The 130,928-nt window shown below is 38.1% G+C and overlaps 5 protein-coding genes and 1 long non-coding RNA gene across 7 annotated transcripts; 1 reads left to right on the forward strand and 5 right to left on the reverse strand.

Moving 5' to 3' along the window:
• Nucleotides 1–1,496: 1,496 nt before the first annotated feature.
• On the reverse strand, nucleotides 1,497–5,753 carry LOC129414930 (uncharacterized). Its single transcript, XR_012369621.1, has 3 exons — nucleotides 4,182–5,753; nucleotides 2,048–2,076; nucleotides 1,497–1,835 (listed from the first exon to the last, which is right to left on the reverse strand). It is a non-coding gene; the product is annotated as an uncharacterized lncRNA (long non-coding RNA).
• Nucleotides 5,754–7,649: 1,896 nt separating this feature from the next.
• On the reverse strand, nucleotides 7,650–22,384 carry elmod3 (ELMO/CED-12 domain containing 3). The gene is made up of 13 exons (XM_073867615.1): nucleotides 21,179–22,384; nucleotides 18,682–19,164; nucleotides 18,534–18,605; nucleotides 18,372–18,452; nucleotides 18,210–18,279; nucleotides 18,061–18,123; nucleotides 17,605–17,693; nucleotides 17,392–17,515; nucleotides 16,144–16,266; nucleotides 15,147–15,277; nucleotides 14,975–15,051; nucleotides 14,016–14,143; nucleotides 7,650–13,642 (listed from the first exon to the last, which is right to left on the reverse strand). The coding sequence occupies exons 2-13, from the start codon at nucleotides 18,715–18,717 to the stop codon at nucleotides 13,398–13,400; spliced, it is 1,239 nt and encodes a 412-aa protein (XP_073723716.1). The 5' UTR covers nucleotides 18,718–19,164; nucleotides 21,179–22,384; the 3' UTR covers nucleotides 7,650–13,397.
• A 1,624-nt stretch (nucleotides 22,385–24,008) lies between these two features.
• Nucleotides 24,009–27,865, reverse strand: star (steroidogenic acute regulatory protein). Its single transcript, XM_055169002.2, has 7 exons — nucleotides 27,710–27,865; nucleotides 27,291–27,398; nucleotides 27,036–27,163; nucleotides 26,653–26,811; nucleotides 26,354–26,538; nucleotides 24,812–24,905; nucleotides 24,009–24,712 (listed from the first exon to the last, which is right to left on the reverse strand). The coding sequence occupies exons 1-7, from the start codon at nucleotides 27,771–27,773 to the stop codon at nucleotides 24,599–24,601; spliced, it is 852 nt and encodes a 283-aa protein (XP_055024977.1). The 5' UTR covers nucleotides 27,774–27,865; the 3' UTR covers nucleotides 24,009–24,598.
• A 6,381-nt stretch (nucleotides 27,866–34,246) lies between these two features.
• On the reverse strand, nucleotides 34,247–94,803 carry grk5l (G protein-coupled receptor kinase 5 like). Of its 2 annotated transcripts, none has more exons than XM_055168999.2 (16): nucleotides 94,069–94,803; nucleotides 60,418–60,513; nucleotides 58,190–58,302; nucleotides 52,262–52,339; nucleotides 52,061–52,158; nucleotides 50,723–50,815; nucleotides 50,047–50,110; nucleotides 48,051–48,191; nucleotides 44,831–45,021; nucleotides 44,702–44,739; nucleotides 44,529–44,618; nucleotides 43,851–44,059; nucleotides 39,941–40,078; nucleotides 39,287–39,424; nucleotides 37,394–37,525; nucleotides 34,247–35,303 (listed from the first exon to the last, which is right to left on the reverse strand). In XM_055168999.2, exons 1-16 carry the CDS (start codon nucleotides 94,118–94,120, stop codon nucleotides 35,220–35,222), a joined length of 1,755 nt encoding a protein of 584 aa, XP_055024974.1. In that variant the 5' UTR covers nucleotides 94,121–94,803; the 3' UTR covers nucleotides 34,247–35,219. The 2 variants fall into 2 exon arrangements, with proteins under 2 accessions (XP_055024974.1, XP_073723717.1); XM_073867616.1 differs by having other exon boundaries at nucleotides 37,329–37,525; nucleotides 94,069–94,802.
• A 1,343-nt stretch (nucleotides 94,804–96,146) lies between these two features.
• lsm1 (LSM1, U6 small nuclear RNA associated) lies at nucleotides 96,147–104,416 on the reverse strand. Its single transcript, XM_055169001.2, has 4 exons — nucleotides 104,217–104,416; nucleotides 103,801–103,869; nucleotides 97,092–97,207; nucleotides 96,147–96,748 (listed from the first exon to the last, which is right to left on the reverse strand). The coding sequence occupies exons 1-4, from the start codon at nucleotides 104,260–104,262 to the stop codon at nucleotides 96,578–96,580; spliced, it is 402 nt and encodes a 133-aa protein (XP_055024976.1). The 5' UTR covers nucleotides 104,263–104,416; the 3' UTR covers nucleotides 96,147–96,577.
• Nucleotides 104,417–104,609: 193 nt separating this feature from the next.
• bag4 (BCL2 associated athanogene 4) lies at nucleotides 104,610–125,249 on the forward strand. The gene is made up of 5 exons (XM_055169000.2): nucleotides 104,610–104,937; nucleotides 117,316–117,435; nucleotides 117,527–117,712; nucleotides 117,974–118,231; nucleotides 122,717–125,249. The coding sequence occupies exons 1-5, from the start codon at nucleotides 104,800–104,802 to the stop codon at nucleotides 123,200–123,202; spliced, it is 1,188 nt and encodes a 395-aa protein (XP_055024975.2). The 5' UTR covers nucleotides 104,610–104,799; the 3' UTR covers nucleotides 123,203–125,249.
• The last annotated feature ends 5,679 nt before the right edge of the window (nucleotides 125,250–130,928 follow it).

Consider the following 130,928-nt stretch of genomic DNA (forward strand, 5'->3'; position numbering starts at 1 on the left):
CGTCGGCGCCGTGTCTGTGCTGTTGCTCGCAGCAGAAGTTGAACATTTCTCAACTTTTCAAGCAGCAACGCGTGCATCAGCCAATCAGATCGCCTTATGCAAATACAGTAACCTAGGCAGAGCCAGCCAATTACGTTTATGGAAAACCGGAGCATGTGCTGCGGCCACTGTGATTGGCTGTTGGCCACGCTTCAGACAAGCCTTCCATCAAGCAATAACGCTTTTGCCCCGTGTGAATGTATCATTAGCCGTTTCTCAATACCAAGTACGCCAAACTCGGACTTGTGTCCTTCGTAGTTCGAACTTGCAAGTACAGACTCGGAAGAACGAACTCATGACGCGAAATGCATTCTGGGAAACTTCGCTGTCATAAGTCCACACAAGTCTCCTCTGATGCATCCTCGATAAAATGGGCGGATCAAGAACACATCCGGGGATTTTATGTGAACTTGGGCTTGATGCAAACTTTGATTTGGAACAGTACCTGGTCCGCGACTGAGGACGTTTCACAAGTCCACAAGAACACAAGTACAGACAAGAACGCATATTGAGAAACGGCCATCATGTCCCGCTGGCAAGCGTAGTGGGCGGGAACAGCAAGCGACGCATACTATGTCCGAATTCATAGTATTCCAAAAACAGTAGGCGAAAAGTCTGGGTACTGACTTACTACTTCCGCATAGATTTTGAAATTTGCATACGACGGACACTTCACTATCCCATGATGCCCTGGGAGAGGAGTTATCCAATGAAGAAGAAGAGGTGACGTCATATTAGTACATTGGTACATTTGAATCGGCACTGTAACAAAGAACCTTCTATCTATTACTAGACTTCTATCTTGTTCGAAAATTCCTTCCACCTTTCCAAATGGAGTTACTGTTGGTTTCCAATGTCACAGACTAATGTAATTTCCCTATGGTGGCAAGGAAGTCTGAGTAATATGGAAAAGACACAACATATCAAAAAAACTTTTTAACCTTGCTTTAAACTCCTACCATATGCTAAGGGTTAGGTTCATAATGAGAGTTTAGATTATTAGCCTTATTAATATTACAGACCTGTTCGTTTGTACTTATGTAAACACATCTCCCGTTGAATAGTGTTGAATAAATAACATAAAGCTCTGACTGACCACAATACGACCTGCAGTGAACCATGTTTGGAGACCCTATTGGGATTTGGGAGGTATGGGGAAGAAGTGAGAGACGGAGAACAACTTGTGGAGAGGATAATGCAAAGAGGTTGAAACTGTTAAAAGAGTACAGACAGCAGGAAAAGACTGACTAAAGCGGAGAGAGAGGGGGAGGGAAAGAAGCAGAACTACAGTCGAGAGAGGAGATTGAGATACAGAGTACGAAACACAGACAGGGAGAAGAGGGAGGGCATGTTAGCCAGAAGGCTCACAAGATTCAGATGGGGAGCAGGTTGAAATGCTGAGGAGTTTTCAGTGAGTTTAAACATTATATAAATTCAAACAGCTCACATTTCTACCCACCCACGAAGATATTCTGGAATCCTTCCCTCAATACTAATGCTTATCTTAGGCAAAGCAGATAACACAAAACTATAAAACTCTAGTAAAGGCAACATTTCTATGATCTTAATCATGAAAAAAATCAGCTTTCTCTGACTCATGTTTCTGCTGAAACACAACAAAGAGGGTAGCGTAACCCCAGAGTCAGTTTTAAAGGAGAGAGTCTGCTCCAGCTTACATTACCTTCCTTCCGTCTCTCTATTTGAAGCAATGCTGAAGGAAGAGAAGAAGTGATGGGGGCACACAAATGGTTCAAAAGATGTAGCCAAGCCATCATTAAGGAGTGACTTTAGTCATTCTTAAACAGAGAAAAAAAAACAGAAAAGCTTAGACATTGTGTGTCTGATTACATACAGATGGACTTTTGTAAGACAAATATCTCTTTCTTTCACTCTCACTTTCTTGTAACTTGATGTGGAAATGCATTGGAAAAGTAATTGAACACACAACACAAAATGAAAGCTTTATTTAAAGAGATCATTCATCCAAAAATGAAAAAAATTCACTCACCTTTTGCTCACGTTCATTTCACTTCAAAGCTGTAAAAGTGGATGCAATGTAAAAAATTGTGTCTTCAACAAATCATATGTTTTTATTTCATGTTTATAATTTATATCAAATTAAGATAAGCAATTTAAACTTGTAATGTATTTTTATATCCTAAAGACGTATTTTAGGTTAGCTTTTTCTTGATGGTTTAACCACAATGTACTTTACTTTTTTTACTTGTATATCAGCATTGACAAAATTCCACAATACAATGAAAGTCAATGGTGACTTCTTGGGTGAACTATCTAACTATAAGTTATATTCCATTCTGCCACTATAATTTATAGACACTCACCACTAGTCAAAGTTTCAAATAAAAAAATTAATAAAGTAAAAATGGAAAAAGTTGTAAAAAACAACAAAAAACACAATAAATGTACCACATACAGTAAGTGGTGAATATGGCCCTGATATCCACTATATTTAAAGTTGCAAAGAAATTGAATATTTAAAACACTGTGTGCACAAAATTTTTATGATCTAAATAAATAATAGATAGTTGAAACTTAAAGGATTAGTCCATTTTATTAAAAATAATCCAGATAATTTACTCACCACCATGTCATCCAAAATGTTGATGGCTTTCTTTGTTCAGTCGAGAAGAAATTATGTTTTTTTGAGGAAAACATTCCAGGATTTTTCTCATTTTAATGGACTTTAATGGACCCCAACACATAACAGTTTTAATGCAGTTTAAAATTTGCAGTTTCAACAGAGTTTCAAAAGACTCTAAACGATCCCAAACGAGGCATAAGGGTCTTATCTAGCAAAACGATTGTCATTTTTGACAAGAAAAATAGAAAATATGCACTTTTAAATTACAACTTCTCGTCTATATCCGGTCCTGTGATGTGCCAGCGCGACCTCACGCAATACGTCATGACGTCAAGAGGTCACAGATGACGTATGCGAAACTACGCTGCAGTGTTTACAAGTGTGGAGAAAAAGGACCGTTTCGACGTTGTTGTATGTGGAATGATACTAATTAATGTCTTTGTGTCAGTTTATTGTTAAAAATGGTCCGCAAATGTGCGCTTCATATATTAAACACGTGACCTTTCACAGGACCGGAGATAGACGAGAAGATGTCGTTTAAAAGTGCATATTTTTATTGTCAAAAATGACAATTCTTTAGCTGGATAAGACTCTTATGCCTCATTTGGGATCGTTTAGAGTCCTTTGAAACTGCAATTTTTAACTGCATTAAAACTGTTAAGTGTTGGGGTAAAATTAAAGTCCATTAAAATGAGAAAAATCCTGGAATGTTTTCCTCAAAAAAAACTTAATTTCTTCTTGATTGAACTAAGAAAGACATCAACATTTTGAATGACATGGTGGTGAGTAAATTATCCGGATTTGGTTTTAAGAAAATAAACTAATCCTTTAACAGAGCATTTGCTTTGAATGAGAATAGTCTCATTGACATGTAAATGACTTGAAATCATTTACATTGGAAATGTTTATGCCATAATCAGCTTTTGTTTCAATTGAGTGTTAGTTATGGTTAGCTTACTAATGTGTGCTGTTGCTGTAGTATAATAACTTTATATTTCTACATTTAAGTAGAACTAACATGATTAGATAATAGTAGCATTGCTGGATTTACAGTAACTCATTTTTACTGAGATCAACTCAATTTAATTGTTCTAATGTAACTAAAAACTATTAAGTTCAACTAAGTTCATTTATCTAAATTTAGATAATTTAATTGCATGCAACCACGAACCCTAAAAAATTTGAGCTAATTCAATGAATATTTTTTTTCTTTTTGATATGGATTTGTTAAAGTCGCCATCTCTCCAAAGGCTCCTCCACAAATTAGGAACAGAAATGAGTCTCTTTCCATTGCTTCATTTCAATCAAGTAAAGACTCCCAAAATAAACGTCTGAGTTTTTTTAGTGAGACTTAATACTAGCTCCTTGTAATTTTCCTCTCACTTGGCTGTTAAAATGGTGTATTACGCTTTTAAAACTGTAGTAACTGCTGTAAACATTTTATTACAGAGCAGCAAAAGCTTTCTCTCCAAGTTGTTAAATGGTGAAGTCCTCAACAATGCAACACTAAAAAACAACTAAAACTATATTGTCCTCTTACTTTGTGTAGGTGTAACCCCTTGAAGCTAAAGGGAAGTCTTGTGCATCACATGTCTTTTATCATCTGGTACAGGCATTTCCAGCAGAGAGGAGCTCTTCAGTCCAGCCAGCTATAGACATCAGCCTGTTTTGGAACTTAAAAGAAAACTGAAAGCCAATTGTTTTCCATTTTGATCTTCAGTTGTAAAAAATAAAGCCTTTTAATGCTAACTTGCAGCGAATTACTATGTTAACTATATGTAAGATCTTTAGCAGAAGCGAATACCGGAGAACGTATTCTGAAAATTTGGTTAAACAGTTTCATGGTGACTGGTAAAAACTGACCAATAGCTAATGTGGCAAGTTAATTTGTGACCCTGGACCATTAAAACAGTCACATGGATAAATAGACAGAGATTTTTATATCATAATGGATATGAATAAATAAGCTTGTTTCGTTTGTTAGGATAAGACAATACTTGGAAAGATATAACTATTTGAAAATCTGGAATTTGTCTTAATCGAAATATTAAGACAATTATTGTCTAAATGAAGTCATGGCAACACATATTACTAATGATAAATAAATGTTTATATATATTATGGTACACTGTACTTGCTGTAGCTACTGGCATGAGCCGCAGAGCAATCAGAGCAGAGCTCAGAATTATTTTTCATGACCCTTACAAATATGGCAAAAATAGACCATTTCATTCAAAGGTCAAATCCTAGGGTCGTAAATGAAGTTTCTGGATAATTTTTGCACTTAATAAAGTTACATACCTTCTATGTAAACAACAAAGAACAATTTAACATATTATTTCAATGCATTCTTTGGCACCTTTAATAAGGATACAACGTGTTTCCAGTGCTGTAAAGGCCAAATGTCTTCATTTTGTTTTGTTGAATCTGTTTTTGCTATTTGTGCTGTGATCTTTCTCCATGCATCTTTGGCTCTTCGCAAAGTGGGCCAAATCGTTCGTCATCCCTGATTCAATCATTCCTGGAAGAGTCACCAATCCTTAAACGGAGTCCCGAGACAAGTCTTGATCTGTAAGTCTGACTCAATGGCAAGGGGACAGCATCAGAACCGTTGCCTGTGTATGTGCGTGTGTGTGAGGCTGCCAAAGCAGCAGGTTTGTATTTGATGTTCTGATGTGTCAGCCAGGGCAGTGAAGGCCAAACAGCTCAGGGGTCCTCAGAGAAGCTGCATAGCCGTCTATTATATGCAGAGGGGAAAAAGACTTCAAGGAGGCTAGAACAAGAAGATGCCAAAAAACTTCCTAATGACTTTCTGGATTACAATACAGAAGAGAACTTCGTGATTACTTAACATACAATATGAATTGCAAAGTATTTAAGGTCACGTTTTCAGAATCTAATTTTTTAAACTTTAGTTAGTGTGTAATGTTGCTGTTAGGGCATAAATAATACCTGCAAAATGATTAAGCCAAAATTCACTGCCAGGCGATATATTTTCTTTAACGGAGGTCTTCTTTCAAAGCCTACAGCGAACGGCCGGTTTGGACTACAGCCCTCTACTTCCTGATTGAATGATGTCAATAAAACAGTTTTTGACTAAACTCCGCCCACAGGAATATGTCAGTCGCCAGCTAAGCTCAAACAGCTCTGCTAAGTTAAGTTGCTGTCGAATCACAACACACTAAACTACACAATCAGAACTCGTTACGTATTTCTGAAGGAGGTACTTTATAGAACAAGGAAGACATCAGCCTGTTTTTAGGACAGTGAAAGCAGTGGTATACAGATAAGTAAATTGTGTGAAAAATAATGCGTTTTTTACACGTAAAACGTGAACAGCTTTAAAAACACAGGAAGAACAGGACCTTAAAAAGAAATAAGGTTCAAAATAAAATGTGTAGTTCATTCCTTATACACAGGACCATTTGGAAACATAAAAGACGAAAAATAGTCAATTTTTTACGAGTATGCGAGCGTCCGTAATCTAAAGAGTGCATCCATACTGGATGCACACCGCCGGATTTTTGAACATTTACGTCCTTTGTATGCGTAGGTGCATGCATCTACAGGAGAATGTAGTATGTTGCCTATTTTGTCACTTGTTGAACATCAAATAAACTTTACTTTGCATTGCTGTGCGTTCGACTATAAAAATACACGTAAATAAAACTGACTATATATACTGTATATATTCGTAAAATGTACCTGGAGAAGTAAAACTTAAACATGGCAAAATGTGTAAAGCAGTAGTAACTTAAATTACTACGGTTATTGGCAGGTTAAAAAAAATATTTTTGGCTTATATAGCCTACATAACACTGCAAGATATGACGAGGATAGGATTTTTTTTCAAAATTCAAACTCCGTGGAAATCTACGGAAGCCGAGTACTGAAGTCGAGAGAGGACATGCACTATTATTATTTTTGCTTGCTTGTTTTCTCGTGATCACGACTTAATTTCTCGTTATCTCGAGATAACAAAAGTTGTTTTCTTGTGATCTCGACATAACAAAAGTTGTATTCTTGAGATGTAATTAAAGCTATGTGTACTCGATAGAACGTGTTGTTTTGTTTGTAAACAGCAAAAGCATATTTTGTTAAATTAGCATGGATGAACAAATGAGATTTTACTTGGATCAGAGATTTGCTCAATTTTACAGTGGTGAATTTAGGGACCGTCTTTAAGTTACTTAATAATACACACGTTTCTACTTTAACAGCATTTAAATGGAATGACTTAAAGTCAACAAACAGTCACAAAACCAACGTGTTTATGTGGTTGTCAGCTATAATGCGCACTTTTTAGATTTTTGATATTTATTTAAATAAACTGTTAAATACTATTGAAGATAGAAACGTGTACAGTATTACTTTAGAAATGGTCCCTAAATTCACGAACACAAACCGTCCAACTTTATTTATTTATTAAGTCTATCGGCTACACATTAGCTACACGTGTGGTACTGTAACGGCGAAGACCCAAACTAATATGCATTAGCACTCCACTTCAAAATACACTAAATATTATGGACAGGAAACTACATTATGACATTTGGATTATCATGTCAGGACGAGATAACAACTTTTGTTATATCGAGATCATGAGAAATTAAGTCATGATCACGAGAAAACAAGCAAACAAAAATAATAATAGTGCATGTCCTCTCTTGGCTTCTGTAGAAATCTGCTAAATGTTTTGTCTGTATGGGCCTGTAAACATGTTCCTATAGCAGAAAGCTGACATTAACAGATGCATTTATGACATTATGTTTATAATACTGTATGTTCATAACTCCTGTGGACATTTGAAGATGGCCAGTGCACTAAAACCAAGAGAAATTTATTCATTAACATATTAGAAAACAGCACTGAAACACATTTGAACCTAAAGTGTAAGCAGGCTGCCCCCTACTGGTAAATAAACATTATTACAATGCAGAAATAATCCAACCTGTTCACATGACCAGAGAGACATTTTCTGTTTGGTTCCAAGGATTACAATGTTACATTTTTTAATTGTTTTAGTTGCATTTATTTATTTCTCTTCATACGATACATCACCGTACCACCGCATATATTCTCAAATATATTTTCATTATAAAATAAGGACTCTACAATCAAGGATCAGGTATAATAAAATGCTCTGAGGAATTATAACAGACAATATCGACAAACCTTTCAAATGAAGTGCAGGACATTTTGGACTTTGGACATTTTGGACTCACAGGGAGCTGAGAATCAAAACGTAGATTTGGGTTTCCTCGGTCAAGGAAACAGACATCTGTTGGACAAGATAAATGAATTACTGTGGAATGCATGTGGTACTGAAACACATGGGTGGACAGGGTAAATCAAAGGAGACTTTAAAGTCTTTAAGATCCCTTATAATAAGATCTCAATCTCCAAACAAGCTCAAGTCAAACCCCAGTCATAAATGTTCCTTTTGGTCCGGACAAATATTGTGCCATAGTAAAGTGAATCGTTTTCGACAAACTGTGACACACTGCAAAAAAACCATTCACAAAAGCACAGCAAATACCAAAGGCCACGAAATCGCCCGATTTGTTTTTCGGCGTCGAACCAATGAGATTGTTCAAAACGTTCTCGAGTTGCGTTTCAGCGCGTAAGACTATAGTTTTCACAAACATGGGCTATAGAAATATATACTGTAGAAGTCAATATTTCGCAGTGCTGCATTAGTGTACATACATATACATACAGTACATTCCCAAGCTAGGTAGATTACTGCAAGAGACACCAAACCATTTTGTGCTACGACATGGGATCATGGCTGTCCTCAATAAAACATCTGCCCAGAAGAGACTTGTCTGAAGCCTGAGGTATGCATAATATGCTCAGGTAACAATCATCCTTTTACAATTATATATTTCCTTTTATATATTTATATATATACACACACACACATTAATAGTCATTTCACATACACGCCACCCTCTCTTGTGGAAAAAACCAAACTGAGCGCTCACATGTACAGTCTCATATCACAGTCTGGGTTGTGAATGATTGTTAGACATTTAGGTTTGATTGTTCAGAGTATATACTTTGAGCTAGTAAGCTAAACAGCAACACACAACGTCGGCGAGCTGCAATAGCTAGTAAGTGCACAACTGCTCAAAATATGCAAAAAAGGGAGCGTCCTGAATACGATGGGCAGTACTCTCATTTGACAACATTTGTCATGTTGTGTCTCCTCTCAACACATTGGCACTCAAATCTCTTGTGCAACCTAAACATTCACTTCACAAGTGTTTCTTAGTGTTAACTTTGCTTCAGCTTTCAGCAGGATAGTGTGCAAATGAACCGATGAGACACATTAATGCTTGCCGTGGATCTGACAGCCCTAACTACACTAAAATCATAAGTTTGCTCGAGTTCAACCTGCTTACCTAAACTGAGTCGAGTAGAACTAGTTAATAACCTGGGAAAAGATGATTTGCCTTTATATATAAACATCCTTTATCATCATGCTCTTATTCAAGTTTATAAAATACTACTCTGCTTTATATAAAAAAATTCAACTGGCTAAACTGACAGGACTTCTAATATACATCCACTGAGTATTTATAGTCATGTGTTGTTGTTTCGAAAAGAAAACGACAAAAGAAAAGAATAAATCGTACAGAACGCACAGTACTCATACCGCACAATAACACTTTGGACTTGGTAACTTAGACAAACATATGCAACCATACCGAGTTAGATCAACAAGCTTTTTTAACGAGGAATTTAAAAACGATTCCTGGATGCTACATCTCTAGCGCTACCTGACATGCTAACAAGACGAGAGTGCAGAAAAGGGTTGCAGGGGGGGGGACTTTTCCAATCAAGTTTTCTCCAAAATGTACAGTACGTTACTGATTGATGCAACCCTCAGGCCTGGACTTGGACTAGGGAACAAGACGCGAAAGACAAAAATACATCAAATTCTTAACTAGTTCTGTGTTAACATGATACGACTTTGTCTTTTTTGTGTCTCACGCTGTATCTGTTGACTGCTATACACAGATATGCAACTCTGATTGACAAACCAATACAGATAATTTACAGTTGAAACTTTCCGATTTCTGAATGACGCTTTTTCTCAAGCCCTAAACACTTTCAATGCTAAATTATCACAGAGGCCCTGCTTACACCTGGTATTAGGATGCGTTTTGGTCGGTTGGATCACAAGTGGACGAGAGAGACACATGCCCGTTCATAGTCACACCTGGGCTGTGTCCGAAATATCCCTCTCTATTATCTAGATTAGTCCACTAATATAGTTCACTCGAATAAGTGAATGAATTTGGACACTTGAGCTCGCTGGATCTTCCGCTGAGACGCAAGAAGTAATTCGGCACGAGCATCAGTGAACGAGTAGCGGCTAGCTGTGAGTGTACATCAGTTGTGCACTTATTATTGCAGTGCATTGTGGGATTGAATGAGTGCACTCAATAATGTGTAGTGCACTATTTAAGGGTATAAGGAGCTATTTTGGACACAGCCATGGTGTTTTAATTCATCTCTTTTATCAACTTTTGAACGCTTCTGTCCTGATTACTTTGAGGGGATGGTCTATGGGCGAGTCGTTATTTTTCGGTCTATAAGCCGCATTTTTTTCATAACTTGGCTGGTGCTGCGTCTGTCAGGTGCGCCTTGTAAGTCAGTGTAATTCAATGGATTCAGTGATGTGGAACTTCACGCTAGTTGGCTTGTTTGGTTAATTTAGACTATTCAACCTTCCAGGTAAGTTCTGTATGCTATGGTTTATTGTTTAAATAACTGATAATATTACTTTAACATAGAGACATCTATTCAGCCTGCTGTTCTGTCTGGTATTGTTTAGTTGAATAACTTTCCTTTCCACATTAAATGTCTGTTCTTCGGCTTGGATTTTGTGAAATAATTTTCTAAATAAACGCGGCGTATAGTCCACTGTGACTTATATATGTTATTTCGTCTTAAAGGAGCTCTAAAAGAATCTGTGTGACGTCACTTTTTGTTGATGTTTGAACTGTTTTCAAACAAATGGAGCGTAGCTAACTCCTCCCCCTCCCTTTCCCTTCCGTGCTTTCATGAAGGCGCCCAACCCCCACTCCAAATCCTTCTCATCGTTTATTGGCTGGAACACTTTGTTATCGTTTCTGGTGGTAGGTTTGGCCACTTTGTGTTTATTGCAGTTTGTGGAGCCTGGGCTGTCTACAGAGATCGCGTTTTTTACAATTTGATCAGCGGACAGGCAGCAAGCACGTAGTGAGGAGATGTTTGCTGTATGTAACAAAAAATGTTTTATGGTCTAAAACGTGTGAATTCGCTTAGAGCACCTTTAATGACGCATTTTTGAATGATGCTGCTTATACTCCGGTGCGGCTTATAGTCCGAAAAGTACGGTAAACACAAGCGGGAGAAATTAGAGGTATAGGAGTCCGCTGCTTGTGTTGTTAGTAAACATGCTGCGCAACATTTAGTACGTGTATATGTAAGGGCTTTCTCAGATATTTCAGAGCAACGGACAAAATAAGCTTACGAAACTTTTAGATGCTCGCAAAAGATAGAGATAAGTCGCTTTCATTTTAGCAATGATAGCCTAATAACCGCGCCAAATACTGTGGGTTCGCACTAGAAGTCAGGGCCGATGTAAAAACATTGTGTTTGGTACATTACACATTAAGTCCAATTTATAGTCGTGCGTAAGGTCTACGCCGTAGCTACAATGTAGATTATTCGTAGCCTCTGCGTAGTCTGACGTGCACCTCACCAAATTTTTTATATTGGTCCACTAGAACCCCTTCCATCAGGTAAAAAAACTGCATCTCAGATATTCCCATTTGTGACGGTCAGAACAAAGATGGGCCAAGTTGAGGAGTGATTTAGCTGAAACTGCAACAAAAGTCGCTGTTTATATACTTCCATTACTGCTGGTCATCTCAAAACATACACAACAAGCTGCTGTTTCTTCTTCGCTTGAGGGTTAAACTTGCCAAGCTTCTTCTTCATCGACGGTCGCACTGCTACTGTGGTTACATGCGGGGATACTGCCTACCAGCGGTCTGCATGTGTGTTTGCACGTCGATGCGAATGACGACGCAGAAGTATATATGAAAACCGACACGTATTCTACGTCGTAGGATATACGCACAACTATAATGAGTCCTTTAGATTAACAAGCGGTGTTTTGTAGCTATTTAATCACATTCGACCACATCTGCATCTACACCACAAAAGCAATTCGGTTTACCGAATTCGGTTACCTCGAATGTGGTCGAAAGTTGACGAGCTCAAAACGGTTTAGACACTATTTAAACCTGTATTTAGCGTCATCCACTTGTGATCTGATCGACCAAAATGCATCTTAATACAAGATGTAAACTAGGCCAGAGATGATCTCATTACTATTGAAATACAGCTTAAGTATTCTGTACTGTATGTCGTAACAAGCAACCAATATCGTTTTCATGATTATTTCCTGTATTTTCGTACAATTCTTCAAGCATCTTACGCTCATCTACATCACATCCACACAGTAATAGTCACATCATGACTGCTTAAAATTTAAATGTAACTACTATCAATATCAAGGAAACATGTAGGCTTTTGCTTCATGCAGACAAGCATTACAAGACTTCCAAATGTCACATTTTCACTGTGATTGCTGCCCTAAGTTTAACGTTTAATTATATAAAATGATCTGTTATGAAAACACTAATAGTGATCGGTCTACGGTAGACTTGTAGCTGAACTGCTAAATGTTTCTGTAAACATCTGATCATTTTCACCTACGGGTCACTTTCCCATCATAATGATCCCCTGACCTGACAATTTTAGAGTTTTTGCCAACAGAAATAGAGCTTCTATAAATCTTACTGTGACATCTTTCTTAAGGGACAAGAGAAAAAAGCTATTTCCATCCAATGTTTTGATCATTTCTTTCCAGATTGTAAGGATACAGAGCCAGTATCAACAAAACCTCTGCCAACTTTCTAAAGATCGACTTGGTCACAGTGAACACGTTCAACTATCTGGATATACATAAGGCTGTAGACTGGACTTGTCTCAATCGAATCAAACAAATGCCTGCACAGTCACCCCATCGCAAACACAAAGTCATTTTCACTCGGTACCACAGTCATGTGTAAGGTGCTGGTTCACTGGTCTCTTCTGAAACTGTACATCAAGTCTTCTACTTCCTGATTGGTTTAAGACAGCCCGCTGCCACTGACGTGCTAAATCTAGCACTAGACGATCAGTTTAAGCCCTAATATTTGGCAACTAAATCTATTGGTCTTTTAAAGTGTTATAGAGCAAATAGGTATTCAAAAATAATAAACAGCAGAATTTGACGATTTTCAGCTACCACATAGTCTCAAGTGTGCATACTTCACCCAAAAGCGAAATCTTGTTATCATCCTTGTGTTTTGTTTCAAACCCATTAGATTTGCTTTCTTCTGTACAGTAGAAAACGAGCAAGCTGCGATTTTACATTCAATAAAATGTGATGGGGTCCATAGACAGCCATGGCCACAATATCCTTCATTATATGGCAAAAAAGCAGCTTGAACATTATGCTAGAAGAAAGCAAATCTTCCTGGTTTGCAACAAGGGTGAGTTAACTACAACTAAATTTTTATTTTTGGGTGAATTTTGGGTCTTTTTAGCCCTAAAGGACAAAATAAATGAAGAAACAAAGAGATGAAGCATGAATGAATCAAATGCCCATTCAAACACATTTCTGTAATTGTCATCGCTCTCATCTCTTTCAGATGAGTCTGGCCTCTCCCTCCATCTCAGGTGGCAGCTCACACACTCCAGTAAAGTTCAGTTCCTTGCCTTCCTTCCCTCCCTGACTCCCCGCTTGAGACCCACTGTCACCAGGTGAAGGGTTGCTATGCGACATTGTGTCAGGTGATGCTCGGTGTCCCATCCCAGCACGTCTCTCCTTCAGGTAGCCCTCGAGACGTTTGAGAATCTGTTTAGGGTTCTTCTTAGCGAAGAGCTCCACTTCTGCACATCCCAAAACAGAGACAGGATCAATGTGTTAGTATGCCAACATGGCATATTGTTTAAAAGGGACTCATCATATTCCTTTCTTTTGGCGTTTGTGTAACGATTATGTCTGCCTGTTTACTGGCCAATCCACTAAGACCATTAATAAAAAGAAAAATACGTTGCAAATGGAAGTGATAGAAATAGAAATAATTACAGATTAATATTAATATCAGTTCAGTATTCGAGAATATGGCTGGCCTGATGAACAAAAAGATCTACTATGCAGTAATACAGACGCTAGTTATGCTGACCAAATGATCCTACATCGAAGTGCATGCTGAAGGTCACTGAATGACAAAGAATGAGTAAGATTGTATTATTATGTCACCTTTAAGTACATGGCCGGAGTCAGAGATGGTTTTCTGCTGGCTCTTCCACAGCTGGTAAAGGTGCAGGAACGTCGCAACATAAAAATCATTCAGCACCGCCACGACCTGTTGCCTTCGATTACATTCCCTATGTGACATCACAAAGCAACCAAGCTTTAACTTACTATGTAAACAACCGATGAAAGTAATGAAAGTAAGCTACAGCACGTGTCTCAAACTGAGGTCAACACTTCACACAAAAAAGCCAAATAATTTCAAAAACTTTTCATTGAAGGTGCCAAAGAATGCATTGAAATAATGTTAAATTGTTCTCTGATACCTACATAGAAGGTATGTGGCTTTATTAAGTGAAAAAATGATCTAGAGATGTTTTTACATGTCCATTTACAACCCTAGGATTTGTCTATTATTACCTTATTTGAAAGGGTCATAAATAATAATGTTGAGCTCTGCCCTGATTGGCTGTTTTACAGAGTGGTTCAGTTTAGTAGCTCTGTGTTAATGGACGTTTCTGAGTGGTAAGTTTGTGTTTTTTTCAGTATGGACCTGCAATACGTAACTGTAACGTCAATAGTAGAACTTCAGCCTAAACGTTAGCATTAGCATTAACTAGCATATAGCTCTAACTTTACAGTAACACATTTTTTTTTAGCATTGTAACAACATTGTACTTAATTTAATTTGTAATTTAATTTTGGGCGCGTACATCTCGACTTTAATGTCACAGTTGGTGTTATGTTGAGATTGGCCGGTTTTCCAATGGTCTTTTGCATGCATGAGGTTTAACTAAGAAGGAGGAAACAATAGTGTTTAAGGCTCACGGTATGTCATTACCTTGTACAGAACTATTATAATACTATGCCTAGAAAAATACAGTTTACATTCTATGGCACCTTTAACATTAACATTGTGCAAAGTAGTATCTGCTGTATACATGAAAAGATATATGTTGACTTACTTAGACAGCACCTCTTCCCTGAGAGCATGCAGGGCAATTCTGGTCATGTTGATTGACATCACACTGAACGGAAAATTCTGTTAAACAAGAAAATTAGTATTTTTAATGACAGTGAAACATTTCAGGTTATTAAGGCATGGTATGAGTGTGTCAGGCATACAGCAAATATTACCTGGACCGGATGCTGAGAGAGTTTGTAGATGTCTCTAGCAAGTGGTAGTATCTCTGGGTCCATGACGAAGTAGAGAGTGTGCATGAGTCCCAGAAAACCCGTTCCTCTTAGATCTGTGCCCGGGTCTGATCCTGCATGTATAACACACGCACATACAGATAAAATGAAGAGCTGACAGAGCTATACTTAACTAAAGTGACATCACTTATCGAGCCAGTGCTGTACTGTTACTATGTCTTGATCATATACATGTTTTTACGCATCACAAAAAATTTTCATAATGTAACATAATGTAAGTTATGTATTAAACACTGTTATTATGAAATCTGCTATTCTACAGTAGTCACTAACGTAAATGTATGTAGTTCAATAACATAGATGAGGTGCTTTTTACAATTCCAACACTTATTTGTGAACATTTTGGATGCATCAGTCAAGACAACCTGAAAATGATCAACAAATGGCATCATGAGCCAGTGTGTTCCACACCAAAAAATTACAAATCCAGCTATTGTTGCAAGTTAAAGCAACACTAAAGAGTTTTTTTACCTTAAAATAACGTTTCCAAAAAAGTTTCAGTCGTTCATCCACTCGAAACAGGATGAACGGCCCTTTCACATTCGCTTTGCAGCCCTCTATCGGCCAAAACCGCACTAAAGAAGTTTCCAACCGTCGGGTCGCGGTCCTGTAGTTCGAGTGAAAACTACAAAAACTTGCTTTACGGCAGAACTACAGTCCAATCAGAGCCAGCTATGCTGCAGTATTTATGACAGTGGTAATGGACAATTACGCTTCTAACCTGTAGGGGGAGCAAAGAGCAAAAACTCTTTAGTGTTGCTTTAAAATCCTAATTAAGCCATGTTATGTCATGTAGAAAATGTAATGCATTTAGTATTTGACACTTCATGTGGCATCATGACGAATGTCAAACACACACACGCACGCACGCACGCACAAGCGCACATACGCACACACACACACACACACACACACACACCTTGAAAGCCCACATTCTCCCAGTGCGGTCCGTATCGAGGGCAGTCTGCTCGGGTGCAGGTCAGTTTCCTGTAGATGGTCTGAAGTACACGCATGTGCACTGACTGTCCATTATCCAGAGAACCTGCCGAATCACAAAAACAAAGAAATCACACATTTGAACTGTGACTCATTCAGCTGTCTAAACAATTGAACTGGCCAAATGGCAGTATTGTAATAACAACTAATTATACTACCACCAGATTTGTCACCTTATTTTGTGCAAATGAAGAGTTTGGTTCCAAAACGCGATAAATGCCATTTAAAAAGAGTTACTGCCAAAATCAGTATTATATCAGCTCAGTATTTAAAAGAAAATTCTTAATTTTACGCAAAATACAATATCCGCCATGTTATTGTGTCATCTTTTCTCCCCTTTTTCCCCGCAATAAACGACACTCCTTTTTTGCAGAATGCAATAAATCCTCTCAACAAATCACAGCGCACCATTACACGCATTGTAAACAAACAATGGCGGCACATCACGGAATCCTAGTTTTCCTCATCTTGTACTGTGATCAACAAACAAACAAAAACAAATTAATCCTTTGATGGCATTGATAAACCTGTGGTGGTTTTCTGTGGCAGGGAAGAAACGTAAGCCATCAACATCTACGCAAGAGGCACTCGGGAGACGGAAAATGCTGGTTGCTTGTTCCCCGACAGCATCAAGCTTCTCTTGTGCTAACACATTGACCTCAGGGTATCTTATTAAACTTTCCATTATTTTACGCGAAGCCAACGAAAATCGAGAAGGACCAAAACACTTTTTACAGCTGATCGCTGTGAAAAATGTTAAGCGACGACGTCCCAATTATAACCGACAGTGTTGTTAATATGACAAAGTAAGTGTTTTGGTTAATGCCATTAATGTTTATTTTTTTAATCAATGAATACCACTAGTCAACTAAATGAATATAGCATGGCAAAGATGAATGCACATTTATATATTGATTCAATAGATTTATAGCATTTTGAAAAAAAAGGTTAAAAAAAATTCGTTTTTATAATAAATCTTTGAAAATCAAATTATGGATTTGAATTTTTTATGTTTTTATAACCTAAAGATGCCATGTGAAAGTTTGAAACAGAAAATAGTTGTTTTCATCTTGTCACTTTCTTGGTATAGAAAACACGTTTTTACCCAAATTAGTCAAAACGGATTTATTGCGTTTTGGAGCCAAACTCTTCAAATAATCATTGTACTCACACTGTGCGATAGCAAACACTAAGTCTCTTTCCTCTACTAGGTCTTTGTGTAGCCGAGGAGGACCAAACAGAAAGTGGGTGATGGCAGCCAATCCAGTTCTGCGAATGGTGGGCTGAATGTTTTTCTGATAGAGAAGAGAAAGACAAAATATTACAGTGTCGCACACACTCAGTCAATGATGGCATTATGTGAATTCATCTCAAACAAACTCACAAGCAGGTCTCCAAGATCAGTGGTTTGAAAATGCTGCAGAGCCTCATTGAATGAGATCAGTAGAGAGGGAGTGAGATCCTCAGCGAGAACTACAAAAAAATGTATTTACTGACGTCATACATCATAAATTCATTCTCAAAAACCTCAGTGTAAAATAAACAAAGTAGTCGATTCTCCATGATGCCACTACTTGGAGTTTTCAACTATTTATTTGCACACGAGTCTATATATAGTTGTTATGAAGCAAAATCATTCCCATTTGTTGTCTGATCATCAGACGCTAATACTCCAGACTGTTTCTGACAGCGATCAGGTTTCGTAATGTATTTATTTTAGCCGGAGAGGTGATGCCATCTCTCCAGGGTAGGGGTGTATGCTTAGTCACGGTGACGTAATGTGCTTTGTATCCAGGCTGACGGGATGTTGTTTCCATGGTGACAAGGTAATTGGTCTCACCTGGTTGGATGCTCTCCAGGGCATCCCACTCCTCCTGTGCTCGCTCCACCTCCGAGCTCACCTCTAGACACACAAAAATCACACTATAAAGTTTGCTGTTAAACTACAGAGATGCGTCTGAGGAGGAGTGTGTGTGTGTAAGTCTTTACCTTCGGTTTTGGTGTGATTGCCACCTGCTGCCAGAGCCTGTAGGAGCCCATTCTGTTTGAGCGCTGAGATCTACACAACCAGAGGATCGCACAGTTAACTTTTCTGTTCACGCTACTGACTGCACTTAATGTATATCAAACCTGGAACACTGAATTTCTCACCGGGACAGTTTTAAGAAACGGACTGCCGTTTATATTGCCATTCTCTTTGATGCCATTACCTGGAGTCAATCCATTGAGAACCTGTTGAAAACACAAAAATCAATCATGATGCATGTAAAAGTAACCTGGTTTCATCTAACATGCTGTAAAGCGAGTTCTCACAGTTGTGCATTTGGAGTTTCCATTGGTCAGATCCCCGGTCTGTTTACAATCTTGCGGAAAACCATTCAAGCCCTATAATGGGAGAATAAAAAAGTGATTATAATACAGGTCTGTCTGTTTGTCCTATAGGTACAGACATCATATTTACCTCTGTATGTACTGCGACTGCAACAATCTCTTCCATGACATGAGTCCACTGTCTCACTGCCACTTTACTGTCCACCCATCCTGTGGACTAGGCCAATGGTTAACACCAATTGGGCACACATGGTTCTTGACCTTTTTCCCAATGACCTTTGACCCAATGACTGTTTTCAACGCTTGCTCTATGTTCTACAGGTGCCTATTAAGATTGATAGGGCAGCCACGCTTTCAGTGGCTGGGCACTGTTTAACTGTGCTACTCCTTGAAAATCAGAGAGCGTTTGGAAGGAACTGAAATGGGCCGTGGAACAAAAGCATAATTATACTATTGTAGTGGGACGGTTCTGTCCAGATGTGATTCTTGACAGCCTTTGGTGGATGTTTTTAAGTCAAACGAGTGCAACTGTACCAAGCCTGGATAGCTGGCTGTATCACGCCACCGGGTGGGTGGTAGGCTTGGTTTGGTAGTGCCAGGTTCACCTGTGAGACTAAAGAACAGAGAGATGAATTTTCAAGGTGAATCCTTAAAAGTGTGGAAACCAGAGATTGAGTACAACAAGAAGTGAGGATGAATTTAAAGTAATATTTTATCTAAATATAAAAATTCTCTAATAGTTTACACACCTGCTCTCCATCGCAGGTGTATATGAATTCCTTTCTTCAGATAAACAGAAATAGTTTTATATTAACTCTTTCCCTGCCATTGACAACGCAATTTAGAGAAAACGCTTCCCTGCCAATGATGAGTTTTTACAGCAATCCGTATTTTCACTATTATCCACCAAGTGGCGCTCTAACCCAACTTATAAAATCTGGAAGTATTCCCCAAAGTCTGTGTATGGCTCTGTCCCAAATGGCACACTCCGGACTTAGAGTCCACAGTTTGATGACATCATGTAGTGCAGACCTTAGGGACCCTTTACGCGAGTCCACAAGGGTGCACTGGAGTCGTATTTTGGGACAGACTCGAGCGTCACGCCAGAAATAGGAAGAGAAGTTGCCCATCAGTGTGAACTACTCCCATCTGTTGTCTGGTTGCTCTTTCGCAAGGACATCTGGGTTGGTAAAGTGCACGAAGCCTGCTGCAGTCCGCCTCAAGGGTGCAAAGGGGGCGCTGATCAGCACACTTTGGAGCGTAAAAATGAGAGATGGGACACCCTACGGACTCATAAACTAAGCGAGCATGCACAATTTAAGGCCACGAGACCGAAAGTCCACATGAAGTGCCATTTGGGACAGGGCCTTTGTTTTGAGGACCGCTCTGAATCGGATCTCTATCAAAAGTCCTTCACAAAAATGGAATTAATGGAATCAAATGGAATCAAATTTTTGTATTTTTGAAAAAAACCTACCCATATTTGAGAGATGATAAAAAGAGAACAAATGAAGGTAGGATAAAATGTATTTTTTTTAAAGCAAATAGTCTGTTAATTTATTTGATATATTGTATGTTTATATATTTAAAGAATAACATTTTCTGGAAGGCATTAAACTTTTGTGAAAATCATAAAAAATGCTGGCGCTGACTGGCAACCTTTTTTAAAACACTGGCGGGGAAAGAGTTAAACTGCTGTCATGCTATCTTTTATATGCGGGTCAACATGGGGAAGCTCCAGGGGTCTCATTTATAAAATGCTGCGTAGAAAAGTCCTGAATTTGATCTTACGATCATTTCTTAAAAGTGTGCACGTGTATTTCATAAAACGGATGTACACATAGACCTCAATTTCAGACGTGAGATCTATAAATCGCAAATGAGCTTGAAATTGTGCACAGCTGAACAGATTTTTTAATTTAAATGATGCCTAATTAATGTCATTGACATATTTAAGAGCACCTGCCAATGTTTAAATCCTTTTCGAGCAGCATGAATGACTTATATTTCCCAAAAACTGCAGCAATCGGACAAGCAAAAGTGCGTATGTCTGCTCAGTATGTCTGCTCAGACCCTGACATGGCGCTAAGCTCTTTTCTTGTTTTTATAAATATGGGCTTTGCTGCGGATTTTTGTGTATGCACACCTCACGATTCAATTTGTGCACATACTTTATAAATGAGGCCCTAGAAAACAGAGCTAAATTCAAATATGGCATCACATTATAGAACCAGTGGAATTTTATGTTATCAATGTGCCGATATACAGGAGTGCTCGGATCTGTTTGTTTTATAGTTAAACAATGTACTGGTCACTAAATAAGCTTGAAATATAAATTGTTTGTCACAAACATATTATTTTACATTACAATACATATATTAACCTATTGGAGTCTTCTGGATTACTTTAATGAAGGATGTGCATTTCGGAGCTTCGTCATGTTGAGCCCCATGTAAAACAACATGATGTCATCTTAATATAAAATGATTTGTTTGCATGATTCAACTGAAGAAAGAAAGTCATACACATCTGGGATGGCACGAGGGTGAGTAAATTATAAGATTTTTTATATTTGGGAAAACGAGTTTGAAGACTTAAAAAGGGCTAACAGAGTTCTCTTCACAAACCTTCCTGTGGCCTCTGTTGACAGGTACAGCAATACCCGAATGAGTCGATGATACACTCTATAAGTAATAATATGCTATTAGAATAAGACACAAATTTTGATTAATATCTAAAAATGTTTGAGGAATGCTCAAAGAAAGATCTGCACAAATATGAATGCATGCATCTCCATTTTCTCCATAATGATTTAAACAAAGACTATAGAGCAATGCAAAAAGAAGCTGCATCCGAAAGAGGTGACGTCATCTCATCAGGACCGCATCTCTCTCTTTTACTGAAATAGATGGAGGCCAATAACACGAACAACAATTACCTCGTTTCAAATGCTCACATTCATTTAGCATTTACTGCTTTTTATTACATTACTACACAGCGCAAAAAAATCAATTTATTTCATTGACAAACGGAGAAAAGATGAGAGGTGACGTCATACCTATCATGACTCCCAAAACCGAACTAACTAAACGTTATAATAAAACCGGAAAACATGAAAACCGACAAAACCAACTGCATTGATCGACAACTTAAGATATATCATAAATAAGCAGCATTAGATGTCATGCATCAGCTTCAAGTGTTGCGTCCCATGTAACGTTATGTGCATCCAGTGAACTGTCAAACATCAAAAGACCTTTACACAGTATTTACATTAACAAATACATGAAGACAATACAATAATAAGATTAGTTTCACATGTACTTCAGCAATCATGCACATTTGTACATATATCTACTAAATAGTTAAAGAATATATTTTATTAGAGAGAACTTACTCACATAATAACAGTTATATCCGCCACAAATAACGGTGCATTTCTGCCGTCTTCCCGATCTATAAATCCTCTTTCCAATTAAACGCGAAACTTGTACGTTTACCTCAGCATTCAAAACCTGCAGTTACTAAAGTTATTTTTTTTATATTATATAGACATTTCGCATTAACTGCCACGTTCAGTCAGTGACTGAAGCCGCTCTCTCACACTCTCTCTCGCGACCAGCTCGAGCTCAACTGCCTCAATCTTTCTCTACTCTTCTAGCTTAGCTAACTTGACCATAGTCTTTATCACGAAGATATATGCCAAAATGAGCAAATAATATAGCAATGACTTCCATGTCTGCATATGACACGTTTATGTTGTTGCTAGAATGTCAAGAATTAAATGTTAGTTGTAATTTTTTACCTCAGTTTCTCTCCCTCCAATCTCGGTTTCCCTTCCCCCTTTCCACAGTTGCTGAAACGCGCGGTGCATTATGGGAATTGTGGTTTTATTACTGTAACTAGACTTCCGGTACTGAGACCACTGGAGTCAGGTTTGTATTTGGGTAGTTGTCATTAAAATTCAGCCATTGAAAATTTCTGCCTGACATGCTATGCTTTATATTGAGTCTTTTATAAAAAAACAATAAAAATCATTTGCATTTTCTATGATATTACATTAATATAGATTATATATAATATATTTGTACATATTTTTAATGAATTACAAAAAAATAAAAAGATTATAAAATTACATATATCCAGATCCCCTACATGTCTGTATAGAAAAGCCATTAATTATTGATGAAATATATATAAATAAAGTTAATGTAAGTGTTACTTGTTATTTTACAACCATGCAACCAATAATAATTTTTCAGGAAAATGTGCTTTGAAGTACTAAGCATGACAAAATATTTGCCAGGGGGTTTCAAACTGGGGTCCAGAGCCCCCAAAAGGTACAGGGTCCCCAGAAAGTTTCATAAATTGTAAGGCTCCTCAACATTATTACTGTATTGATTCAAGTGTTTATTGCTCTTTTTTTGCTACATAATACATTTGTTTAAATTTGTTTTCTTATTTTCTGCATTGTTTTGCTTTTATTATTGCAGCACCCTTTATCTCACTCACTGGGGTTTATCTAACACTGTTCAAATGTTTATCTGTAAGACTATTTAGATGAATATACACTGTAAATTGTTGGTTCAATAAGTGCTTGTGCCTTAATTCAACTTAAAAATATTAGTTGACAACATTTTCACACACATTGTTTGAGTTAACTTATATTTTTAAGTTGAATTAACTCAAAATTTGAAGGCAGCACGTTAAGTTGATCCAAGGGGGTCCCTGAGAAAATTTTCATGATATTTGGAGGTCTTTGGCATCATAAAGTTAGTGTATTACAGCATGCTTTTTCCTGTTATTCCTTTAAAGGTTTATAAATTCCCGAGAACTACAGTATTTGCATCTTTTCATGATATTATATTATCTGCATTGACACATGTAAAGGGATGTCTTATATTAATTAACTTCAATCTCATTCTAACATTGCCATTTTATTGTGTGCCATTTAAAAAAAAAAAGTAATCTGATTTGGAAAGAAGAGACATTTAAAAAACTTTAAAATTTGCTTTTAAAGTTGTTGAATATAATCAGAAATGGCACAGTGAGTCAAAAAAAAAATATAAAAGACAACAGATAGGGAGGATGGCTTGGCTTTGGTTATGACCCGCATACCTCATTTCCTGCAATGTTGGCTCTAACAGGCCTGCAAGAAGACGAGAAGTTCTTAAAACACATGCGAATGGTCAAACACCTTCTTGCTTTGGCAAACTCTGGATAATCCACTCCAGAAGATGAGAACGTTTTATGGACTTCAATTTTCTACGTCAAAGCAGTTCACTTCTGAGATACTAATCGGCATAAAATGTTGTTTATGTAAGTGGCCGAGTGCCCTGCCAAAGTATGTTGATACAACTATTTCCTGTATTTCCTCATTCAATCTGAAAGTAATAGTTTGTGTTCCTTCTCTGGAGCACATGTGTGTTGTAGAAAAACATGGAAAAGAATAAAAAATACTTTAATAGTTTTAATGAATATTTATTTAGCAGACATCCTGTTACAGGGTGATGCGATAATATTAACTTAAAATAAATACTTCTCTTTTGAATTTTTTACAAATAATAATAAAAATAGGAACTATAAGCCCTATTGTGGAGGAAATTATTACAGGGAATTTGCAGAAGTATGAAAGAGTAAGAGGAAGTATGAGCCGCAATATTGAGCTGACAGTGGAACTAGTTGACTAATTCAAGTTTAAAATCATTGCCAGCATACCAAAACTCCATTGCGATGACCTAATAACCCCTACGCCAAGCATTTTTGATTTATCACAATTATGTGCATACAAATGTCCAATGACAACAGAACAATACAGTCATTTCTTATTCTCAACGCAATGGATCAAACAAACAGCAGCATATTTAGTGGACCACTAAACTTCCATGTTTTAGGAAAACGGTACATCAAAAAATTATGAACCTGTAAAGTTTCATGCAGAGATTAAAAGTGTACACTGTGCAAAGAATAGCGGTGATTGTTTGGGAGATGATGTTGAGAGCTTGTATGTTATGGCGTCAGTGTTTTATGGGGTCTCAGCTTGGATGTTAGCAAGCAATGACTGCTTCTCCACCGGATGTCATTCTGTGTCTGAGATGGTTTGCAAAATCCACCTGGGTCTGCGAGAGTACCCGGTTGATGACGGTCTTTGGGATCCAACCCTGAGGATGACAGAGCAGAGATTGGATACTAGAAATGACCTTGAACATACTGGGAAATGTACTTTTGTATCATTGACTATGTGAGTTCTTTTCCCTTACCTTCAGATCTAAACTGAGCAACCAAGTAAACTTTGTCTTATTGGGATCATCTGCACTCGGTCGCATCACGATACAGGTGGGTCCATTCTCAGCCCTATAAGGAATAGAGAGGAAAAATGTTATTAATGTAGTGTTCCTGTAGCTCAATGCATTAGCAGCAAACCAAGCTGTGGGTTCGATCCCATTAACAGACAATGCAAATGTAAATATAATTTTTATATTATTTATGGAAAGATTCATTACAAAGTTATGTCAAGTTGTGTTTTGATGATCATGCAATCTAACTAACCATCCAACTAAACATAGGCTGCGTCAGAAACCGCGTACTTCCATACTATATAAGCAGTAGGCGAGAATGTCCGAATTCATAGCATTCAAAAAACAGTAAACGAAAAGTACCCGGATGACCTTCTACTTCTGACAAGATCCTGAAGTGTTCATTCGATGGACACTGCTATCCCGTGATTCCCCAGAAGAGGAGTTATCTACCGAAGAGGCAGCGTTGCTTTGTTAAAAAGTGCCCAGAAGCAGTAACGCGGATTTATTCAAATGTAGGGCTGGGCAAAAAAAAAATAATTTTCGATTAAACTTTTTTTTTAAGGTAATCGATTCAAAATCGATTATCAAAGAGCAGAATCGATTTTATTTTCATTTTTATTTGCGCAAACATTAACCGTAAGATTAACGTTAATCAAATCACTAGTCTTCTTCACTACTTTTTTCCTTGCGCGATGTTACCAAGGAACGAGATGCGAGCCAGTCATTCATTCATTCAGTGCTTAAAATTGCAGTTTCAGATGCTTCATCGACGTTGATGCCACCTTCACATAAAAAGTCAGATGTATGGAAGCATTTTAGATTTCGCAAGCAAGACGACGACGACGACGACGACAGTGTTTTGGCTTTTAATTTCTTTTTATTAATAACCCACTTGTAAACTGCTGTTCACTGTTCTTTTTTATTAGTATAGTATTTGTATTAAATCTATATTCATTGAGTTGAATCGAGAGTCAAGTATAAAAACCGCCCCCCCCCCCCCAAAAAAAACCCGGAATCGAAAATTGAATCAAGAATCGAAATCGAATCGATTTGATAGCTTGTAAATCGAAATTGAAGCGATCTGGAACATCTGAATCGATACCCAGCCCTATTCAAATGCAAATACAGCATTTAAATTGCGCTTATTTAACGTCATTCCAGTTAACGACTAACTTGTTTAAATGATGACGCATGTCACGTGATGTACCATCATGGCAGATGTAGTACATCCGAATTTATTTATACTATACTCTTAAATCAAACGGTGCTAAATAGCACTAAAAGTGGTTCGCTGGCTCGTAATCATAAGGGAACCATTTTAAGTGCCATATAGCACCTATGTAGCACTTGCTATTTAGCACTCATTTTTAGTGTATCCATATTCATACTATATGGTACCTACTGTTTTAACAACGGTTGATGAGTAGGTACTTCATCTCATTGAGTACCTACTGTCACAGAGTATGTGATTTCGGACGCAGCCGTAGTGTTAGTTTTACCCACCTTACAAATCCTCTCTGTTCAGGCATTCCCGGGTGCTGAGTGGACATCCCGGCCAGGAAGCACGTGGATCCCCTTCGTTTTGCACAACGGACACTAACAAAGTCTCTAGGGCCCACCACATTCCCAGGTGTCTCGGCTGAAACCTCATGTGTGATCATAGTCTCAGGACCGATTTTCTGAAGGATCTAAAAGAGCAAATAATCAAAACTTTATTGAATCTCAATGAAACAGCTGCTGTATGATGTGTTAAATATGGCTGTACAGTGACTGCTTAGATGTTCAGGATGATGCCTACCCACCTTGACTTTTTTGACATTGGGGTTCCACTCCCCCATTTGTTCCATGTTATCCACCAGCTCTTCATAAAGATCATCGGTTTGCTGTTCTAGTACCACCTCTAGTTTGAAAACCTTCCCTATGTCTGGCAATACTTTACTCATCACCTTATCTCCATTGGCCTGTAAGAAAAAAAACATTTGGTAAATATTTTGCATACACATTAAGTCACACATGTGTAGAAACAATCAAACGTTAATATTCATCTTATAAATTTCTTGCAAACAGAGCAGTTTTGTCTATAATGTCCCAATACAATGGAGGGCATATTGAGTTTAAGTCCTTATTTAAGTATATAATCAGGTAAGAAAAGACAATAACTTTGCACTTTATTGTTAATACGTACAGTCTCGATCTCGGTTTGCCAGCCATCCTGGTCACTGAGGATGCTGATAGACTTCTGCAGAGCTTCTTGTCCCTGCTGCACATAGCACTGCTCAGCCTCATTGTACGTCTCCTCTTCAATTCGACTGCCTGTGCGATGAAACACATCGAAATTAACAACAAACACAAACTAGATAAAGTCTCTTTATTGTTTAGATATAGCAAGCAATCAAATTCCTTGGAACTGGTCAATAAAGTAGTGTAAAAGTTCACTTACTTAGCAGAGAGCTCCTTCTTCGGACATGCCTAATCCAGGCACTGGGCCCCGGGCCAGAAAGCTTATTCAGCTCATGATGGATTGCAATCATTGCATTCTTTCTCAGACCTGCGTGTGATAAAAGGAATATAAATCTGTGTAAATAGTGTCATATTAGTCAAGCTACTTCCATTCATTTAATATGTGACCTTGTATGTGAAATCTAGAATAAAAGCCTCAATATAATTTAATTCTAATATAAATCTAAGCCCCCCTCCGACCCTAGCACCAACACCCCTGGTCAGTATTAAAGATATCAAAGTAATATTTTCACAGATCGTTCTTAATCTCATGTACAATGATTTTTATGCAGTAAACCACTAAAATTACTTCAGCAAAGTTGGTTACATATAAAAAAAAATCCTGAGCAAGCTCCTTACCTGTCATGTTTCTCATGTGCCTGTAAGAAATGCCAGCACACAGTTTGAACGTCGCAGGCAACATTATGAAATTCCTCTTAACGAATGTAGGACTACGAGTGAAATAAGGGCACAGTGAAGTAAATCTGGTATCTGAGGAGCGGCTGGCTTTTTCTGCCCCTTTATAGTCCCAGTCGAACAAGGCCACGGGCTCGTCACCTCGCAGATAAAGCCGCACCATCACTCAACGCACGGTGGCGACCCTGTGTGTCAAGGATGTGCCTCGGACACGACGGCCTATCTGTTATTACTGTAAACACGTTGTTACAGATAACGGCCAGTGCATGAAGACTACCCACACAAGAACATTGGATGTCTCACCGCAGCTGTTTCCATTCACAACATTCTGTAAAGTACAAGCACACTTATCTTTAGAGGAATTTTAGGATATAACAGACCGGAAACACTCAACGTCTCTCTGGTATAGATCAATAGGGCAAGTTCACACTGTGACAAAATAAAAAATAGGTACTTTGTGACATGCCAAATGAATGATTTTATAAATTGATATCTGCTCTGTGTGCACAACACAGCAGCCAAATATTACATTGTGCCAATTTGTATAGCTCACAACAATGCTTTTATTGACTGAGAAAAGTCTAGGGTGGAAACTATATAACCAGGCCAGTGGATCTTACAAAGCTGTGAAAAACACACCCAATACTGTATCAAACCAGTACTTCATCAATGACAACACACTGCATCAGTCTCTATTAGAGGCCTTGGTTTTAGCGCCAATGGAAACTTGCTGGTCATATGAAAATATTAGTTTAATGACTCGTGTTTCAGTCTGACGTAAAGTTCAAGAACATTTCAGAAATATCATGAAGGAGAAAGCGGCTTTCTGAGTGAAATTACCTTAACCCGCAACCTTGTGTCCCTCAGAATAATTTATATTTTAGGCCTTAACCTTTATCAGATCACATCCACTGAAGTGGCTCCAAATATAAAGCAGGAACAGGTGTCAAACCCAAACCCCCTCAAACTATTCAGTTTTAGCTTTACTGTCAGAAAAAAATAGTCAATTGTCATATTGGTACCAAAGAGCACATATTGGTACCACAGAGGTACATATTGGTACCAAAAGGGCACATATTAGTAGCTTAAAAGTGCATATTGATTCTAAAGAGCGTATATTAGTACCTTAGAGTGGGCTTTTTGTACAAAACAGTGCATATTAGTAGCTCAAGAGCACATATTGGTACATACTCCCTTTCAAAAATTCACCATGGTTTTACTACAGTTAAAACCAAAAGACCATGGTTACTACACTTTTAACACAATAAAACCATGGCTAACCTCAGAGGTACATACTGGTACCAAGGAGACCGTATTAGTAACTCAGGAGGTACCTATTGATAACTAAGAGCACATATTAGTACCTCAAAGGTAAATATTGGTACCAATCTAACAAAAGGGTGCATATTAGTACCTCAGAGGTACATATTGGCACCAAAGAAGTGCATATTAGTACTTCAAAGGTAAATATTGGTACCAAAAAGCACATATTAGTACCTTAGAGGTACCTATTGGTACCAAAGAGCGCATATTAGTCCCTCGGAGGTAAATATAGTATTGGTACCAAAAAGTGCATATTGCTAGCTAAAAGGTACATATTGGTACTAAAATGTGCATATTAGTACCTCAGAGGTACATATTGGTACCAAAAAGTGCATATTAGTAGCTCAAAAGTGCATATTGGTACTTCAAATGTAAATATTGATACCAAAGAGCGCATATTATTACCTCAGAGGTACCAAAGGTCCCATATTGGCACTTCAAAAGGTAAATATTGGTTCCAAAGAGTGCATATTAGAACCTCAAAGGTACCTATTGGTACCAAAGGTCGCATATTGGTACTTCAAAAGTAAATATTGGTACCAAGGAGTGCATATTAGAACCTCAGAGGTACCTATTGGTACCAAATGTGGCATATTGGTACTTCAAAAGTAAATATTGGTACCAAAGAGTGCATATTAGTACCTCAGAGGTACCTATTGGTACCAAAGGTCGCATATTGGTACTTCGAGGTACCTATTGGTACCAAAGGTCGCATATTGGTACTTCAAAAGTAAATATTGGTACCAAAGAGTGCATATTAGTACCTCAGAGGTACCTATTGGTACCAAAGGTCGCATATTGGTACTTCGAGGTACCTATTGGTACCAAAGGTCGCATATTGGTACTTCAAAAGTAAACATTGGTACCAAAGAGTGCATATTAGTACCTCAGAGGTACCAATTGGTACCAAAGGTCCCATATTGGTACTTCAAAAGGTAAATATTGGTACCAAAGAGTGCATATTAGTACCTCAGAGGTACCTATTGTTACCAAAGGTCGCATATTGGTACTTCGAGGTACCTATTGGTACCAAAGGTCGCATATTGGTACTTCAAAAGTAAATATTGGTACCAAAGAGTGCATATTAGTACCTCTGAGGTACACATTGGTACCAAAGGTCGCATATTGGTACTTCCAGGTACTTATTGATACAAAAGGTCGCATATTGGTACTTCAAAAGTAAATATTGGTACCAAAGAGTGCATATTAGAAGCTCCAAAGAGTGCATATTGGTACTTCAAAGGTAAATATTTGTACCAAAGAGTGCATATTAGTACCTCAGAGGTACCAATTGGTACCAAAGATCCCATATTGGTACTTCAAAAGGTAAATATTGGTACCAAAGAGTGCATATTAGAAGCTTAAAAGTGCATATTGGTACTTCAAAGGAAAATATTTGTACCAAAGAGTGCATATTAGTACCTCAGAGGTACCTATTGGTACCAAAGGTCGCATATTGGTACTTCGAGTTAACTATTGGTACCAAAGGTTGCATATTGGTACTTCAAAGGTAAATATTGGTACCAAAGAGTGCATATTAGTACCTCAGAGGTACCTATTGGTACCAAAGGTTGCATATTGGTACTTCGAGGTACCTATTGATACCAAAGGTCGCATATTGGTACTTCAAAGGTAAATATTGGTACCAAAGAGTGCATATTAGTACCTCAGAGGTACCTTTTGGTACCAAAGATCGCATATTGGTACTTCAAAGGTTAATATTAGAACCAAAGAGTGCATATTAGAAGCTCAAAAGTGCATATTGGTACCTCAAAGGTAAATATTGATACCAAATGTACACATATCTGTACCTAAATGGTACATATTTGGGTACGGCCCCAGTGACAGCTAAGGACCATTTTGACCACATCTGACAGTGTTTCTGTGTGATAACCTTTCATGATGATGAACACTGTGCCCTGTAAACATGCTATAAGTAGTCCACATTTAATTAAAATACAATCACATTTTGAAAGAACTACACAGTTATGTTTAGGCCAGCACAGGTTTTATTCAGGACTTTGTCAGGTTTGGCTTCACATGCAGTCAGCGTAGTACAACATCTCTCTTGAAAATGTGTGTGAGCGTGTACGTGTGTGTTTGTGCATGTTCACATCGTGTAAATGACCGGAGTGACACAAAGTGCAAACTGTATCATGGGCACCAACCTGGACTAGACTACTAAAAAGGAGGCACTTCATTGGGTTATTTCAGAATGTAGTTAAAAAAGTGAATCCAACAGGAGTGACGGCCTCAGTTAAAAAACAAAAACGACCTCCCTTTGGGCACAAATGTCGGTTTTTACTTTCCAAAAAATACCAGTCGACTTCCCTTTCAATTTGGTCATTGTTTTAAAGGCAAGTTCCCTTTTATGCAGCAATTACATTTCTATCACCACAAGGTACATTAATCCGTCACATTGTTGTATGGAGAACATACAGGAAGTACAAAAGCAATGCATTGACTGTCAGTCTAAGAAAAGGTTCACCATTTTTTCTAAACTTCACAGCTGTTGCGTGTTAAACATTTCCAGGCGGTGCACAAAAAGGGCCATTGGAGATATGGGTTTGAGGTTTTAAAGTGGAAGAGACCCTTTATCCCAGCCATAAACCCAACTTAATGCACATATAACTGCCTTTAAATCATACAAATACTGCTAGTTTACTGCAATACAAATCCCACAAAACCATTAAAGACAGCATGCAGCATAGGAGCACACTGATAAATCTAAAAAAAATGGCGAACCTTTTCTTTCACATTACATCTTGGAGCAGCCAATGTGTCACATACCATCAGTGTACATCATACCCATCTTTATAATATAGACATTAACTCAACTTTTAATGCACCATATATAAATAATATGCACAGTTTTACCTTTGCAAAATGGGAGGGGGTATATCATCCTCAATCGCCAAAGTTAATCTTTTCTGATCCATCCAGATTCATGACAATCGGCAAAAGCGACGAATATTCCTATATATAAGTACTTCCAAACAGAAATGTAAATATTGGCCACACTTTTTTAAAAACGGGTAAAGATTAACATGAATCAGCTGAAACTGACCACCATTCACATACAATATAACCCACACGTGGGATATAAAGTCACCACAGCTAACAAACGGTAGGCAATCCTATACACAAATACCGTCCCATAGTTTTCAACCTTCGCAGTGCAGCTGTTCACAAGGACATCCCGACAGACTCACTGGTCCCAATAAATGACTATTAGATTTTCCAGGCAATGTGCAGTGCAATATATGTAACATGTTGTAATGCGGTTATCACATACATTTCAAATGAGAACTTGCACTGTGTAAAACACTGGCGTCTTGTTGATATGCTTTCTCGATTTAAAACTTTCAGAGGATAAATAAATGGCATAACTGCACATTTGGTAAACATGTAAGCGTGACGGTTGGAAATTACATGGCACCATGTGTACTTGTCAAAGAAAGTTATCCGTCTTTGTTAACTTTGAAAAAATGAAGAAACTGGAATGGTATTGTAAAAGAAGGAGGTTATGAAATACGGAACACGGCTTATTAGGTTGAGATGTTAAGATTACGATGGGCATCTTTCATTTCTCAGGTTTTTCTAAAAGGTTACTCATAAAATACTTATCCAAATTCAAATACAAAATGTGTATATTCTCTATGCACAGGGATGTAAATGTAGTTTTAGGGCTTTGTGATCTAAAATTGTGACTGAGTTAAAGTTGTGGAAGAATCCCGGCGAATGAAAATTCATGCGCCTCTGGTTTATTGCGTGTGTGCGTATAGGCCAAAGTGAAGTTGTACCGGATTCAGTCCAGCAAGGGCTGAAGTCTGGTGATTCCTGATAATAAAAGTAAGACTAACGCAGCAAATCTGGAAGAAAAAGTGAACATTGTAGACTGTGGGGGTTTAAATGAGCATCAGACCATTCCTAAATTCTCTGATCACCCATGAACTGACTGTGTTTAAGGGATAGTTTAACCCAAAATGAAAATTCTGACATCATTTACTCACCATCAAACTTTTATACATTTTGTGTTCTGTTAAAAACAAAGAAAGGTATTTGTAATCAAGCAGGAAGCAGACTTCCGTAATATATTTTCCTATTATGGAAGTCAATGGTGCTCGAAAACTGTTTGCTTACAAACATTTGGTTTTAAAACATCTTCCTTTGTGTTCAACAGAATAAACTCATCAAGGTCATCAGGGTGAGCAAATGATGACAACATTTTCATTTTTGGGAGAACTATCCCTTTAAATACTTTTCTTAGTCTGCCCCCCTTAAATCTTTTAATAAGAAGACTTTGGACACCGTCAGGTCAAAGCAGATATTTAAAGGATTAGTCAATTTTCTTTAAAAATCCAGATAATTTACTCACCACCATGTCATCCAAAATGCCGATGTCCCTCCCCGTTCAGTCGAGAAGAAACTATGTTTCCTGAGGAAAACATTCCAGGACTTTTCCCATTCCAATGGACCCCAACACTCAACAGCTTCAATGCAGTTCAAAATTGCAGCTTCAAAGGACTCCAAACGATATCAAATGAGGCATAAGGGTCCTATCTAGCAAAAGGACCGTCATCTTGACAAGAAAAATAAAAAATATGCACTTCTAAACCACAACCTCTCGTCCTCCTCCGGACATGCGAAGCGCCAGCGCGACCCCACGCAATACGTCAGCACGTCAAGAGGTCACGGATGACGTATGCGAAACTACGCCCCAGTGTTTACAAGTGTGAGAAAGAGGACCGTTCAGATGTTGTTGTATATGGAATGATACTAATTCATGTGTCAGTTTATTGTTTAAAATAGTCCGGAAATGTGCGTTATATATATGTAACACATGACCTTTTGACGTCACTATGCAATTACGTGAGCTCGCACTGGCGTGTCACATGACCGGAAGAAGACGAGAAGTTGTGGTTTAAAAAGTGCATATTTTGATTACCAAAAATGACAATCGTTTCGCTAGATAAGACCCCCATGCCTCGACTGGGATCGCTTGGAGCACTTTGAAACTGCAATCTTAAACCGCATCAAAATCGCCACGTGTTGGGGTCCATTAAAATGAGAAAAATCCTGGAATGTTTTCCTAAAAAAACACAATTTCCCCTCGACTGAACAAAGAAAGACATCAACATCCTGGATGACGTGGTGAGTAAATTATCTGGTTTTTTTTTTTTTAAGAAAATTGACTAATCCTTTAAGTAAGGAGATGAGAAGAATTTGCTGAATCTGCTGGTAGACAGTCTGATCTACCAAAGACACACCCATAATCACTACCAATGCCCTTATAAGTACAAAGGAAGTGACCATGTAGAGGTACACAATATACTTTTAGCTTACGTTTAACTGTGCCTAAGATGCTGATCAGAATGATTTAGAAAAAATTATTTAATTGTGCGAGGTCCAACTGTGGTTTGAAGGCTGGAGCTGCCAAATAAATAGTTTTGCAAATATTACAGTAATGGGGTAAATGATGTAAAAGCTTAAACATCTCAGATTCTCCTTGTGCTTTTAGGCCTTGTGTCATTGAAAATATGGCAACAGTTACTCGAATACAACTGTGGCAAGCTCAATCTTTGGCCTGAGAGTATGCAAGGCAACGTACATTTCGGACTGACTGAGGTCAGATGTGCAGATGAAGAAAAAGGGGCAGGAGTTACCAGAGGGAGATGAAGAGAGACTGTCTGTGTTGGCGAGTGTGTACGTAGTCTCTACGGTTGACTAGATTATCTTTCCTTCACAAAACAAAATTTAAAAAGCCCCCTTCCCATTCCCTGTGGAGGCCTTGCTTTGTTGATAAAATCCCCTGAATAATACAAGTTAATATTCTGTCATTGTCAGTGGCTCTTTACTGGTCCAGCAATCCTGAGGGAGCGTGAGTAGAAGGAATAAAAGTTCTCCTTTCGGTCACAAAACGGATAAATAAAGGTCTATTCGTCTCTGAAAGAGAGTTTGTTTCGTCTCCTCTCCTCTCGGCAGGCCGTAGATGGTTTGCAAGGGTTCGGGTTAGGAAAACAACCTCTGAAGATCGGCCTCCAAAGGGCAGGAGAAGTTCATTTTCTTGCGTCCTCTTTATCGCTCACTCTTATCTTCTGTTCCTTGTAGTCCCGCAGCCGTCTGTCCACTAGGGGGCAGAGTTTGACATGGAGTCGACAGAGTTGACGCTGGAAGACGAGACCCGGCTGTGAGCGATAGTCACCTCTGGATGCTAAATGAAGAGAAACATCAGACGATCAGAAACAGAAGTCTTCTGTGACTCAGTCTGTAAAAACGCAACTAAAGTCTTCTTTTTATGATTTCCTATTCTGTGATATCTTAAAAATTAACTGAGTAAGATCATGTCAAAAGTTAAATCAATGATTGAAATCAAACTTTAATGCTACAAATCTGGATTTCAAGATCACATACAGTGGGTAATACATGTATTATTTTTTTGGGAAAAAAGTGTATATATTAAGTATTCATATTATTTATATATATATATATATATATATAAAGTATATAAATATTTCTTAAATATATTTATTTTAAAGGAAAACACCACAGTTTTTCAATATTTTACAATGTTCTTACCTCAACTTAACAAATTAATACATGTCTATCTTCCTTCAATGCATGCACTCAATCTTTGCACAGCGCGCCATGAACGTGCCAGCACCTAGCCCAGCCCCATTCATTCCCCAGGATCCAAACAGGAATGAACCCAGAAGCCACCAAACACCTCCTAACTCTCCCCATTCAAAGACTGTTACATGAGTAGTTACACGAGTAAGTATGGTGATAAAAAAAAACGTGCTGATTTTTTTAGCGGATAAAATATGAGAACTTATTGTTTGGTGGAAGAGCACTTAGTTTGCAGCACTTCGACCTCAGCGTTTTATTTTGTGCCACCATACTTACTTTTGTAACTACTCATGTAACAGTCTTTAAATAAAGAAAACATGGAAGTGTTTGGTGGTTTCTTAATTCATCCCTGTCTGGATCCCAAGGAATGAATGGGGCTAGGCCAAACGCCAACACACCCACCACGCGCCGCACAAAGATCAAGTGCATGCACAAACAAGGATAGGTATGCATTAATTCGTTGAGGCAAAAACATAGTCAAATATTGAAAAATGGTGGTGTTTTCCCCCAATATATACATGCATGTGTGTATTTAGATATTTATTATACACAATACACATATATATATGATGTAACAAAAACTTTTATTCTGCAAACGATTAGTTGCAATTAGTTGTTATGCAGGCCCTAATTATTCCTTAAATACAGCGCTAGCTTCGAGTACATTAATGCTTTTATGAAACAGCTACCGCACAATATAAATATTAAAGCAAAATAATATGCATCAACGCAACTTTTGTGAAGTAAGATCATTAAACGTCTGGCTTCTGCTGGAAAAATACTCCCTGACCAATTGTGAACAGCAACAGAAGATTCCATATGTTTATGTTGCTAAGGGTGCTGCGCAGCAATACACACAATTGTCTAAAATGCAAAACGTAATTAAAAATGTTGAAACCTTTTTTTTTTTAAAGAGGACATATCATGAAAATCTGACTTTTTCATGTTTAAGTGCTATAATTGGGACCCCAGTGCTTCTATCATCCAAAAAAATGTGAAAAAGATCAACACAGTTTTGGTAAACCATTCTCTGCAAGCATGTGAAAAAAATAGGTCATTGAAATTTGGCTCCCCTTGTGATGTCAGGAGGGGATAATAACGCCCCTTAATCTGCACTATCCAACCATGTCCATGACACTATCCAACTCATTTGCATTTAACAGGACACACCCAAAATGGCAAATTTTTGCTCACACCTACAAAGTGTCCATTTAACATGTTATAATAAATTATCTATATGATATTTTGAGCTTGAACTTCACATATGTACTCAGGGGACACCAATGATTTATTTAACATTTTAAAACACTCGGTGACCAGTTACAGGGCCTAAGATAAACACTTTCTCTTTGCATACATGTAAATGTTAACCAATAATCCGAAGTAAAAATAAAGCTCATGGACTTTCTATGTCAACTACACAAGCCTGACTGTGTTCTACAATTACATTCTTTCACCTGATGCTTTTATTCAAAGCGACTTGCAAAAGAAAAAAGCATTTCACATTTTGTCGAAGGAGCCAGCAATAAGCGCAGTCTACAATGTAGGAATAGAGTCGTAAATGTGTTTTACAAGGTAAAACGTGTGGTGTCCTGATCGGCTGTTTAACCTGGTCTGTAGTTAACTATTGTGTTCGCTTGGGTGTTCCTCTGTGGAGGTGGAGGAGATCCTCACATGTCTCCTAAAGATCCTGTCCAGCAGGCTACGCCGAGGAGGCTCGGGAGGCTGGTTCCAGTCCAGGTCAGGGGGCCGCGTGCCCTGGGGCCCGAATACGTTAAGGTCACTAAAGCACTCAGTCTCGATCATCTGTAAATACAGAGACAAAACATGTATAAAGTTCTTGCCCGATAAATATGAACACAATAGCGCTATCAAAACACTGCTATTGGTTCGACCACACAACAGCAATACTTTACAAACGTAATGGTTTGGGTGGGACCGTGTTTGTCTGACCAATGAAAGAAGGAATCTGATTAATAATTGGTTTTGCAGTTGTGTTTGGTGATTTAACTGTGCTTTCACACCGCCACCGGCGAGAGCGTCAAAGTGGCCGGAAGTCATTCTTTTTCAATGAGAGCCGGTGGCGAGTTCCGAAGAGAAGCGGTGCGGCACGTCATGTACGGTGTGAGTGTCGAGGAGAGTTGAAATCAGCTCAACTTTATGGTAATGAGCTATGACGCGGTTCGGCGGCAACCAATTGGAAGGCGGAAACCTCCGCTGGAGAGAATTCCAGAGCGTCAGAGCGGCCACTACACTTTTTCTATAGCGTCGTTGGTACAGCAGCCAGAGCTTTTATTGGCGCTCTCACCGGTGGGAAAGGCAGAGTAACTGAGGGTTCACACCAGACGCGTCTGAGGCGTCAAATTCACATCTACCGCGCGTAGTTGGACGCTTGAACATTTTGAGTGTACTCACTTCATTTGCGCGTGAAAGCCATGCGTGAGATCCTAGTTATCAAGACATTCATGCCCATGGGAGGGGCTTCTGCGACTCTGCCTGCTTCCTGTAATCACGTCTCTACTAGAGCAAGCTCCTGATTGGTTAACGCAGCACATTTTTCAACTCGCGCGTTTCCCACCGCAACGCTCAATTCGCGGCATTCGCGTGAATGAGGTGGAATAGCTTCTACCGCGCCACGCTAAACACCTCACCCCGGATTTCCACCAACTGTGGAGCAGCTGCAGATCGGATCCGCTGCGTTATGGCTCCGCACTCCGCCGTCCGTTAATACCCACCAGTTCCGTATTTGTTGCAGAGCGGCTGCGTGCTGAAGTGACGAGGACCCATGAGGTCTCGCAAATTCACGTGATGATCGTGCGATATCTAGTTCTGTCTCCGCCCATTATGATGTTGAATTATGGCGTTTTTACAAACCAGCCCAGATCACAACACGAGATCTCGCGAATTCAGGTATGATCACGCAATATAGTCATGGCTCTGCTCTGCGGAGCTGTCCGGCATCCTGCCAAAATAGAAGCTCTGCGTATTTGTTCTGGAGGGCTGCGGATGGCCGGAGCTGTGACGGATTTGGAACGCAGTCAGTGGAAACACACATTGACTTGAATGGAAACCGATTGCCACCGTTCCGCAGTCGGTGGAAATCCGGGGTCATTCGCGCCGTGAGACCTCCAGAAACGCGTCAATGTGTCTTTACATTGACTTAACATTGAAATCACTCTACCACGGCTGGTGTGAACGCAGCATAAGAGGTCACACACTTCACCTTCAAGGGATAGTTCACCCAAAATTGAAAACTCTCTTATCATTTACTCACTTTCATGTTGTTACAAACCTGTATATATTTCTTTGTTCTGATGAACACAAAGAAAGACATTTTGAGGAATGTTTGTAACCAAACCGATCAGAGGTCCCATTGACGTCCATAGTAGGGAAACAGATTACTATGGAAGTGAATGGGGTTTATGAATGGTTTGGTTACAAACATTTCTCAAAATATCTTCTTTTGTGTTTATCAGAACAAAGACAATTAAACATGATGTAAATGATGAGAAAATTTGGAGTGAACTATCCCTTTAAAATGTTTAAATATTAAAAATTATCTCATACCTCATTTTGCCAAGGGATGGAGACGCTGCCAGTGGCAAACTTGGAGTAGAAATCATTGTCCGTTTGGTCCAGATTGACACCTTTAACGGTGGAAAACTGCTCAATGTCCAGAACGTCTTTACAGTAGACTGCCCTGGGCTACGAAGGGAACAAAAAAGTAAATGAATATGTTTAAAATACATGACAATATAGTAAAAATGTATGCAAAATGTTCAAGCTGATCTTTTTAATACAATGGGTGTGGAAGGAGACCAGGGGCACCCATGGTCACCATTCACTTCTATTGCTCAGATAAAAACAGCTTGGACACTATGGGGTGGTTTCCTGGACAGGGTTTAGATTAATCCAGGACTAAGCTTTAGTTATATTATGACATTTAAGTAGTTTTTACAAACATGGCTTCCAAAAATGAATACTGGTGTGGATCTTGAGACAAAACAATGGCACTGATATATGTTCAGATGTGTCCGTGCAAGATGTTTTTAAATTAAGACAGCTCAAACATGCATTTTAGTCTGGGACTAGGATAAGACCTGTCTGTGAAACAACTCGAACGTTGTATAATACTGACGTAAAAAGACATCAGGGTAAATAAGTAAATAATAACAGATTTTTACATTAACCCCCCCACGACTAAACCAAAAAGCAGCTTACATCAGGCACAAAGGAAGGTTCCAGAATGCCGGCCTCTAGTCTCTTAAAGTTGATGTTCTTGAAGAAAGGGTGGACTTTGACTCCGGCACCTCCCTCCGCCTGGCAGCCGAGCCTCTGCTTGGGATCTTTGGCTAACAGCTGTGGGACAGGAACCAGAAAAAGCCAGACATAAGGACCCCAGGTTTGTACATTCTTTAAGACTGGAATGTAACCTATTACACCACAGCCAAAGTTGGTCAGTGGCTTTGAAATATTAGGAAGGAGAGCTTACAAGCCAGATGAAGACATTTAAATGGGGCAAATGTCCTGGAACTACGGTCGGCAATCACAAACCAGACATCACAAATCACCAAACCGCAAGCTAGGACTGATCCAGGCAGTGAGCACTGTGACATGGTTAAGATTAAAATATGGGGACAATTGGATAACGCAACATTGAATTTTAATGAAAGACAGCTAATAGGGATAGTTTGTAACTTAAAAGGAAAATTTTGGACACATGTTCACTGCATGTGACTCAATGGCGTTTTTTATTATGTGGCGCAGATCGACCCACAACCGTTTAAGCAGGAAAAGTGCATTGATTCTGATTCCTCAGATAGGTTTGAAACCTCGTCCATATGTGGAAAAAAACGGATATGAATTTGCATATGCCATGCTCAAGCTGGGTACACACCATAAGAAATTAGGGGTGAATTTGGGCCGATTTCCCCCTTTCGACAATCATAGGTAGAGTCCTGATTGTCTTTGTGGTTGCACTGATTATCTTATCAGATTTTCTCAGTCTGTAGATTGTCACATGAAACTAAACAATACCCAATCAGAAAGTGAGCAGATGAAAGATCAAACCAACAACTACATGGCACAGCATGCACAGTTCAAAGTGAGATAGACCATCAGAGATGTAAAAAAGCAGTCCATTGTATTAATTACATTTCTTCATTCCCGTTGTTTGCCATGTTTGTTTAATGTGAAGTGACGTTTGGATGCAAGAAACATCACAAGATTTCCGTGAGATTTCCAATGTTCTCAGCTGAGACTCGTGTTGTTTGTTAATCTGATGGTGTGCGGTCATGCCCACATAGCGGCACCCCACACACTATTGGAACAAATGTGTTAAATGGTTGATTTTTTAATCATGTCACTTTGTGGTCTTTTGGTGTGTACCCAGCTTTAGTAAAGTTTAAGTTTAGTCTCGTTACAGCAATAAAGTATAAAATTAAGTATAATAATAAGTAAGCTGTATAATATTAAATATAGGGTTCTAACATACACCCAGCGCAATGCGCGACATAAGTGTCTTTTGCTAGTTTCAACCCAGCACAATTTTCATTTTCACGTTTAGCGCCACATTGTTTAAATAGCAAATTTTGCACTCATGGTCATTCTGGTCTGAAACGAGGCGCATTGTTGCTATTTTGAAGCAACTAAAATAGACCACGCTAAAACCTGGTCTAAAGTCAATGCCGCAATATTGTTTTTGATATTTAATGAGTGCGTTTGTAATACGAGACGACAATGCGCATTTGCTTATCACACACATGGACGTGCAGCAGAACACAACCCTTTTTATAATATGAATTAAAATGTAAACGATTATCATTGAGTCTCTTGGACATAAATGAGGACCGATTACGAGACGTTAGAAGGCGTAAAGAGCTGATTCACCTGTAGCCTGGTAAGCAATTAAATGTTTTGCTTTAAACAAATGCAAATATTGCACTGATTTAAATTTTTTTTTTTTTTAAGCGACCCCAATGGATTTATTGTATATGATGACTCTGTACCTGTGGATATGATGAGATGAGAAACATTTGTAAGTAATGCTTTTAAAAAAAAAACTCATGGCGCTGTCCGAGTGCTGAAACGGCTCTCCGCATGTTTGTAAATTCTTTATCTCCTGTTTGTTACAAATAAAGTATTTTTAAGACGACAAACCATTTCTTGCATATTTGTAAATGACATAGCGCCAGCGCAACTTGCTTTTAAAGGGGATGAAAGCTAAGACTCTCATTGGTTTATTGCACCTTATGCCCAAAACACACCCATTACTCATTAGGAAAATAGGAACAACCCTTTTCGACCGCGCACTAAGCGCACAAACCATTTTTCCCGTCGTTAAATTAGCAAAAGTGGAATCGGACATGCCCATTTAGACCGTGCGCTTTAGACAATGCACTTAGATCAATAAAACAGGGCCCTTCATCTTTATATAATTATTTCACCTGAATTATTATTTTACCTTAGATTGTTTGTTAGAAGTGTATAGTGTAAATCAGTGGTTTTCAAACTGGGCTAGTAGAACAAACATTAGAGACAAAAAGAAAAAGACAGGCTATAGATACAAGGTTAAAATAAATAACCCAATACAAAACTAGAAAAAGTTTGAAATATTGAAGAAATTGTTTTATAGAATACATGATATCATTGTTTTTTTTTAGTATAACCCATTCAATTAATCATTTGAAATATATAAAACCATACCGTGATGAAAACGCTATGAAAAAACGCTATAGGCAGTCCTTCCAGAAAAACGCTGAGTTTTTTTGTGATTGTTGCGGGCAAAAATCCTCGATTTTGTGGCACGTTTTCTTAAAAAATTTGATGGAATATGCGGGATATTTATGCGATGGAATTGCGGGAATTCGCGAAAATTGCGGAACTTGCAAAAACTGCGGAAACTTGCAAAAGCTGCAATGATGTTCACGTCACATAATCACGTCACTTCATAACGTTCCCATGGCAATAGAGGATTACGGCTGCGCTTTTGAGAAGTAAATGCAACATTTTTCAACTTTCTGCTAATATATATGTGACTTTTTGCTACGAAAATGCGGAGATTATGAAATCATGTAAGCCCTGCATATTTTGTGTGCGGAAATATGTAATTAATGCGGCAAAAGTGCGTTGTATTTGGACAAAATGCAGCCCCGCATAAATATGCGGACTTTGGCTGATTATGCAATATATCGCACAATCGCGTTTTTCTGGAGGGACTGTGGGAGACTTTGACAGAACACCCCAAAAGCATGCGCCTAGGAGAATGTAGTATGTAGCCCAGGAGATGTATTGCATTTTGATGCAATGAGCAAGTGTTGAACGTCTGTCTACACGTATGAGTCAAATAAACTATATTTTGTAAGGCTATGCGTTTGACTGTGCGTGTACGTTCACGCACATTTAAAAAAAAACTGATTATACTACTACTAAGAAAGCACAAAGTCCACTGGGAGCTTTAAACATAAAAGTTTGATTTCCGAGATTTTTTGTAATTGCATGCTTAAAATTGGATTAAAGCATCTGCCAAAGTGCATAAATGTAATGAAAACATAATAATGATCAACGTTTTTTTGTGTGGGACATGACCTGATGTACAGTGCATGAGTCATATTAACTACTTTCATGATAACTTAATGGTGCTTTTTGTCATTTATAGAAATTAACAAAAAGTAGCCAGGCCTTTCGGCTAAAAATCTCCTTTTGTGTTCCACTGAAATAAGAAAGTCATACGGGGTCGGAATAACATAATTTAATGACGAAAGTTTTCATTGTTTTGGCGAACTACGCCCCTAAATGTTCTTTTTAATAAATGTAGCTTATTAAACAGCACTGAACTGACTTGGACTCAAAGAGCTCATTATCAGATATTTCTACAGCCGAAAACACGCACCACCAGCCAGAGAAATGAGCCAGACTGACAAAAAAGACTTAACTTTACCAGCTTTGTGCACTTAGTCAATGAGACTCTAAATCAGCCTCTATGGAGTGTTTGACTAAAGACATAATGCAGCTTTGTATACGAACGCCTGGTTGTGTTCAGTCGCGTCATCTCGGATGGTGACCAGCAGTATAGATACAGCACAGAGCTCTGCGCGCGCGTGTGTGTGTGTGTATGTGTGTGCGGCCTCACCATCCTGCAGATGGCTTTGGTGTCTTCTGAAAACTTGTCGCTGTACTCCTCTTCCTCCTCTTGCACCCTCTTCTCCACTTCTTCCCTCTTCACTCGTTCTTTACGAGCACGGAAAGGCGATCGGCCGGCGGTCATTTCGTAGATGAGACAACCCAATCCCCACCAGTCGGGACTCATGCTATACCGCTCATTATTGATCACTTCTGGAGCTGTTGATCAATACAGATTCAGATCACTCAATCAACATCTGTAGATTTGGTATTAGCATTCAGTGGCGGCCGGTGACTTCTTTTTTTCGAGGGTGCACGATGCAAAGTTCGTCACAACATGTATGTAGCATGTCATGTGTGTGGTTCATAATTTCAAAATATGTGTTCGCGCGTCGAGTGAACCTGTGTGCATCACGTGTTTTGTCAAAATAAGTGCCTGTTGCAGACGCGTCTAAAGAGTTTATGATAAAAGAGACGCTCGTGTTTGTCAGATACTCACATAATCTCATGCGTAATCAGAGTTTAGTGTTAAGTGAGTGTCTTGCGTGTATTTTGTGTATGTGAGCGTCTCTTTTATCATAAACTGTTTTGATGTTGAAAACTAGTTCTGTTTAATTGTGACTTTCAAAATGTTTCCTTTTTTAAAAATCTATATTTAAAAATGAACCAAGTAGTAGAATATTGGTACCCATATATCCAACTGTCCCCACTCGGCCACGGATCTGTTCTCCATCAGGCACTTTAATGGCCAGGCCCAGGTCTGAGATCCGGATGTGACCTTTAGGGTTAGGTGAAGAGAAGTAATGAACAATCCAGAACAAATCGAAATATCCCAAAATAAGAAAATGTGATTTGACTTACCATTGTCATCTAAAAGTATATTCTCTGGTTTTAAATCCCTATAATGATGAAAAAATTATAATGTTTATCACTCAACTACATGGTTTCATTATTAATGCATGAGGCTGAATACATTTATAGTGTGTGTACCTGTATACGATAGACTCTCTGTGCAGGTGTTCCAGACCGCAGCAGATTTCAGCACCGTAAAACTGCACACGCTCCTTCTCGAAACCCGGGGTTCCCATGTTATAGATGTGAAACTTCAAATCGCCGCCGTTCATAATGGTCAGCACCAGACACAGGGCGTCTTTGGTCTCGTATGCGTACGCTAAACTCACCTGAGAGTGCAAGAGAGAGAAATAATGACGATGATTAAATGCATGCACATAGGAGCAATACCATTGGACGGGGAAGTATATAGACTACAGCGCCTGCATCGTATGATCTCTAACAACCAATGAGCTTTACTGGGCTTTTTCGTTTGTAGACAATTTAAATGTGACTTTAAAAAAATTATCTTTACATTTATAATTGTATCTCTGATTAGGTTACACTATTAGTTTATTTGATTAAAAAGTTAAAAAAGTTTATAATGTTGAAGCTGTTTTATCTGAAGATTACGTTAACCGTCACTTTTTATCTACATACAACATTTTTATTCTTTGATTTTATCTGGTCAATGCCACCATGTGAAGTACAACAATCATGCATTCGCCTCCAACGGTAACAGTACATTCACACAGCACGAAAACGTTAACGCTTCTCACTTTTAATGGGTGACGTCATGCATTGCAGAACTGAATTGTGGATCCATCAATGTCGTGTCACTGCCGTTGCTTGCGCAGAAGTTGAACATTTCTCAACTTTTCAAGCCCCAACACGTGCGTTAGCCAAGCAAATTGCCTTATGCAAATAACCAAGTGTGAGGCAGCCAATTACGTTTATGCAAGACCGAAGCATGTGTTGCGGGCGGTCACTGTGATTGGTTGTTGGCCACGCTTCAGACAAGCTTTCCGTCAAGCGTTAACGCTTTCACCACATGTGAATGTATTCTCAAATGATGTTGCTTTCTGTGAATAACTTCAGTTTATTGAATTTTTGTAAATTAATGAGTTCATGAATATAAACCGAGGGACAACCTTCCGATCTCTCTGATGAAGCCAATACGGAAGTGACTTAAACTACAAAATGATAGACGGTCCAAAAGGGAGTCGATTGCCATAGACCGCCATGTTAAAATGACCATTCTTAGAGCAGAAAATAGTATGTTTACAGCCTGGTACAAAAAGTGATTTGGTCTATAAAGCTAATTTTGCCCGTCATGACAACTGTGAGGAGGGTGAATGTTTTGTAACGCATCCGTTTAAATTAAACTAATCCTTAAAATTTTGCATAATTAAGGGCATGGCCACTTGAGAGATGGGGGAACTGTCACTGCTGTCACTAAAGTCGAGCTAGGCAGGTGTGGTTTTAGCAACCAGCCACCTCAACTTCATCCACGTCTCGCCTCTTTACCCATTTTTGGTTATCCGCGAGTGATGCACGGTGACACGCAGCCAAAATGGCGACAACAGGCTTCCGCCAACTATTGGCTTCAAAAAAGCTCTTCACAAACCTATGGGTGACGTCACTGACACTAGGTTTGTGTTTTTTACAGTCTATGATATGAACACAAGAAAAGAAAAATATAGTGAATGTATTACAGAAAGCAGGATAAAAGAGAGGCTTTGTTTACAGTATGTCTGCTTTTAACATTAGCATTAGGTAATCCGGTCACAAGTGGATGCATGTGACCACATCACAATTAGTGGTGTGAATGCTAATGTGTTCTGGGCATCAGCAATGCTCTGTCTAACAAGAGATCCCTGTACCAAAAGTAGGGTTTTACGCTTTGCCAACTAGGGACAAGGCTTCAACTCCCAGCAATGAGATCCAATCACAACTGGCCACTGGAGATGTTATAGCTATAGACATGTTATAATTCACCAAAAATGTGTGTCTTGTGTCTAAATGTCCTGTATGGACCTACAACGAGATGTGTTTTAAAAATCTCTGTTTTTTCTTCAGTTAAAGGTTCTGTATGTAGTTTACAGCGGCCTCTAGCGGTGATGTTTCAGATTGCAACCAATAAGTTTAAAAGCGCGTCCTCGAACTCATGAGCGACGGCCAGACTGACATTTAACACACCGGAGAAAGCATCACACAACATGCTGGAAACTCAGGTAAACTCCCACTGCAACGTTTAATTGACTGCATTTAGCCTGTTATGTGGTGTTACTTACATTTACGGTAAGATAACGAAAACGATTAGTGAACTACACTGAACAATTTCAGTATAAACAGTAAAGCCCGGTATATACTGTGCTATTTAAAATAGTCCTTTAGGGTTGTTGCTTGCCACACTGTGCGATCAATATCGTAGTTTAGTCCATGTCATACTGTATAATCTCAGTTTCCATCAATGTCAGACCGTACAAGTTTAAAGACTTTTAAAAAGCGGACGCATGCAAACAAACGCGTCCGCAGTTTTACGTCATCGATCGACGACGGCTGGGCAAACAAGTTAAAGCGAAGGCTAGCAAACCGAAATAACGTCTAAAAAACGAAAGCAGATAATCAAAATATATTTGACATGCTTTGTAGTAATGTTAGCTTACCTGTCCAAAAGGATGAAAGCAAACTCCGGATCCGTTTTTATACCCAAAACACAGCGGAGGTTTCTCCATAATTCATATCATATGCCCTGCCAATGTTAATCCGTGTTTTTGTCCTTGGTTGATCCGATTCACGTTTGGCCTAACGAACTTCAGCAGATAACTTTTCTTCACAATATGTGGAGTTTGTGTTGGAGTCTGTGTTGTGCTGGGAGCATGTCGTTTCAGTCTGTTATCAGACAGTGTCGTCGCTGTTGAGCGCAAAGTCAGTAGACGAGGCGAGTGGCTCGGGAGCGCGCATGCAGGTGACGTCACTGGATTTCGCGCCAAATCCGGCCCGGTACTTTCACATAAAAATAATAATATTTTTTTTCAGAGGTAATAGCAAAACCCGCAAAGTGGATCATTTTAATGTGAGATTACAACACATTCGCACAAAGGCAATTGAAAATGGATTAGTTTAAGTAGAAACGTTACGTACAGAACCTTTAAAGAAAAAACAGATATAAAGGTGAGGAAATAAGTATAATTTCTGGTTTCTTTAAAACCAGGTGTAAACTGTGCACTACCTCGGCTGACCAGTTGTGTTAAGATTACCTGAGATCTGTCTGGTTTACACCTGCTAAAACATCCGTGAAAAGGGTGAAATGAGATTAAAGAGTTCATCAGGAAGAAAACGTGAAAAAGCAAACAAATGAAAGACCTCTGCTCACCACAAACCTACTGTTGACCTTCTCGAGAATCTGTTTCTCATTGAGGGCCATGGCCTCCCCCTTCCTCTTCTTTATCCTTTTCTTCTCCAGCTTTTTACAGGCATACATTTTACCTGTGGCTCTCACCTGGCACGCACACACCTGAGCACATACGTACAGGTTTATGATTATTATTCTGGCCAAATACAACCCACTTACAAAGAAAGAGACAGTCTGACTTATCAGTCATAGATGGCTTTTTTAAATGGAATTGAGAAGCACTTAATAGGCATTAACTTAGATTAATAAATGATGGTCGATAGTTAGTTTACAACATGAACTAATGCAGCAATTGAAACTTTATCGTATTCTTCCTGACAACAGGATTTTTCCAATAAAGAGGAATGTCTGAATTACCCTTGGCCACGATTAAGTGTATTTGAAATGAAAGTATTCGATGAACGTATAATATGTGCCGAGAGCATTTGGTTATTATCATCATCTCATTTTTGACAGAGTTGGCACTTAGAGACTTTTGCCTCCTCATTTAGACTACACTTAGTCATTTGGCAAAGGCTTTTATCCAAAATGACTTAAAGTGCATTAAGGGGCAGTTTCACAGACATGGTTTAGATTAATCCAGGACTTTTAGGACATTTAAGCAGTTTTTACAAGCACACCTTTGCATTTTGAGACAAAACAATGGCACTGATGTATGTTAAGAACAATGCAAGATATTTTTTAATAAAAACAGCTCATATATCCATTTTAGTCTGGGACTAGGATAAACCCTGTTTGTGAAACCACCCCTACAAGTTATTTATTTGATCAGTATTTGTGTTTGTTGGGAATCAAATCCATGCCAAATATTCCACCAACTGCGGAGCGGCTGCAGATCTGCTCCGCTGCGTCACGGCTCCGCCATCCGCCAATACCCACCAGTTCTGTATTTGTTGCAGAGCGGCTGCGTGCTGAAGTGACGAGGACCCATGAGGTCTTGCAAATTCACGTGATGATCGCGCGATATCTAGTTTTGTCTCCACCCATATGGCGTTGAATTATGAGGTTTTTACAAACCAGCCCAGATCACAACACGAGATCTCGCGAATTCAGGTATGATCACGCGATATAGTCATGGCTCTGCCCTGCGGAGCTGTCCGGCATCCGGCAAAAATAGAAGCTCTGCATATGGCCGGAGCTGTGACGGATTTGGAACGTAGTCAGGGGAAATACACACATTGACTTGAATGGAAACCGATTGACTCCGCCGCCGTTCCGCAGTCGGTGGAAATTGGGGGTTAGCTCTGCTAATACAATGCTCAACCATTTGTGCTTCAAAAACACAATTAATTTTAAAGTAACATATGTACTGTAGGGTGTGCAGAAACCAAAAATAGTAGGAAAATGTGTATAGACATTAGGGGGTCGTGCACCAGACGCACAGCTTAGCGCCACGTCACATCTAGGACAACTCGGAGGAATCGTAAACCAGAAGTGCACATTAAACAGCGCGAGTCAGATAGCGTCTACTTCAAATACAAAATATACGTTAGCAACCAATGTTAATCGTTAATGATTTGGGACAAATATTATGTCATTTAATGGTAAACTATGTGAGTGGTGCGACAGGGATTTGAGCAACTTCCTGAGTTGTAGCTGCACGCCGTGGACAGGCGCCACCTGTCAGTGCCGGTGTGCGTATTATACACATAGAAAACAATGTGTTTAATTTTGTGCGTCCACTGTGCGACCCCCTTTTGAGTCCTTAAAGACAGTAAACCATTTGGGCTCCGGAACTCCTGGAAGTTTTAAGTATTAATTCGGGCAAACTGACTGGACTTGCTTTCCAGTTCTGTGTGTAACAGTAAATGAACAGTGAGCGTGCTGTCTGGGTCTAAAAATATATAGCTATGGACTGTCTTATCACACTTCAAATTCAAACACAAAAAGACATTCATTAAACACAGGCAGTCATAATAAATAAAAACAGATCATCATTTCTGAGAAATGTCCTCACCTCCCCAAAGCCTCCTTTCCCCAGAACTCTATACTGCCGAAATGTGTCTTTTGTGATGGGCTGTCTGAAAACGAAATCAGCAATCAGATCAGCAAAAACAGGAAACACAAAGCTGTGATTTTCACACGCATATAAAACTGGGTAAAGTTTATCTTCATTCATACAATCAGTAACGCGGTCAAACTAAATCTTAAGAGTTGTGAGTGTTTATAATCTTGATATGGGCCACTAATGCCAAGTTTATAAATCTGATATCTGGCATAGACTTCAACGCACAGTAACTTGAACTTTTCATAAACCAAACATGATTTTTGACTATCAACTTTCAGCTGTTTACAATTATACTTAAAAATACTTTAAAGGTAAAAGTGTATGAACCTCCAATTTGGCTTAATACTACCAAGCCAAATGAAACAAAAGAAGGACTTCTGGTTTAGCCCAAGCTACAATACGAACTTCCTCCAGCTAAACTGAAGATGTACATGCGGTCGGTTGAGACTGTGTGCAAAAAAGCTTGTTAACGAATATTGCTTTTTAACCATTTGCCAAAATTTGGTTTCAGGTGTGATCTTCGGGAATATCTATACAGTCATTGTGCAAGCAGTCTATCTTCGGTTGCTACAGTAATAATGAAAGTGTGCCAATAGATGTCTTCACAAACAAGTATGCAACCAACCTTTCGAGCATCTTCCATTGAAGGAAACGGTCGAAGTACATACTGTTCTGATAGTCAGAGAAAGGAGCACTACTCAAGTAGTCATGAAGAACTCTGTTAAATTAAAAACAACACAGATAGTGTTAAATCATAAATGCCTCTCTTAAAGTAAACAGCACAAAGGTTTGAAATGTAACACGCGTACAGCCAAGGTCAAATCTTTTAAAGGGGACATATCATGAAAATCATCAATGCTTCTATCAACCTACAAAATGTGATAAAGATCAACCCAGTAAATTAGTTTTGGTAAACCATTCTCTGCAAGCATGTGAAAAAGATTTGTGGAGAGAGAGAGAGAGAAAATAATTGACAGCACAATTAAGGTTCAATTTCAACAAACCACCATTATTGCGATAAGTGTTTGCATTTCATCAGCATTTTAAAGGACACACCCAAAAACGGCTGATTTTTGCTCTCGTGTAAATGTATGTGGCAATTTTAACATGTTATAATAAATTATTTATATTGTATTTTTAGCTAAAACTTCACATAAGTACCTTGGGGACACCAAAGATTTATTTTACATCTTAAAAAAAGCTAAAATGAACTAGTGCTTACATGCAGGATTCCCATTCTAACCCAAATGTCAAATTCCCTGTCTTTCAACTAAAATGCTGAATTTCCATTACCTATGTCCAGGATGCCATGAGCCTGGATAATGTAGGGTACACCTGAGTTTATAAATATTTAGCTTAAATGCCTGAAATGAGTAAACAATGTTAATAAACAGCTGATTAGATGTAAGCTCCCTTGAAATCAGTGGAGCCCTGGAAATGGCATTCCTTGCGTCACGACTTAACAAGCGGATTACATTTTGATAAATGGAAACTAACATTTAAAGCGCCTGGAGACGACTTCATGAATTCCATGATAAAAAAATTCCATGATATTCCAGAAATTCCATGACCCGTGGGAACCCTGAAAGAGGGATAAATCAGGTCTTAAAGCTGTAATGTATATTTTCTGTGTCAATAGCGTCACTGGACGAAATTGCTAAAATAACTGCCTTGCCCTTATTCACCTACTTATATAATGCAGTAAGGGGCGGTTTCCCGGACAGGGATTACATTAGTCCTAGACTAAAAAAATGTAAGAGCTGCCCAAACCGAAAAAAACTTGTACTGACATCTCTTAAAATACATCAGTGCCCTTTGTTCTGCCTCACAATGCACACAAGTAATTTTTTTAATAAGGCATGTTTGTTAAAACTAGTTATATTTCCTAATTAAGGGCTTAAGTTAAGTAACTGACTTAATTCCAACAGACTTCAGTAGGAGTGTTTGTGTGTGTGTGTCTTACTTGCGACAGTCACTAAAGATCTCCTTGCAGGGGCTCAGTTCTAGATTTTCTCTGCAGCTCTCAGCAAGACCTTCGGCTACATCCACACACTCGGGGGACTGTCAGAGAAACAAAATACTCAGATTAATGATGCACACAAGTGCACTTAAGATCCAAAGTCAACACACATACATACAACAGGAAAGTTAAACCAATTCACACCTGCTTGGTGAGAAACTTCTTGATGATCTCATCTCCTCGGCTCTTCCTCTTCTCGTCTGGTGTCACCTCGTAGTCCTCCTGAATGACAAGATACAAACAGTGATTATTCCTGACAACGGGTTATGAATAAATGTACAAAAAAAAAGGTTAACATGGTGTTACTCATTTTGGAGCTAAAGAAATAGTTTACACAATTTCTGAAAAAGTTCTGTTTAGTTCCTGTGGTACTACAATGAGTGTTTCTGAAGCAGAACTAGTCACCTGATTTGCATGTTTGTCGATGTTCATTATCAATGTTGTATACTTTGAAAGGCCTGAATTCTTGACTACAGTAAGCTAAAAAAAACTATATTCATGCCTTAAAAGGTCAATAGATTGCTCACTGATCACTGTCTGGTGCATGTAGAACACAAAACTGAAAAGCTGCTTGCAAGCTTTATTCTGATTGGCTGGGTAACTTTTGGGTGACAGTACCATGAAACAAGGTTACACAAGCTTTTCTTTTTTTAAGAAAAAAAGTTGGAATAACTAGAGGTTTTGAGTATCACACTTAGCCGGATAAAGCCCAGAGTATAGTTTGTTTTTAACACAAACCTACGCGCATGGTTGAACTTGCAAAGAATTGTTTATTTGAATGTATGTGTAATCAGACGATCGACACCACCTAAATGTCGATCAAAGATTTAATGGTACTTAAGCTTGAAGTGTAGTACCGTTTTTATGCATACGTGAGAGTCCGCATACAGTGCGCATGACACAAAATACAATGCATCTCCTGGGCTACATACTACATTCTTCTGTAAACGCATGCGCAAACTATGTTACAAAAATCTAGTGGTGCGCGTACAATGCGCACATACTATTCTGATAACAAAATTTTGTGTCATGCCCACTGTATGCGTATGATGGGGCATCTACCCAGTCGCCGGCAGTTGAAAATTGTACTGTGAAAATCTTACTGTGCCTTCACACCAGATGCGAATGAAGTGAATAAAGCATGCTATTCATGCGTAGTTGGACGCATGAACATTTTAAGTTTACACGCTCAATTGGCCAGCTTTAGCTAGCTTGTAGTCTCAATGTGTATATACAATATATGAAGAGTTTCGTTGCAAAACGAGATACATCAATTTTTTTACATTTTTGTCAAAACATGTTTATTATTATGTTATCATGTTATTATTTTGTTTTATGGTGCTACTTAGCTGTATTTTTTAAGTTATGAAGGTTTAAATAAAAACAAACCAACTGCAGTTGCATTGAAATTAATTGGAATGCACAACCAAAAAACGAGATTTCTGAACAAATTAAAAAACGGTGGTTATCTCGTTTTGCAATGAAACTCTTCATAAAGTTCAAATTGAGTAAAGAGCGTTTTTTACAACTTTCCAGATTCCAAGCAAGATCCTTTTTATTCCCGTTTTTATAAAAGTACGAAGATGTGTCGTACAGCTCCGGGTGTCCACATACAGCGACAATGATTTTGTCCTCCATTGTTGTTTCGTATTTCTGCCTCTGCTCGCTACATTGTAATCACGTCATTACTAGAACAAGCTACTGATTGGTTAACGCGTCGCGAATATCCACCAAAGTTCAGATTTTTCAACTTGTTCGCATCTTTCGCGGCGCCTCATTTGCGCGAATGATGCGCAGGCTGTCTATCGCATCTTTACATTGAATTAACATGTAAATCAGTTGTGCTTTATTCGCGTCTGGTGTGAACGCACTATTACACTGACTGAAAAATAGATCGGAAGTAGCATAGCAACCAAAGCCCACAGTTGACATTTTTTAAGAAAAGCACCTGCAGTTTTCAGACGAGTTTATGCGCTTTGGTGGACATACGGCTGTAAAGATTTATTTGAATTTTGTTTAAACAAGTTATACAGATATCCATATCAGGACAAAATATTCTGCGTGGTTTGCATTTATTACTATGTTTACTTGACATATATATTATTGTATGCTAATTGAATGCTATTTACAGTATCTAAGGCTAAATTATTTTTTTTAATGAAAAATATATTAGTGTATTAACCAATAAACCTGCCCCTCACCAGTACTGAAAAGGTTGTCACAAAGTGGGCAGATCTTGGCAAAAATAAGCTGCAATGTGGTCCGGACCTCAGGCCATTTTTCAAGCTATTCAAGACTAATGTAGACCAGACTTTGTGCCTTTGGTCAAAAATTTAAACCATACTGAAACATAGTCAGAAGTGTATAAAGTGAACGTACATTATTGTTCAATGCGGGAAAACTGAAACGACGTCCACTGATTACACAACAGTCATCATCTCCAAATCTGATGGTATCTATTTCTATATGCTGAATGAGAAGAAACATCACGTAATTGAGTCTGTGAGTGATTACACAATGAATGAGCTACACAGTCTAGCACATCCTTTCCCTAAGGGCTGTAAATGTGCCCGTGTGCGATTGTGTGTGTGGGGGGGTTAAGACTTGATGACACCCTCATCAACACCCCGTCCAGCCCTCATGCTCTGTGGATCCCATTACGCAAGACTAACCATGAGACCACCTGCCCCGCTCTCAGTATCACCCCGAATGATGCAAACACACATACACAACCGAACATACACAAGTGCCTGTGCCCACACCAAAGCATATGTATCCACAAATAGGTTTTCACACAAATCAAGTGTCCGCATATGCGTCACACCGCCCCGCTGTACGGTACGAGAGGCGCATACACATATGCTTAATAACCCACTGTGTGTGACTTCAGGTTGCTTGGTAACCATCCAGTCAACACGGCAGGATTCCGAAAGGTCCCGGAGCGCCACAGCACGGATCAGCAGCGTCACTAAATACACCGAACGTCATCACATAGTGGGGGACTGTGTGTGCATGTGTGCCTCGACACATACAGAGGTATGATTTCCATTCCCCTTAACACATTTGGCACCTCTTCCGATGGAAGATTTAAAAAAGTTCAGGGAGTAATGACGGAAGGCAGGAATGTTGAAGGAATATTCCGCGTTCAAAACAACTTGCGCTTTTTCCAAGGCATTTGGGGGCGTGATGCTGAGCATCACAAAATGCTATTTTTTGTTACAAGTCCAAAAATGTTAAGGTTATATTTTTAATAAGGCACTTATAGGAATTCTTGGTAAAACTTTGTTTATTGTTTTAGCTTTACAGCTTTAAACAATCCTTTATTAGGATTACTTTACCAGCAATAAACTGTTAATCACAACTTGATTACTGTTGGTTGAGTATGTCACATGTAAACAATGATTTTGATTTCAATCTTTGACATGACCTTACTCGGTTTAATACTTGTATAATATTTGTAAAACTTGTATTGTACTTGGTACCGTCATTGTTATGCACCATCACATCAAGACAAATTCCTTGTACATGCAAACCCGCAGTAATAGGCATGAACACGTTCATTTATTTTATGTGACATTATAACATTGTCACAGTTATGTTCCATGTCTGTTGACTTTTGTTTAGTTTTGAGTGCCTGTTCTGTGTTTCCTAGCCTTGTACCCTTATTTTGTAGTCATGTTATCCATGGCTGCGTCCAAAATCTCTAAAATGCTGCCTTTGGAGGCAGCATTCCAAGGCAGGAAGGCATGAAGGCACGCCTGAATTGAATGTTAGGTTTACTTCTTGGCTCCTGAGATACCTTCATCCTCTTGTACCACAATTCTATAAGTGTGTGTGTGTGTGTGTGTGTGCACGGGGAATGTGATTGGTCGAGTTTGAAAAAATAAAATGCCGGGTGACACAAATTTAGCGTAGATAACGTTTTTCACTTTTTACACATTTTGATTGCATTTCTAGCAAGTAATTAGTATTGTACTTTTCAAATATGGGATTAGTTATCACAATGGCGCTCTTCAATACATTTCAAACAGAATTCCATTGCGCTGCCTATGAAGGCTGTCCGAATGCGTTTCCTAGAGCCAACTTCATGACACTGAAGATATTGCCCCATGAGGCAGCGAGGCAACAAGTCAGCTACATGGTTTCGGACGCAGCCCATGTTTGTATTCCGATGTAGTTCTGTTTTCTGATTGGTCCTCGTGTGATTGTTTCCCAGGTCTTTCTTGACCTTGTTATCCCTTCAGTGTATATACACTCTAAAAACAAACGGTGCTAAATAGCACTAAAAGTAATCATGGAGGAACCATATAGCACCTAAGAAGAACCATACGGGGGTCATATAGCACCAGTATAGCACCTTATGGTTGTACACTGGTAAACAGGTACTTCATCAGTGCTATATGGAAATGTCTGATAAATGTAAATTGTTGATCGTAACCAGGTATCGTAGTGTATACACGACTTGTATTTAAAAACTGAGGGCCAAGTCAACATTTTTTTTGTGCTTATTGACATATGAATGCAACTTAACCTCCTAAGATCTGAGCTTTGGTATATCTTTTTTTCAGATTTCTTTCAGCTATTCGGGGTTAGGAAGAACCAATAAATATAATAAACCAAATATTTGTCTTTGAAAATGAAGCAATATAATTGTCCACGTTTGTGTACAACATGTTCTAGTTACACAGAATGAAGTATTATTATGCAAACAACAAAATAAAATGTGACGTCAATGTATGTGGACATCCAGGTCTTAGGAGGTTAACATAGCTAAACTTTGAACCTTTTTACTGACTGCAGAAGATACAGTAGGTTGCAATGGATCAGTTAGAATTGCGCCTCTGCGTTCTTTCAGTCAGCCTGTTAATGGAAAACGGAGGAATTTGCACGGGAATTTACCATGTCGCATGTTAAAGGTCACAGCATGGAAAAAAGCAGCAAATACAAACACACACAATCACACACACACACACTCCAAGCATAATAGTGGTTTGAGAACGGACCTACGTCAGTGGATCTGAATGGTACAGTACAGCAACCAGGCCAAAACAAATGGCTGGCTGCCTCTGACTCGAGGGAACTGTGCCAATCCAATGTGTATGGGATAACATCGGACCGTGATGCAAAAACAAAATCTGGTCCGAAAAGGTCACTGACATGGATATAAAATCGCTAATTTTTCTTATAAACACATTAGCACATTAGTGTAAAGATCTTCTAGTGTCAAGTTCTTACACTTTTCCTCATGTCACACACACACAGATCTCACACAGTGAAGAAACAGACAGGGCTGTCTGACTCTCCACGACAATTGAGATCCTGCTACTTCATGACGTCAAAGGAGGCCTCAACCACCCCGGGCTCTTTCCTTATGGTGGCTCGCACAAGCGCACACACTCTTCATACAGAACATATGCATATTATACATCATTTCCTCATTTCAAAATCTCAGTGTTTACATTCAATCTGGGGTTTAAGATCTAATCTAGTACTGATTTTGATGCAAGTTTGCTTCTTGTTTTATGCCATCAAGTTTTCTACGATTAATTTTGTTTGCCCATCATGCACTTGCTTCTGTGAAAACCATACACAATAGTGCCCTAAACAGTTAGACACCTAGATAGGGAGATGGTGCCCTATACAGTTAGTTTTATACAAAGCTTTTTTTCCCAGACACAATAAACTAGTTGAACACCTCTTCAAAGTCTTAAAAAGTAAAAATATGTTGTCAAATGTTTTATGATGGTGATTTCCTGTCGTGGGGTTCAGACTGTTTGGGGTCTAAAGGCAGAACCAGACAATGGCCTTATTCAGGGACCACATGCCATTCCTGATATTTTGGGCTTAACTTCATGATAGCCTAACTAGTCATGTGGGAGGCATGTTGTCCAGGCCAGTGGAACATTGCACAGAAGAGAGAGAGAGAGAGAGAGAGAGAGATGAGTAGATTGAGAACCTAAACAAGCTTAGGTTTTCAGAGAAGTAAAAATGCATTTTGTTACTAAAAGTAGTTGTAAAAATGACTTGTCAAGTGTATTTGGATGAAGAAGTGTTTTTGGTATATTGACGTACCATGGCGTCCAGAAGCTGGATGCATCGCTGCAGTTCTGGTCTGGTCTCACAGTAGAGGCGAAACAGAAGTCTACCGATGGGCTGCTTATCACACAGGCTAACGTAATCCCGCTCTAAGAAACACAGATCATAACTGGATTCACACAACAGTAGTAGCAGGGTCTAAAATGTACTTTTAGTGAGTGGATTGGGAAAATTTATGTGCAGCTGTATTTCGCATTATTTTTGTTTAAGAAATATATTTGTCTCGGTCTCTGACAACAATGGGATCATTTAGCTATTTTGATTTCCTTTGCACATGGGTGTGCATTATGTCATCGTATTCATTTCTCATTTCCCACCACTAAAAAGTAAAGGCACATATATTTAACTTATTACAGTTTTATCTTGCTGGCCTTTTGCAAAGAAGTTTTTCATTTCTAAATTTCAGTATTTTTTAATATATATTCTTTATAGTCTTTAGATTCCCACTCTAAATGAACTCTTTATTTAATTTAAAAACACTTGGCAAAGTAAATTGATGGTGTTCATATTCAGGCAACTGCTTTTACACAGCGTTTCATACTACTTCATGGAATGTCTAAAACCAACATAGTAGTACCATGACAGCATGTCAAAAATAACAAAAACATCACAATACTCTTTTTGTGCTGAATCCCAAGTTGCATTTTTTTCAGTAAGCATTGATACAAATACGTGCATTGCTAGTGATTGGAAAGTAGGGGTGAGCGGGGCACAAACTAATGTAAGTTTAATTGTAACATGACTACTTTACATATTTATACAGGGCTGAGCAATCTGTGCTTTTTGGTTCATCTCCTGTGAATTTGTGAAAGTCTATTAACGTTTATTAACGTTATAAACTACTTTCCGGTAGCGCCGCCATCTTAGACTCAGGAGAGAGTATTAGCGTAGTGTACGCACTTTTCTTAGTGACGTATGACAAATTCGGAGGGCGGGGGCATAGAGCAGCAGCAGAGAAACTCTGTACGCTGCGTAAGCTCTCATCCTGAATGCGCATCACTCCAAAATGGCGGCGCTACCGGAAGGTAGTTTATAACGTTAATAACATTTTATGGATATTTCTACAACAACACCGCACGGATTACCCACAGAAGACCTTTGTTTATCATCCTGGAGCCGTTTGGATTTAATTTGTAAAGGATGGACGCACTTTTTTGGACTTGAAGGTCGTGGACTATTGCTGGACCCCGTAACATTACATTTAATGAACAGAAAGATCTAAAATATTTTCTAAAATATCCGAAAATGTGTTTGTCTGAAAAACGATGGACATATGCAACTCGGAATCATGGGTTTAATATCGTTTTTGGCCGAACTATCCCTTTAAAGGATTAGTCAAAAATCCAGATAATTTACTCTCCACCATGTCATCCAAAATGTTGATGTCTTTCTTTGTTCAGTTGAGAAGAAATTATATTTTTTGAGGAAAACATTACAGGATTTTTCTCATTTTAATGAGACGAAAACACGAAACAGTTTTAATGCAGTTTAAAATTGCAGTTTCAACCGAGTAACCTGTAAACGATCCCAAACAAGGCATAAGGGTCTTATCTAGCGAAACGGTTGTCATTTTTGACAAGAAAAATAAAAAATATGCACTTTTAAACCAAAACCTCCTGTCCATCTCCGGTCATGCGACGCGCCAGCGCAACCCCACGCAATACGCCATCACGTCAAGAGGTCACGGACGACGTATGCGAAACTACGCCCCAGTGTTAACAAGTGTAGTGTGTAGAAAGAGGACCGTTCCTTATGTTGTTGTATGTGGAATGATACTAATTAATGTCTTTGTGTCAGTGTATTGTTTAAAATGGTCCGCAAATGTGCGATTCATATATGTAACACGTGACCTTTCCACAGCATTACGCAATTGCGTGAGGTCACACTGGCGTATCACAGGACCGGAGATAGACAAGAAGTTGTGGTTTAAACATGCATATTTTTTTTTCTTGTCAAAAATGACAATCGTTTTGCTAAGACCTTTATGCCTCGTTTGGGATCATTTAGACTCCTTTGAAACTGCATTAAAACTGTTACGCATTGAGGTCCATTAAAATCCATTAAAATGAGAAAAATCCTGGAACGTTTTCCTCAGAAAACATAATTTCTTCTCGACTGAACAAAGAAAGACATCAACATTTTGAATGACATGGTGGTGAGTAAATTATCTGGATTTTTTTTAGGTGTTCAATGTCAGCATTTACCTATGATTTTGCTCAAATCTTCACACTGACTGATATGAGGAAAGCGAAGAATCTCCCTCCATTTTTTACTCCTTCCTTTGCGTTTTCCTCCTCCACCTAGATAAAAAGAATAACAAAAGTCAATTCAAACATCAACGCACACCAAGTGAGCTCAAAGCATGTGATAAAAAGCACAAATGACACCCTCAGATTTCACAGCACACTGTGGGCTCTCCAAAACTTTGCATTAAGAGTACACAGCAACCATAAAGAGGTCTGCTTGGGAGCTGCATACTGAACCTAAAATATTATGAACTATGGTTTTGTTACTGTATGGCTGTAATTGCACATCAGTAAGTGTAGCACCACTGCATTTTTGCATACTGTACAAGCGTGCAAAAACTATTTTTATTTGGTAAAAATTGTAATAATTGTACCTGGTCTATTTGTAATTATATTTGCACATCTTCTTAAGTTAAACATTTGCTTGGAAACAATTTTGCTGTTGATGTAAAGCTGTACAGGCTAAAAAATATTTTCAATAATAACATTACATCCCACTCTTTTCAATCCAATCAAATCCCAATCCTACATCCCGCTACATATTGTGCTCCACTCAGAAATACGTCACATTAAGGAAGCGAATGCCATTTCAAGCTGTTCAAATGTCAGGATACTTTATTCGACCACTAATTAGCTTTGAACCTTGTAAAATCTCCCCATGACTTTGAACATGTGCAGTATCATAAAACATGTCAACATCTGGTCTCTCCGCCCGAGCGTATGCAAGCTCAAGTTCAAACAACATTTCTGACGTCAGCACAGGGCAAAAATATGCCTTCCCTCCCGAGAGAAAAGCCAAGCCTTTACTACAAACTGTGGCGCGTTTTGCAATAACTGTTTGTCTTATGAAACCTGCAAACTTGTCTAGCTAAATGAAGTGGAACAGCTTCTGGTGTACATTCATAAGTAACACAAGCGTTCTTTATTATTTCTTTCACTTGGACCTCAGAGCGGATTTGAATTCAGACGAGAGATGGGGAGGTATGGCGTTCCCACTCTGGTATGGGAACTTGACGAATTCCCATCAGAATGGAGCTATTAGGAATTCCATCACTGTGAAAAACACTGAAGATCCAAATACAAACACACAATAAGGGCAGTTAAGGCCCAAGACCGGCATTTAAAGACAATCACCTCTTCAAACTCTTTGAATGTACCTACTTGACATTGCTCACAGGAGCCATTGTTTCATAAGATGCAAAACACTTTCAATGCCAAAAAACAAATCTTTTCACAAAGTGACAGAATCATAAAAAAAATGTTAGTAAATTAGTGAAAAAAGTAGAACAAATAAAAACAGGAGTTGATTCTAATCCATGTCTAGTTTTAGTCCAGAGGCAGAATAGGAGGTATAGCTAGTAGAAAATCATGAGCCCTTTACTAAGCCCTGTCCTAACTTCCTGTTAAAATAAAAAAAAAAATACATTAACCCAGAAATTACGTTAACACAAATTTTTATTAAATGATGTTAGTAAACATCACAATTAAAGTAATATATTTACCATAGTAAGACACCAATTCCATATACACTGTGAGCCATATTTACAGTTATCATTATAAAGAAAACTAACCATGGCTTTATTTTTATAGTAACCATGTTTTTAGCAGATTAATAAATCACAAGTGCATTGCTTGATAATTATTACATCAAATATCATGAAATATGTGTTAAAAACAGAGGAAAGCCGGCTGTGGTCTTGAAAAACTGCAATACCTTTGTGAAATTACACATACAACCTTCTGTCTGATACTGGTAAAATACTGGAATGTCCATTTTGTGTTAACCCCTTAAACGTTATCCCACCCTTTTGAGTGGATGGGGGGTTTAAAAGTTGATGTGCATCTTGAAATTAATTTAACTGGCATCTTGGTCTTGTTTTAAAGACAATTTAAGGTTTTCCACAGAATTGTATGGAGGTGAAAATATTAAAGAGAAATTTTTTATAACAGTTTAAATTTATTTTAATAAATAAAAATATGTTTAACAAAAGAAATAAATGTAAAAGCCATAAGTCTCAAGCTGTAGCTTTGATCCAAATTTCAAGTTAAAATCCTAAAAAATTTAGTTTCTGTCACACTTTTAGTAGTTTTACCACCAACGGCCACTAGGTGTCAATGGTTTGCTGCATACTCTTGTCACAAATTAATAAATTACTGTCACTGCATTATTATTACTGCTAAAATGTTTTGAAATATGAAAACTACTTAGACCTTTCCAATGATATATAGTTTGTCAACGTTTTTGTAGATTTAGAATATAGTGTTATGAATATAGAAAATTAATATGCATTCCTATGGGGGGACATGTAACAAAAAATGTCACTACATTATTTCTATCATTAGATGACCTTGACATTTGAAAACTACATTCTGAGAGTTTCGAGTGATATATTGTTTATCAAGATTTTTGGGGTTTAGAACAGGGTATTAGTGCTATACATATGTAAAAACAAATTGGGTCCCCCTGTGGTCCTGTGACATTTAGAAACTGAATCTAACTACATCACAATTTCCCCAAAATGGTGATAAAACATGAAAACTACACTCTCAGAGCTTTTTAATGATGTATAGTTTGTCAAGATTTTTTTTAGGTTTAGATAGGGTATTAGTGTTACAAATATATAATAACAACATGCACCCACCTGTGGACCCGTGGAATTTTAGAAAATGGCTTTGATTATGTCATTCCTTTACCAAACTACTGATGATAAATGGAATCTACACTCTTATAGCTTTCAAATGATATATAGATTGTCATGATTAGATAAAAATTTATATGCAAAACACTAAAGTAAACACAGGCGAGCTGCTGTCGGGACAGTGACATTTAGCAGGATATAAATGTTTTGAAGCACACTCTCTCCATAAATGAATCAATTACTCTTCATACATAATTTATTTTATAAAACACTGTTGAAATGTCTATTCTAGAAGCATAGAAGAACGATATATAGTTTGTCGTTATAGATTAACATTTACATTAACAATATTGAAGTAAACTTAGGTGTCCCGTATTCGGGATGGTGACGCTTAACAGGTCCCATGTCACAAGACTCATTTAAGATGAAAAAAAGAAAGTTTTAGCTCAAAATACCCCACAAATAATTTATTAAAGCATGTTCAAATTGCCACTTTGTAGGCTCTTTGGCACCCCCTGCAGTTGGTGAGGCCCTAGGCGACCGCCTAGTTCGCCTATGCCTAGAAACCAATTAATACTAAACCTTGTTCAAAAACAACTTATTTATAAGCTTAAGAAACTTCTTTTCATCATATATTTTCTTGACAAGTATATTTTCACCGTTCTTTCAAACAGATGCTAACAATATTTTTTCTCTCCTTGGAATAAAGTTGAACAACATGTGTAAACACTCACTATTTGCTCCACTGTCCCTACACATGCACACAATGGGGCGGTTTCCCGGACAGGGATTAGACTAGTCCTAGACTAAAAAAAATTTAAGTGCTGGTCAAACTGAAATTAACTTGCAATGCCATATCTTTAAATACATCAGTACCCTTTGTTTTGCCTTAAAATTCACACAAGTAATGTTTTTAGTAATGCATGTTTGTTATATTTCCTAATTAAACTAAGGCCTAGTCCTGGCTTAAGCTAAACCACGTAGGGGCAGTTTCCTGGACCAGGATTAGCTTAATCCAGGACTAGGCCTTAGTTTAATTAGGAAATATAACTAGTTTTAAACAACATGCCTTACTAAAAACATTACCTGTGTGCATTTTGAGGTAAAACAAAGGGCCCTGATGTATTTTAAGATCTGTAAGTGAAAGTAGTTTTCAGTTTGGAGAGCTCTTAAAAGTGTTTAAGTCTAGGACTAGTCTAATCCCTGTCCGGGAAACTGCCCCAATATGTTTAGCGAATAAACCACACATTGCTAGTGTACATTTAAGACCCCTGGGCTATGTTCAGAATTAAATACCAACATTAACATAAGCACACGCACAGTTAAGCTGTAAAGCGTGTTATGAAGCAAAGCGGATTCCAGCGTTTGGCATTTACAAATGCTTGGCAAACTCGCTGTGTGTCAGCACATTTCATTGTTATCAGGAACAAAGTGAGTAAGGATTCAGTCCAAGAATTCCAGGCACGGCATGAAATGGGTCACATCACGGCCAGATGTGTGCATGTGTGCGTTATCTTTATTTAGGAATGGCAGGCACCCTTTGTTTCCATATTGTGATTGGCATACCTTAAACTTTTTTCATTCTATGACTTTATCTAGTGTCACGTTTCTCAAGACAAACTTCGGTAATCTTCGACAACAGGCTGTTTCCTTTGTGGTTGGTGTTTGTTTAAAAAATTTCCTTTTGTGTTAAGCTTTAAAAAGGACAACCTTTTTTATCCAAGAGAAATGAAACTCATTTTAAAACGAGTCCCATGGTGACTGTACGCATGGTTCCCAAACTTCCATGTGTATTAGTTTATTTATTATTTTGATGACTTTACTATCATTTAGTAATAATAAAGGACAAGTCTTTTGTCTGGTATCGACACTTTCCGGTTCGGGCAGCTTTAATAGGGTGCACTCACTGTACATCAATACACAGATAAAATGACAGGAAATCCATCAATCATACCTCACTTTGTGTTCCTACATACACAGCAACATTTCTCTTCCCCAGAGGCAGACAATAAAATGAAAGACTGTATTGCGCTGATGAATTAGTAAGCCCCTAAGTTTCATTTGTTCCATTCAAGACTACACCCCTCTGTTTCATGTTGTTTTATGGATGTGACATCATGTGCATGATATAAAAATATGCTTCATGTTGTCCCGTCACACTTCTGGTCAAAGATCCATCAGCAACAACTCTTTAACAATCTTTTAATGTCAAAAATATGGACTGAGACACACACAGACATCCTCCCCCATGGCTGCAATATGTCATACTTTTACTGCAGCTGTACAACTGAAAGCCATTTTACTCAGTGATTCAGTCTTTAGACGGCACATTACAACTGGAAATAAATACCTATTATGTAACAATTCAAATAATGGGAAGCCGAGTTGTTATAGTAACAACGACTGTAAAATAAAACAAAAGAGTAAATTGAAGAACCTGTGCAAGTTATTACGCTCACTCGTCTATGAGAGTCACTGCATTAAGGATCTGTTTATTAACCACGGTCCACAAACCCAAGCAAAAGCTCACTTTGTGACAATTTTATGCCACCTCAGTATGCAACCACGAGGCATCTGAAATTGCAGTGTAGTTTCTCTGAATGAATTTGGTTAAATTGAATATATAGCTGTATTGCTGTTATATTTCCTACAAAAAAATGTAAGGTTAATGAATGGGTGATTCTTAAAGTCTTTCTTTGTTCAGTCGAGAAGAAATTATGTTTTTTGAGTAAAACATTGCAGGATTTTTCTCATTTTAATGGACTTTAATAGAGCCCAACATTTAATACTTAACTCAACACTTAACAGTTTTTTTCAACGGAGTTTCAAAGGACTATAAATGATCCCAAACGAGGCATAAGGGTCTTATCTAGCGAAATGATTGTCATTTTTGACAAGAAAAATAAAAAATATGCTCTTTTAAACCACAACTTTTCGTCTAGGTCCGGTCCAGCGCGACCTAACGTAAATGCGTAGTGACGTAGGGAGGTCACGTGTTAGATATATAAAACGCACATTTGCGGACCATTGTAAACAATAAACTGACACAAAGACATTAATTAGTATCAGTTGACATACAACAACGTCGGAACGGTCCTCTTTCTCAACACTTGTAAATACTGGGGCGGAGTTTCTCGTTCGTCCTCTGTGACCTCTTGACGTCATGACGTATTGCGTGGGGTCACACTGGTGCATCACGACCGGATTTAGACGAGAAGTTGTGGTTTAAAAGTGTATATTTTTTATTTTTCTTGTCAAAAATGACAATCGTTTCGCTAGATAAGACCCTTATGCCTTGTTTGGGATCGTTTATAGTCATTTGAAACTCCGTTGAAAAAACCTGTTAAGTGTTGAGTTAAGTATTAAATGTTAGGCTCTATTAAAGTCCATTAAAATGAGAAAAATCCTGCAATGTTTTCCTCAAAAATCACAATCTCTTCTCGACTGAACAAAGAAAGACATCAACATTTAGGATGACATGGTGGTGAGTAAATTATCTGGATTTTTCTTTTAAGAAAATGGAATATTCCTTTAACAAGAGGTGATTTCTGAGTGCACCAGTTTATGGTTTCAAACTAGGCTCATGTTATCAGGAAAATGAATTCAATGTAGCTTTACTACTAATTGAAGTGTAATTTGAGTAATTAACCCAGCGGCACGCATTGGAAGGTTTTTATGAAGGCAGATTAAGGTGAGTGGTCGTGCAATGGATGTCTCTCCTTTTGAAACGTACTCTGCCATGATTTCCTATCACACTGCACGTTCCGTGCCTGAGCCCAAGTGAACCATGGCCCGAGTCCGGCAGGAGTGCAATTAAACAAACCGTGGTTACACAAGTCAAACGAACCAGGCTTTGGGGGTCAAATGCGCTTGGAGGCAGTTTGGATGGGATAATGTGAGCGCCTCCTAAGAGCACATTACGTACGATATTGTCTGTTAGAGAGGTGTTTGAGAATGATAAAGGTGTGGTAAGTGACACAGTAGAGGAAGAGAAACACAACCGACCAACCACAACCCAGTTTCTCTTTCTGAGAACAAAGTGGAGCTTCTATTCAAACTCAATCTGCATGTGTCTGTGTGTGTGAACTGTATGTCTGGGTAAGCACACACGTGTGATTGTGTGAACCGAGAGGAACCTTTGCACGCTTTGATTGACAAGAAATCTGCAATGCAGCAACGCTGATATTTCCTTGTATGGTTACAGAGTCGAGAGTGACTTTACCATACACATCATAGCAGAGGTTAGCAGGTTTGATGTACAAATAAATTAGTTATGAACATAGAAAGAAATGTACACCCATACATAAAATGGCTATTATTTAAAAAGATCACTATTTGCACACAGCAGAAGATCACAGGTTTGAACATAAAAAAATTTACAACATTAAAACTACCATGAAGTTGTCTGTGTCACTTGCGTGCTATTTATCAGCTTTGTTGTGACGGCCTAAATGTAGTAAGCTCAAAAAAAAAAAAAATACAGTGGCATTGACAGCAATGAGATTTGGCACGGCAGGTGACACACAAACGCACACTTTTGCTGACTGCATTTTCTCACACAACTGTTCATCCACAAAGTTTCTCAGCCCCTTTACTAGAAAACCACATCCTGAGGAGAACGATATGAAAAACAGTCTAACAACCACACCGAAAAACAACCACACACGCACTGTATTGTTGGTGCGTGCATGAGCTCAGGTATAGTTTTATTGTTTAAAGGGATCGGTTTTTGAAGTACCACTGTCTAACTGTGGGTTCACACCAGACATGAGTTTAACATTTTGTGCGAGTAGATTACGTACACTCACCTAAAGGATTATTAGGAACACCTGTTTAATTTCTCATTAATGCAATTACCTAATCAACCAATCACATGGCAGTTGCTTCAATGCATTTAGGGGTGTGGTCCTGGTCAAGACAATCTCCTGAACTCCAAACTGAATGTCAGAATGGGAAAGAAAGGTGATTTAAGCAATTTTGAGCATGGCATGGTTGTTGGTGCCAGACGGGCCGGTCTGAGTATTTCACAATCTGCTCAGTTACTGGAATTTTCATATACACTATTTCTAGGGTTTACAAAGAATGGTGTGAAAAGGGAAAAACATCCAGTATGCGCCAGTCCTGTGGGAGAAAATGCCTTGTTGATGCTAGCGGTCAGAGGAGAATGGGCCGACTGATTCAAGCTGATAGAAGAGCAACTTTGACTGAAATAACCACTGGTTAGAACAGAGGTATGCAGCAAAGCATTTGTGAAGCCACAACACGCACAACCTTGAGGCGGATGGGCTACAAAAGCAGAAGACCCCACCGGGTACCACTCATCTCCATTACAAATAGGAAAAAGCGGCTACAATTTGCAATAGCTCACCAAAATTGGACAGTTGAAGGCTGGAAAAATGTTGCCTGGTCTGATGAGTCTGGATTTCTTTAGAGACATTCAGATGGTAGAGTCAGAATTTGGCGTAAACAGAATGAGAACATGGATCCATCATGCCTTGTTACCACTGTGCAGGCTGCTGGTGGTGGTGTAATGGTGTGGGGGATGTTTTCTTGACACTCTTTAGGCCCCTTAGTGCCAATTGGGTATCGTTTAAATGCCACGGCCTACCTGAGCATTGTTTCTGACCTCTGATGGCCACTTCCAGCAGGATAATGCACCATGTCACAAAGCTCGAATCAACTCAAATTGGTTTCTTGAACATGACAATGAGTTCACTGTACTAAAAAGGCCCGCACAGTCACCAGATCTCAACCTAATAGAGCATCTTTGGGATGTGGTGGAACAGGAGCTTCATGCCCTGGGTGTGCATCCCACATATCTCCATCAACTGCAAGATGCTATCCTATCAATACGGGCCACAACATTTCTAAAGAATGCTTTCAGCACCTTGTTGAATCAATGCCACATAGAATTAAGGCAGTACTGAAGGCGAAAGGAGGTCAAACACAGTATTAGTATGGTGTTCCTAATAATCCTTTAGGTGAGTGTACAAAGTCAATGCAAAGACACGATCAGACGCGTCCTCTCGTGGGGCGTTGCGAATTATGCAATATGGGCGGCGCGTTTGCCACGAAAACACGCGCTTTTCGCCTCAAACGCATCTTCGCCCAAGTTGACCATATTCAAACTACTGTTAAACTACTGTAAAACACTCTGCTGTTATTGATTCAATGTTAAAGTCTACCAGAAGTTGCATTTAGTCCACAAAAGCTGTTTGTTTATGTTGTTGCTACTGAAACCGTCTATACACAGAGCATGTCGTGCTCTAATGGCTGACCAGCAGATGTCAAAAAAGATACACTGACAACATTCAAAAAAACTGTATTGCAATAAAAACACTCTTTATGTTAGATCACCATTACAACAAAGCATAACAAACAAAATGTACACACGGACACAACCACAAACTCAACTACTTATCTGACAGGGGCAAATATAAAATGTGCATCGATAAGGTGCATGCAAACCCAGTGGTGTGAGAAAGGGAAAACAAACCATTTTCATAATGACAATACGTCAGTTTCTGGATAACTATTTGAATGTGTGTCACAGAGTCAAATAGCGCTGCATGCAAATATTACCGCATTCATGCAAAATACTGTAGGCATAGTTAGCAGTGTTTGGTTGCATAAGTTGCTTTAATAACCCCAATGTCCACTTGGACAAAGATCCTTCACAATTCATATAAAGTGTGACATAAAAACAGACAAAAACCGTAATATCATTTACAACTGAACTATATTTGTATTATGGGAGGTAGCTGATGTCCCGCCTCATTGCACTAGGGTGTTACATAAACTAAAAGATATTATGTACTTATAAAAAAGCACTGCAATGTCTCATCTCAATTTCCTGTTTTATTAGGTGCAAACAGGAAAGGAAACTGTCTTTGTAAAACCACTTAATGGGATCTTTCACAATGAGGTTGAACGTGATGTGATGCATCTTAGCGTTTGATGGAGATATTCTGTTCAGTCATTTCCTGCACATTCGAACAATTTCAGTTCAATTTTGAAGGCATTTATTTCATTTAAGTCTTCCACTGTTGGCTTGCGAGAAGAGAAGCTCTTCCTCGAGGACAAATGAAGGTTTAAACTTAAGATAGGGCTAAGAAAAGAGTGTTGTTTTACATAGTGAGTGAATTGCTTGTATAAAAAATGAAAGGTTATCAAACGTGTTTGTGCAGCCTGTTTGAAATAATGCCAAACACAAAGCCTTTTTAAAGGAAAAACATTGTCAGTATTGAATATTGTGGCCAGATTTAGATATTAACCAGGGCTCAGGGAAAAAATGCCTTTGGTACTGTATATCAAATGTGGGGGATAAAAATGCCCCTGTGGTGAACTTCTCATTTTTCTATTCATCTTATCTAAAAATAATACTACTGATAAATATATTTCATATTTTTGAATGCAGTTTATCCCTATCTAGATGTGGATTTTGTCTGGGTTACTATATTGTGGCCAGTGGCTAGATCAGTTATTTATTTGCCTCAAAGACAAGTGTTTAGCGTGTAAACATCTTTGATTGAAAGTCTTTTAACTGTAGTACATTTAGGGTGTACATAAATTATGCATACTGTACCGTGCCAGAGTAAGTTTGACCCTGTAGTTCGCTTTGTTTGGCTTGTGTGATCGCTCCATACTGTATCAGGGTGCGGTAAGCTTAGCGTACCCGGGTATGCTTTGCAGATGTGGTCCCTGGCACGGTGCGCTTTGAAGCGCATGATAAACTTCTTATAACGATAAACTCCATTGTGCATAATCTTCCAGTTTTCTTCAAAACAATCGCATCTTTAATGAAGTAAGTGTACTTGGGTACGGATCATAAAGTTTAGTGTGAGTGCAGACAAGCAGAGGAGTGGGAACAATCGGGTGCGGTTTGGTCCAGTTAAAGGGAAACTTCACCCATTTGCATTAAGCTTTGTACCGTTAGAACCCCAGTCATGTTTTTGAATGGTCGTGCACCATTCCCTCAGTTTCCCCTGAGAGGGGAGAAATACTGATTTCAGTGAGGCACTTCCTTCTTTCAATGATGTAAAAATCGTCATTTTGCGTCATTGAAAGAAGGAAATCCTGTATCTCTATTGAGTGTGAAAGACTACAGACACTCATTCCTCATTTTTCCAAGGTGGGGGCTATGGGTGGGACCCACTCACGCTTCAGACCAATTACATATAAGTGGGTGGGACTTACGAAAATATACGAACACAGACCGAAAAAAAACGACCAGCGGCCATCTTTATGCTAAGCTAAGCTAAACCGAAGTTGTGGAGCGAGCCAGAATTCATGTTACAATAACAGTGGAAGTTAATCAATATTACATGGAAGAGGGTGATTTTACAAGCGTGATGCTCTAATCCGCTGTGCATTGCACCTTTATGAGCCACAATACTGCAAAGAGCTGAGGCAGATGTAGGAACAGAAGCCCGAGGAGAAGCCGGAGCCTGGGCGTCGGCTGGGTAGAGGAGCCCGGTGAAGACGCAGCAACCATCGGCCTCTGCTGCGTAGAGAAGCTTGGACAGACTACTGCATGTTTTCTCGCTGTGTGCTTGCTTTATTACATTTCTGCATCAGATAAGGATATGGATGTTTGTTTGGTGAAGGTTTCTATGCAAGAGAGGAACTTTGCGCGCGTTTGGACATGTTTATTTCACAGACGCGTTTTGGTTTACGAGCAGACGCGCTGCGGAGTATATAAGCTTGGACGGACTCGCGCCGTTTGCTTTCGGTTTAACATTTCTGGATCAGATAAGGAAATGAACGTTTGTTTTGTGAATGTTTCTGGTCGCGTGCTTATTTCAAAGACGTGTTTCGGTTTACGAGCACAAGCTCCAAGAGCTGAGGCAGCGCGTCTGTGGAGATATTATGCAGGGGACGCGTTTGTGTGGAGGATGCAGGGTTAAACGGACGTCTGACTAAAGTGAGTGTTTATATTTCCTTTGTTATACTAACGTGGCATTTATGTACACAATAGCATATCTGAGCGGTGTTTTATATGTCTATATTGTGAGAGCAGTGAGGCCAATAATAACACAAATGTAATTACAGTAAACAAGAGACAATTGGTAAAACTAAATAAACATTTAAAATGTATACACTTTTTTTAAGTACTTGGAAAGACATTTGTACTGCGGATCTGAAACCGCACGTTACTGTTTGAATAAGACTTTGCTACACACCAGGCCAGAGTGTTATTGTGTGTACCACAATGTAACATCACGTTTAAAAGTAAATCATGATTGGTGTCAGTCAGACACAGTGGTGGTGGCTATTTTCTTTGTTTTACTAACGTGGCATTTATGTACATAATAGCATGTCTGAGCCGTGTTCCGAGTAATGGGAGTGGCTTGCAGTGCTGTGCATTGTGGTGCATAGTGGCAGTTGTAGTTTTTCATACAAATGTGCTCTAAAGTCACATTTTGTCTTTTCTCTGTCAAATAGGCACAAAATTCTACATTTATGTTACATTTTGACTACAAATATGACTCACTTTCCATAAAGATTAATGTTCCTATCGGTGAAATGGCCCTTTAAGTAGAATGTGAGTACACCCTTAGTTAAGTCAATTCGAGGTACAAATTCTTTTCTAGAGTTCGTAACTTTTTTCAATAAAAAATAAAAAATATGTTGTTAAGTAAACACATATAAAATCAAAAATGTTGTCAAAACTGCCTCCTCACCCTACCCAGTTTCGCAATGGTAAGCTTATATGATGATTTATTTGCTTGGTTGGGTTGGATTTCGTGGTAAATAACTTGAACATTGCATGACTTACTGCATGTTTATGTCACATCTGTAAACAGAAAGATGACGACCCAGCTACTATATCGCATATGTGTGCTCCTGCGGATTGTGAAATGCCTAGATCTAGATGGTGCCGTTTAATCTGTAAAGTTTTAGAGGATTAGTTAATTTTCTTAAAAAAAAATCCAGATTATTTACTCACCACCATGTCATCCAAAATGTTGATGTCTTTCTTTGTTCAGTTGAGAAGAAATTATGTTTTTTGAGGAAAACATTTCAGGATTTTCGCATTTTAATGGACTTTAATGTACCCCAACACTTAACAGCTTTAATGCAGTTTAAAATTACAGTTTCAAAGGACTCTAAACGATCCCAAAGGAGGCATAAGGGTCTTATCTAGCGAAACGATTGTCATTTTGGCAAGGAAAAAAGCACTTTCAAACCACAACTTCTCATCCTCCTCCGGTCCTGTGACGTGTCAGTGCGACCTAACGTAATACGTCACCACGTCAAGAGGTCACGGATGACGTATGCGAAACTACACCCCAGTGTTTACAAGTGTGAAGAAAGAGGACCGTTCTGACGTTGTTGTATGTCGAATGATACTAATTATGTCTTTGTGTCAGTTTATTGTTTAAAATGGTCCGCAAATGTGCGTTTTATATATGTAACACGTGACCTTTCCACGGCATTGCGCAATTACGTGAGGTCGCGCTGGCTTGGCACACAGCTGGAGGAAGAAGAGAAGTTGTGGTTTAAAAGTGCATTTTTTTATTTTTCTTGCAAAAAATGACAATCGGTTTGCTAGATAAGACCCTTATGCCTCGTTTGGGATCGTTTTAAACTGCATTAAAACTGTTACGTGTTGGGGTCCATTAAAATGAGAAAAATCCTGGAATGTTTTCCTCAAAAAACATAATTTCTTCTGGACTGAACATAGAAAGACATCACCATTTTGGATGACATGGTGGTGAGTAAATTATCTGGATTTTTTTTAAACATTGACTAATCCTTTAAGTGACGATCATCTGGAGAATGCAACTTTTAGGATGTTCTTCTAACTGACATGCCGAATCAATGTATAATGACAGATCCGCTCTGATACCGTGATCACAGACATGATATTCATCCACAAAAAGTAGTGAGGCAAAGCACAACACACGTACAGACAATTATTCTGCAATTTTATGTTTTAAAAAGAGATAGAGGCAAAAGTTACGAACTGCAGCTTTAATAAAAATAGGTAACGTTGAAAAGTATTACATGTAATAATAAACAGCACGTTAGAGAGTAACCAACAAAACCTCTGCACAGCCGGTGTTTACTTGATTCAACTTGGATTACTAACGTTAGCCAACACAGTCTGGGTGCAGAAAACAAAAGTGACCGACTACCTGTGTTAAGTAAAAACAAACCTGCTCTATACATAGTCTGTCTCATGGTCCATATGCTTATGTGTTTAAGGGAATCACCGAGGTGTGGCCGTTCGAACTACAACACAAGCCTTTGTGCCACAGGATGTAAAAAAGTGCCGCCTTTTCCAAAGGTGAAGGCCAGGACTATTGGAGGAAGAGGCCTTTTGTTGAAATGTTCCAGTGTGATGGGGTCATTTGTCTTTTTATTATTGCGTTAAGGGCACTTGCTTCAAACAGCCCTTTTAATGAACTCAAGAACAGCCAAGAGAAACTCAGCAGTCAGGTTATCCTCACTTCCTCATGTTCTGTACAGGAAAAAAACACTGGAGTAATGTAAGAGTTACTGAATTTTGAATTGTTTTAATTTTGGAAAAGTCTTAAAGGAATACACCACCGTTTTTCAATATTTTACCATGTCCTTATCTTAACTTAGAGGAATTAATACATAACTATCTTTTTCAATTCAACACGTCGTGAATGTGTTAGCATTTAGCCTAGCCCCATTCATTCCTTAGGATCCAAACAGGGATGAATTTAGAAGCCACCAAACACTTACATGTTTTGCCTATTTAAAGACTGTTACATGAGAAGTTACACAGGTAAGTATGGTGGCACAAAAAAAAAACGTGGCGAATGTTTAAGCAGATTAAAAATTTGAACTATATTGTATAGCGGAAGAGCACTTAGTTTGGAGCACTTCGACCTCGGCCTGCAGTAGGGCTGTCAAAATTGCTCAAAAATGACGTTTGAATATTCACTCTAAAGTAAAAACGAATATTCGAACTTTTCGAACATCTGGTTGCGCATTTTGTCAATGATGCGCATTACGTCAATAACAGGACAAATTAATACAAAGTGACATAACTACTTGTATAGGTAGTTTCGCAATAAACCTCCGTCTTGGCGTTGTGCATTGCACCTTCGAAATTCGTTTTTATAAAACTTCTCGAATATATATTCGAATTTAGAATATTCGTTGACAACCCTAGTGTGCTTTAAAGGGATACTTCACCGATTTAGCATTCAGCTTTGTATCTGTAGAAACCCGGCAGTATTACTGAATGACCATGTTTCCCTCCCTCATTTCCCCCTGAGAGGAGAGATATCTGCATTTTGGTTCTGCAAAAAAGTCCTCCGATGATGTAATATGACGATTTTTGCATCATCGGAGGACTTTTTTGCAGAACCAAAATGCAGATATCTCTCCTCTCAGGGGGAAATGATGGAGGGAAACATGGTCATTCAGTAATACTGCCGGGTTTCTACAGATACAAAGCTGAATGCTAAATCGGTGAAGTATCCCTTTAACATCATCACTCCTGACTACTCCCCCTCTCGCTCAAACTTCCTTTAATATGAATGCGCCCGAAGGCGTGAAAAATTATGTTTTCCTTTAAAGGTGCAGTGTGTAAATTTTAGCGACATCTAGTGGTGAGGTTGTGAATTGCAACCAACAGCTCAGTCCACTGCTCACCCATCGCTTTTGAAACTCATAGAGAAGCTACGATAGCCGCCACCGTAAAAATGTCATCTTCGGAGACAACTTAGTAAAAAGAGTTTGTCCGTTAAGGGCTTCTGTAGAAACATGGCGGCACAAAATGGCGACTTCCATGTAAGGGGACCCTCTGTGTATGGAGATAAAAATGTCTCATTCTAAGGCAATAAAAACTTAACAGTTCATTGTAAAAGGTCTTTATACACCCCTGATAATATAACTTTGTATATTATTTTGCATTTCTGTGAAGAGATCCTTTTTAAAATTACACACTGCACCTTTAATTGTAATTTTCCAAACTAGGGCTGTAGCTAACGATTATTTTTTGTTGATTTTGTTGATTTTTTTTATTGTAATCCTTCAAATTTTTTTATGCTAACTTGCCACAAATAATAAATACAACTTCAACCTTGATTATTTCAAAGTTTTACTTTATAAATTAAAAAAAAAATACTTCAACTTAAAATTATATGTATATGAAAAGGAAGTTGAAATTTTTTATGTGCCAGAATTAAATCGAAAACAACACTTCAAATGCCTTGTGTACAATTAATGCTACATACATTCTGCCTAACACTGTACAAAAAAATACATTATGAAGGCATTACGTAAATTAAAGGAGCAACTTCCAACATAAATACTTCCTGATACATCCAAAGTATACCTGACAGCATCTTGTAGTTTAAAGCAGTCCAAATACTGCCCAGCATAAACAGTCCAAAGAAAGTTTGGGACCTGTCTTACTTAAACCCAGTTTTACTCTGTGCATTGTAAGCATGTTTAACCACATTCTGGCGAATTATATACGTGTTTGTTTCTGTTCTTTATTTTAAGTCAATATGAAACCATCATAAACAGTTTAAAATTCTCACATGTAATAGTTTTCAAAACGAACTATGACTATGCCATCCTCAACATGTCTATATCTGATTCCAGTACAACAGGAAGGCAGCTTTTTAATCCGAAAGGCTGTGTGGTTTCGAATACCAGTTTAATTCAAAGCACAAGTACTGTACATACTATAAATAACTAAACAGCTTGGTCATAGAAATGAGGGCTATGATGTCACTAGTTGGCACAAACCACTCACCCCAAGTATTAAACTTTGGCATGTGGCTCTTTCCAAACTATTTGCATCACAGCGCGGCATGAATAAAGGAGGGGTATTACTTTTCCGAGTGCTACGTACAATTTTTGCCTTGGTTTGCGAATACATAAACGTTGTAGGGATCCACATCTAGAGCCGCAATAGATTTAACACTGGGTTCTTTTGACCTGGGTTGGTAGGTAACCACCTAGCAATGCAAAAGTAAAATCCTAAAAACGAACACTCCAAATACCTTAGCAGCTATGTCCAATTCTCTGCCAGCTGCACATAACATGATAACATTTCGGTGGAAAAAAATTAAAAATATATAGTTGTAAATTTAATTTAGTTTAGATACTCACTAAACTACACTAGCAGAAATGCATGCATAATTCCTTATAAAAAACATATTTTAAAAAAAAATGAGTACCTGCTACAATAGTTTGCCCTGAGCTGATCTTTGTGATGCATCTTACCCTGAATGTCCCCATAATGCAATTGCAAACTCATTGTCATTTATTTGTTTATATAACATGAACAAATGGCTCTTCCATTATCCTCATATGACACAATTGCATGGATTAAAACTGACGATAAATCCAGGAATATAATCAGAAAATTGGTGTCCAAATAATGTGCTTGATTGTTTTTACACAATCAGTGTATTTCCAACAATAAGGCAGAATTTTGAACGAACACTAGGAAAGAACAGCTTGTGACAAGCAGCTCATATACTTTCAATCAGTCTTCCTGAGATCATGCATACTTAATGTGACATTTGATAATTACCAAAATTAAAAATAGCTTTGAGCTTAGGGGCAAAATCTGTTGGTGCCGGTGCACGCGCATGCAACTGGTACGCGAGGGGTTAGGCGCAAGCACATCGACCGAGAACACAGTCAGGCTAATGTGTGACCTTAAGCACAGCAGTGATCACAGTGAAACATCATATGAATTATGATAGTGAGTCTGTACTTGTGTACGACAGTAAAGATACTTTCTCCAAATATGGTACACATTTTAGCGGCACATCAAATGTCATCGCATCTAACCATTAAAATAATACACCATATTAAATTGATTAAATTCATTATATTAAAAATTAAAGCAAATTTAAGCAAACTGTAACTACCACAGACATGATATCTGGCAACACTTTACAATAAGGTTGATTTGTACAACTTTAAGTTTATTGTTGTATTTTGTATCATGTTCCATGTATCGAGTTCCTGTTGGCAAACACTTTTATATGTAAAATGTTTGTGTGGTGTGACGTTCGTACGAGATTTGTATATCAGGAAATCGGCGTGGGTTTGTGTGTTTATATTTGAATCTCTGTTTGACAGTCTGTTTGGAACCTGTACGGCATTACAGGAATCTTAAAGCACTTCCTGAGACTTCAGCCAGGTGCTGTATCGCTCCATGCCGCTAAAAATAGCTCCAGTGTGGAATGTGAGAAAGCATGCCGGTCAAACTGTCATCATGCATGCTTTGTGCTAAGATTACATAACACACAAGCATCACAGAGGACGAACGCTAACGTAGGGCACGCAATGTTGTCATTGAAGAATCTAATAGTCTACAAGAAAAGAAAAAAGATAGTAAAGGAAAAAAGAAGTGGAGGAGGGGCCAGATATATCTCTCGATACCTGTCTCAACATGAAAGATCAGAGAGAGGCATTCTTTATTTGGTTATCTTTTACACCACTTTCTTACTTCAGTACCCTCTCTCTCATTCTCTCTCTCTCTCACACACACGCGCACGCACAGGTAAACACAAAAGGCCTGCTTTAATTACAGATGTAGATTTAAACTCTTTTACGCAATGCTAACAGATATCTCAATAATCTTTCTAAAATAATCCAGCCTATAATATAGTCCCGCCTTCCAATTAAATAAGACAATCAACCACCGATAATCTGATCAAACAAGTGTATAACCATAGTTGCATACACACAGTCAGCTTGCTGTTTAGTGTTTCTGGAACGTTGTGGCAGGGTTGCCAGATTTGCACAACAAAAACCAATCCAATCGAGCCCAGTGACCCTATCCTAAATTAGGGCTGTCAAAATTGTTCAAAAATGACGTTCGAATATTCTCCCTAAAAACCCCACGAATATTCGAACTATTTGAATATCTGGTTGCCCATTTTTTCAACAACGTTATACGACGTTTAACGACGCATTACGTCAATAATAGGACAAATTAATATAAAGAAACATAATTACTTCTATAGGTAGTCTATTTAAGTTGAAACATATTTGACAACGTATATTACATACACAAAACAAGTAAATCAAGAGACATCAAAGTGATATGGTACCTCATTTACATTGCTTGACAAAACTCCCTGAAGCCTGCTCCATCCACGACACTGATCGGTCTCATGTCCTTACAAATGAACGAAATTAATTTCTCCGTTATGACCTCTTGTCGTGTTGCAGACAAATAGCTTGTGGCGGGCGATGCAAAGTAAGTGTTAGGACGTGACTGTTTAGCTGGAATTCCACACACATTGTGGTCTCGTACACGCTGCAAACTTTCAGGAGTGACAACCGCATTTAAATGTGAAAATGTGATGATTGACACGGAGATAACCATAGCAACGGCCTTCCGTCTCACGTGCTTATCACTCACAGCTTTGATGAAAATAATTTAACAGCATTATGTTTAGCAATAAACCTCCGTCGTGTCGTTGTGTATTGTACGCATTTGTGAGGCTGTGCGCGCTCTTGCAGTGTTGCCAGGTCCTTGTCTTTTTTGTACCCGCATACCATTTTAGCGCTTAACCGTTTATGGCTTTTGGCTCATGAAGCGATCAAGTTTTTGGTGTTGTTAAAATGTGAAGGTGCCAGTCCCAATATTTTGATCTTTGAGGTAAAGTGTTTGGATTTATTTTGGTTTATTAATGGATTTTTCTTGTTCGCTGTTTTTTTAGTGCAAGATCTGGCAACACTGCGCAGCAAACGCTTGTGCCTCTGTCATTCTCTGTATCGCGCATACAGAAGACTTTTCCCCCTTGTAATAATTTATTTCTTCAGAAGAGAGACCTGTCATGTCCATGATGCACGTTTAAACACTTTATTAACTACTAGTTGTTCAGTTCGGTTATGTAGGCTACACACTATGCAAAGTTTCTGTAAACGCGGTTGTCACTGCAGTTTGCGGGAGTTAATGCGGTTGTAGAATGCGATTGTCAGTCCCGTAAATTACTGAAGTGTGTGTGTACAGAACAAGATTAAGCATTAAAAGTTGAAGTGACAAACAAATTAATCTGCAGTGTGTACAAGATGCCATGCTCATTTGGGTGCACATTTTCGAGATTTGACATGTTGCTAGTGGTCGAATTCTACCTCCTACCGACCAAAATCCAAAGTACTGTCAGACATAGCTTTTTAGATTTTTGGGGGTTAAAATTAGAGCCCAACCGATTTATCGTTTTGCCGATTTTATCGGCCGATATGAGCATGTCGCAGATATATCTGTATCGGCGTATAAGCCGCAGATATGCGCCGATATGAACGTTTGTTACAGAACACATTAAATGCATTTGAAAGATGTAAGTACTTGTTTGTCCAGCAGAGTGCGCCATACTGGTTGCTAATGGTGACCCAGATCACTCACTGTAGTGACACCAGCCAATCCCCCACCCCCTTCACTTCAGTTCAGTCAGTCAGTCTCTCAGTTCAGGTGGCATGGAAGCAGTCATGCAGTGTCTTCTTCACAACATTTTTACACCTGGTATTAAGACGCGCTTTGGTCGATTGGATTATAAATGGACAAGAGAGACGCATTCCCGCTTACATTTGGTGTTTTTAATCCGTCTCTTTGTCGACTTGCGAGTTAAAACGCAAGCGGGAGAAAGACGCGAGACGGAGAAATGACACGTTTAAACTACGCGCAGCCGTGCACTTATATAACACTATATGAGATTACTGCTGCTTGTGTTGTTAGTTAACATGCTAATTTCAGAGCAATTGATTCAATAAGCTCGCGCAACTCTACACCCTTGCTAAATAAAAGAGGCGGAGCGAAGACGCTTTAGTTTTATAAAAGTCTAAAGTTTGCACGGAACCCTGGGTTTGTGTTATAAAAACGTTGTGCACAACATTAAACATAGCGTATATTAGTATGTGCTCCGTCAAGCATTGTCTTCGTAACTGTGAGTGGCTAACTAATTTGTGAAGTACACAACTTACTGTAAAGCTAATATTAATCAATGACTTCATAAGTTTCTCTTTATAACGTTATTCTCGTCAAAACTGCAAATGATGCAAGTTTTGTGTCTTTTGTTCTCTTTGTGTTTTAAAGTTATTTATAATAAGTCAAGTTTACTGTTTAGTGCACTGATATCCAACTAATTTTGGATAATAAAGTTTATTGTTAACTTCTTGCCTATAGTACACATCTTTGTCACATCAATATAAGTGTTGGATCACCACATTTGTGAGTGATCACCACATTTGTGAGTGATCATTGCATTGCATTGTATTTATTCATATACAGTATATTATGTTAAAGTATATAGTGTATTCTATGTACAGTACTTTAGTATAATATACTGTAGTACATACAGAACTATAATATACACATAAAGAATATCGGCCGATATATCGTTATCGGTCTTTTTTTACTCCCTAATATCTGTATCGGCATCGGCCCGAAAAAACGCATATCGGTCGGGCTCTAGTTAAAATAGCTTTCTCTGCTGCGGTCGACTTTCTGCCATCTTCCATGCAAGACGCCAACTTTTAACAGTGACAGACAGTGTGACTACTGTGACCTGTCCCTGAACCAGGCGCACTAGTGCGCCCACTGACAAAGCAGACAGCCACGCCTCAATTACCTCTGGCTTTAAAAAAAAAAAAAGTTATTCGAATATTAATTTTCACATTCGAAATTCGTTTTCAATATATATTCGAATTTAGAATATTTGTTGAAAGCCCTATCCTAAATACCAACACTTTATTTTCATAAATAATCTTAACTTATTATTGACAGTCAATAAACAAAATCATTCAACGTTTAGGCTAACACGCAAGATAAGCAATCCGTGTCACCAGTATCATCACAGATCTGGCAACACCATAGACTGTAAAAAAAAGATGGACAACGCCAGTTTGCTCTCTTTCATTGGTGAAAAGTGAAGCCGTCAGTGTCCCGATACAGCGCTGACATCTTGGGTTTGAGTCTTCGCAGTAGCGATTTTGGAACCAGTCCTGCGCAGTAGTAAGCAGGAAGTAAAGCCGCGAAAGCAAGGCCCCACTCTCGCAGAATGCGCATATCACAGCTGTCAATCATGACGTGACACCCCCGTTTTTATAGCATTAAATAGCTAACTAAAAACAAACTTATTTTAAAAACAAACACTTGAATATACATCAGCGTGATGAAAACTACAGTAAATGACAGAAACCAGCTTCGGAAAAAAAGATAATTGTGTAATTAAATTGTTTAGTTGGTCTCAAGTCCCATTGAATAACATGGGGAGGCGGGGTTTATAACCTATACTGGGACCAGTCACTGGAGGGCGATCGAGACATTTTGGCTTCACTTTTCTGGGCTTGTGTGGCACGCTTGGGCAACACTGGTTAATGTACCACCTCGGACCATTCCAATATGGCGAATGACTTGCGTATAAGCATTCCATAGAAACAGCCGCTAGTGACGTATCTATGTATATATTTATATGGCTAAAATTACCTTGAAAAAATTTGTTTTAACGTGTTAGGTGTTAGGTAGAAATATGTTGTTTAGTGTAATTTTAGAAGTAGATATGAATTTGGTCTTGTAAGACTGAAATTAGTGCCCGGAGGCATTGCAAATAATCTGAAAAATATTTCACTCATGAAACACAAAGTAATTTATGCAGGTTTGACTTAGAGATATAAATATTATGATCAATGCAACAAAGTTTTGGAAGCACATCATTTCAGTGGTCACATAGCTTGAAGATTTTTAAAATAAGTGAACGTGTAAAACGCTGTTGCAGATTTGCATGATGGTTTCTATATTTTAAGTGAAGAACAGTGAAGAATGAACAAGGTTTGATGAAGCTATGGTGCGTGTTGCAACAGGTTATAAGTGCATGTACTTAAGGAAAGTTGCATAGTTTGCGTCATCATCGAGGGCACTGACATGTAGTTAAAAACATGTGATGACGTTTAAGTCTTGTACTGCAAGAGCACTTCATTAAGTTTTGTAAGTTTCTCTGAAGTTATGCCATAATTTTTACTTTTGTTTGTCTTTCTGTTAGTCTACGATCTGCCTTTCTTACCATGTCTGCCGCTCTGTCTGTATTATTATAAGTGTGATGTAATTCAGTAGATTTTAAACTCCTCTGACTGGAGAGAAGGTCCATCATCATGAAGTCTGAACCTCACCACCAGCCCACATGAGAGCCTGTTTATGTATGTGAGTCTAAGAAAAGAGCCAGCTGTAAAATAAGCACTCTGAATATCATGCATTACCTCATGAAAAGCGTTTGTATTAACTATTTCCCCGCCATTGACAAGTTAACTCGTCAACGCTTCCCTGCCAATGATAAGTTTTTCCGGCAATCCGTATTTCCCCTATTATTCACCAGGTGGCGCTCTTACCCAACTTATAAAACCCGGAAGTATTTCCGTAGGGCAAACTGCTCAAACTCCATGTATGTTTTGAGGATCGCTCTGAATCTGATCTCTATCAAAAGTCTTTCACAAAAATGAAATTCTTTCTCATATCTATTATAATTTGGTGTTTTTGAAAAAACTATCAATATTTGAAAGTGATAAAAAGAGGTCACTCACTGTAGCAACACCAGCCAACCCCCCTTCACTTCAGTCAGTGTGCGGTCAAGCGTTGCCTTTACAACATTTTTACACCTGCTTTGGTCGATTGGATTATAAATAAACGAGAGACACAGTCCCGTTTACACTTGGTGTTTATAATTAGTCTTTTTCGTCCACTTGTTGTTAAAACGCAAGTGAGAGAAATGACACGTTTAAACAGACAAATGGATTTTGCATGCAACCTCAGAATCAAAGAAGGGTCCATTAATCTGTTACTTGTCTTTTAATCTGTTTAATATGCAAAATATTATTAATTCTGTGATGCATCCTTGTCACTTTTCGTAGATTTTCGCCGTTTTGATAGTGTTTTGATCATGTTACATTACTTTATTCTGGTGGCAGGCGCTGCAGTCAGCGCAGTCGCTGACGTCATCAGCGTCTGAGTGCGCTCACGAGCTCTTGGCTATTGCTGCTGCATTTTGCTATCTGAGGAATTAAAACGTGTAAGAAACGCTAACAACATTTCCAAACCCCAGTACGGTAATGTGTAGTTAACCTCCTCTGTGTAGAAAATGTAAGGTTTAAAATGTGACCGTCTCGACGTTATATTGGTAAAGATTTCTAGATTCATCATCTTGGTACAACGCCAAAAGTTCGCCAGAGTTCACTGGGGCGCGGAATCACACATGCTCACATACGAGGTAAAAATGAATGCAAAAATCCGTTTCTCTAATAATTTTATCTAAACATTTTTTTTTAATCATTATTGAACATTAAACTCAATCACGTGGCTATAGCTTATGTCCTTTTCGTTTGTTTATATACTTTATGGATTTAAAATTACATTAATTGTATAGGATAATGCAGTTGTTGTGCAAAAAGCATAAATGACACAATTAAACAAGTCATTAAACAAAACGTAAATAAACAAAACCAGCCGTTTCAGATGTAAATGTGATGCCAACATATCATTATTCTGATTGAATAGTATTTGATATGAAAGTTAGTCAACACTTTTATTTTGGAGGTTTTTGCATGAAGGCAGGGGCCTGAGGGGCGCTTAAAACAGTGACATGGAAAAGACTGAAAGCTCTATAATATTTCGTTTGATGTCTGTTTATGCACAAATTTCTGTGAGCTGTGCATTCTGTGCCCCCTTAAAAAAATTGGTGCATGACGCCCCTGCATACATACATACAGTATATTTTGTTAATGCATATAGTGTATTCTATGTATGGTACTGTAGAATAATACACTGTAGTATGTGTGTACTGTACTATAAACACATAAAGAATATCAGCCGAAATATCGTTATCTGTTTTTTTTACTCTGTAATATCTGTATCGGCATCAGCCAACAGAGAGAGAGAAAACCCATATTGGTCGGGCTCTAAAAATAATATCTTGTTTTTAAATGCATTTTGCTATGCATATTGTAAGTCATGAGCTTTTATTATGAATGAACAAAAATGTCTGGTAAACCACAAGTAATTAAAGGTAAGAAATTATTTAATTTTAGAACGATTAATACGATTTTAAATAACATTTTCAAGGAAATTTTGTTGTTTTTAAAAGAAAAATGCATATTGTGTGGTTTTCTTGATACACTCCAGATACACTCGCACACACAAAATGGTCAAATATGGTCCCTAGCTATCACTGGGGCAATAACCTTTAAAAGGCTCCTAATAGATGGTTTCATCGGACGCGCATGCGTTGTCACGGTTATGAAATAAACAACTCTTAAAGGACTCTTTTTTTCTTTGCAGATTTTACAGAAAGTTAGGTTTATTCAACGAAAGCCGTTTATGTTGTTACTGCTAAAACCGTCTACAGTATTTGTAACATTTAGGTACAGATATGTATACATTTGAAACCAATATGTACCTCTGAGGTACTAATATGAAATCTTTAGGGACGGCTGCATGTACTTGGGTACCGCCTCAGTGACAGCTCGGGAACAATTTTCTCTGACAGTGTAGCATCTTTAATTTTTCTTTTCATATTTAAATACAAAGTGAGGCTCTGGTTAGCAAACCAAGTTCCTTTAATTTTCAGACCATATATGGAACTTTTTTAATGTGCGAATCATGCACATCATCACAATAGTCAGTTCAAGCCTTTTGTAGTCTAGTGTCTAACGTAAGGTATATGAAGCTAGGAAGAGACTGACAGATCCTCAGCGATGTGAAGGGAATCAAAAACAGCTGGCCAGGAAGAAGGAAGCTTGGAGGAAAGAGTAAAACTGCTTTGACCCCCATGATCCGAGACCCCCATACGAATGTGTACTACAGTGCTTTGAAGTTTAATAGATTACTTGTTCGGTTCCAGCCCATTGAAGAGCAAAACAATATGTCATGATTAGTGGAGATAGATAAGTGCATATATTTAACACCCTGCCACCTTTTCTTTTAAAACATTCTGACAAAAAAACTGTCTTCAAACCTAACCTTCTAGGCATTTTACACGCCTTTCCCGGACCACTTCTATAAAGCTGTTTTAACTGTAACCAAAGCCACAAGTCAGTCAACAAGTATGGATATTGACTGTCTGGAATTAGATCAGACAAAAATGACATCAACCAAAGCAACAGACGTCCGCTCGCAAGCCAACCGGTCATTCACAACGAGTCAAAATCAATTTTCACGCCGATCACTCGCAGCCCAACACAAGCTTCACCACTTCTGCTCCACTGCATGTCGCTTGTGTTGGGATACATCCATCCAATGCTGCTATACTGGGTGTGGTGTTTAGCAAAAACTGATGTCTATATAATATAGCAGAAATATTCGCAATAAGTCACGCTATGTGCTAAGAAAACTAATAAGAAATAAAGTCAATGGAGTCACCATGTGCATTTTCACACAGAAAGCCATGTAGTAAGAAAACAAAAATGTAATACTTCAAGTACTGTGATGCAACTCTTTAGCATCAGGCCAAAGCAGCAGCACAAATTTTCCCTGTCCCGCTTTCACAACTCCCTCACAATATTTTTTGTTTTCCACACTTCTCTTCCTTTCCTTTGCCTCCGACTTCATTTACATGTGCTGGATGACGTTTATTTTTTCAGGCTTTCACACGGCACAATTCCCAGCAAATCGGAGCGGTCTGCCAGCTTTAGAATTCTTGAATGGGATGGAGAGCGACTCGTCCACCGTCGTCATGGGTTACGTTGCGCACTCCAAAGCGGTTAGGTTGTCAGAGAACGGCAGGGTCGGATTACACCCTTGCTAAGGAATGTGCCCCCCACCTACCTCTTCAAGACACAGACACTTACTCAGTCTTTGAAAAGAAACCGATACAATGCCATTTCCATGAAAGCTTGCCAAAGATGAAAAAGATCCCTTTAACAGTGTTGATCTGGCTTCATGCTACTTTTAACAGCGCTGATTTTAAAGGAATATTCAATTTTCTTAAAAGAAAAATCCAGATAATTTACTCACCACCATGTCATCCAAAATGTTGATGTCTTTCTTTGTTCAGTCAAGAAGAAATTATGTTTTTTGAGGAAAACATTGCAGGATTTTTCTCATTTTAATGGACTTTAATGAACACCAGCACTTAAAGGGATACTTCACCGATTTAGCATTCAGCTTTGTATCTGTAGAAACCCGGCAGTATTACTGAATGACCATGTTTCCCTCCCTCATTTCCCCCTGAGAGGAGAGATATCTGCATTTTGGTTCTGCAAAAAAGTCCTCCGATGATGTAATATGACGATTTTTGCATCATCGGAGGACTTTTTTGCAGAACCAAAATGCAAATATCTCTCCTCTCAGGGGGAAATGATGGAGGGAAACATGGTCATTCAGTAATACTGCCGGGTTTCTACAGATACAAAGCTGAATGCTAAATCGGTGAAGTATCCCTTTAACACTTAATTCAACACGTAACAGTTTTTTTCAACAGAGTTTCAAAGGACTATAAATGATCCCAAACGAGGCATAAGGTTCTTATTTAGCGAAACAATTGTCATTTTAGACAAGAAAAATATGCTCTTTTAAATCACAACTTTTCGTCTAGGTCCGGTCCAGCGCGACCTAACGTAAATGCGTAGTGACGTAGGGAGGTCACGTGTTACATATATAAAACGCACATTTGTGGACCGTTGTAAACAATAAACTGACACAAAGACATTAATTAGTATCAATTGACATACAACAACGTAGGAACGGTCCTCTTTCAACACACTTGTAAACACTGGGGCGTAGTTTCGCATTCGTCCTCTGTGACCTCTTGACGTCATGACGCATTGCGTGAGGTCACGCTGGCGCATCACGACGGGATCTAGACGAGAAGTTGTGATTTAAAAGTGCATACTTTTTCTTTTTCTTGTCAAAAATGACAATCGTTTTGCTAGATAAGACCCTTATGCCTCGTTTAAGATCGTTTATAGTCCTTTGATACTCCGTTGAAAAAAACTGTTAAGTGGTGAGTTAAGTATTAAATGTTGGGCTCAATTAAAGTCCATTAAAATGAGAAAAATCTTGCAATGTTTTCCTCAAAAAACATAATTTCTTCTCGACTGAACAAAGAAAGACATCGACATTTTGTATGACATGGCGGTGAGTAAATTATCTGAATTTTTCTTTTAAGAAAATGGAATATTCCTTTAAGACAAACAAGGGAACACAGTTCCAACCATTAACCAATTTTGGTTGTTGAGGTGACTGAAGATTGATCTTTCGGATGTTCTCAAATACGAACATTAAAAGCAGTAACTGTACTTTAACATAACTAAAATCTGTCATTTATGTCATGGGTTTATTTTACTACAGTTTATCATGCTGTGTACTCCTCTTCTAGATCAGAATGCATACTAAGTCTACTCTAAGTTGACCCTGGACTAAAGAGAGTGAGGACGTTTTATGTCTTATCTGTCTGTACTGTCTGTCTATGAAAGATATTTGAGGCCAAAAAGACAAACGACAAATTTTCCTTATGTCATCTTTATATATTTCCTCTCCATGCAATTGGCTGAGCTTGCCTTGTGAATCTAAACAATTCTCGGCACAGGCCATGCTTGTGGAAATTTACTAGGCTTGTAGAACTGCATAATTTATGTGTGTTGAGACTTAAGTGACTTTACTGTACTCAATGGGAGCTACTGCATACAGCATATCTACAGAAGCTCATAGCAGGAAGTGACATCACTGGCTGTGGGTGTGTGCAATCACGCCAAGTCTTGACATACATATACATATACATATATATATATATACATATACATATATATATACATATATACATATACATATATACATATACATATATACATATACATATACATATATACATATACATATACATATATACATATACATATACATATATATATACATATACATATATATATACATATATACATATACATATATATATACATATATACATATACATATACATATACATATATACATATACATATATACATATACATATACATATATACATATACATATACATATATACATATACATATACATATACATATACATATACATATACATATACATATATATATACATATACATATACATATACATATATATATACATATACATATATATATACATATATATATATATATATATTATAGCATACTTTTGTTTAAAACAACAAGATTTAATGCAATTTCAGTTGAATTCCTACCCTGCACATTCTTCATGCACACAGTACACTGCTTACTAAAGGGCCATTAAGGCCACACCCCCTGCACTTACTTGAATTCTTCCATAACATGCACGGATAATTTCTAAAATACTGCCCACAAAACAATCCCAATAATGTCCATCTTTGCACGTATTCACTTTTCTTTAACTTTTTTTTATAACCGTGTGTAAACTAGTGTGCAACAACAATATACCATTGTAAAGACAAATACACTGACTGAGAAAACATTAAAATAATTTTAAAAAGTAGTGTCTAAAAATGACCCCCCCACACACAGCAACTCCCCCTGAAATAAAAAAAAAATCCATATCTCACTTCCTCTCCTTTTTTCACACCTTGACTACCACACAAGCCATACTTGCTGCATTTTAACAGTTTAACTGGCAAATACCAAAATGCGTTTATACAATAGCTAGCCAGTAAATCAGAAATCTGAATGTAAGCTTACCGTACAGTCACATTAGCTACAAAAGTGAGCGGCATGCACTCGCTTGATGGGTGTTTCTTGGCTAGTATCTAAAAGCGGTATCAAAATTCACTTCAGAGGTATTGTTAAGTTATAAGAATGATGTTTTTGGATTTAAAATTATTTATTTCTCGATAAAAGTAACAAAATATATGAGATAAAATGCCAAACTTATAGATATATACAGAAATACGCATTTTCCGCCATCTTGAATTTTTTCTTCGACTTGGGCCACAGATCTACGTCGCGCTGCCCATACACTCCGATTGGCAGTCGCTTAGTCGCATTGTTCAGCATTTGCATAAAATAGCCTTCTTGTCTATTTTGGCCCCTAGTTCCGGTTAAGTTTCCAATTTGGAATATTTCCAAAATTCCCCAGATTAAATTCACGCTGCAAGTCTAGCATGGAAACTATTGCCCTTTTTGCCCCTGAAATAGGGAACCAATCACAGAAAGGGGAGGGGGCAGCAAGACAATGACGACGTCTATGTGACACACCGAAGCAGTTTTGTTATTTGTTATAACACGGCAACAGACGCGAATTTACTTTTCAAAGCAGCCTTAGATAATGTTCCAAGTAGTTTTGGATGCAAGTTTATTTAAAAAAAAAAGGATGTTTGTATATGGCAAGACATGATAACCACAGAGTTTTATAGGACCAACCTGCTAAGCATCGTCGTTGACAAAGTACAATTAAGTTATGGTAAGTGGTATTTATTAATATCATATTGTCATTATGCCTGTACTGTGGTTGTCACATTGCCAATAAAATGTGTTGCTTTTCAATATCAATATACAGTTACCGGTTTAGTTGCCTAGCTTTCAGCTGTGTGCACACGAACCGATAAAAGTCGTTTACATTTGAATTGATGTCGCTCTACATACGTCATCTAGTATAATGGAAACGATTGGCTATGAGCTACGTACAGACGCATTATTTGATAGACATTCGTAGCGCCCAATAAACGGCTCTGGGCATTCGTAAACCACGCCTCAAATATGTGAAAATGAGCATGAGACTGGTCTGGTGTTAGCCAGGCTAGAGTGAGGCCATGTCAAAAATTGAAATCATAGTTAAATTATTGGTTGAATCAAACTTTGATGCTCCTAAACTCGCTATTAGATTATCAGACTTTAGCCTGGATTTCACAGACAGGGTAACGTTTCATAAAGTTACTTTAATAATAACACATCTGGTTCAATGACATGCCCGTTTTTATGCTTTCGTACTGCACCTAGATATCACAAAATGCATAAGACAGCCCTGCACACCTGTGTGCACTGCGCACACTGCACTAATGTGTTGGCCAAACATTTGCATGCTTGAATAAAGTATGCTTCAGGCCCTACAGTGTTTCAGATTGCAGACAAATAACATTTTAAAATCTGTCATTTTTAATAAAAATAGTGAAGTCACCTTTAAATTAAACATGCATCACAAGTTCAGTATGGATTCTTTCCATAGTCAGTTTGATGTTTGTGCCTAAAGTTTTCCATATAATCTCCAAGCAGAATATCACGGCAGACGTAGATGGGTTTTCTGTTTAGTTTGGGGCTGTCTGGCTCTGGCCAGGTCCTCTAATGATTTCGGAAGCGTGGCTTAAGCCATGTAAACAGATTGTGTGGCCTGTAAACTCTGCTTTTCCTGTTATCTGCTGCTAGTTGAACATTTGGACAAGAGGCTGCATGCCTTGCACCTCATTTTCACTCCAGACTCAGCGTGATAAACAAATTGGGGGGACAGTAATACATGGACATAGGGCAAACAAAGCAGACCCTTTGGTGAACAAGTGCACTCTCTCTTTCTCTCCCTCTATCTCTGGACGCATCAATAAACAAGTCTACGTTTAAAAGCCAGATGTTTTATGTATGTGCGCACTGCGCAGCAATAAGAGCAGTGACAAGAAACACGTTGATTAAAAAAAAAACTTTTTTTTTGAACAAACAGTTTTGAAACATCTCTTAAACTATTGAACTGCAAACAGACCACTCACCCACATACCTGCCTATCCAAAATTTACTTTGTAAAGTTAGTTGTCCTTTAAAAGTAACTTATTTTGGATACTGTAAAAAGTTTGTCACAAACTGCCGAAATGCCAAACAACATTCGTAAAATAAACCTGACCACATGCAAAGGGGGTATATCGTGAAAATCTGACTTTTTGTTTAAGTGCCATAATTGGGTCCCCAGTGCTTCTGTCAACCTAGAATAAGTGAAAAAGATCAACCCAATAACTTAATTTTGGTAAACCATTCTCTGCAAGCATGTGAAAAAATAGGTCATTGAAATGTGGCTCCCCTTGTGATGTCAGAAGGGGATCTCATTATAATAATACCGCCCTTTAATCTTATCCAACCATGGCAGAGAGAGAGAAAATAATTGACAGCACAATTGAGTTTAAATTTCAAGAAACCACCATCATGGTGATCAGTGTTGGCATTTCATCAGCTAATTTGCATTTAAAAGGACACACCCAAAAACGTCTCACACGAACAAAGTGGCATTTTTACCATGTTATAATAAATTATCTATATAGTATTTTGAACTAAAACTTCACATATACTCTGGGGACACCAAATATTTATTTGACATTTTATAAAAAGTCTTGTGAAATGGCCCCTTTAATATAATTTCAGCCATTCTAAACACTGATAAGCATTAATCTATAACCAATCAAATGCACAGGACAGTGCTCTCTGCATGACACCATGTATACTGTAAATCTTACACTTGTCTAACCCTGGTCATTTATGGTAAACTCTGGGCGCTACAGGCAAAATGAACACAGGAACTGAATGTGTGGTCCTGCGTCTCCACGACAAAGGAGAATGGTGCAAAACGTTTTTGGGAGCTTTGGCTACCAAGGTTCACTGCCTCCATATTGTGTAATCTGGGATGAACAATGTCACAAGTCGGCTCTGAAGAATCACACACCGTGGCATAAAGATCACAAAATTATTAAATTGTAAACAAAGACCAGGCACACGTCTCAGAAATTTGAATGAAATTTCGCACATATTCATTTTCTACATATCTTGTTCACATTGAAACGGAGAAAGAAGTGACTATAATCTGCAAAACATGCTCCTTGTAACTAAAACAAGAGTTTAATGGTACCACTAATCTTTCTGGTGCTTCACTGTAGCAATGCACTGCTGACAGATAGCTTGTTGTACAGTATGAATGAACAGCGATCTGCACTCATCCTTTAGTCTTTCTCCCAAATCTTTGTTCACTTCAAACCCAAATATACACTAAACCTTTGCACGACCCATCAGGATCCTATTATAATTTCCATGATGCAAAGTTGATGGAACTAAGCAGCTTTGCCCTGACAGTGGTAGGAAGCATTACAGCTAATGTTAATATATAAATCATTCACTTTGATCATAAAAAAGTTGATTTTTTCTTATACTATGTAACCATGGGGCTATCACAATGGTCGTTTAATGGTCATATCCTTGGGCTTGCAAAAACGCATACTGAAATCCCACAATTTTGGTTTTAAATGTGGCTAGGGGTGTTAGCAAGCGGATATAAATCATCATTACAGATTCAACTGTCGAAACTTCAATATAACGTAACGATGGTCGTCTCACGAGGCCTTATTGCAAAACACCAGTTAAGGAAGCGGTGGCAATTGTGGTTTTGGTGGTAACGTTTATTTTCACATGGCTTTATCGACTGTTGATCCGTTTTCGCAACTAATTGGGACCTACTGCATTTAAATGAGCTTGTTGTGTTTGTGGTGATCGTTATAAACCAGTTAGAGTAGCGATGACCGACCAGCTGTAGCATATCTGCCATTTCCTTACACATAGCTCACGTCATACCTCAGACAAACAGACATAAAACCTCTATTGTAAAAGGCGAAATGTGTTTAAGTTAAATCAAAGTGTTTACATACAACAATAACCGAGCATAAGTTTCGGTAGAAGCCGTAGGTTCAAGTCGTCTTTATAAATCACGAGCACTTAAAACGGATGTGGGAGGCTGCTGATGTTTGCTGGCGTACGCTGAAGGGTTAACAGTAACTGTCAAACGACACAATTTACAAGTTTCGGCATTATGTTGTTGACGATATAATGTGTCGGCTGGAGATGAAAAACCGCTGGGAATGTTGGGAACAACGTTACAGGTCGTGATGGACAAACGTTCACACAGCATCTGTTCATCACCCGATTACATCATCACAAGAGGTGCACAGGCAGCGGTTTCGTGTCTTTTCCTGTCTGTGAAATCGGTGCATGTTCGAGAGAACTGCATACGAATGAACACAATAATAATTGCAATACATTAATTTGTGTTACTTACCTTCTCTTGCCTTTAGTAGTACCGTGTTTGCAACGATATTCTCCAGCTCCATTAAAAATCACTATGATATTGCCGTGGAAGCCGAAGAGTAGATGGAGCTCCTTGCTCCTCCCAGCTAAAATTGCTATTTTCCGTCCGTACAAAATGGGTTTTAATCAAGACCTATGCATTTTAAACTACCAGCGTATGTATACATGAGCAATTGGAAGAATCGCTGAGACACGAGCGTGGTTTTTGTAGTTTGCGCCGCGAAACACGTTGGGAAGGCATTGCCTGATTAGAAAAAGCGTTGCGAGAAGTCCCATTGAAACGAACATGCCAAGACGAAGAGATGGCAGGCCGAGGTCTACATCCTTTGAGGGTGCACACCAAAACGGTTAAAGTGGCGATCACAGGCACGCAGATGAGTTGTGAAGTGGCCCTGACTATTGACTGTCACTATCGGCGTGCTCCCTCTCTCGGCGCGTAACCGAAGCAGGGCTGGGTTTCTTCTTTCAGTTGTATTTTTTGGCCCGGTCCCAAGCGGCTTTCCCCGTGGCTCCGTTCAGACTTACAGCGAGGGCCACAATGGACTGGTGCTCGGATGGCATAATAACGCGAAAGAGCGAGCATACGAGCGATTATAACGGTGTATCAGATTCATCTTTAACGGTTGTCATGTTTCCTTGTCATTCCTATTCAACAAGCGTTTGGAAGGGGCGTGTCCAAATGCAGCTGTGACGCACGGGCCTTGACGAACAAGCATGCATGGCTGTCAAAGGATATTTGATACTGTAGCATTACATACAAGCTGCTCCCGCTCATTCAATAGGAGTCATTTGGGATAGCCCGGGATTGAAAGTCAAAGCCAATATGCCTCAAATAAGTTATTTTATTTAAATAAATAATCATCGTGAAAAAAAAATACCCGTGGCATGTATTTTGACTCACCATTGGGAAATCTTTAAAAAGTTAAAAGTTGCCTAAAGGATTGGTTCACCCCAAAATTAAAATGAGCCCATATTTTACTCACCATCAATCCATCGTAGGTGTTTATGACTCACAATCTGAGTTAAATTAAATAATATCATGGCCTTTTTTTAGATTTATAATGGCATTGGATAGTGCCCCAATTTTAAAGCTCTCAAAAGCACATCCACCCATCCATCCAAAAAGTCAATAATACTATTATTAAATGTCTTTTGAGGTAACGCAATGGTAGTTTATAAAGTTTTAAATATATTTTCTTACAAAACCCACTGCTTCACTTCAGACATTTGATAACTGTGTATGGATTAGTTTTGATGGATGTATGCGTTTTTGGATTAACCAATGTCATTATACAGCTAAAAAGAGCCATAAAATATCTGATTGTGTTTGGTTAAAAGAAGAAAGTCATTTGAAAAAATATGGGCAAAATTACATTTTGGGGTGAACTATTTCTAAGTATTTATCTTCGTTCTGCATTGCAGTTTTAATGATATAAACACAAACAGGGTAAATAAACAGCATCCTATAGTAACCTGCTGCTCATGAAATGGCCACAAAGAGCAAACACCAAAAATAAGTTGAAAATGTTTTTAAGTCACTTTAAAGGTGCAGTGTGTAGATTTTAGCGGCATCTAGCAGTGAGATTGTGAATTGCAACCAACGGCTCAGTCCACTGCTCACCGAAATGTATAGAGAAGCTACATAGCTGCCACAGGACAAACATGTACAGTAGTGACAACACGCACTCTAAAGAGCAGTTTGTCTGTTTAGGGCTACTGTAGAAACATGGCGGCACAAAATGGCGACTTCCATGTAAAGGGACCCGTGGTGTATGTAGATAAAACGTCTTATTCTTAGGTAAAAAAACACATAATTCATTATGTAAAGTCTTTATACACCACTGATAATATAGTTATGTATATCATATTGCATTTCTGTCAAGAGATCCTTTTAAATTTTACACACTGCACCTTTAAAATACTAAGTTTTTTGTGATTTGTTGAACAGTAGATAAAACTTTCTGCATTGCAGTATATCATTAGTCGATTATGTGATTATATACAGTACAAGGAGATGCAAACAATGAGATATAAAGTACAGAGATCATCATCAGTATAAAATAGGTTTAATAGAACAAAAATATTTTCAGTGTTGCTTCTTGTAAGTTTACATAGTATATCAACTTAATCATACCATTATACCAATAACATAGTAAACACTGAAATAAACTTTTCTCAAATGTCATTATTGTTGCTTATAAATTTTAAACTAAAAGCCAGCAGGCCAAGTGCTTCCGTTTGGTCCATCATCTATTTCAATATGGCATCCATCATATATAGAAACAAACATGGTGAGCAATTCTCAACAAGTGCTTTAACAGCAACTACTAGAAACAAAAACGTCACAATCTTGTGAGACTCACTCCCATATCAAACAATCATGACAGAGTCATTTGAAAGTCAAAGACAGACCGTTGTCTCAAACCAAACATAAAAATCCAATAAAACAGAAATAAAATCCTCAAAAGAAAACTACACTTTCAGAAATCATCTAGTGTGTCAGCTTTAGGGATTGATAACCCCCGCTCTTTTACAGCCTGTAGCTTTAGTCTCTCGGACTCCTGCTTGGCTTGTTGTTCTGTCCTCTGTTCCTCCAGTATTTCCTCAATAGAAACTCTCTGGAGAATCTGATCACATTCTTTATCCAAATCCTGAATAGACAAAAAAGCAGGTTTCAGAGTTGAAAGCTTTCAAGCGTTAAAGTTTGATCTTTCATATGCCTTTATACACTTTATGGGGCGGTTTCCCGGACAGGCCTTTAAGTCTAGTCCAAGACTAAAATGCATGCATGAGCTTTTCAGTTAATTGTTATGTCACCAGGAAGGTTTTTGTAAGGTATGTTTGAAAAAACTACTTAAATGTCCTAATATAACTAAGGACTAGTCCTGAATTAATCTAAACCATGTTTGGGAAACTGCCCCAAATATACACATTGCTATATTATGCTTTATGATATATATGAAATTCTCCCAATGGCCACTTAGCAGTACTTACTACTTCTCCCAGCAAGACAACATTTTCTCCTCTGACGACAAATATCCCACGAGGTATGTCGCCAAATTTTTTACCTACATGGATGCGTTCAACCGTTTGATGCAAAACTAAATTGGCTGTGGAGAAAAAATATAATAGTTATTTTGAATTCCAAGTAAATTTTGGTATAGAAGCACTGCTTCACCGTTAATCACTTCTTGTATTATTTTAATTCATCATAAATGCCTCAGTAATATCAAAACTATAGAGGTTGACTGATTTGGGTTTGGGTTCTCTGGATGATGCAGAATACTTAGATACTTAGAAATCTGGGCAGCTGATATATGATGCAGATTTTCTTTTTTCCCCTTCATTTCCATCACCATTTTTAAAAAAAAATAATTATCTACTATAACAAACTGTGTTTAATGTCCGTGTAGTAAAGTCAGATATTAAATGTGTTAATAATTAATTAATTTATCAATAGGCTTAAGTCCATCATCGAGCCACCATTATAGGCTCGCCTAAAAAACCCTGAACTCAGAAATGAAAAACTGTTTAACCATATAACTCTGCTACTCAGCAATACATTTCTAGCATTTATAATGTGTTTAGAAACTATTTACAATATTGACTTTACAGGGACTTTAATACCAAGAAAATAAAATTAAGACTTTATAAAACATCTTATTTTAGACACGTGTATTTTTGAGCAGTGCTACACTCCTAAAAAAAATAAAGGTTCAGTGCAAAGGGTTCTTCACAGCAATGCCATACAAAAAACAATTTGGGTTCCACAAAGTGGGGTGCGGGGCACCCGATGATCCTCAATGCTTAGCCAGAGAAGGTACATGAAAGAATATTATAAGTTATAAATTATATAATTGTGTTGTATTATTAAAAGGGATATTTACCTGTCAGTCTTGCTACTGTTAATTTCATGAAAGCTTTTAAGAAGCATAACTGCATAATGTATGCAAAATGTTTTTGTTTATCACTATGAAAAAAAGTGTAAAAATATGCTTGAAGGTAAGAACATGCTCAGTTACTGTAAGAATTTTAAAGGGGTCTTTAGCCCTATTCGGACAGGATGAGTTTTACAGGGGGACCTCTGAGAAAATTGTGCTTCTCAGAGGTCCGCTCTGTTTTTTAATCCCGTCCGAATCGGCCACGTCTGTGTTTTTCTCTGACGACCTCTGTAAGAATTCAAGAGCAATTTATCTACTGTTTTTCGCCGAACTCGGAGGTCCTCTGAGAAATTTAATTCCATCCAGAATGCAAATGTCTGTGTTTGCCCAAAATTTTTTTTGAAAACGCGGTTCTTTTGTGTTTTGGCCAACGTGATCTGCCGTAAGGTCTTACTAACGTGCATATATTGTACTTCCTGAGTCCCATTCATTCAAATATGGATTTTTTCCATTCAGCGAAATAAAATAATTAAATTAAGACGTGCTGAATATCAAACACTGTTAAGATCTGGCCACTGTAATATCAGTATAAGGTAAACTCAGCCTTATTTTGTTCAACTCTGGAATCGTAATGTTAATTAATAAAGATAATAAATTGTTATTAATAGTTATTTCTTCATTTCTTTGGGTTTATTATAAGCAGACAGTTATATAAAACACGTTGGCTACTTTAGTAGGATTTGTATAAGTTCTTTTGATTTGTTAAAGTTAAATTAATAAATTACATATTCTGTAATAATTTTACATTTAAAGCAAAATTTCAAACATTACAAACACCCGTATCCAGAGCATGTGATCTTCTGCAACGCCCAAATGCATGAAACAGACACTCCCACCTCTGGAATAGCCTGGAATATCCCGTCCGAATAGGTACATAAAATCACAGACGTCGTGGGGGACATGTTAAAACTCAAACGTTGTTTGGAAAACTAATCCCGTCCGAATAGTGCTTTTGGAAATGTTTCTCCCCTGTGAGGGGTCCCTCGCCGCAAAAAGTGAGCTACAGAACTGAACTACTATATTTTATTTAGAAAAGACTATGTACGTAGATTAAAGGTAGGGTAACAGATTTGATTCTGAAACATTTTTAGTTATGCTGGTTAAAAGTCTCCTCACATCCTGATAGCAATCACTGTGTTAAGTTGTTTAAATGCATTCGTAGAAATTTATGTCATCTGTGAAAGGCGTAGGACCAAAAAATGTTACACCAATCATAGATCTCGGTCCGAACGGTCGTTTCCTTTTCTGTCCCTCATACGTAAGTGTCATTTGAATGCCCACCGTGCAGCGAGTACACGCAAACACCATACGTCATCGGCGCTTTCACGTACGCTCACCTCCTGTCTGTAAACAGCGAGAATAGCAAACTTTTCTGATGAATTGACAACCTGTACAGGAGCCACAAAACTAAAGGCATCTTTTATAACAACAACCGCAAAAACTGCCTGGATCAGCAAAGAGCAAAAACCCAAATTAAACCATCAGTAACTTCACTGCTTTATCACGAGATGCAAACAGCTGCAGGAGGCAAAGGGTCTGAAAGGGTGGTTGCACTGTTTATTTTGGAAAGGTAGTTACGCGATATGTTTGTATTGAGATGGATTCGATATTATACTTTGATGAAACTAGGGCTGTTATAGACTAAGGATATTCATAGTCGAATCTGATTAGTTAGATTTTACCATATTCTAATGATAGTCGAACCTTTTTTTTTTTTAAGATAGCAGCTAGGGCTGTCGCGGTGAAGGAATTTAAATACAGAACAAGGCAGTGTCTAAAAGAAATTACAATTAAAACAGTATTTATGCACCTGTACAGAAGGCAATCAATATTTATTTATGGCATTTTTAATAGTATATTAGTAGATAAATTAATTAGGGATGCACGATAGGATTTTTTGGGCCGATACCGATTTAAACAGACAACTTCTGTCCGATACCGATGCCGATACCGATATTAAACACTTGTATACAATACTATACAGTTGGTCTATTAGCTAGTTTATTTCTGCATCAAATTATTTTTACTGAACATGGATTGGATCTAATTAACATTCAACTGACCAACATAATAAGAGAGGCACAAATTAAGCTAAAACAAATATAATAAGACAGTATGACAACCTTCAAAGGTGGTTTTTGCTCTTCAGCATTTATTTTATTAACAACATTAACTCATTTTTTACATATAATGGATTTCTTTATGCAGTTCATTAATAAACAATCGGTATCGGCCTTTCTCGTGTTATTGCCGATATGCCGATGGTTTCAAATTCATCAAAAATCGGCCGATAAATATCGGCGGCCGATACATGGGTGCATCACTAAAATTAATGTGTATCTATAAAGTATGAAAACGAATAAATCATTATTTTGGCTAAATTAAGCTGGATAGATCATTTTTAGTTAGAAATATTTGTCATCATTTCAAAACAAGTTAAAATGAAGTTACATTACAAAACAACTTACATTATATCCGAGTGTTACTTGGTCAAAAATATGTAGAAATATAGCCTTTGCGATTAAAAAAATGACAGAACATAAATGTTTAGCTCACACAGACTGAACGAAAAGCCGTTAATTAAGCGGACTCTCTGCATAGTGGACCTGCTGAAACAGTCGAGTCTACGGTCATTTTCAATGTTTATAATGTTTCACGCAGATACTGTTGATGAAAAACTTTCATATCTAAATGTCCAGGTAAGAGTCAAGTGTTCAGTCAGTTAACAATAAAGCCACCGGAGCTTTTGGCTGCAGCTCCCTTATTCACGGAGCGGACGCTGTATACAAAGAAAAAAAACTATAAAGGTTTTTATTTTAAGTGGTTTTAATGCTGGTAAGCAATCAGTTATATTATGCCGCTTTGTATTTGTGTTGATCAGTTAAATTAAAGTAGATTAATTTACGCTACAGTTATTCTGTCATCTTAGTTTCACTTATTACATTTTAAAGGACAAGTTCGGTATTTTACACTTAAAGCCCTGTTTTCAGATTGTTTATGGTGAAATAGAACGGTTTTGACTGAAATTTCGACATATGCGGCTGCCCTGAGAATTTTCGGGTGTTTGTGTTTCACCTCACCCCTCTACAATGGGTTTAATGGTGCACTGGAACAATCCTTCCTAAAATGCATTAAACTTTCGTTTACAAAGACGTGAAACTCACCGAGTGGTCAGAGGTGTTCACTGGTATGCTCACACAAAAATCGCTGCAAAATACGCATTCCAACAGGTTTTAACATAGTTTTTGCCAACTCCATTGACTTGTATTAGTTGTGCCGTGAGGTACGGTATTACTCCGCGCCGGGAACTTTGTTTCTATTCTTGCAATTGGCAATGGCGGATTAGCGCCACCAACTGGGCTGGAGTGTCTATTATTCAAGCTCTAAGCGGAAGAATATACGGGTGTGGGGCGTTTGGAAAAAAGGTCCACAATTTAACAACGAATGCTAAAACAGCTGTTGGAAAGCATCTTTTAACGCGATTTTTGTGTGAGCAAATCATTGAACACCCCTGACCACTCGATAAGTTTCACGTCTTTGTAAACGAAAGTTTAATGCATTTTAGAAAGGATTGTTCCAGTGCACTATTAAACCCATTGTAAAGGTAGGAGCTGAAACACAAACACCCAAAAATTCTCGGGGCAGCCGCAAATGTCGAAATTTCAGTCAAAACCGTTCTATTTCATCATAAACAATCTGAAAACAGGGCTTTAAGTGTAAAATACCGAACTTGTCCTTTAAATAGAAATGTACGAAAAACAGGTCACTCTCTTAACTCTTTCTATCTTGCCTTTATTTTATATGATGTGAAAAACAAGAAGGGCATAGCTATATATGAATTTAAGGTGAAAAGCGCGGTTGTTGCGGTTACTTATCATCCACATGCTTTTCAGTGCTGCTGCTCATTGGTTACATAAAACTTCTCTACTATTCGACTATTAGGTTCATAGTCGAATCAGACCTCTCCGAATCGAATCGTCGAATCCTCGACTATAAGTCGTCAGCCCTAGATGAAACATTGTGTTGCTTATGAAATTTGTGTTCGTTTACAGATTAGCGTAACGATATAGTTACTACACAACAGAAAGTGTGCTTAAACTAATTCTGATGTAAACCAGTTGTTTATGTTGGTTATTTTGGAAAATGTTATTCACTTACTACTGCAAAGTTTTCTCATTGGTGAATGAGACATGACCGTCTGATCTGTGCGTGTTCATGTGTTTTGAAAGAGGCGTGACTTTGGATGGCGATTTGACTTGAGGGCGGGATCGTGATTTCATTGCTAGGCGGCTACCGTTAGCATTTTTCAAAATGTGAAACCCTACCTTTAAACTAGTACCTGCATATTAAAGATAAACCGGCAAAGCTGCATTTGACAGCTTGTGAGCACCACAGTTGTATTAAAATATAATCAAATACAGATAAAATATGAAAATGTTATTAAAGAATAAATAATGATCACAATGATGTGCAATATATGTTTATGTGTATGCATCAGTGTTTGTCTTCTCTTCTACTCATCAGTGCTGTTTATAATGTTGAGGCTGATTCTTACTGAACACAGTGGTTCCTAACTCCAGTCCTCAGCCCCCCTCCCAGAACATTTTAGATGTCTCCATATATAAAACACCTGATTCAGTTTATCAGCTTGTAAGTAGAAAACACTTCAAACATTCTGGAAGGAGCCTGATGAGTGGAATCAGGTGTTTCATATAGGGAGACATCTAAAATATTTTGGGAGGGGGGCCGAGGATTGGAGTTGGAGTATAGGAATTTTGTCAGTGTTTTGTACCATAGCAGTTGTTTATATAACCTTAAATCTAACGTTTTTTCATAAAAGGAAAAAAGTTTAATTTAGATTTCATTGAGACTTTAAGGGGCTTTTTACACCTGGTCACTTCATGCGCCCTCTCCGATCGGATAGCCATCTGATCGTAAAAAGACCAGGTGTAAGTGCCCTCTGAAACGATTTCGAGACGGATTTAAATCCGATCGCTCAAACCACTTCAGGAGGTGGTCTGGGACGCATTTCAGAAAAGTGTAAATACATCTGGTTGATGAAACCACATATGTCGCGCTTTACTCCTCCCAAACGCAAGCACGTCACTCGCAAGTAAGCTGGAGGTGCGCCAAACAAACAAAGACGACATGCCTATTGCTTTATGGAGTGATGACAGCGGGTAAAAAAGCTTCCTAGAATCAATAAAAGAGTCTAATGACAAACTCAAATGATATTAAACAAAGAAATAAAACGTTAAGAGACAGTTTTGTGAATGCTTTCTCCGTCATGGACCTGCATTAAATCACCGCGCGCTCTCCCTGCTGCGCTGTACTGCGAGCTTCAGCTCATGCCGAGCAAGGAGACGCGCGTCCCCTGCCCAACATACAGTACAACATACAGTGCTGCGATTTGTTGCATAAATGTCATCTTAAGTTTTTTAAGGCGGAGTAATAAATAGTGTATTTGCATTTTGGGCGGAGGTAAAATATCGGATTCATATCCGTTTTGCCAAGACGCATTTATGTGGCCAAAAGTAAATGGAACAGTTTTAACAAATCAGATAGCTATCCGATCAGAGAAAACACATGAAGTGACCAGGTGTAAAAAGGCCCTAAGAGTATGCTCAATCTAATGTCATTTTAATGAAAACAGAGAGAAGTCAATCCATTCCCCTGCCTTTAAAAAACAATATAAATTCAAAGCTGTTATGAAACAATACAAAAGACATTTAGAGTAAACTGAAACCAATCCAATAACATACCAAACTGATCTATGCTTCTGAGGATCCCAATCAACGTTCTTCCATCGCGAAGGAGAACGAGATGTTTTTCTGAAAAGTTGGGGGAAAATGCACCGTTAGTCAAATGTATAATCTTAAATTTAAGATATTTTTACATCTCGTTTTGTGTAATAACACGAACACCTGCATCGAGGTCACAATTCAGAGATATATACACTAACGATGCTTAATTCATTAGGCCAGACGAACCTGCGGGACAGAAGCCAACAGGGTAGGATTTCTATTTTTAATTGAAACATGTACCTCCAAAGCGACTTATATATACACATATGTTGTAAATAGCCTGTATGGCGGATATCATTACAAAACGCCAACTGTCTTCTCAGTGCGAATTCACTCAAATTAAAATAAACTTAACTCTATTGCAGTAAACTTACTATCAATATCCTCGATGAGGCTTGCAGTCCCTGGCATGTAATTCATTTTGCTGTCATTTGGGAGATTTTATTTAACGTAAAGCATCAAGCCATAAACCATTTCAAATGTGTATCCTTACTCCACAGGATGTAACGGAACAAAGTGCTTCCGGTTCAGGTCGTTTAACCCTTTAAACGCTTGGCGCAAAGATCCTCAGGGCGAAGCAAATATTTAAACCTTTATAAAAGATGATAACAATAAATCCGAGCTTTCTCTTTTTATAAAGCGTCGATTTTCATATAACTGACCAAAGAGGAAAACTGTTCATTTTATTATTGTGACGCAAAAATGGCGTTATGTGCGTCACACCCTCTGCTCGCATCCTATTGGACCGTCTAGCTGTCAGTCAGGCGGCAGGCGACGTATGCTGATTGACAGCGCCGTTACCATAGCTCTGACAAAATGAAATATATTTACTATATACTGTAAAAGGTGCCAGAACCGATAGTTAAAGTGTTTGAAAAGAAGTTCTCGTTTATCTTAGGTCAAGTTTGAAACGGTGAAGTTAAGAAAGCAAGCAAGAGTTGAGAGGTTTTGTCGTGAATGGCTTTCGACGCGGTTGGCAGCGATAGAAGCGGAGGTGAGGCTGCGTGGATCATGCACCAGCACATGCAGACCGATCCCAAGTCCTCCTGGCCTTCAAGCTACAACTCAGAAAATAATAACTGGAACAACGGCATGGTGAGCATTTTGACATTTTATTATGGTAGGGGCTGATCTAAAAGATGCAGCCATTATAATGTGCTTCGAGCGATTTTGTCTCTCACGCGGTGAAAACAACTAACAGCACTCGACTGACTCAACACTGGCCCGCGGGTTGTGTTAAGTAAGCATCGTCTGGGGTCGTGTTCGCAAGGGCAGTTTTGTTTACTAGCGCAGTTAGGTGTAACCTCTGTTAGCTGATGCTATGTTAAAGCTTTAAACCGAATGCATATGACATGAAACTGTTGCAACGTGTCATTGATGACTCATAACTGAATGATTTTTGACACAATAGAGTCATACCTCATTCCCTGGTTTCATAAACAAGGCTTAAGACTAGTCCTAGACTAAAACACATTGAGCTGTCTCTACTGACAGTATACAGATCTAAAAATATGCCAGTGGCATAATTTGTCTTAAGATACAGACCAGTAACGTCTTTTGTGTAAGGCATGTTCATATAAGACGCTTAAACGTCTTAATTTAACTAAGGCCTAGTCCTGGCTTAAGCTAAGCCTGAGGGCTTTTCCACAAAATAAGATTATGAAATATTATTTTGTTAAGTCAGACGATTTGGTTTCATTAAGCAAACTTGAAAAGTTTGAACTCAGTCACTATCTCAACTTATACGTGGTCCGGGGCAGGTTAACTGTCAGGCTAAGCCTCAGTTGTTAACTAGACTTCCACTAACTTACTGAACTGTAAATGCCATGATATTACCGACGACTCTCTGACATGCTGCAGCCATTTTATTTGACTTTATAAACCACCATCAGTATAAAAATGAACTTGTACACTAAATTTAACACAATTTGTTACAGTTATAATTAATACAATATAGACATGTGTTTAATTATATGGTAATTCGTCCTCGGGCGCAGTAATATTGACAGAAGTTTGAGCAAGAGGGGGAGTAGGCAGGAGTGATGATGTTACTAAGCACCGAGGTCGAAGTGCTGCAAACTAAGTGCTTATCTGCCATACAATATGGTTCTTATGTTTTTTTTGTCCCCTTAAAAATCGCCACGTTTTATTTTGTGCCACCATACTTACTGGTGTAACTACTCATGTAACAGTTTTTAAATAGGGAAAACATGGAAGTGTTTGGTGGCTTCTAAATTCATCCCTGTTTGGATCCTAAGGAATGAACAGTGATGGGAGTAACGCGTTACAAAGTAATTCCACTACTTTTATCAGTAACGAGTATGTAACAAAGTTTTTTTTTTAAATCAAGTAACGCAATTACAATTACTGAAATTGAAATGAGTTCGTTACTCGCGTTAATCTATTTTGTAAAAAAATAACACTTACAGACAAGACATTTCTGATTTAACGCCGCATGACCGTGGTGGGCGGCGCAATGAATCATTAAACTTCATCATGGCTGACAATGCATATAGAATGAACATGAAAAATCTAAACGGGACAACATACCTTTTGTTTAAAAATTGTGCGCAAGTCATAATCCATCCGGTCTCATGTTTGTAAATTATCTTTGCCAAGCAATCCCAGTATGACATTAACTTGCATTTGTAGTCCACAAAAGCAATAAATCTGAGACATGTTAATATATATCTTAGATGTTTACATCGGCCTTCATGGAAGAGAACGATCCGCGATTGTTGTTTCCAGAAAAATATTCACACTGTGCTGTACAACTGTTAAAACATGTTAAAACTCCATAGTATGAGAGTGCGCATTTAGTTTCAGTTCGCGAAGAGACGGTCTAACCTTCGGAGGACACGCGCCTGTCAGCAGGACACATCAGAGACGTTTCTGGCTTATTAAAAAAAATATGGATTCAGAAAAATTATCATTTTATTTGAGAAAATATGACATGTTGACACAATTGTCTCCAAATTCTTAAAGAGACAATACACAATTTTAACACACTATATATTTTCAATGTAAACATACAGAATATTTGTCTAAATGATATACATAAATAAACTAAGCTTACATATTAAGATAATTTCTAACAAAAGAATTCAGTGGCTGAATCTAAAGCAAAATAGGCTCCTACAGTATGTGATATATTAGAGTCTTGCGTGTAAAATAACCCATCCATATCATTTCATTGTTTGACTGTTCAGTACTGTTCATATTTACATTTAAAAAGCAGACATAAAAGTAACTTAAAAGTTACTTTCGGTAGTAACTAATTACTTTTGATATACAGTAACTGGTAGAGTAACTCAATTACTTTTGGAAGTAACTAGTAACTGTAACTAATTACTCATTTTCAGTAACTTGCCCAACACTGGGAATGAATGGGGCTAGGCTAAATGCTAACACATTCATGATGTGCTGTGCAAAGAGTTTAAGTTGAGGTAAGAACATAGTAAATTAGTGAAAAACGGTGGTTGTCCCTTCGCACTATTAGCACCTGAACACATAAATAGGGCTTCACACTTATAATCAGTGTTCATACCTTAGGCCTCTTTTCAACTGATCCTCACCCTGAAAGCATTAATGAAATTTTAATTTTTATAACTTTAGAATAAACCAGTGGTTTAAAGTCTCTCTTATATGAAGTCTCTTCATGATGAATGGTGGCGCTATAACGCACACATAATTTGTCATCACTATAAAATAGAAATGTTTCATGTAACATGTCATGTTATAGTGATTGGTCAAGAATATTTATAACATATATCAACTTTTTACACATTCCTTGTATTACTGTAGATGGCATGAATTCAGATGCTCTCTACCTACCATTCTCTCAAAGACCTCTTGATTTTTTTCCAAGGCAAGCAGTTCATCTTCAGAAGTGAAGCTGTGCTACTGATAGATGCCAACAGTGCCAGTCAACTTCAGTCATCTTTGGCAGCTAACATTATAGATTAGACACTTTTAGCATCTGATTATGCTTAAATGCTTAAATCAACTACACTCACTATTATGAACAATATCTTTATATTTATGTTTTATTTTCACCTGTTACTTTTTTGTCCACTCAAAGTGCTGCTTTTTAAATGTGCCCCCAGATCTGTTTAATTTAAAGTAAAAAAATTAATAATTCTTTAGCTAAAAATGTATTATATAGGCTACACAGTATATTATCAATAATAAAAACAAGTAAAGGCAGTAAGCCTGTTTTAAGTTTGTACACGGCATTCTAATAAATTACAGATTGTCTCTTTAAAGTTAAAATCTGTTATGTTTAAATAGTACAGTTTTTAGAGAATACAGGAAAGTAGAAGCAAAGAGAAGCAAAAAAGCAAGATGAGACAGGGATTGAACTCAGGTCACTGAATGCGCCGTTGAGCTATTTGAGAGCACTTACGACTAGGCTATCATTTCCAACGATGTCTGATACAGTTTCAGGCTGTGATTTGATCGTAATTTGTAGATTTTAATTTTGTTGCTGTATGAATGCATTTAGTTTATAAAGACTTCCCATCCTTTTATTTTATTTTTTTATTGCAACAGAATTATCATTTTTAGTCAGTAGTAAATTCTTCATACATTTCTATCACAAATCAGCACTCTCTCTTTAATGCAACACTTTTTTTTACCTTAAAATAACACTTTCAAAAAAGTTTCAGTCGTTCATCCACCCGAAAAAGGGTGAACGGCACTTTCACATTCGCTTTGCAGCCCTAAAGAAGAACCGCACTAAAGAAGTTTCCAACTGTCGGGTCACGGACCTGTAGTTTGTAGTTCAGCAGACCTACAATCCAATCAAAGCCAGCTTTGCTGCAGTAGGCTAAATTATTTACGACAATAGTGGTATTGGACAATTCCGCCAATTCCAACCTGTAGGGGGAGCAAAGAGCAAAAACTCTTTAGTGTTGTTTTAACTTTGATTGATTTGATCCACGCTCAAGCCTCGTAAAAAATTAGTAGGACTGCGCAAGCCTGTTGATAAAGCAGAACTGTGATTTTAACAGACATATTAAGCTAGCACAACTATGTAATTTTATATGCAGTGCCGCTGCTAGCCATTTTGGTGCCCTAAGCATAATTCCTTTATAATGCCCCCCACCCCGACCCTAAGAAAAAAAAAACGTTTGTTTTTGCCAGTTTAATTTTTTATTGCCAAACATATAACTTAATAGCAGAAAGTAAAATCTTCACAACTTTAGCCAACACACACTACACATTTGAACGTGCAAACTTTTATAGAATAGCAAAACAGAAAAATTACCAAACTTAAATTATCAAAATAATCCAGACATGTTTTTCCCAAGTACAATGTCACTTTAAATAAATTACATTAAATAAACATCAATAAGTAAACAAGAATACTCATTCTTAAATAAAACAAAGATTCAGAGAACTAAGTGTCACAGTAATGTTTGCTTTATATCATGACGTTTTATATTTATATATATTTAAGAGTGATGAATTGTAACATGTGCACTGACTGCTAACGTTAACTTTTACTGAGAAAGTATTAACCACCGTCACGTCAAAATAAACCACAAAATAACTGCTCAATATCTAAAGACGAAAGTAAAAGTTGCGCCAGTTATTTGTAAAATGCATATGCATAGGTAATGTTTTACAGTAATGTTTCTCAATTTAGCTTGCACTGAAGTTATAAATTATAACAACATAGTTTGCTAAACATTAATATCAGCACAGCAAGTTCGAGGGCGGCGCATTACGATTAGCAGCAACTGCAGCTGCAGCCCTTGCGCATTTCCCTTATTTAGAAGTGAATGATTAAACATGATGGACTTACCTGCAAGTAATGCACGGGCATCATCCCGCAGTTTCTTTATTTTCCGATCCTGACTCCTGCTGTCTTTTCGGGGACATTTCCAAAAGTTGCCTTCTGACTGTCCGTTTCTATATCCGAAAGCTGCAGCCTGCGCGAGGTCGCATTTGCAGGCTGCATACGTCATCATGCTTTATTTCAGTTAACTGAACATTACATTAGCAAGTCATAAGCATATTACAACAATTTACGATTAACTAAGAATAATAGTTAACTTTATAATTCAGGGATGTGATTTTTCCGGATTAATCCGGAATTCCGGATTTTCCGACCTGAAAATGTGACCTACGTGAATCATGCAGATATGTAAAAAAAAAAATAGGGGGGAGGGGGGTGTCTCACAGCCGTCGTCATGCTAATCCGGGACGGATACACAATCGCCGTCTCCCCGCAACAGGGCCACACCGGGCGGGACGTCAGATGACAAAGAGATGCGTTTTCCTTCCTTTCCAAGTATCAACAAGGACGTGTTTCCGATCGTTTATCTCCTCTCTTCTCCTCATGTGCGACGTTTGGCTGTCACTCGCATGACGCGAAACAAAGCGGCATTTATATACACGTCGATTTACTTGGTGGATTTGGAGCGGCAATTTTCACAGAAATGAGAGAAATGAAGTGAAAGCATAATTAAACCCATCCGTTAATGTGCACGTCTGATATGCGCGCGACCCTCTGCATGCGCTTCTCCTGGCTTCGCTCTTCATGAGCACCTGGCTTTGCTCTTGTGCTCAGCAAAAAGTGCGAACTCAAGTCATTTAATAAATGAACGTCATTTCGTTTTTACCTCATAGACTAACAATGACTACGTTTACATGCTGTAAATATTCGGGTTATGGTCAGGTTAAGGTCGGGTTTCGGGTTTCTGAAACATTCGGAATAACCCGTTTACATGCGTGAGTAGAGAGAGTTACCCCTGTATACATGGAATTGGCAATATCCTGATGTAAACTGTGATTAAAAGATAAATGCGGTGATTTTGCGTGGCTCACCAGTGCGCTATGCGGTTTTACCGCCTTCATTTACTAAAATAAAATTATTATTTAAATCCAGAACAAGCTGCACCGATGTAGAAGCAGGGTAGGCTAAGTTACACGTCTTTCCTTTTTTGAGAAAAAGATTAACAAGCTATACTAGCCTTCAGCTAAATATATTTTTGAATTTTTTTTTATTGAAGAACAATTTTCTAACAAGAAGGTTTTTAAGTGCAAATGTACAGAGCATCGGTAAATGGAGAACACAACCGTGTCTTAAAGAAATTAAAATTAGACAGTATTTATGCACCTATAAATGTACAAAACGAATGCAATAGCTTACAGAAGGCAATGAATATTTATTTATGGCATTTTCAATAATATATTAGTAGATAAATTAACATCTATAAAGTATGAAAACGAATAAATCAATATTTTGGCTAAATTAAGCTGGATGGATAATTTTGTCATCCTTTCAGAACAAGCTTATATGCTATCTATAATAACTTACATTATATCCTGAGTGTTACTTGGCCGAAAATATGTAGAAATACATGCAAGTAAAAAAGTACAGAACAAAAATGTTTACCTCACGCGGATAGAACGAAAAGCCGTTAATTAAGCGGACTGAGGACGTGCAGAAACAGTCGAGTCGGCAGATGATCACCAATGTTAATAATGTTTCACGCAGGTACTGTTGATGATAAACTTTCATATCTAAATATCAGGTATAAGTATTCAGTCAGTTAATAATAAAGCCACCGGCTCAGTTATATTATGCCGCTTTGTATTTGTGTTGATCAGTTAAATTAAAGTAATTTTAATCTTAGAAACTGCATCAAGATGCAGACGACGCTACAGTTATTCTGTCATCTTTAACTTTTTCACACATTCACTGTATTTAACGAAATATGAATACCATAGTATTACATTTTGAATTCAAATTCACAAAAAAAAAAAAACAAGTTACTCTCATAACTATTGACAAAATTTGGCCTTTATTATACATGTATGCTTTGAAAAACAAGAATAGCTATATATTAATTGAACATGAAAAACGCGGTTGTTGCAATTGGTTTCCTCCTCGCTCTAAAAGTGTGGCGCATCTCTCTCGCCATGCTTACCTCTCCTGCGGGGTTTTTGGCGCATACAAGAAGTTCCTCTACTCAAAAGACCAAGATTCCTTGCGAATAGAACATGCGCAGCACACAAATCAATGTTCCTTTTGATGGGAATATCCCGATGCGCGTTTACATGACCAAAATTTCGGGTTAGAAAAGAGGTAACCCAGGGGTAATATTCGGGATTTTAAAAACAGGAATATGAGCATATTCGGGTTTTTGCCGGTGTTTACATGAACGTGCGCGACCGGGTTATTGCTAATATTCCGGATTTGAACGGGTTATTGGCTGCATGTAAACGCAGTCACTGTTTTAGCCGCTAAAACAATGTTAGTCTATAAGGTAAAAACGAAAATGAAATTTAGCGTTTCTTTCTTCAGTTACTAACTTAAGTATGTGAGAAGGAAAATATATTTGAGTGATTTCCGATTGATTTGACACATCTAGGCTATTAAGAGAATATGATGTAAGAAGCTTTTGATAGTTGACTAAACAGCAGTGGTAAGATATGTTTACCTAAAGCAAATAGAATACATTTCGTTTTACCTCAGAGTCTAACATTATTCTAGCGGAAAAAACGGCTATGGTAAGATCTGTTAACCTAAAGAGAATTAAATGTTTATTCCTTTTTAATAAATATCTGTTTTAAGTCTTTAAGTTTTATATTGTGTTAAAGTCACTATATATTTGATAAAATACCATGTTATCTAAATACAATGTGTGATGTGTTGAAGTTTTTTTAATAAAAAATAACCCATGTTATAATACATTCATATAATATTTCAGGAATAGAACAATTAAATTATTCTAATGTTAGGGGAACGTTAAACTAACCTAAAAATATTAAAATAACGTTATGGCAATGTCTATTTTCTTAAAGAAAACATATCCTGGCTAACCAAAAACCTTGGAAAATAACGTTTTAGAAACCAAAAACTAAAGTTAGGGGAAAGTTTTGGGAACCAAAGATTGTTAGCTGGGGATGGGCAGGAATAGTTGTAAAATCCTGGAAATCCAGGATTTATCAATATTCTACATTAAACAATGTATTTTTTTTTCGGGCTACTTATATTCATTTCAGGCTACCAAAAGTTTAAGAGTGCCTGCCCGAAGGGCTACCAGGGATTTAAAAATTTTGCGAGCCCTGCAATTACTTTTATTTATTAGTGTCAACCTTCATTTGATTATGTTTAACAGCTAACAAAGTTACTCATCTACAGGGGTCTAAAATTAGAAAAAGAGACCTTTAAGACACTTTATTATAACTAAAGGTCCTGTGTAGCACATTTTTACAGATATTTGTATAAAAAAAAAATACCCTGGTAAAAATAGAAGTACTGATTTAACTTCTTTACTCAAGTAAAAGTATCAAAGTACAGGCTTGGAAATGTACTTAAAGTATAAAATTAAAAGTAGCCATGCCAGTGATAACCATTTTTAATGCAAAGCGAACGTTACCTGGATCACACAAATGCTAGAGTGCAAGCTGAGAAACCTAAGTGGATATGGAAAAAAATCTTTATAAGCCATTGCCTACATTTTATTTGGATGTCTGCAAAATAGGCCTTCTTTTGACATGAACATTTGCATGTTGCATATTTAGCTGTTAAAGTTGGGTAAAAATGCAAAACAAAAATAAGTTAAAACATATTTTTTTGTCATGGTTGTTGTTATAGAGAGAGGTGGTGATGGAGCAGTGGACAAGACACTTGCTTTTGATTCCCACTGTTACACATCCACCAAATAAGTTGTTATGTGTCATACTGTACAAAAAAGTTGCATGTTGCACATCTAGCTGTAAAATAAATTAAAATTTGTTTTTTGTTCAAATAAGTTGTTATGGGTCCTACTTTACTATCCGTATAGATCCGCAACCAGTTTGATTGGCGTGTGTGTGGGGGGGGGGGGTCTCAATATATTTTCCTGCTTTTTTGTCCTTAGCCAATCACATGCCTGATAATTGTTAATATTACGAAATAAGAAAGTTTTGATGACGTATTCAGCCTGTAAATGCGACCTCTGGAGGCTGCAGCCTTCGGATTGAGAAACGGCCTCTGTCAAACTTCGTCAGGCGCCCGCGCGATCAACCGGCACGGACAATCAAAGGCTGGGGGGCATACTTTCTAGACTAGAGCCATTAAATTTCCTTTCCCCCTCTTTTGTAACATATACATGGATAAAAAGGGGCTAATAATATTTTTATAGGCTAATGAAATAATTTCAGCATTAAAATTTTTTTTCATTAGGCTATTATTTTTGGTGCCCTCTCAGCACGTGGTGCCCTACGCACAGCGCGTGATGCGCGTTATGGGAGCGGCGGGGCTGTTTATATGAGACCTAAAATTAGTTTGTTATTACTAGTTAATCAGCTGTAACCAATAGCAACATTTCCACTATTTAAATCTTATAACCTGTTCTAAGTCAAATGTTGTATGTATGTATATGTATGTTTGTCTGTATGTGTATATATGTATATTAGGCATGGGTCGGTATGAGATTCTGGCAGTATGATAACCGTAAGCAAAAATACCACGGTTTTGCGGTATTTCATTGTAACACTAAAATGTGTTATTTTCAAATGTCTGCATATAAAAACATCAACTTTTTAACTGGACACAATACATTTTATTTTTAAGCAACATACAACATTTATGCCAGGTAAAAATAACGCCTTTAAATCATAATATTCTTTACATACTGTATTTTCCGCACTACAAGTCACACTTTTTTCATAGTTTGGCTGGTCCTGGGACTTATAGTCAGGTGCGACTTATATGTCAAAATTAACATGAACCAATATAAAACATTACTGTCTACAGCCACCAGAGGGCGTTATATGCTGCTCCTGTAGTCTACCCCTAAAAAAATTAACTGAAATTAAAGACAACTGAGAAAGACATGGCACAAACAAAATGCCCCCAAAAATAAAATCCTATTCTATTACAAACTCCAATTAGTAAAATATGCAGCCGAAAATAATAATTTTCTAAATAAATGCGACTTATAGTCCAGTGCGACTTATATATGTATTTTTCCTCTTCATGACGCATCTTTTGACTACTGAGACTTATACTCCGAATCAACTTATAGTCTGAAAAATACGGTCATATTCTGTTATGGGCACTGAATGCTGTCTAATTTGTTAATTATTTTAGATAAAAATGTAAATGCAAAGGTATGATAAAGTGAAATGGGACCCTGTCTGTGAAAACCCAGCCAAAGTAATTTTTAGTGATTAACTATTTTCTACGCAAGTGTCTCAGATCAGGTAAAGACGGCATTGCTTGACTTGAAGTCTTTATCACTTATGATGTTGTATTTTGTAATGTGACGGTTTATACCTGCTCTGAGACACATCAAACTTGCAACACTGTATTCACGTCCAGCAGTAGACTGAACAGAGGCATAAAACTCCCGCAATGTCTCATTTAAAAGAGAAGCAGAGTAGATCTCGAAATTGCAATTGTTCTGTCTCTGGTGCAAATAGTCACTGAAAGTGTTAACTGCCCATTTAGTTGTCTTTTTTGTATTGACCTCATCTTTGTCGTCTTCGATCTTATCTAGCTCTGCCGGTGTTAATTCTTTGTGCCGCTTTTTGTCATTCAACGTCTTTTCCAAGCCTTCTATTTCGTCTTGCCCCTGTGCCCATTTCTCAAAATTGCCTTATTCACCATATAAATTAAACGATATGCAAAAATCACCCATTTAGCCTACCTAATTAAACGTTTTCATATGTGTCTTTCACTCTGTTTGCAAGTGTAACTGTGTTACTATGGTTACCAATGTTTATAGTAGTGGATTAATTTCGAACTGTAATCAAACTGACTGGAACTACCTGTGCATTAAACGGTTTTATGCACACCTTCCAGCCAATCAGAATCGAGTATTTAAACAGCCCGTGATATAATAACATTTAAACATTTTCACAGAAATGTCCTTATGTTCTTTGAGTTTTCTTAAACGAGTTGTTCTTGTATGTAATATTATATATGAGGGGCTCAAATGCAAAGCCTCTAAACACCACCTCTGTCAAAAATGAGATAATGGTATAAACCGAATGCTCTCGGTACGCATTATATGTTCATCAAATACTTTCGCTTCAAATGTGCTTAATCACACCCTCATGCCATTTAGAAATACCTGTTTGTTGGCAGAATCTATTAAAGGGTTACTCCACTTTCATTAAAAAATCCCAATAATTTACTTACCCACATGTTATCCAAGATGTTTATGTCTTACTTTGTTCAGTCGAGAAGAAATTACGTTTTTTTTGGGGGGGGGATCATTCCAGGATTTTTCTCAATTTAATAGACTTTATTGGACAGTTCACAGTTTTAATGCAGTTTAAAATTGCAACCCTGAAAGGGCTCTAAATGTTCCCAACCAAGACATAAGGGTCTTATCTAGCGAAACAATCATAATTTTCACCAAGAAAAATTAAAATATGCACATTTAAACCACAACTTCTCGTCTTGCACCAGCCGTGTGATGCGCCACTCTTACCAAGTGATTGTGTAAGCACGTTGAAAGGTCACGCATACCATATGTAAAACGCACTATTTTAAAGGGACAGTAAGTAGGGTTTTAAGTGTTTTATTAATCAAAATGAATGTCTTTATTCATAAATATGTCCTCATTGGTGTCAAATGACCTCTGCCAGTGATCTGACTTTTCTTTGTAAGCTTAGAATTTCTTTTCTTTACTTACATTGGACGGGTAAGTCTAAGGAGGCTTCCATGTCGCTCTGCTGTATTGATAAACTATAATAGCAAAGAGGAACAAAAAGCACTAGCCCACCAACGCGTTTCCACAACGTGTTTTCGTTCAGAACACATGAACCAGCTGCAACGGACAAGGAGATCAGCGATTACGTAACGGCTACCGTAGTTGCAACACGCATTTGGAAAAGCGAGGTGCTAGAGAGCACTATTCGTTTGAATGCAAAATACAATTTCACCACTAGATGAGGGTAAATCCTGCTTATTTATTAAACTGTCATCAATTAGTATCATTACATATACAACAACATCGGAACGGTCCTTTTTCTCCACACTTGCGTGACCTTTCGACATGATGACGCATTACGTGAGGTTGCGCTGGCGCGTCACACGGCTGGTGCAAACGAGTGTTTGTGGTTTAAAGGTATATTTTTTTTATTTTTCTTGCTGAAAATGATGATCGTTTTGCTGGATAACACCCTTGTGCCTCGTTTGGGATCGTTTTAAGCCCTATAAATCTGTGTCGAAACTGCTTTTTTTAACTGCATTTCAACTGTGAACTGTTGAGGTCCAGTAAAGTCTATTCAATTGAGAAAAATCCTGAATTTTTTTTCTTAAAAAACGTTTTCGACTGAACAAAGAAAGACATCAACATTTTGGATGACATGTGGGTGAGTAAATTATCTGGAATTTCCCTTTTAAAAAAGTTGCTCATTTACAAGAAAACATGTCAGCCACACTTAGAGGGGTTTGCATCTGAGCTCTTCATATTTAACACTTAAATATCTAATGTATTTATGGTTTCATTTTTACACAAGGAATCTCAGTATCCTGGCTACTCAAACTATTGGTACCCGCAGTCGCACACAGCGGGATCATACAGCAACACATATCCCCCTGGAACGGAGGTCAATGGACAAGCTGCATACAATCCTCAGGTACTGCCAACACTTCTGTCTTATGTAACATCCTCTGTCAGTTAATTACACAGCATACTTATTACACTCCTCACTGATGTGCCCTTTTCAGGCAATGTCAGCCTGTCCCAATGGAGTGTACAATCCAGGACAGTACTCGACGAATATGCTGCATCCATCCAATCCGTTCTACTGCAGTGATCCTTCAAGACAACCTCAGTATCACAACCAGGGCTGCCCTGATCAAAACGCAGGGGGCTCAGCTCCTCCCCCCTACCCCGTAGCACACTGTCAAGCGGTAAATATCCATAAATGCAGATATAGGGGATGTGAATGTTTGTCCTTAAAAAGAAATATTTACGTTGTTCTTCTTATAGTAAATAGTTATTAGTGAGTGTTTGTAATAATCATTAGTCAGACGGAGTCAATGTAAGTAAAGCACTTAACTTGAACAAATGATGTATTACTAAAACTAAAACAAAGGTTAATAATTAATCCAAACATTTCTAAGTCTCTACAGTGACAGTATATTTATAGTACTTAATGTTCTTTCTCCTAGGCTCCTGGCTACCCTCCAGGATCTTATTCACATTACGGAGAGGGATGCGCCTCTACTGCGCCCTACCCCAACCAGCAGCCCATGCTCACGAGACCCCAGCACGAGGCCTGGTCCCACTCTGGAGGCTATGGGCCCACGCCCCCTCAACAACAATGGCCATCCAGTAGCCCGACACCTCATGGACATTATGGCAACCATGTACGACCACCTCACCCACCGCCATGGCAGGGACCTGCACCGCCACCATATGAGCACAAGGTACTCTTTAAAACTTTCATTGAAACTTTTCTACAGTGTAATTAAAATAGGATAATTCCTGCATTGAAACATCTTTATAGCTTACGTTTGGGCTAATGAAGCAAATGTATTAATATTTTATTCACACATTTCTACCATGATTTCGTCTTTATCTTCTGTCGTGCACTTTACAACTAATGGAGTTATGTTATGTAAGAGGGAGCCCTCCTTTTTGCCCTTTTGAAAGTATCTTGGGTGCTTTACATCTTACCACCTTTGTTTCCAAGCAACTGACACTAGTTGGAAAGGTTAGACGTCTGAAACATTTACTGTATCTCTGTATGTGTAAAGTAAAAGAAAATAAATTACCTAGTGAATAAAATTAAACTATTGAAATAAAAACTCCTTTCCTATTTTACATTCAAGTTACACAAACTGTGTTGAAATATAAATCATGTGAAAAAAAACATAAATCTCGTGCTAGCTGCTGGCGTTATTTTTTTTGGCACTAACTAGTACTCAAGCCGCCCACAGTCTGTTTACTAACTGAAGCATATTGCACACAAAACTGAAAGACTTTCTAAATCTATTAAGCGCTATGGTTGGCTGACTTTACATATTGTTCGTGAGTACAGGCAAGTTTTTCATATTTTTATTAGTGATAGACCGATATATCGGCCGACTGACGTTTGACGCATGGCTCCAAATATCGGCTCAAGAAAATCGGCAGCCTGTTTCGGTCATTGGCTAAGGCTGATGAAACAAAAATCGGTATCGGCACCTGCACCGAAAAATTTATATCGGTCGATCCCTAATTTTTATACAATTATTATGAGGGTTTCCAATTAAACATCAAATTTTTGCCATTAGTTATGAATAAATCAGCGTGTTAAAATTATGAACTCACCCACACAAAATCTAACAAAACCACTCCTTTAGGTTGGCCAAACACGTGAAGATTTTAAGCTCGATTTGCACCCTCGGTGATAGAAAGACGGCGTTCCGCATGATCGATTGCTGTTTTATAGCAGCCGATTTTTTTGTTTGTTGTTTAAAAACTCTGGTGTGTGTTGTCTTTGCGATTATTTTGCTGCTCTTGGTTGCATTATCCAAATCGCAAGCATCAAGTTATGACTCTTACTGCTCTTGATTGGGTTGCCTCCAACATGACAGCTGCAATAGCCAATGAGAACTTGCAAGCTTTAACTGGATGTTGCGTGCTTTTATAGCTGAAACAAGACACACACAAACATGACATAAAAGGGAATTGCATACAGTCGTATATTTGTGGTTCTAAAGTTTATCAAAACGGTTTCCCAGCATCAAAATGTCTGGATGTTGCATTTGGTTGCACTAATATAATGTACTAATATATATATATATATATATATATATATATATATATATATATATATATATATATATATATATATATATATATATATATATATATATATATATATATATATATATATATATACGCGCATACGCCGCCACGTCATCATTGTACACAAACAGTAAAAGGGTCTATACACAGCCTTGTAAAGCCAGTTCATTTTACCAATACACGTGCACTGACTTTAACTTGCCCATAAATGGCGAGCATTTAGTTACACTGCATTTAAAAGCTAATTAATGAATGGCAAATTTTGTATATTCCAAAAACATTTTATATATAAAGCTGAGAAATTATACAGTCAGTCCCATAAATATTGGAACAAATGCACATTTAGTGTTATTTTAGCTGTTTATTTATCTAGTGTTATTTTTTATTTGGCAAAATTGACGTCCAATAAAGTGTAAATAATTTGATTAATTAATCCGCACCGGATGTAATTACTTATATTCTAAAATTTAATCAAAAGCCTTTTTAACTATGGCTGCGTCCAAAAGCTCCAAAATGCTCCCTTCAGGCATGAAGGCTTCAAGGCACATCCGAATTCAATGTTTGTTTACTTCCCGTCTCCTGAGATACCTTCATTGTCTTGTCCCACAATTCTATGCGTGGGCATCCACAGAGAATTTGATTGGTCAAGCCTGGTCAAGTTTGAAAAAATGAAATGTGGCCAACGAAGTGACTGAAGCACAAAGTTAGTGTAAATAAATTAACTTTCATTGCATTTCGAGCGCAAAATTTAGGGCTGCATAACGATTAATCACAACTATTCGTTTGCAGAATAAAGGTTTTTATTTACATCATATATGTGTGTGTGTGTGTGTAGTGTGTGTAGTGTGTGTAGTGTGTTTAATAATTATGTATATATAAATACATGCATGTAAAATTTTAATAAACAGATATATTTATAGATTAAATATTTTTATATAGTACAAATTATATTTACGTCAAGAAATTTAAATGTAAATATTTCTTTTCTATTTCTCTTCTATTTATACATCATTTTTATACACGGTAGTACACACACATATATGATGTAACCAAAAACTTTTATTCGGCAAACGATTAGTCTAACTAAATATGGGATTAGGATCACAAAGGAGCTCTCTGTTTATATTTCAAAGTAGTGAATTCCGTTACACTGCCTGTTTGAATGCATTTCCTGGAGCTGCATTTATCCCGCCGAAGCAGAGGTCTTCATGGGTCCACTTAGATCCGAAAACCCGAGGTCCGACCTGAGACCCGAGCGGGTTCGGGTCTAAAAGTTTTAATGGGTTGAGTATAATATTGGCGACATCGGGTCTCTGGTAATTTAAAATGAATGTGTTTTTGCCGTACGGACCCAAGACGACCCAAACTATTTCGCGTGTGTGCCTCAATGTCATTTTCAAACCTCTTCTCTGTTTGCCAAGAGCGCTTGTAGGTTAATTTTCGGTGAGAGACACACGTCAGTCAATTTTAAATGTACATTTTAGCGCTTGGTGTCATCTGACCTCTACTCTGAAGTCTTTAGGTGTGTTCGACATCGGCTGTGGCTGGATGTAACCGATCGGCGAGACTAGCCGCGTGCAGGTGGGGAGGAGCTGAAAACGGAGACGTGAAGTCGGACGCGCTGTGCTCCCCGTAGTTTGCGGCTTTTACGTCAAGCATGGCTGATCACGTGCCGTTTGCTTGCTTTATCGCAATAAACATGATTTGTAAGATGTAAACTACATAAAAAGTGAATTATACTGTTTTGAATGTCCGTGTATGAGCATGAGTGGAACTGAAGAGGATTACAGCATCTGTTTTTACAAGGATAAATTTTAACATAAGCATATCTTATTTAAATACCAATGTAGTGGGGTCTACGTTTTTTATCCATTTTATTTTGATGAAGATGATACAATATAACATCGCGACTACATGAAAAGAGCTTTAACTGTTATAAAAATACAGATTTGTGAGCGTTTGTGGAACTAAGGGCGTAAAAATACACACGAAACACACGTGAGTGTTGTCATGTGGTGAATCCGACCAATCGTGAAACAGCTGTGTCGTCATTACAGCCCGTGCAGCTCCTCTTCGGGAACTGCGCTGGCTAAGTCAGGCGGCTGATCTCGAATCGCTCTCGCGGTACTTAAAAACCATATGACACAGTCACGTGCCTGCAGCGCCAGCTTAAGTCGGACAAAAGTACTAACCAAAATGCACTGCTTCAAGTCAGCGACCGATCGGTCTGCGCAGCGCCGCATGAAGTCAAACACACCTATTGCCTCATGAGGCAGCGAGACGACAAGTTAGCTGCCTAAGCTTTCGGACGCAGCTTATGTGTTTTCTTTACAGCAGAGCTTTGCTGTTTATTAATATGACATCATTTAAACCATGAAAGCTGTTGGTTATTAGGTATTGGTTAGTAAAGTAAGCTGAAAAACTCAGTAAATCAAGTGTGTGAAACAGATAGTTTTCTTTTGAATTTGGTCAAATACAATATAGTTCCTGCAAAAAATTCCATTATTTACTCACAAATGTTGTTTTTTTGTTTGCAGTTATGTAAATGAAACTAAGCACATGATAAATTTTAAATGCAAATGATGGTTTTGTATATAAAACATAAAAGGAATAGGTTGGAGGTGTCTGTAAATCATGCTTATTTTAAAAACATTCATTTACTGACACTTTGGCAAGCACCCAGTGGGAAAGCTTATTTAATACTAACTTGGTTAAGACATTGATTACATAAGCACAGCTCCACTATCAATATATGACTGTACTTCACACTGCTGTCACATTTCTTCTTTTCACCCTTTCACATTTGTTGTACACTTTAAGTCTCATTTTAAGAATAAATGCTGCTTTCCTGCAAGGATTCCAAGTTTCCAAAACTCCCCCACTACACTGGAATCTTAATCTCAGTAACATGACTTTCAGTCGCTTACAAAGCCTTCCTAATTTCAGTGTGAACGCAAGTAGAAACACAGCAGATGTAGATCACTACCTGTGATCTTTGGTATTGTATAATATAGATAATACAAAGTAAAAAGAGTCACAAATCAGAGCCACTATCTAATCTACCAATCAAATACACTTGTTTGATTCTTTGTTTAAATCTACACATATCTCTCCCATAGGATCCACCTTATCACGGCCAGCCCCATATGAATCCACGAAACCAGCCTGCAGGCCCCAAACCACGTGACAGCACCCCGAATGCACCCCCGCCCAAATCTACCCAATACAGTGCTCCACCTCAAATCTACAACAAAACAACGTCCGGAGGAGGAGGAGGTACTGATCCCAAACCAGCCCAGAGCGAACAACCTCCACCTGCTTCCAGCCCGGGGTCGTTCGCCCCAACCGCACCTAGCGAAAATCCCGGCCTGGCTCGAGTCCAGCAGATTCTTGCCAGAGTCCAGCTCCTCCAGGAGGACGTGGACGAGTTTGTGGGGAAAAAGACGGACAAGAGCTACCGGTACCTGGAGGAGCTTTTGACAAAAGAGCTGCTGGAACTCGACTCGGTAGAGACGCACGGACAGGACGCCATTCGACAGGCACGTAAAGAGGCCGTTCGAAGGATCCAGGCAATCTTGGACCGACTGGAGAAAAAGGCTTTCTGAGGATTGATCGATCGCGCTTCCTTTTGATTAATCTTGTTTTTTCATGATCACAAATTAGTGTTTGCCAGTTAGTCGCTTTAATTGTCTGATACCTTTTAAATGTGTGGTGTTTTTGGGTTTTCCACCTCGAGTTTTAGTCAGAGTACAGGCAATTCTAATCATTGCAGTGCCCTCTGCTATCCAGCTAAGTTTCACTGCATAACACTTTTTTTTAAAGATTTTCTTTTATTCCTATTAAACGGCTAACTTGACCACACTAGTACTGCAAGGTTTTTTTTTGGTAGCACATGAGAGACTCCGGTACTCAATTTGCACTTTGATTTTTACTATATTGTTTATTACACGCATACATTTTTAATTTTTAAAAACATTTGGTGAATGAAACGAATAAGATTAGTCATTTGGTAAATCGTATCATATTTCTCGTTTATTTCTATTTGTAATATCTGTGTTTTTGGTCTGTTAAGAAAACAATTTTTTGGTTTTATATGTAAATGATTGGATTGCACATACTAGTTTTTTGATGGGTCTGTTTAGTCCAAACTTGATTTAGATTGGATAAATCTTGTACCAGCACGCACATTGCTGTCAGATCCACAATTTTCCCTGTTAAAATGTTGTCTAAGTTATCCTCTTGTCTTTAGCCTGCATATGGATTTCAAGACCTCATGATCATAATTGTGGCTTTTTGTTTATGTCTGTGTGCTATGTATGCTGGGGTACTACTAAAAGTCAAATCTTCTGGGAACATGGAGAAAAAATACTCTTGTTCAATGGGGATTGTAGTAAATTTGAATAAAATGCACTGTAAAATATTTGCTTTCCCTAATACCACCTTCCTTTGAAAAGCAATAGCAACTAGCAAATTATTAACTAAAAAAGATCAAGGTTTTTAAAGGAATAGTTCACCAAAAAAACTGGACGGTACCCATTGGCTTCCATACTATTTGTTTGTTAACTGTGTGTTTACTATCATTTATCAAAATAATTTATTTTATATTTAATAAAAAAAACTGGTAAAGGTTTAAAACAACATGGGGGTGAGTAAATGATGACAGTTTTTGTTTTTAGATGAACTATTCCTTTAATGTGTTACATCCTCGCTCCCTGTTTCAAGTTAAACATTATTATTTCAAGGGGTCTTTAAACTTAACACCTGCTGTATTTTCTGTTGTCACTTCCTTTGTGCTCTTGCAAGTCTTTGCATTAACATGTTTATATCTTGTAAAGACCTACGGGCTAATGTTGAATTTTGTTATTGGGACTGAAGCTGATCCAGTGGATGCGGGTGATGGCAACCAAATCTATGGGCCTCACTGCATTGTTTACAGCTGAACAGTAGGCATTTTTAAACAAAAGACTATAAGGAATAATGTACAGTTTATATCTGAAGACTGGGATGTGGATTATGGACAGACCATCAACACTTCCATGGAATTTATATAAAGAACAAATTCCCTTTAACACGACATTTAATACTTTGCACCAAAGTCACTGACATCCCTGACCGTTCAATTGGTCTTCCTCTTCCTACTACAAGGATTTTATGTCTTGTTTTGTAACAACGAAAACCAGTGCCATAATATCAGCAGGTGCTTTTCATATTGCAACAGAGATGTACATCAAATATATAAACAATACTGAGCTCTGCATGAAGTCTCAAAGTCCATGTTGATCTTTATCATGTTTTTGCCCAGCTGTCTGTAAATTATGACTCAATGTGTATACCTGAAATTGTTTAATAGAATAACCTTTACTGAAAAAGATGAGTATATTTGTAATAAGGAATATATTGAAAACAAAACTCTGAGTAAGGACCAAAAAGCTGCCTGCTGATGCTGAAGGCCCCAATGTACTGCATGTTTTTGAATACAAGAAGGAGCTGTTTATCCATAATGTAGGACTGAAGTAGAATTTCTCATATTAAAAATCAAGATATTAAAATGATTGTGTCATCGGTTTAAAATATACTTCATAAAGCAATAAATATGTGCTTTTTGATTTAGCAAATTAATTAATAAGCGAATAAAGTTATTTTTATATTCGACTGCATTCTGTTTCCAATATAAAGAAGGGTAAAAATGGGGAAATATCCCTCATATAAAAACCTAAATGCAATGCATCTCTGGTCTTGTTGTACATGCTGTGTTTATTAAAATCTAAGAAAACCAATCACAATTCAGGATACAAATATTACAATTACGTATTCGTTGACTGTTGAATGGCAAATTTTTGACAATGTAAGTAAATTATGATTTCTAATATACAATTTATATCACTTGTAAGAAATCAGAAATGATCTGAAAAATCTTTGTATTCAGTGGAACTTAATGGTTTAAAGGTGGTGTGTAAATTGTAGCGGCATCTAGTGGTGAGTTTGTGATATTGCACTAACAGCTAACCCCTCAATTATAAAATGCATATACACACAGGACAAACATTTCGTCGTCTGAGACAATGTATAGGCACGAAACGCCCTCTAGAGCAGTTTGTCTATTTAGGGCTACTGTAGAAACATGAAGGCAACTTTCATGTAAGGGGACCTATGGTGTATGTAGATAAAAACGTCTCAGTCTAAGGTAATAAAAACAATACAGTTCATTATGTAAGTTCTTTATACAGTTATTTATATTATATTGCATTTCTGTCAAGAGATCCTTCTAAAAGTTACACAATACACCTTTAATATACAGTATAGGCCTACATAAACTACGTTTATAGCCTAACATTTGATTTCTTTGTAAAATTTGGACACAACTGTCGCAGTTCGCCCCCTATTGGCAATGGTAATGAAATACCAGGGACACTCCACTTTTTTGAAAATATGCTAATTTCCCTGCTCCCCTAGAATGAAACATTTGATTTTTACCTTTTTGGAATCCATTCAGACGATCTCCGGATCTGGCAGTACCACTTTTAGCATAGCTTAGCATAATCCATTGAATCTGATTAGACCATTGGCATCTCGTTAAAAAATAACTAAAGAGTTTCCTATTTAAAACTTGACTCTTCTGTAGTTACATCGTGTACTAAGGCAGACACAATGATATTATGAAGTGCCCGAAAATAGTCCCCTGCTATTGAAAGTTACCAAGGGAACTATTTTCGGCTGCTCCGTAATATCATTGCGCCTGCTGCAGCTATGTTACGGCAGTAAAGTCACTGATTATTACGCCAGAATGAGAGTATAGTTCCTAGCCATATCGGCTTAGAAAATCGCAACTTTAAATATTCCTTCAGTCTTAGTAAACGATGTAACTACAGAAGAGTTCAGTTTTAAATAAGAAAAATATCAAAACTCTTTCGTTATTTTTTAGCGCGATGCTAATAGTCTAATCAGATTCAATTGATTATCCTAAGCTATGCTAAAAGTGGTACCGCCAGACCTGGAGATCAGCTGAATGGATTCCAAAACGGTAAAAATCAAATGTTTAACTTTAAAGGAACAGGAAAATGAACATATTTTCAAAAAAGTAGAGCGTCCGTTTAAATACGTGCCAAAAGAGACAATCTTTCAGTAAGAGCCTTTATTCTATTAATGTTAACCATAGTGGAATAAATAAGTCAATGCAAATTACTGATACAATAAGCAGTGGATGTTTACATATGGAGAAAAGATGACTCACTTCTTATACTGCTATATGTTAATAACTGTACTGACTTTACAGTACATTGAATCTCTTTTTTGCATCAGCACGCTGTTTTTATGATAAACTAGGCGTGGCACGCTTTAACAAAATTCTTTAATTTGCACCAAAAACTCATTCAGTGTTGATCGGTTAGGACGGTCTACAGCCTTTTCATTAAACCCTTAACATGCACATACAATAAATGTGAATGATGTCTTTGACTAAATTCTAATTAAGGTGGGCTAAGCCCACTCCTGCCTATAGCCGGACTTGCAAGCAACGTACAGGATATAACTGCTCATTCATTTGAGCAGTTATTTTTTTATAAAAAAATTAAGACTTGATTTAATAGCCTACCGAACTTCATTATTTATTGAACACAGTCTTGCAGATAAAGTCCCATATTTAGTACATGTTTATAACACAAGAGGGAGATGTTTCCTAACATTGCAGGAAAGTTATTTTTATTTCATGTGAACACATTCTTATCCTACATTCTTACTCAATTTTATAGCTTGCATTTGTGTTGCATTAAATCGGTAGGCATTGCTGGGCACCATCCAAAACTTTGCAGATGTCAGTTTACTCATGTTCTGAACTGTTCTCACAGCGCCAGGTGTGGTGGTGAGATTTACAAAGGCATGATGATAACATATATGGGTTTAAAAGCTGTTCATTCACAGTCATTTGACATATGTGCCCATTTCAACCCTGCAGCAGAATTTATTCATGCAGAACCTCATTCATAAACCAGTAAAAATACTGCCAAAACTTTGTGCTCATGCAAAGTGTAAAGCCTACTAGAATCAAATATCCGAGTGTTGTGATCAGGATTTGATACTCTTTAAGGAAGGTTGACCACCAGAAGTAGAAATTGCCTGTTTTGGCATGTGAATTCTTAAATATGCATCACTTAGAGTCACTTAAAGGTGTAGCGGAGGATTTTCTTAAATTTTAGAATAGAACCAACTTCTCCACTTTAAAAAAATGCAATTGTGCAACAGTCCTGATTGACAACTAGGAGGACCAATAGTCTTGATGATCCACCCGGAAAAAGAAAATCCTCCGCAATACCTTTAACCGCAACATCCTGGTTCACTGTCAACTTGGACTTAGTTGATCAGCAATAGTTTTAATATCTGATGCTGAAGCTTAACATGATTATGTTGGATCAATCAACACGGTGAAAGAGGCATCTATTCCAACACAGGTCTATCCTCACAGCAAGGATTTTTACTTTACTTGAGTAGACTTAAAATCAATACTTTTACCTAATTACATGTTTTAAGAGAATAAAGTTACTGTAAGTCTCTATAAATACTGATAATCGTGCAACGATAGCAAAAAAATAGGTCTGTATAATTACAGGTTTTTTTAGTCGCTTTGATACATTTCTCGAATCATCCTCGACATTTGCAAAACAATAAGTGCATTTCTCAAAACAATTTGTACAATTAGCAAAACACCACCTGTAAAAGCCACTCTCTTACTCAAAATCCTTAGTTCATCTCTCAAAAGTAAACATCTGTGTCAATAAACATGTAAGTGCCATCAGAATGACAAGTCCTTTTGTCATTGTGTTTGGATAATAAAACAGTCAAATTGTTTAGTCATGTTGTCAATATAACAGTTAATCTGAAGTAATGTTCTGATGTAAACTATGGCTAAAGTTTTGAAGACAATTATTGTAAATTGTAGGTTACACCTTAGTTTAAGTAAGTTATGTGGGAGTTTGATTGCAATTGTGTTACAAAGGTATGGCTTTGGCGCCCTCTAGTTGTCTTTGACGGACCTGCCAGCATTGATTGTGCACATGAGAAATCCGCATCTCATTAACTGAGGCACTCTGAGGGCGCACTCAAACCACACCAAACCAAACCATGCCCCAGCGCGTTTGTCACCCCTCCCTACTCCCCCAGGTGCACGCACTCACACTGTACTTTTTATCGATACGAGTCCGGGCGCGCTTTCGTCATTAAGATGCGATTGTTTTGAAAAAAGCAGGAAGTAAATAACAGACAGCCCTCTCACATGTCATCATATTGCTTAGTTGATCTGTCACGTGTGCAGCTCGGACATTCACGTAACCTCACTGTATTGGTATTGTATCCAAACCAAACCGCCCTCGGGCGCGTTTGACCCCCAAAGCCTGGTTTGGTAGACTAGTGTGACTGCTCTGTTCCGCACCCGGGCACGGATTGGTTAATCGCGCCGTGGCCGGGTTGCAGAGGTGGGTCGGAGCGCGGTTCACTTGGGCTCAGGTGCAGAAGGCTGTGGTGTGAGCGCAATCGAGCCTGAGCGTGATTCAAAAGGTGAAGACGTCAATTGTGCAACCACTCACCTTCATCTCCCTCCATAAAAATCTTTCGATGCGAGCAGCGGGGTTACGTGAATGTCCGAGCGGCACACGTGACAGATCAACTAAGCAATATGATGACATGTGAGAGGGCTGTCTGTAATCGACTCCGAATAAAAAACACAGACTTATCATAACGGTGGGTTCCAGTGTTAAGAGAGAGCTTTACTTCCTGCTTTTTTCAAAACAATCGCATCTCAATGACGAAAGCGTGCCCGGACTCGGATCGATTAAAAGTACAGTGTGAGTGTGTGCACCTGGGGGGAGTGGGAAGGGGTGACAATCGCGCTGGGGCATGGTTTGGTTTGGATAATGTGAGTGCACCCTAACCAATCCGCGCCCGGGCGCGGAACAGAGCGATCACACTAGTCAAACAAACCAGGCTTTGGGGGTCAAACGCGCCCGAGCGCAGTTTGGTTTGGATAGTGTGCGTGCGCCCTGACAGGAAAGATGCTGTGCAGAGTTTGTGGTATTTATTACGAATTGTGTGCGTCCATTTGAGAAAGGTGAGTGATTAATGCCATTGCTGACTTCTTATGCATGCTATTTAGACATTGTTTTATTATTTAAACGTTTTTGTTTTGTACACTTTGTACTTAAGAGCATTGTATTCCCGAGTTAGACTTTGTTTATTTGTATTGAGACAGACATAATGCTAAGTTTTATGCCTTTATAAGGATCAGTACTTTAGTTAAACTGTGATCTCGTTTGTTGTTTTATAGTACAAGTTGTTTTGTTTATTGCAGCCACACATTCACGCTTCCAAACTACTGTATGAGAACCTATATGTACTTCACGAGTTCACACTTACAAATAATTCCGAACAGAGTTATTAATATGCGTATTTGGCGTGCTGTCCGAGGAGAGGGCTCCGAGCTCGTTAATGGACTGAGCCCGGAGCGCTTCCTGGCGGGGAGAGGGTTCCGGGCTCAGCCTTAGGCCCGAACCCCGAACAAACCCCCCTGTTCTGGTTAGTAAGGTGACTTAGGCAATCATGCGGAGAAGGGGAGGTGGAGGGATGCTGAAACTATCGAGGAATGAGGGTGAGTTGGTTTCCAGTCTATATAGGGCTGTTTCTCAATATGCGTTCTTCAGCGATCTTGCGTCCTCGTGTCCTCGCTCTACGTCATCATTAACGGTCGAAGTTCATACCAATTCTCAAGAACGCAAGGACAGAGGACGCATGAAAATACCCGGATGTGTTCTTGATATCGAGGATGCATCGAGTGCAGCCTTGCTGAAATCGCTTTACGCCCCAGAAGTCATTGCGGCAAAACTTCCGAGTTCGTTCTTCCAAGGTCGCCTGGCAAGACCGATCTCCACGAGGACACAAGTCCGTTCTTTGCGTTCTTGGAATTGAGAAACAGCCTAGGTTTCTGTTGATGCCAATCAGGTGGATACCTGATTACTGATTGTCAACAGCTGGTCGTAGTTGAGGTGATTAGGTTGATTATTTGAACGTGTTCCTCCCGAACTTTGTTAATAAAAACATCATATAATACTAAGCTGAGCTGCTATTACACTGAACAGTTGGAAGTCTAATGTACGTCTGTGCTGTTGAAGAATTCCTGTAAATTAGTCAAATTGATAACTGCCTCATGTCATGCGTTCTGACCGATGTTCCAGGGCGAGAACTATAGCCTCCTAAGCGCCTGCGGTTCTTTCTCCTAAGCAAATAAACGGGACAAATTTACATAAACGCTTTTACTGTTTGTACTGTCATTTGTTGACAGACCATGAT

This window comes from Misgurnus anguillicaudatus, chromosome 5, assembly GCF_027580225.2.
Source record: "Misgurnus anguillicaudatus chromosome 5, ASM2758022v2, whole genome shotgun sequence".
Lineage (NCBI taxonomy): Eukaryota > Metazoa > Chordata > Actinopteri > Cypriniformes > Cobitidae > Misgurnus > Misgurnus anguillicaudatus.

Bases quoted from the DNA above. Each gene is read 5' to 3' on its own strand.
- elmod3 (XM_073867615.1), bottom strand. From the start codon at position 18,717: ATGGAAGAGATTGTTGCAGTCGCAGTACATACAGAG. The intron at 18,453-18,533 runs GTGAGAACTCGC...TGTTTTCAACAG, and splicing joins GAAACTCCAAATGCACAACT to GTTCTCAATGGATTGACTCC. The intron at 17,516-17,604 runs GTGAGTTTGTTT...CTTCTCTATCAG, and splicing joins CTGATCTTGGAGACCTGCTT to AAAAACATTCAGCCCACCAT.
- star (XM_055169002.2), bottom strand. From the start codon at position 27,773: ATGTTGCCTGCGACGTTCAAACTGTGTGCTGGCATTTCTTACAGGCAC. The intron at 26,812-27,035 runs GTACGTATTAAC...TTTTTCTTACAG, and splicing joins GGCAAACCGAGATCGAGACT to GCCAATGGAGATAAGGTGAT. The intron at 24,713-24,811 runs GTAAGGGAAAAG...TGTCATCCTCAG, and splicing joins TGCTCAGTTTAGATCTGAAG to GGTTGGATCCCAAAGACCGT.
- grk5l (XM_055168999.2), bottom strand. From the start codon at position 94,120: ATGGAGCTGGAGAATATCGTTGCAAACACGGTACTACTAAAGGCAAGA. The intron at 40,079-43,850 runs GTGAGGCCGCAC...CCTGTCCCACAG, and splicing joins CCAAAGCCATCTGCAGGATG to CTGTTAGCCAAAGATCCCAA. The intron at 35,304-37,393 runs GTGAGGATCTCC...CTCTTCATTTAG, and splicing joins ACAGGATCTTTAGGAGACAT to CATCCAGAGGTGACTATCGC.
- lsm1 (XM_055169001.2), bottom strand. From the start codon at position 104,262: ATGAATTACATGCCAGGGACTGCAAGCCTCATCGAGGATATTGATA. The intron at 97,208-103,800 runs GTATGTTATTGG...TTTTCTCCACAG, and splicing joins CAGAAGCATAGATCAGTTTG to CCAATTTAGTTTTGCATCAA. The intron at 96,749-97,091 runs GTAAGTACTGCT...TTGTCTATTCAG, and splicing joins TTGTCTTGCTGGGAGAAGTA to GATTTGGATAAAGAATGTGA.
- bag4 (XM_055169000.2), top strand. From the start codon at position 104,800: ATGGCTTTCGACGCGGTTGGCAGCGATAGAAGCGGAGGTGAGGCTGCG. The intron at 104,938-117,315 runs GTGAGCATTTTG...TTTTTACACAAG, and splicing joins ATAACTGGAACAACGGCATG to GAATCTCAGTATCCTGGCTA. The intron at 118,232-122,716 runs GTACTCTTTAAA...TCTCTCCCATAG, and splicing joins CGCCACCATATGAGCACAAG to GATCCACCTTATCACGGCCA.